Here is a 123,159-nt window from a genome sequence, read left to right as displayed (position 1 = left end):
GATGCCCTAGCATTAATATAATTTCTTAAAGGATTCAAGTCATTATTGTTCGACAAGTTTTACGCTGGCTGTCAACTACCTAACGCAACCCTCCACTTTTCTCATCTAGGACTGGGGAGGTTTATGTTAGATTTTAAATATTAATATATTAAGAATTAATTTAAATATATTTTTAAATTTAAATGATTACTACTTTTGTTTCACACCGAGGCCGTGAAGTTTATTTCATCTTCCTTGGGGCTAAGTTAATAGTCTCGTAGGCCTAGGTTACGAGAAGTAAACATGTTTAATTAAGTTAATTTAGTTGATTAAAATTAAAAGGTATATTAATGTTAAATATTTTAGTTAGAGATTGATTTTAGGAGATTGGTTGAGCAATTTAATATTCAAGTTAAAGAATTATAAAGTTTTAAAGAATTATTGAATTTTTCGAATTATCTTAATGTGTTAATTAAGGGGTTAACAATTGAGTTTTAAAATTAAAATTAATATTAAAGATTTCAGATTTTTAATAAATATTAGACCTTATTACGAGTTATTAGACTATTAGCACGCTTAATTTGGAGTTTTCTATGAAAAATTATGAATTTTAAAATTTTTTGACCTCATTTTAACATAGGTTTGACCAATTGTTGACTTTTTGACTTTGATCAGATTTTGATTTGATATTTTTCAAAAATACTAGAACCTACATGGAGTTGAATGACACTAAGTTTGGTCAATTTGGATTTTTCTGTAATTAGTTATGAATTTTGGAAGTTTGGTATTTAATCGAATTTTAAAATTTATTTAATTAGGAAAGTTTTGATGTTGTGATCCAAATCAACTCTAAACTACATGGAATCACCCCCAAAAATAAAGAATGATCCAAGGGGGTGTTTCCAAGTGTTTGGAACTTTTTTGGGTTTTTTATTAATTTTTAATTAATTAAATAATTAAATATTAATTTCTAATAAAAATTAAATTAAAATTAAATTAAAGATCTTATGTTATGGCTTTTATTTTTCCTATATAGAAGACCAAGTTTCGGTCATTTTTAGATATTATTTATATTTTCTAGATTAAAATTTGATTTATTGTGAATTTTTGAATTGTGTGGGACTATAAATGGGTTGAATTTTAATAAGGCAAATTTTTTGACCTAATGAGCTTTAAATTCAGTCAAATTTAAATTTATGGTTCAAAATATCACTAGATTTACTGTGTTTAAGTTTCACCCTTATTGGATATATGTACAGCTCCCTAAAAATTACTAAGTTTTTTAGATATTTTATTAATTATTTTCCTTAGGTGTCTTTACTGTTCCAATGGGCTTAACATTTGGTTTGACTAACCCTGGGGTATATACAATTACACCACAGAAATTTCACAACAAAAAATTAAAAATCTAAGTAGTTATTAATTTTTAAAACTTTGGATCTAAAATGAACCAATTACCTTGAAAATTCACATCATAAAAAATTACAGATCATCTGACCCTAGAAAAATCACAAAATATGCCTAAGATGCTCAAGAACATTCCACCATCCTGGATTGCAAGAAAATTAAAAAAAAATAAATTAAAATAAACACAATTTTCTCATAATCTAGAGCTCAAAATAAAGTAAAATTAATTTTAATAAATACTATGTTAAATTATCTTTCAAATGAGACCAAGAATGTCCAATTTGGTGAAAACCTCGATTTTCTGTGAATTTTAGAAGATATAGGAATGTTTTGAATTTTTTTAGACCATTATTGGTCAAATCAGGCGCCGCCACCGCCTTACCAATTATTAGGCCGTACGATGGCATAGCGCCACGTCCCAGCTAGATGTCGGCTCGAGGGCCGACCACTTAACCATATTTGATCAAAGATCCTACCGTTGGATTGACCACGAGAGGGGCCAACAAGTCAAATCGAGCCGCGTGGCATCTCGCGGTCCAAATTGATCTGCGCACAAGTCCAAGTGAAGAGGCACAATTGGACACTACGGGAAAACAAGCGAATACTGTCGGATTTTCCAGCGGAAAATTATGGACGGTAATAAACGGCACAGTTACCGGCGGATTTGCTCGACGTAAAGTTTGCGTCAACTTTTCCGGCGCAAAATATGCCGTAAAGTCACCGACGCAGGTTCCGCCGACCACTCCGATGGTATTGGGATGCCTCAACCATTTCCGTCGCACGTTATGGCGGAACCATTCCGACGTATTTTACCAGCAGAAATTGCGCCGGCGTACTTAAACTCAACGAAATATATCCGACGGATGAGCCGTCGGAATTGATACCGACGTCACTAGTGTCAGTACCGGCGGAACGTCCACCGGTAAAAGCCCTATTTCGCGAACCCGAACCCCTCAATCGTCATTCGTTTCCTTCCATTCTCTCACTTCGACTACTTCGCCCTTCGCCCTCCGTCGTCGTTCGTCGTTCGTTGCTCGCCGTGGTTAGACGTCGCCGACGGTCACCGGACTTCGCCGTTGACGGTCACCGGACTTCGCCGTTGACGGTCACCGGACTTCACCGAGCCTCCTTCCTAGTCGCGCGCCGCCTCTCTCCTTCCTAGTCGCGCGCCGCCGAGGAGATAACCGAAGGTTTTGGTTTTCGAATTTTTTTTGAGATTTTGGTTGGATTACATATAAATTAGCCTTAACTCCATATCTTTTTGCTATAGTCATGGTTGTTATCACTAGACATTTGCTAGAGGATGTAGTTTGGTGCATGCTTTGGAGAGAGTAATTGAGCATAGATTACGGCATGATACTATTGTTTCTCAAAATCAATTTGGATTCATGCTGGGTAGGACTACCTATGGAAGCGACATATATTTTGTGAGGTTTGATGAGAAAACATGTGATAAAGTTCTAGAGAAGTTCTCTTGAGAGTTTTAGGAAAGAGAAGCGTTAATAATACCTATATTTAAGTTTTTAAGGTTATGTATGTAGAAGTTTTTACTTGTGTTCAAATTCAAGGTGGTTTGACCAAATATTTTTCTATTTTAGTTGGATTACATCAATGATCTGTTTTAAGTTAATATCTTTTTTCTTTAGTCATGGATAGGGCTGCAAATGAATCGAGCCGAGCCGAGTTTGTGAGTGTTCATGTTTGAGTTTGTTTAATATTAGCTTGTTCAATTTCGGTTCGTGTTTGATTCGAGCTTTATTATTTTTGTTCATGTTTGGTTCATTTAAAATATTGGGTGTTCATGTTTAGTTTAAGTTTATGTTTGGTTCATATTTGGTTCGTTTAGTGGTTATCAAGCTTTAAACAAACAAGCATTAACTAGGTATGAACGAGCTCAATTTCTATATGTTCATCAACTTAACAAACGAGCCTTTTGGGAATGCCTTTATATTGGTTACGATAATTACCGGCGGATATGGCGCCGGAATTAAGACGTTGTTCAACGTCGAAAATGATCCGTTTTTTCACCGGTAGTTCGTCGGAACAGGCGCCGGAGAAATTTCCGATGCAATATTTGCGCTGGAAATAATTTATCGACGCGGCCAAAACCGGCGTATGAATTTCGGCCGAAATGTGCGACGGAAACTTATGGTTCCGTCGGAATATCTATGTTTTCCGGCGGATTTCGTCCGCCGGTAATAAGGGGTTTTCTTGTTGTGGGAGGGGGCTACGTGGCCGATTCTAAGTCAAATTTGGTCAAATTTTTTCAAATAATCATATCTTCTAAAAACAACGAAATTTAACGAAATTTGAAACACAACTATAGGGTAATGTAGTCTTACAACACCTAAAGTTTGGAGGTTTCATGTGTTGTAGATTTGCTGGAGTTTCAAATTAAAATTTTAGATAAAAGTTAAGATATCTTACAATCCTGTGGATATATTTGGATGATCTTGAGCTTGTTGGAAAGGTATTGCAATTCTTTACAACTTTTTTTAAGGGTCCAGGAGCTTTGGATGGTTGGATCGAACTCTGTTACAATAATTATCCTTTCTCTCTCTTTCTCTCTCTCTCTTCTCAATTTGTGCTCTCAAGATTTTCAACAACCACTCTAAAGGCTAGAGGAGCCTTATTTATAGATAGAGAGCTTAAGTGGTGGTTGGGATGAGATAAAAATTGCTAGGATTAAAGAATTTGAAAGAGAGTGAATGGGGCCAAGACTTTGTGTTGAATTAACGATGATGCCTACCTTCTAATGATAGACTAGGCTTAATTAGAGAGATAGGGAAGTTTTATGGTATTGCCAAGTGTCCCAATTAGCCATAAAAATGTATGGATAAGTTTGGATTATAAAGGAGGATTATGCTTAAGATGGGTTTGACCAAGTTTAACCCTCTTAATCCTCCACGCTCTTTACAAGCTGGACAATGGGAGGGAAGATTAGATCGATTAACCATTGAGAATAACGGCTCTTGCCAGCGCACCCCAACGGGTAATAATATATATGACTTGATCATAACAACGAGTTTCCCCCACCCAATACATCACCTCGAGTGGGTTTTATTTGATAGTGGGACTTGATTTCCTACCTGCGCAAGCCCTCACAGCTAATTACATCTCGGGCCTGGGGCCCGAGAATACTCTCAATTAAGGATTCGACATTATCCCTTTAAAGTGGGATTGACACATAAAAGGATGGACTAGGAAATCCTACCCAAAGGGAAAGAAATAATTCAAAGTGGCTTAATGAACACACACGTCCCATACTAACATCCGGAGGGACTAAGGTATTAAAAAGAAATTGGAGAAAAGAAAATCAAGCACTCAAAGTATATAGGAGAGAAGGATAAAAGTGGTGTCATCCGTATGATGTGGATAGGTATGATTTATAATCCCTAAAGAATGGGGAGCTTACCCCTCAATGAGGCATACTACTATACATCAAATGTAGTAGCCTTGAATCCTAAATCTAGAGTGGGTTTAGTGTTCTACACAATACTAACATCCATATCCCAGCTAATGCACTTAGGCTTATATCATGCTTGAAAAGGAAAGCCAACTCTAAGCACATAAATCTATGATTTCCAGTCTTTATGAAAGATGGGTGGGTAGATAAGTTTTTAGAAGTAAGACCAATGTCTAGAGAGTTTCTTAATTGGCCTTGGTCTTATGTAGAATGAATGCTTCTAGAGCTAATGTAATTAGAATTTTAATTTAGTTGATTTCTAATGCGATGCATGCTGGTTGAAATTCTCCAAATCAGATATGCCTAGAATTTGAAAAATGAAGTTTATAAAAATAATTTTTAGAAATGATTGGACTTCCCCAGGTCCAGCACCTCATTCTCATAGTCCAGATTTTCTGGACTTTACCCGCAAGCGGGGAAGTGTCTTATAGTAAGGAGAAAGAGAATACATTGATATGCATATGAACCCAGACGATTCTGACTATTCCCTAGGTTGTTAGGTTTCTATGTTATTTAATTTCTGAAATATTAATTTTTTATTATAAGTAAAAAAATAATTTTGTCTTTAAAAAGCCTAGCGAAATTAGGTCACACACATGCAAGAAATAAATATAAGAAAAATAGGCAAGTTTTAATGTGCACATCAAAATAAATACACTAATATAAGTAAAACCAAGTAGAGTAAAAAAAGAAAGTCCAAAGTACACGACAAATGTCGTATATAGTACAACTCAGACTCTACAGAAAAGTAATGGTGGCAAGGCCCCATTGATAATAATCTGAATTCTAGTCCTATTGAATGACACAAGTCTTAAAAGCCAGACATTTAGTCTTTTATTCATCATTTTCAATTAGATCATCTTCAGGTGGGTCACTTTCCTTTAGGTCATCTTCCTTCGGATCACCTTCTTTCAGGTCGTCCTTCTTTGGATCGTCCTCCATAAGGGTACCAAAATAAATAAATAATTTCCTATAAAGGGCCTTTCTTTTTCTCTTTGGGTATCGAGTATTTGAAATACCTCGCTTTTAAAGACTTCACAACTTGATAGAAATTATATTAAATTACATTATGAAAAAGAAATTCTAGACTCAGACTAAACCTACAAGGTTGTCCTAAGTTAAATATCCTAGACAGTTTATATATCACTTCTCAAGCAGTTATATATGTGCACAAAAGAAAACACACTTGGTCACCTATAGCAAGCATTTATAATTATTAATCACTTTAGCCTCCCCTTTATTTTAATGTTGCATGAGTGTGACCACATGCATAAGAATGAATTAGTATAAATCATCCCTAACCTAGGGATAGATCAAATGTATAAATAATTATATTACAAATAAAGTGCAATATCATAATAAAATAAACACTCACATATATTAAAATCAACCAGCACACATGCCACATACAAAAGCACCACAACATAGAAAACATCACAGAAAAAAGAAAGCACTGACCTAACCTAGAGCTAGAAGTAGTGCCATAGCTAACAATTCTATGTGTGTGCATAAGGTTGTGAGGCTTTGGGTAGGTCCTATGTCGGGTACTTGGTTCAAGTAATTTTTTGTTCAAGTTTGATGTAGGTCAAAAAGGGAAGTTTAATTAGAGTTAAAGTAATAATGGATTGGGGTCCATTTTAGTAAATTTTAGTTTATGGATCCATTTTAATGCTTAGGATAGTGTTCTTTAAAGTTTAAATTGAGTTAGCCTATTTTAGAAGGTCCGGGGTCATCCTACACGTTAAGCTAAGGGTCCAAAAAGTCACTTTTAGAAATAGGTTAAGTTTTAGGATTCTACCCTAGCTCATAAGTTTTTTTTAAGTTTGCTATCCTTAGGGTGTCACTATGTTAAGTAGGTTTGAATTAAGTTTTGGGGGTAACGTAAAGGAAAATGCAGCAAATGTAAATATATCAAGACATTAGATCTAGAAGAGCCTAAATTAGGTGCTCGTGCGTCCTACACATGCAAAAAATGTTAAAATAAAAAAGTAAGCACGCTTATCAAAGTGATTAATGGATGATTGGAGGCCAATCACCCACCAATCCACCCCCCATGAATGTTATTCATATGCACTACATATGTTCAAAATTCCACAAAGTGGATCCCCCAAAATGAGGAAATTTAAAATATATGTATTTTAAAAATAGTTTTAAAATGCACTCAAATAAATATATATAAATTTTAAAAAATAATGTAATTAAAAATAAATCCATTTTTAAAGATAAATAATTATAGGGGAGATCCATTGGTCAGTCGGGTCAGGTTTTAAAATAAATTTTAGTTTAAAAATAATTAGTATTATGTTTATCTACATAATATTTAAATAATGAAAATAATTCAATAATAAATAAATAATCCATAAAAAGCATGTTTTGATACCTAAAAATAATTTTTAGATTAAAATTCATAATTTTATAAAAAATTTAAGGTATTATATATATACATAAAATTCTGATTTAAAATGAATTAATCATGAATTTTTTAAGTTTAAATGATTAAAAAAGGTAATTTTAAATAATTTAGAATAATTAATGTTTAAAAGTAATAGTTTAATTTAAAATATAATTTATATCTAAAACTTGTTTTATTTTTTAAATAATAAAGTAATTTTCTTAAAATTTTAGTGTATAATATGTATTTTTTATTTTAAAATAGTTTATAATAAATACTTAATGAAATTTAAATTAAAAATGCATTAAAAAATTAAAATCAACTAAAAAAGAAAACGACGGTGAGCGACACCTAGCAACCTTGAATTGGCTCCCAGAACCGTGTATGCGATTTGGCAATAATTACCAATGATTGCGCAGCCACGCAATCATTGGTAATGATTAGTGTGACACTGAGATCAATGCCTGCAACTTAACCACAACAGATGCGGGAGCGGACTATCTGATTTTTCGCGGTATGAGATGGACTGTCCCGATCTTGCCAGATCGAGAATGGAGCCGCAGGATCGCTTTCGCGGTTCGGAGGAAAATACGAAACGACGAGGTCTAAGCCATTGATCCAATGATCAACGACAAAGATTTTGTACCTTTGGACCTTGGGTGAACCCGAGACTCAAAAGCGATTTTCGTATCATTCTCACAAACGGTATGATAGAAATCAATAAAATTTAAACACAAGTAATAGGCATGAAGAGCATCCTTGGGGGACCAAAGTGCGGCCTAAAACGTGTTGTATGAAAAGTTAAATAAAGCTAAGTGTGGTTATCTAAATCTAAGGTTTTTGAAGGATCTCACTGTTGGATCTTCGAGATCTTGAAACGATTGAGCTTGTAGATTGTCCTTATACAAGCTCCTAGTCTATCTCGAGCTTTGAAATGCCTTGGATCATCATGTAGGAAGCTTTGGGGTTTCGGGTCGTCGGAAACTCGCAGGCGGCGGCTTGGGACTGTCAGGTTTTGACTTTGGAAGACGGGATAGAGTTAGGAGAGCTCTCAAACAAAAGTTTTCGGGCTTAGGTGGGTTAGGGAAAGAATAATTGCAAGAGAGCTTCCAATGAACCCAAAAAACCATATTTATAGCCCTAAGGTTTTAACCAACGACCAAGATCGAATCCCTGATCAATTAGGAGGGAAACCAATTTGATTTGGCCGTGGGTTGCTCTAGGTAATAAAATGAAAGATTTAAATCCATTAAATAGGTCTTAATTTCACCTAAATAAGTTAAATTTGACCAAGGTGGACTATTGTTGACCTGGTCAACCTAGTCAATAAGACCCAATGGGGAAGAGGGTTGAGTCCAAGAAGAGTTTGAATTGGGTTTGAATTAATTTATGCTCAAATGGGTCTAAGTGGGTCAACCTAGATTGACTTAGTCAACTAGGTTGACCCTTGGCATAGGATTGAGCCCAGTATGTTAGGTCTGACCCACTGAGTCCAACGGTGGTGAGTTGAGCTCAAGAAGTTCTGGAATGGAATTGAAATCAAAAGGAGAGGGTATGGGTCAATTTGGGTCAACCTGGGTTGACTTGATCAACTAGGTGGGCTTGGGCTCAACAAACCTAGTTTGACCCACTAAACTCAAGGGAGGTGGTCTTAGGGCCTGACTTGGTCAATTTGATCAAGTCAACTCCTTTGACCAAGATTTTTGGTGAAATCAAGGTCAACAAAAGGGGGATATACCTCAAGCTAAGGAGTCTTTGAAGTTAGGGGGAAAAGGGCCTTATCTTTACTATTGCTTGATTGATCACCTTATGCCTTATTATGACACTCACAATTCGAGGAAGGGTCACATAATGAGAAAAATGATCTTTTTGCACCATTCTTGCACACCAATCTCTTGGACACCTTTCAAGAGATCCCTCATGTTCTCTCCAAATTCTCTCACCTTCACTCTCAAACAATACTACAAGACTCCCAATAACTCTCTCTCTCTCTCTCTCAACCCTCTTAGATCTCCCAACCTTATTAACCCTTGATAGTCAGAGACACCACAAGCCAAAGACATGTTCTCAACTTAAAACATTAGTATTTATATTAGGTTATAATCAAATCCTAAAAATCTTGATTTAGTTAATGTCACAGATAAATCATACAGTACAAACTATGAATCTGACAATACATGGTCTAAATGAGATTTGTGTAAAAAGCATTTTGTTTGCTCATACTATATGATAGTAAATTACGATCTTCATAATATTAGCAACTAAGAGCTTTGGGTCATTCTGTTCAAACAGAGTTCATCCATGCGAGCTCTTTATTTACTCATATTATAAGAATAAGATCATACAATGCAATATCTGCTATGATTTGATATCTTGATTTCAGTTTTCAAAATAGATAAATAATAATGCAAGGAATCAAGTTTTGTATTATACGAATAAGTTCATCCGGAATGAACAATTCAAGAATTGAATTTATCTATTTTTGATGATTTGAATTTGAAATAACTAATCATCAAGTGCAATATAGATCATTTGTACAATTAGTTATGATACTTTTTAATTTCAAATATTAGTTAATTAATGTCACTTGATTTTTAGAAAGTATGAAATTGCCAACCATATTATATAGTATTATAGTGCGAATTAAATCATATAAAACAATTTAATCATAAACTCAAGTATTTTAATTAACTTTGTTTTAATTTTATTAGCCTTGTGTGTGTGCTTGGTCGTTCAACCCACTATACATCTAAAGTAAGTAAAAATTTAATAAAATAAAAATAATATAAAAAGAAATACAAGTTGATAAATTTATTAGTTCTTGATCTTCTTGACTTTGACAGACTTTCTTCATGTTCAATTCTTTCAGCTTCATCAAGTCCTTGGCCTGATTCCATCACCTACATGCTTTTGTAATGCAAGTAGAAAATCAGTTTCCTGAACACATAACTCAACTTACGTTTAGTATAACCAATAATGTTTATAATCGTCAAAATCCTATTGTACATGAGGCTTATAGGATTTAATAAATGAGGATTGGTAGATGTCTATGTACTTGTAATAAGGTGTAACAACACTTGGTAAACTATAAGTACACAACTATGTATACTAATTACATTAGATTTGGAAAGCAATGCATAGTTATGGTGGATTAAAATGTAAATTCTCTTATCAAAACACAAATACACAACTTTGTATTATCATTACATTAGGTTTGGGTGGCAACATAACTATATGCTTATTATAAGATGTATCTTCTCATGGTAAAATATAAGATGCCATTGCATTGAGTTTGAGTTTATGTGCACAATTGTGTACTTAATAATAAGATGCCACATTTCTCAGTAAGTCTCAAGTAACAGCCCTATATAACATCTCTAATTATTTTAAATTTCGTTTGAGACAACTTTCTTACTGTTTTATGAAGCAGCCTTCTAGCATAATATTTTTAAATTCAAAAAAAAATTGTACTAAAAAATTACTTCATAAAACATTGAGAAAAATGTCCCAAATGAAACCTTAGATCATCTCCAGCCGAACTACATACAATGGTATGCCATTCAAACGCTAAATTGAAAACCAAAATTCTGAAAAAGTGTCACACTGTTCACCGATGCTAATTTTTTATGTTAAGAAATAAATATAAAAAATGAGAAAGAGTATATACAAAATATTTTTTTATGTTAAAAAATAAAATTTGGTTGGAGACAAATTAAAGTGAAAAATAAAATTTTAAGTTGGAAATGCCCTTAGATATGCTATACAACTATACAGTTTTGATATAAGGACCATCTGTTAACATGATTACAGTAACTCCAAATCATCTTCGTTAATATTTCTAATTTCCTCCGTTGTCTGAACTCGTTTACAAAGATGTTGGGAGTCCGTGGATGGAGGACGCTGCGGTACGCGGCGGCGATGGTCGCCACCAATGACCTTCGTTGGCTATTGGGCATCCGGACCCAAGGTCCGTTCGCAGCACTAGCCGGAGTTCTCCTGCTGGAGCGGCATAAGTGGGAGGGAGGCTTTGATGAGCAATCCACCCGCCGAATCCGGGCGGAGGCGCACTGCCCCCGTTGCTCTAAGCATTTGGAAGTCCTCTTCTCCAAGTGGTTGCCAGAGCCGCAGGAGGATCCGCCGCCCCCCGTTTCTGGCGAGTACAAGGCCGTGAATCTCTGCCCCAATTGCAAGTCGGCATACTACTTCCGCCCCCACAGGTTGGTGCCACTCCAGGGAAGTTTCATAGAGATCGGTCGGCCGGGGAAAGACGGATTCGGTGCGGCGGCGGAGGATGATGCCACGAGTAAATTTAGGGTTTCGTGGAGTGGCTCGCTTAGATCGGGTGAATCGCCGGGGAGCTTGTCACTGCCCTCGGCTATTCCGCCTGGGGAAAGTGGCTTGGCGGTGGTGGGACCATCGGGTCGGCCAGGGTCGCCATTCGTTGGCAATGTGAACATGGTGAGAATGCCCGGCGGTGGGAAGGTGGGCGCTGATGAGCAGAGTGTGGTTGGCAGTGGTTGGGGCGGCGCCAACTTGGGGAAGGACTTGCCAACGCCCAAAGAGATACGTAAGGGGTTGGATAAGTTCGTAATCGGACAGGAAAGAGCAAAAAAGGTAACTTTTATTTTATTTTGATTTATTTATATTTAAAATATTATATTTTTTGTTTAAGAGTAATCACCCGCTTTAAATAGTTTTAATATTGTTCAGCCTCGCCTTTGCATTCCTCCAAATTCGTTGTACTTTTTCCTCACTTTTTATTGGACCTGCAAGATGTAGAATGCTCTATTTTTAGTAAGTTTGGTGTATCATTTTGCAGCTTTTGATGGAGTTTTCTGCTTGTTCCATTCCTAATTTATATCCCATTCTATCTCAGTGGTAATTGTGCATGCATCTCCTGCAAGAAACTACACGAAAAAGGAAACAAAGATGTGAATATGGTTTTCTTTGGGTGTAATAAAATGGTTCATACAAGTAGTAAGCAGATGACTTGATTGTGAAGGTGAAGAAGTTAGTTCGCGAAACATCATTATGGTCATCAATAGCCTTATCCAAACTATTTGAGATTGGTTTGTCTTACCTGAATACTTTTTAATTTATGAAATTTATTCTTTGTAAATCATGTTTAATAATTTGAATCCATATTAATTGAAGTGTACTTTTTTTCCCTCTAATGGTTAAATACTTATTGTATCTATCCATCTAATGGGTGCATTTTATACCTCTCATTGTTTATGTGCAAATCACTTAACTCTATTTTGAAGTACGTTATCTTCTTCTAATATATTGATCCTTCATGATTTTGTGCTTTTCCCACACATTCATCCTAGCATCCTCATTTCTCTAAAGCTTAACCTACCAATAACCTTTTTTACCACCCCACACTTGGATCCATTTAACATTGTCATCCTATTGCATATTTTATGAAATCAGAAGTAATCCACTTTGGTTTGTGCAAAAAATTGTTAACGAGGGAGTTGTGGTTTGAGAGGATCAAACTAAAGAAGTTCCTGGGGCACCAAGGAGTGCCTACAGTGGGTACCCTTTAAGAGGGGTGGCAACTTCTCATGATGGACCAAACTAGATGGAGGGGTTTAAGGTACTATGAAGAGGACATGAACGTCAACTTTGATTTGGGCTAACCTAGCCTCTATGGGTGCTTGCTTTGGGTTAACGCCACCATGGGGGTGGTTTTGTATGGAGCTTGGGCTAGTTTCATTATATGGAGTTGTTATTATTTACTAATGGGTCATTTACGTTAGCAAAAAGGACTATTACGACTAAACATTTCAAGTGGTTATACTATATTTCGAGGGTTGGCTACAGTACTAATAAAGTTGGTTACCACATTATTTTGGTTGACTATATCCATGGAGCGTCAACTATAAATTTTATTTGTTTACTATATATGATCAATTTTAAACGAGAATTTGACTTTTAATAGAACACAATGGAGACAAATGATTCATGTAGTCGACCCCACGTAATGGGATAAAGGCTTGATGTTGTTGTTGTACTATATATGATCATTTATAGGGACAAATGAACTTAAAGGGGGGAATCATGATCCAATAGGTTCTCAAAACCTTAATTCAACCAATTTAAATTGAAATGAAGTATCAAGTAAGCGAATAAATGTAGTGTTTAACATTGTTTAATTTGGGCAATATGCTTCATATTCGTTTTATTTGGGCAATATGCTCCATAAATGTAGTGTATAACATTGTTTAAAATAAGTCTCTCTACAATTCATTCCACAAAACTCTCCATGAGGAATTTATGGGAATAATGAGTCTCTCTACAATTCATTCCACAAAACTCTCCATATCTCTCCTAGTAGCTCAAATCAAATATATAATTCGAAGAAATTTTTCTTTCATATATTTTTATTTTAATTATGAAAGAAATGCAATAAGAATTATATAAAATTTAATTAGTTTATTATGTATGAATTGTATTATTTCCTATTTTAGGTTATATTTGTTTTCTCATATATTTTTTATTTCTTTATTAAGGACTTAGATTCCTATAAATATAGTTTGCAACAAGGACTTAGATTACTATTCTTGTCAATACAATCTATGATGCACGGACACGGACACGGTGACACGGACAGGACACGACACGGACACGGGACACGGCAATTTTTAAAAATATAGGACACAGGTGCGGCGTGGATACGGCATAATAATTTTTTAATATAATATATAAAAATTAAGGTGACATTATAGTAAAAATGTCAAGCAATAATAAATCAATTTCATGATAACTTGTTTAGCTTATAACATAAAAATGTTTAGTACAAAATGTCTATTACAAACATAAAAATATAAGCAAAAAATCATTTTAATACAACATGAAGGTCTAACTACTCAATAGAGGGAATGATAAAATCAGATTTAGATGTGGGTCTTTGGCCTTCAATATCATCATCATTGAATGTCATTGCTTCCAACTCTGGTTCATCTAGAGAAAGATTTGCAACTTCCAATAATCCCATATCATCAAGGCACTCGAACCCATCTCCAGCAACATCCCACGTCTTGTTATCACCTGCCATATAAAGTGGGGTTTTCCTTGATAGAAGATGAATATTTGTATGCACATAAACTAAATCTTCAGCACGTTGTGGAGTTATTTTATTCCTCTTCATAGATTGAATAAATAAGTATGTGCTCCAATTTCTCTCACAACAGGAAGAGAATGATCTTGATCAAGAAGTTTTATTGCTATTGTTTGAAGAAGCGGTGCTGAAGCTCCATGAATCAACCACAACATTTTTGGATCCAACCTCCATCTATCAATCAAAGATTCTTGATTACCAAAATCCTCAAAATATTCAAAGAACATTGCAAGTTCTATATTAATTTTTCTTCTCTCCTCTTCATTTGGAAAATATCTTTTCAGGCATATCTTTCTCATATTTAAAACTTCTAAATCTTTTTGTGTTGAAATTTTGTAAAGAGGATATAAATGATATTTTATAAAATATTTATTGATAGGCTTTCTCTAGCTGGAGCTGAATGACTTATTTATGTCATAAATGTTGCTGAAAAGAGCATGGAAAATCAAATTATTTATAGCAGAAAGCACTGATCTTCTCTAAATCTGGTTAATTTGTGTATCAAATTAAAGAATATGATCATTATAAAATTATATTCACAACTTTGTTTGGATATTGCAAATGAAAATGCCACGCTGTTTGATTTGAAAAATATTTTGTGAGGATTCCAAAATATTATGCTTGATATTTTTTTACTTCATATTGACAATATATTATTTTTATATTGATGATATTGTTGTTTACACAAAGTTATTAGTTGAACATTTTTAAACACCTTAAAATGTTCAAATGGCCAAGCTTGAACAATGGTTTAGTAATTTATGCTCCAAAATGATGCTCTTTTAAGACAATGTTAGATTCTCATATTATAATATTACTAATTTGACAATTATCTCTGTAGAAACAAGTATCACATTTTCTTCTAAATTTTCATTTGAAGTTGTAGATATTAAATAAGTACAAAATTTTGAAAAAGAATAAAAATACACTGATTCCTTGGCTCTCTAAACTATGTGGTAGATTTTTTATAAAAAATGAGCAACTGATCCTGTTATTTTCTTATAACCCATTTTTATTATTCGACATTTCACAAGATCAAACAATGAGTCAAATGCCTTGGTTGAATTTTGTAGACTCTAATAGTGTTAATGTCATGATCTGACCCGGGGCTCGAATTAACGAGGTAGGAACATAAGGTCGGACGATAAAATCATAAACTAAATCTATTTCCAGTTCAATGAATGAGCCACTAAACTTCAAATATGTAAACTGATATATATAATAAACTTAGATACCATTCTTATTGTGTCTCACGTCTACGGTAGGCATTTTCGTATCTTCAGCTCATTTGATTCTATTAAACTTATCTGAAATAAAAGTTAGAGCAACAACAATAAGCCAAAGCTTAGCGAGTAACACATGTATCTAAACTATAGTAATTCCAGATAGTAAAATTAATATACTAGATGTCACTTTTCATTTAAACATATCATAAATTTTATTTTCTATAAACATTTCATTTAAATATATGCATAAATCATAAATACATATCATTTCATATTCATTATATCTATATTCGTAACTTTCTTATTTTCATATATAATACAACCGTCATAAAAGTCACCGTCTAGTACCAATGAAGGTATTCTTTTATCATATCCTTTTCCATAACCTTTATCATTTTAACGTGCACGGGTACAACATCCCCAACTAGTACCATAAAGGGGTGAGTTCCATCATTTCAACATGCACATGTAATCATCAGTCATATCATATTCATATATTATAATACTATGCTCTATCTTATGCTTTATGCAGTAATATAATGAATCACTTAATATGAGAGAGATGAAACATTGAATCATTTGAATACAATAAAGTGAATAACTTGTAATAACAATTAAATAAAAATTTGAAACGATACAATTACTGTAACATGTTTACTATTTTATGTTTCAAGGCGAGTAAACATGTTTCTATGTTATCGTAATTGTATCGTCAAATTTTCATTTAATTGTTATTGCAAGTTATTCACTTTACTGCATTTCAAATGATTCAATATTTCATCTCTCATATATTAAATGATTCACTATATTACTGTATAAAACATAAAATAAAGCATAATATTATGATATATAAATATGATATGATTGATATATTGAATGATTGCATGTGCATGTTGAAGTGATGAAACTTACCCTCTTATGGTACTAGCTGGGGAAATTGTACTCGTGAACGTTAAAATGATAAAGGTCATGAAAAAGGATATGGTAAAAGGAGTACCTTCATTGGTACTAGACAGTGGCTCTTATGACGGTTGTATTATATATGAAAATAAGAAAGTTACGAATACAGATATGATGAATATGAAATGATATGTATTTATGATTTATGCATATATTTAAATGATATGTTTATAGGAAATAAAATTTATGATATGTTTAAACGAAAAGTGATATCTAGCTTATTACTTCTACTAACTTGAATTACTGTAGTTTAGAGGCATGTATTACTCGCTAAGCTTTGACTTATTGTTGTTGCTCTAACTTTTATTTTAGGTAAGTTTAAGGAAATCATATGAGCAGAAGAGACGGAAATGTCTACCGTAGACGCGAGGCATAAGAAGAAAGGTATTTAAGTTTAGTTATTTTATATCAGTTTATATATTTGAAGTTTAGTGGCTCTTTCATTGAACTAAAAAATAGATTTAGTTTATGATTTTATCGTCCGACCTTTTGTTCCCGCCTCGTTAATTTGAGTCCTCGGGTCAAGTCGTGATAGTTAATATTATTGAAACCGATGCCTCTAATATTGATGGTGGATGTATCTTAAAACAAATTAGACCTAGGGTGCGTTTGGGATGCGTCTCAGCTGCTTCATGGTTTAAAACGTGCGCTTCCTATTGTTTGGGGTAGTGCGTTCGACCGGAGTCCCAAAAAATTTTTACGTTGGCAGCTTGTTTTTTACGACACAAAATATCTCGTGCGGTTCGCTGCTTTCCGCGGTTCTGATATGCTAAAAAGTTGAAAGTAACCTTCATCTTTCCAGTCAGACCCACTCTTCCCCTTTGTCCTTCTGTTCGCTTGCCCTAGGAAGCCCCGTCTCTCCTCTCTCTCACAGACGACCCAGACAGAAGCCTCGTCTTCGCCTGTCCTCCGTTCGAACCAAGCCAAGATGCCGCAAATCTCCCTCCTCCCGTCGACCCTCTCTCTCACGCAAGGTAAAATTTTACTCTTCTCCCTTCTCCTCCTCTTCTTCTCTCTTCTCTTCTTCTTTCCCATTTATTATTCTTCTTCTTCTTCTCCCTTATTCTCCCCTCTTCTGTAGTTAGGATCCCAAAATTTCTTGCTAGATGAAGTTGTGACTCCAACAACCTCATATGTTGTTTTTCCTGTTATATCCTTCTTGATCTTATTCTATGACAAAATTGGTTTATCAAGGATCCCAGCTGATGGCGGAAAAATTAGCTGGCCACCAGCAATTTACAGCAAAGTCTAGACCAAATGAAATAGACTTTTGCTTAAACTGAAAGAATTTAATAAAGAAAATGGATTGGAAAACAGAGAACCTGATGTAGAAGGTTTCTTGTAATTCTTATTCTCTAACAAGTGATTCCCAAAACTGTCCTCCCAATAATATAGCTACTGTGGGCTATTCGAAATCAGATTGAAACAATGCTCAGTGGAATTCCAGCAACCCAAACTTTAATTCACAAAACTATAGGGCAGATCACTATGATAATTTTTGGCAGAAATTCACAGTCTTCCTTCAGTTTTGATAAAGGCCGATTCTTCCTACAGCTTCCTAGAGCCATATCCTGGCTGGTAAGTATGACTGCAGACATATCTATGAGGCATTGTATTTGCTAGTCTGTTTTGCATGTATTTCATAATTTATATTTTTTGTTATATGTCTATATTTATTTGGAGACGAGGTCAAAGGTTGAGGACAGAGAGTCCTCTGGCCTCGGCAAAGCAGTGCGTGTCCGCCGCCTGTGAAGTAGAGAACTATATAGATCTTCATATATGCTATTTGTAATTGCATATAAGGCAATTGTTAAAGCATGCAAGAATATATACTATTTTATGCCTGCTGGATGTTGGATTTTGTTAAGCTTTGGTGGATAGTAAGGAGTTTCCAATCCGTCTGTATCAAACACTTTTTTCCTATCGAATGCGAGTTAATAGTAGAGGTGGAAGTTTGTAAACCTCTTTGGTTGCTTAAACAATGTTAGAAGCCTATAATTTGAGATTCCCCTATCAATTCTCTGTGATTTTCACTACTATTTTCTGTATTTGTAATTGCATTGTGATTGTATTTGTGGTAGAAGGATGCTGACTTTACATATTAGAAGCCATCGTTGTTGTCTCTGATATGATGCGAGGACTTTTTAAGCTTATATAGTTCTCATTATCTTCGAAACTTTGTTCCTTATTTTCAGCATTCTCAAAGTGAAGGCGCTTATACTTGCCTCGACTATGGTGGATCACCTCCTAAATTGATTAGGATAGTAAATATACATCAATATAAACTTTTGAAACACATGAAGGGAATGATTAAAACCTAAAAACAACCAAATAACATACATTTACAATTAGATATATTGGTTTTAAAATGCAAAAAAAAAAAAAGGAATATTAGGACTTCAAAGCTTTTATGCTTATGTGGAACAACTTTAAAGATACTCATAAAAAAACAAAATATTCAGATTGATTTTTCATGAGATTAAATGAACACAATGTCTCTATAAAAATTTTCACAGTAAAAGTGTAATTTAGAGAAATAGAAATAATTTATTTCATGACATATCATTACATACTTATTTAATTTTTTTAATTAAATTTTAAAAATTTATCGAAGTATATTTTTATTATTATTAGAAAAAGTATATTCATTATGAAGTAATAACAAAAATTAAAAGTATGATTGTCCATTGTAAAAGAAATTGTATTACTTTGATATTTAAAATTCATAAAGTGGATTCAATTTTAATATAGAATTGTTAGTTTGTTATCATATAAATTTTAATTTTTTTTTGACATTTAATCAATTTCCTTTCATCTCAATATTTATTAGAGTATAAACGTAATTTGTTCCCATGCAGTTGTAGCACATCAGCTCGATAGTTATACTTCCTAAACAAAATATATTGCTTTATGAACAACAACTTCAAAACTTAGATTTCTCTACAACAACTTCACAACTTGCTTTATCGACAACTGCAGCCGTCTCAAACGAACCCCTAATTCTTCCGTAGAATGTAGGCAAATACTTTATAGAAAAATGGAATTCACCATAAAGAAAGATATGCTTTTTATTGTTCAATGCATTATTGAATTCCAAGAACTAAAATTCTTGACTAGGATTGATTGTAGTGTAGTTAAATCAATTAATCGGAAGGATGCCAAAAATCTTGTCTCTACTATATTTATATGAATCAATTGTCTAATTTTGATTTTAATATAGAATATATTTTTAATTCTAAGTCGGTATTTGATTTCTATTCTATCAATTTTTGCATGATGGGGGAAGGTTGGATCTCAGGAAAGAGTAATGGTTGAATGACCCTAACCAAAAATAATTCTAAACAAAGAGACGGAGAAAATTCCTCTCAGGGAGGCCAGCTTAGCTTGAGAAAATATCTTTCCATCCGAAAATATGTTAAATATGTTTTCACATGATATCTTTTGAATTCATTGTTTTGTTATAAACTTTTATTGAATCTTAAAAACATAATATTATAATTGAGGAAGTAATAGCGAAAGGAAGCATTCTCAAGCCAAACAGAGTTCACTCTTTTTCATTCAGCCCTTTCAAATATTCACACACTCTTATATTTAGACTCAGAGGACATTAAAATTAAAAAAATATACAACCTAGTCAAAAATCTTTTTCCTATAGTCATTAATTGAGGAATCTATCTATTGGCATTTGTTTTCCTGTAGCCATGTGTTGTGGTAAGCCGTTATTGTTTAACTGTCTGCAGCTTATGAAAAAGAACAGATGTGGGTGAACTTCTTTATTAAAAGCATTTGATTCCCTTCACATATTGTTTGCTGTTAGTGGAGTCATGGTTCCTCAATGTTTTACATGACTTGTATATTGCAGCTCGTTGCTTGGATGGGGATTCATTTTTCATAGAGAAGGTTTTATCTTCCTGATTTGGGTTTCTTAGGAAGACATGATGTAAAGAATAAATCAAAGATTTCTCTTTGATGATCTTTCACAATTCTTTATTTAATTTGTTCAGGCGTTTTATGAGGATATTTCCTCTTTAGATCATCACAAAGATTTTATATGGAGAATTCTACCTGAGATGGTTGTTTAGTATTAGGATCTTGAGTCTTTTTTAGTATAATTTGAGTATACTGTAATTTTTCATTAATTTTTATTTGAAATCATTATTTAAGACATTATAGTTGTTGAATACAAATGGTTTAATTTATCTTGTCTTGTGGTGATTGTGTATGAACAAATTTAAGGGATTTATAATTTTGTGAAGAAATACAATTGTCATTGGTCTTTAATGAGATTTTTTGGAGGTATTGCAGAGATTTTTGGAATTACCCATTGGTTATAAATATCTTTAGTACGAGTAGGTAATCTAATTAATTATGCATCAAATTTTTTCACCATCTTTAAATCCAAGAAAAAAATCTCCTTTATGATTGTTTCTTTCATCATGACAAACATTCAAAAATATTTTTGTTTGATATTTTTAATATAGAAAGCTTTCATCATACCTTATGCATCTCCCAATAATAAAAATTGTCCTTTCATTGAAAATTTGGCTTCTTATTCTTGAAATGGATTAAGTTCCTTATCCTTATAATGTAAAATCCTAAGGATATTAGTGATTATTTTATTTACTTCATTATTCTTATGTAGAATTTCTACAGAGTTAAGAGAAGTATATATTTTTTTTCATAATTTTCTTTATAAAGAGCTACTTTTTAAGGATCAGCATAAGTACCCATTTATATTACCTTGAAGAATCCAATGAAGAGAAGCATTATAGTCATCATAATTAATTTAAATTATGTTGGAAATTGTGTTTGATATAGCAAGCTGGTTCAACTAAAACTATTTCTTTCATTGTTAATGTATAGAGGATTTTTCTGAGTCTATATATATATTTGCATGTGTGTATATGCTAATATAGATATGCATACTCATGCACTAAAAATGCACAAAGATAAGAATCTTATATGATTACGAATATGATCATCCATTTATATTTTTGGACTAGCATAAACACAAGCACAAACAAAAATTTTTTCACATTTTTATACATAAATATGGATTTTACACATACATGTGCATGCCAATTTATCATGAGCACATAAAGTGGAAAGTGGCAAGACTATCAAATTAGATTGCTAATAGTTCTATATATTACAATATCTCATTTTTTACTATTTGTTTATTTTTTTAAATCTAATGTAAGCAGGATTCGAACCCATGACCTTGTCAACAATTTTTTAAATCTTTATCATCTTAGGCTAACTGACACTCACTATCTTAGGCTACCTGCAGAGCTGCTCTAACTCAAGAGTTCTTCCCCATAGACCAATGCAAGAAGGTTAATGCATTATGGAATTTTAGTCCTTGCCTAATTTTGTTTTAACTGAAAATTCTTGCTGTTTCAAATAAATCCTGAATTTCTAGTTTTCTAATTATTCGCTGTTTCACATTTTCTGCAACATGAACTACTTGTTTTGTCTTCGGTTTCTTTTGAACAGAAGTTTGGAAATTCTTTTCATAATCTTGTTTACTAATTGCAGGTGCTCTCTGTCGCTGTTTACAACCATTATAAAAGAATCTATCTTGCATCACTGGACAAAGGGTTAGTCTTCATGTGACCTTATTTTTAAGTCGATAAATGCCAAAAAAACGAGCCTTGTGTCTATTTGTGTTCCTTTGTGTTTTGCTACTTTTTAATGCTGAAGAACTTCTAAACTATAAGGCGAGAAATTTCAATATTAAGCTGATTTATATATAGGCCTGGACCAGACTCAGAGAAACTTGATCATGTTTTCCATGATGATGATTGTGATGTAGAGTTGGAGAAGAGCAATGTACTATTGATGGGTCCAACTGGCTCTGGTATGCTACTTCAATTTCAGCCCGTATGCTTTATTATACTGTAGTTTTCTGTATTACCAACAATAATCAAGTTTAAGGTCACCCCGGAAGTTCAAGGTTATATTTATTCGATTTCTGACGTTTCACTGTGTTGTGATACTATTGGAAGGACAGGGAAGACGCTACTTGCCAAAACACTTGCTCGCTTTGTAAATGTTCCATTTGTTATTGCTGATGCAACAAATTTGACTCAGGCAAGTGCGTAGATGAATTTATCTTTTTCATATGTTATTTACTTTTGTTGGTCTACGTGTTTTGTTTATCTAGATGATGCGATCTTGGAAATGTATACAAATGTTGGAAAATTGATCTTTCATGTTTTAAAACAGATTGAGATCTGTGTTTTAAAATTGATTATAAAGTACTTATAAAAGGTAATACTAGAGCTATGGAGAATTAAGTCTTCAATGATTTAGGGCACATTTTCATTTCGTTGAAATTGAATGAGGGATTATAATCTAAAATATGGAATTGATATTCTTCCTTTTCTGTCGAATGTATGCTACAATTATTTTTGGATTAAATGCCTACAATTGGGCTTACCCCATGAACCTTCTACTAATGTAGGATTTTTTAAGGAATGATGTGTGTTGGTTTACTCTTGCAATATGTAGAGATTGTTTTTGTGATCTAAACCCATAAACTCTATAAGAAAGAAAGAAGTAGAAGAGGAATAGGGTGCAAGAAAATTGGAATGCTCCATATTTTATTAAGCCAAAACATGGCTCTATTTATAAGATTATATGATGAGTAAAATTATGAAGTTATAAACCAGAAAGAAAGAAAAAATCAATATGCAACTATTGCACTCTAAAAGGTTCTAACAATGTATGGTAAAATCTCTAGGAAATAATATTGTAGATTCATACTAAATTTGCTCAAACTGCTGGCCATAGGATGCCATTGTGGGGCGGAGAAGCCACATACATGCCAACCTTAGAAAATTGGAAGGTGCAAAAGTCCCAAGATTTTCTCCCTAAAGTGGACCACACCATTATCTTGTCTTCATTTGCTGCAAGTCCTTAGAAGGAATGATAATATTTGTTTCTTATTACAAAATAGTAATTTTTGCAAATTATTCAACACTCCTCCTTGAGCCAATTTATGAATATCAAACAAAGAAAGCTTATGAATTAAATTTTCATGTTGGGGTCTATCCATTCCTTTGGTTAAAATGTTAGTAGTTTGATCAACAAAATAAATTTATAAAATGCATAGTTATTTCCTATGAATTTTCTTTTTGATGAAGCGTCAATCTATCTTTACATGCTTTGTTTGGTAATGATGAAAATGATTATATGTTATACTGATAACCATATGATTGTCGCAAAATAGTTATATAAAATTCTTAGTTGTTACACAAAGTTCTTTTGGAGTAGTTTAAGTCAGGTTAATTCAGTAACCAAACTAGCCAGTTATTTGAGTTTTGCTTTTACACTACTTACAACCACATTTTATTTTTAGCTTCTCTTGGTAATAAGATTATCTCACACATATGTGCAATATCCAAAAGTAGATCTTCTATCTACTATAAATCAAATCCAATCAACATTAGTATAGGTTTCTATAATTATTTATTCTTCTTTCTTAAAAACAAGTCCCTTTCTAAAGCTTCCTTTTGGATATTTGAGAATCGTAGTAATAACATTAATATGTGCTTCGTAAGGGGCATGCATGACTGTTGACCTCTATAACTCGGTTGATGTCAACTAGACTAGGCATGGTGAAATGGAGAACGAAAAAATACTGTGCCGCACAAAAGTTGTCCAAATCATGTTAACCAAAAGTCGAAATTGATTGGATAGCGTTCCTTTACAAAATGGATAGTAACGATGCATTTAGGACTGTTGAATTAACTTAAATACAAAACCATATTACCAGGGGTCTTCACCCCAATAAGTCCATTCTCCTCTCTCATAATCGTGAGCCCGTTCTCCTCTTTCATGAATTCATGCTCAGTCTCTCCCTCACACGACCTGCTCTCGCCAAAAACTCCTTCCCACTCTCTTAGTCTCAGTCTCATGCAAGCTTCCGCTTCCCTGCTCTTCTCCCTCTATTCGACCCACCGAGCACTTGCGCATGACCCAACCTGCAGCCTCACCTGTCTAACTACCTAACTATTGCCAGTTTGCTATCAACCTCCCTGCAGACGTATGTTACCCTACTCATTGACTTCAATGCTCGACCACTTGCAGCCCTTTGCCCGTCCCCTTGCTTTCTTCCCTTCTTACGACTCCCGTCTTAAACCCAGCCGCTGCACCATCAGCTAAAAGACTTGTAGCCCTCCAGTAGAAGTACCTACACACTCTCTCTAATGCCGACGATTCTTAGTCCTAGTCACACGTTGGCCCATAGAAGTTGTTGCCCCTTTGCACTCACTCAGTCCGTTGGCCTACATCTTTCGTCTTCTAACCAGCTACTACCCACTTTTCCACTCTCTTTCCTGCTTCTTCCTAAAACAAAGAGAGAATTCCTCTCTCCTATTTTTATCTCTAGAAAGACAAAATATTAAATAAAAAAATAATAAATGTGAACGATCAAAGAATGGCTGGGAAATGAACATCTCTCTCTCTCTCTCATCATTAGGGAATATTGAAGACCCCGCGTTCCATTGATCTTAGATTTGGCTAGGAATGAAGACAATCTTTGCATTCCATCGATCTTAGATTTAACCATACTTTTTACCTCCCTTAGTTGATCTTAGATTCTGAGTCAGGGGATGTGAAGAGCGATGCTTGAAGAATGTTCGACAGAGGACGACAGGCTACTGTCGAACAATAGTTGTCATAATGGCCTTGCGAACTTGATGCCATTGACACATTCATGGTCCCTCCTGAGTGTGGCTGTTGTGGCTCAAAATCATTGGCGAAAAGGCTTGAACTCCCTCGAGATTTTCAAGCCTATTACAAAATACAAAGATTAAAAAAAATTATGATTGATGTATGTTATTAATTTATAAACTATATCTTTATTAAGACCTGCAAGAATATCATTGATTTTTATTTTCTCCACAAAATAGAGAGAAAGAAAGGTGAAATGCCCCATTTTTTTTATTTGTCTAAAATATTATTCTATTTATAAAATACAAAGTAATAAACCATAAAAGAAAAGAAATAAAATGGCAGCAATTGCACTTAAAAAGTTACCAACAGTGGATGATAGAATCTTTAGGAAATAATATTGTAAATCTTCCCAAACCACTTACCATAGAATGCCATCCAAGGGTGGAGAAGTAGCCATGTCAGTGACCCAAGGAAGCTCTCATTACTACAGCTGCATGCTTGCCAACCTTGGCAATACTCCATGTACAAGAATCCCAAGATTTCTGCCCCAATTTGGCCCTCCAGTATCCTGCAACCGCATCTTCATAGAAAGAATGAATATATTTCTTTCTTATTTTAGTCAAGAAATTACTGTGAATTATTCAATAACTTCCAATTTAGGTGGAGGCAATCTATCCATTTCTTCATACCTGCTCTCTATATTAAAGTACAATTTTCCCAATAGAGTTAATTGAGTTAAGCCCACCATCTTTAGGGCTAAATCAATAATCAAGGGACATTGGGTCTAGGTCTCAGCTTTCTCTTGTTATTGTGTTTGGTTATAGTATTATTAGTGCGATTTAACATGGAATCCTTACATAATTGATCATATTATGATACTAGTGAGTCCAACAAAATGCATCAAGTGGATTGCGACTGAGATTAGGGATCAAGTTTTGAAACCTTGAAAGGATAATTTACATAGACCCCAGAGGCCTGGACAACTTGCAGATCAACATCAATCAAAACGATTAGTTTTTTGTGGGAAATGGAAGAGTTCAAGGCTTTTAGTGTCACATTAGTGGTGCAAGGATGACAATTTCTGTTGTACCTGTTTTTAAGTTTTGATTTGAAGGGCTACTGAAGTGAAAAGAAAACCAAGATAGCACAAAGCAATAAAAAAAACATCTTTTTTGGAATCCTTACTTTCTAATCTGGTCACATCTAAAAATCTGAACAAAATTATTTGACTACTCATTTCGCATCAGGAATGTTATCCCAAGTACCAGAAATTATTCTATAACAATCCAGGCAATAGAAAATCCATAATTTTTTTTTGTGGATAGTATGACTTCAATGTTCATTGGTGCCACGTGAAAGTAGCAGCCTTTTCCATGCCTCCTAAGTGAATCCAGCCTATTATTAACATACTTGTGGGAATTCTAGCTCATATTATTGTTTGCTTTATGTTCCTTCCAGTACTAAAACTTTGCATTAGAAAGCTTGTAGGTGTTATGTTTTTCATTTGCTAATCCAACTTATTGCTTTTCATTTGCATCTTTTTCCCTCTCCTTTGAGATTAGTAAAATCTAATATTTTGAATAGATATTCTGTGAAGTTTTTGCGAGGGCTGTAAGTTTCTATTGATATGCATCCTCCTCTTCTTAGTGAATGGTAAGTTTCTAAAATTGAATTTTTAATGATATCTGGCAGGCAGGATATGTTGGTGAAGATGTTGAGTCAATATTACATAAATTGCTAATGGTATGTACCAAATTTCCTTAATGCATATACTAAACATATTCTCTAATAGTTTTACTGTCTTGCTCTATTGTTTAAATTTGATGAGGACTTTGCTGGCTCTTAAACCTTTTTTATGATCATGTTATTTGCATCATTTTTGTGAAGCATTACTCCTTATTTGTATGTTACTGCATCTAGCATTTTTTTCAGTGTAATTTCCAACTTTGAAAAGAAGCATCATGTGTTGACACTATGATATCTTTTTGCAAATCAATAATACTAAAGCTAATGATAATGATATCCAGTTTAAATTAGTGTATGCGGAGATGCCTTTTCAAGAGTTTATGGTTAATCTTGCCCTTGGTAATGTAATGCACTGTTTTTGCTATATAGAATTCATGCTGTGCTCATTTTCAAAGGCTTTGTCAGTCATTGATTCCAATTATATGCCTGCGTTTGGGTCGTTAGAGAACTGCAGCTAATTGCTTGAATTATTGCATCTTACAATTTTCCACAGATTGTTTCTTCAATTTCTTTTGGTTCTATTTCTCAAATTTTATTCAGTTTTATGTTGGTAGCAGTTAATAAAACTTCTGGAGCTTTTTTTCTTAAAATTTTTATTTAACAGGCTGATTTGGCTATTCTTTTTTGAATGCTTGATTGTTTTAAATGGCTAAGCGCAATCAGTAATCTCTTGATACAGATGCGGCCTATGGGCCTGCCCATTCATTTTATTTCCCAAACATTAGCGCTATGTTGGCTTTTGATTTTATGAATCTAAAGTTGTGGGCTCCGAAAATTCGGCCCCGGCCTCCGCCCACTAATTGCTTTTCTTCTTTGGCGAGGGGGAGTTTTAACGGAATTAAGTTCCGGGGTAAATTTTGGAAGGCAGATGGATTTGTAGATAAGACACTACCAGAGATTTAGCTCTCATTTTGTGAGGACTTTATGATATGAGTTCTAGTTTCCAATAGGCGCAAGCCCCTATAGTTAATTACCCCTCCCGATCACAAGAGAGAACTTTCGATTAAGGCTAGTCATTAATCAGATACGTTGTATCCATAGATACGTAGTATCAGGCATATAGTAGCAGCAATGGGCATTGAGATTTGGAAATTTGGAAAATGTTTGATATTTAAATAGAAATTTTCACCATTTTGCACTTAAAGTGGATGGTGGGCGAATGGATGATGGACCCGATCAAGATCCCATGGTTCCGTCGTCCCGGGTTATCATGGTTCATGGTCTACTTAGTCAGAGGAGGTAGTCGACCCAACCTGACAAAAGGATTCTTGTCGGCAGCCATGAGTTGCTTCGTCCAAGGGTACCTTGTAGACCTGGGATGGGTATTTACCTAAGGGGACAACTTTGAATCCACCTTAGCTAACAGAGGGCTTTGTGCCCTATCGATCATATCCTATTGATTCATATATAAAGGATTTAATGCCACTAAGGAACGTATTGGCTCTGGCCATAACCGGTATTTCGTGGTGCCATTTGGCGGGAAAACCACTCGGTTCAGAGGACCCCGGGTCATAACCGTTTATCCCGCGGTACCATTTGGTGGCAAAACTTCCGGTTAGAGGACACGTACCACATCCTTACTGACTGGATATTATTTGAGAATGGATCATTGTGATATTTTCAACTATGCACTATGCATTAGCTCTTTGTGAGCTAAAGTAAATTTTGATTTGTCCACCCAATAAACTGTTGCGGAGGGTGGATGAATTTTGTTTTAAGTGTTTGATGATTTATTTCAATTTTAAATATTTTGGGATTTTTGGAATCTTCGATTTTGGACTTTGTGGGTATTTAGGTGACACTTGAAAGTATTTGAAGTTAACCCCTCCGATTGAGATCTTCGTTCAACACGGCCATCATCGGGGTGACTTTGGGGTCATTTTCATTTGTGGTTTGAACCTTGTCGACTACGTCGAGTTATCGACGGAAGATCGAGTTTCACAGGTTTCATGCCTTTGTTTGTGAATTTTCTTTGTTAAAGGCCTTGAAGGCCTAATATGAATATATAAAATAAATATTCCGATCAATTTTATGACTGCAGATTTATCTTATGGTTCAGACCCTGTCTACTCCTATTTACCTGCTTAGGAGGATCGGGTTTCGTAGGCTTTGTACCTTTATTAGTGAATTCTTATCGTTATAGGCCTTGAATACCTAATATGAATGTATTAGGACAAATATACCTATCATCAAAACCGTATATTTGTTTGATGGTTCGAACCCTATCAACTCCTATTGATCAGTATAGAAGGATCGGGTTCGAACTTGAATTCACTTATTGACCCGCGCAACATTCTTAGACGTTACGTGTGTACCAATAACACGCTCGTCGGGGCCCATACGTGTATGATTTTATCGATGAATTTTTTCTTATAAATGGCCTTGAAGGCCTAATATGAATGTATAAACTAAATATCTTGGTCGACCTCATGACCGCATATTTATTTAATGGTTCGAACCGTATCAAGAAGGATCGGGTTCGAACTTAGATTCATCATTTAGCCCGCGCAGCATCCTTAGACGTCACGTGTGTATCAAAAACACGCTCGCTGGGGCCCATGCGCATACCTGTTAATGGCGAATGGCGCACCATGGCGCAAAGGTCCATTTGGAGCCATGGCGCATAGCGCACGGCGCGGCGCGCTCTATTTTGAACATGGCGCAAGCTATATAAAAATTATAAAATAATAAGCATGAATATGAAATATTATTAAAAATGAAAGACAATCTATCATAATAATAAAATACAACCATAACATATATAAGTTTGACTAAGTAACATTCAAATATCTCATAATTCAAATACTACAATCTTTTTTTTAAAAGATCAAATAAGAATTTAATCTACTCTTCTTGAGAATCATCATCAGCAGCAAATGTTAAAAAAGCTTAATTATCTTCTTCAACATTGTCTCCTACTTCATAATCCTCTTCATCACCATCGATACCACTACTTCATAATCCTATAAGAACTGAATCTGACATTTTATGATCACCTAAAACCAAACAAATTTAGATAAAAGAAACATAATATTGTCCAAGAAACATAATATGGGGGCTGCCGGGGGTCCAAGGGGGCGCTGCCCCCTGGCGGAACAAAATTTATTTGTAAGAGAAATTTTGAAGTTCGTTTGTATGGAAATTAGGGAGCGGTACCGAGCATGTATCTAGTTGTACTGAGCTGTACCGAGTGGTACAAAGCATGTAACTAGCGGTACCGTGCATGTACCGAGCGGTACCGAGCATTTACATAGCGGTACCGAGCGGTATCATGCATGTACTTAGCAATACCGAGAGTGTACCTAGTTGTACCGAGCTGTACCGAGTGATACAAAGCATGTACCGAGCGGTACCGAGCATGTACCGAGCGTGTACCTAGTTGTACAGAGCTGTACCGAGCGGTACAGAGCATGTAACTAGCGGTACCGAGCGGTATAAAAACATATTCATAAGTATACCAAAATTTAAAAACAATTTGGCGCGCTATTTTGCACCGTGTGCAATGCGCCATGGCTCACATGTGGCGCAAATAGCGCGCGCTATTTTAAACACATGTGCCTCGCCATGAACATGGTGCCGTAGGTGCGCCGCGCCGCGCCGTGCGCCATGGCGCGCGCTATTTTGCGCTATTGACAGCTATGCCCATGCGGGTCATGATTGTATTTACCCCTTTAGTGTACCTATGTGTATACAAATTATGGTGCATTTGCGGGAGTATTCCGGACATTTGACAGGTTTTTCACGACGGCCCGTAGGGACTCATATTTGATGTATCATTTTTGCATTTTGTTTGTGGATAATAGATTGGGCATATAGCGGGTCTCCCATAGCAGGTTGTAGGTGCCTGTGTTTGTCGCATGTCCTTCATCTTTACTTGCAAATGATCAACATATTTGATTGACATTGTATAGGAGTTGACTACAAGGATGATGTAGCATCTATTATCTTCTACTACACAGCTTGTAGGTGCTTGTATATGTTCTTGATTTCCTTATGTATTGTTGACTGGCGAACTGCCACATCTATTTGCATGTCTTCTAATGCTCATAAGAATTATTGATTGTATATTTGTTCGGGATCAAATTATATATCCCCTCCTATTTCATTGCTTGCAAGATTGAATATGGTTGTTTATGTTCTGATGTTGATGGTAGAAGTGTTGTAAGGCAGCTGCTTCATCTACCAAATATTCTTCATACCTTGCTCACGAGCATGTCATATCATTTGTGACATGACATCGTATGTTTGTAGGGACGATTTAGCACATTCACTTTGTATATTAACATTGATTGTTGAATGGATTGCATTCATCAATGATCTCCCCATGTATGTTGATTGATAATTGTTACATTTACTTGTGTATCTTTTAATAATTGTGGTAGCCGTCATTTGTACCCACAAGATATCTAATCTCGATTGTAGGGGAGTCGTTGCTTTCACATCTTAGCCATCGTCATCAGTTATAAGTGGGCAAATGTGTTCGTTATGTTCCTTGTAGAGAAGTTAGATCCCTCTACATCCCTCATGAATAAATTATATCATTCATTAGAAACCACATTTTGAGCAAATGGTTTTCAAGATCCTTTGTAGCAGCTTTCCCTATTCATACATGAGCCCTCTTTGTTCATCAGGGATCGCCTGATCTTTGTTTGTGGGCAAATAACAACTACCTACAGTCCACCGTTTTCTTTACACTTACTAGTAGATACACTGCATTTTTTCATTTTCATTCACTTTGCAATTTATTGTTTATATTTGAGTTGTACAGAAACTTCAGTTATCATAAGTCGTTGCTTGCAATTCTCCATTGATACTCATTTAAATACATCTAAATATATCACATTGTTATTTTCAAAGTATGCCAAGTCCTTCCGGTAGTATTTGTATGATGATCCCTTGATACTCTAATGAGATTCATTGCTGTCGATTGTGGATATATAATTGCATTATCTATTCAATCTTTGCTTGCATGATTAATGCTTATCATTTTGTCAAATTACAAGCTTTTATTTTAGATTTCGTTCAATCTTGTCTATTTTAATGTTCAATTCAGTTCAGACTCTGTTGACCTCTATTAAAGCATCCAAGCAAGAGCAGACAAAGGAAATAAATAAAAAGCTCAAAATCATTACTTGTGTCGAATCTTGCTCGAATCCCTATAGAAATCACGCCAGGATCTGATCGCAAGTCTGCTATTCGGCGCCGTCTCGGATACGCGATAGTTGCCCATCCCCTCGCGTGTGAAAATCTCGCTCGATTCAAGTCGTTCAATACAGGCATCGAATGGAGGCCCCGGGCACTGTCTCTGCCGAACTCCTCTCCACGTTGAACTCCAAGCCCTCGATCCCTCTCTACACCTGACCATAGCCTGCGCCTCTTCCATTCACGATCCACTCGGCTCCTTCCTCCCTTCCCCTTCGCGATCTCCCTCACGACCCCTTGCTTCTTTCGATCCAGTAAACAGAGACAGAGAGAGAGAGAGAGAGAGAGAGAGAGAGAGAGAGAGAGAGAGAGAGACTAAACTTGCCATATGAACGAACAAAAGTGAACTTGAATGTGGACTGAAGCTGACAAAGAACTCGAACCACAGGGGACTTAGACTCAAGCTAGACTTGTGAACATGAGCTGAACTTGTGCTTTGAACTCAAACAAGGACATGAATTGGGACTGAATTTGGTTGGAAAATCAAATGAGCTAAATGAAAACTTGAATTAAAACTTGACTATAAACTTGACATAAGCTTTGAAATTGATTCATACATTATGTGTACTTGATTTGAACATAAGCAAAATAACTTATAAGCTTGGACTTGATTGGAATCAAATCCAAATGAGAAATGAACATAAACTTAACTTGATAATGACATAAAATTTTAATGGAATTTTAAAGGATTTTCATTTTGAATACGAGTGTTAATTAGGAGATGTCATTCAAGCCCTATGCAAATGAATAAAGATGCTTGCGCTTTGACATGGAACCCCTTGAACAATAGCATTCAAATGATTGTAAGTGGAACTGCAAATCTACGAAACCTTCAATAGAAGTCATTTTCTATTCATGAAAACTATGCCAGTGGAGAAAGTTGCTTGGAAAGGACAACAAGGAATATATAACCAATATGTGTATGAAATGGCATACTACACCTACAAGCATGAACATGAATCTATTGCATATACGTGATCCACTTGCAAATGATGCATTAGAATATCTTAGCGAGTGCTACACATCATATACTGATGATGGAAGCAACCATATAAATCTTGCAAAAAGATGTAATAGTCCCCACAAGTGCATATTGTGTAGTAAATGGCAAGCGTTAGCATCTGCTAACAATGATAGAGAATTTACCATACACACAACGAGCCTACGAATGCTAATCAGCAATAGGCAATGGATGTTACGATATCCTTACAGTTAAGGAGCATGTGGTGGTCAACAAATATACTAGTCATATACAGGCTTAAGCATGATGATATATATATATATATATAAAAAACAAATGTAAGCTTATATGAGCTATTGTATGAAACCTGTTATGTTATTCATAGACAAATGCAGAAGAGTTTTATCAGATGCAAGCTTCTACAATTCGTGATAGGAGAGCTGCCATATACATTACATATCATCCATGGGCAAACATCGAAGCACTACGACAAGCATGGGACTCCTACGAGGTACTGTAGAAGACTCATATACATCCAATGTACCACCCACAAGCAAAAATGCAACATGATTAAGCCAAATTTAAATGCCTACGAGCTAAGCAGGAGATTCGTTAGTGCACTACAATCTACCTGCGCAAATCATGCAAGTAGTGCACGACAGTCTACCTGTACAAAGCAACGAACAACTAAACTCAGAAGCTGCAATGCAATGCCACCGGATCCGCAATATTCACACAAGCGGATAGAAGGTGTTTACAAATATTTTCAGAATACCCCTGCACGTGCATTATAAATTGTATACACATAGATACACTAAAGGGGAAAGTACAATCTTGACCCGATGGGCCCCGACGAGCATGTTCTTGGTACACACGTGACGTCTAGGGATGCTGCGCGGGTTATCAAATTACCCGATTCTCCTAAGCAGGTAAATAGAAATCGACAAGGTTCAATAGATAATTACAAAATGCCTACAAAAACCCACATGGGCCTCGGCGAGCGTGTTGTGGGAACACACGTGACGCCTAAGGATGCTACGTGGGTCAATAAGTGAATTCAAGTTCGAACCTGATCCTTCTATACAGATCAATAGAAGTCGACAAGGTTAGAACAATCAAACTAGTAAACGGTGATGACGACCAATATATTTATTTTATTATATTCATATTAGGCCTTCAAGGTCTATAACAATATGAATTCACTAATATAGATACAAAGCCTACGAAATCCGATCCTCCCAAGCAGGCAAATAGGATTAAACAGGGTTCCAGTCATCGAATAAATATGCGGTCACGAAGTCGACCGGAATATTTATCTTATACATTCATATCAGGCCTTCAAGGCTTTTAATAGAGAAAATTCACAAATAAATGCACAAAGACTACGAGAAACCCGATCCTCGGTCAACAGCCCGACCGAATCGACAAGGTTCAAGCTACAAATGAAAATGATCCCAAACACCCTGATGACGGCCGTGTTGAATGTAAATCTCAACCGGAGGGGTTTATAAATACTTTCAAATGCCTTCCAAATTCCACTCAAATATCCACAAAAATTCAAAAATTTCACAAAGTCCAAAACCCAACAAATTTCAAACTCCAAGATATTTAAAACTGAAATCAAATTATTCAAATCACTTAAAGCAAAATCATCCACCCTCCGCAACAGTTTACTGAGGTGGATAAATAAATTTTACTTCAGCTCATAAAGAGCTAAATGCCTAGTCGAAAATATCACTAGGATCCATTCTCAAACAATCTCCTGCCAATAAGGATGTGGTACATGTCCTCTAACCAGCGATTTTTTAGCTAAATGCCACCGCAGGATAAACGGTTATGACCCTGGGCCCTCTGAACCTAGTGGTTTTGCCGCCAAATGGCACCACGAAATACCGGTTATGGCCAGAGCCAATACGCTCCTTAATGACATCAAATCCTTGAGATATAAATCAATAAGATATGATCGATAGGGCACAAAGCCCTCTGTTAGCTAAGGTGGATTCAAATTTATCCCCTTAGACAAATATTCATCCCAGGTCTATAAGGCCCCCTTGGACGAAGCAACCCATGGTGACTGCAGAGGGATGGCGACTGCAGCAAAGCAGGATTTGCGATCGTTTTGCCAGGATATCCGGCAGAGGTAATGATTTATGCATTTTTTTTTATTTCTTTTGTTTGTTTCTATTTGGGTTGTAGATTATAGGTCAAGAAAAGTTCAGAAGAATTTGAGGAAATTCCTATTTCTACTGAAGTCCTAATGAAGGGATTTTGGTGGTTATTGTTTTCCATTATTAATGAGGACATCCGACGGTGGATGTTAATCAAAGGAAGAGACGAAAATTGATGGCTTAGATCCATCCATTTTATATTATATTTTTTATTTAATTATGCATTTTTCGTCTTTACCCTTAAGGGTCTTGTCTTATGTAAGCCCAAGGGGCAAAGTTATTTTTTTGTTTCTTTTAAGACATATATATAGAGGCCATTGCTCTTGTATTAGATCAATGATGAATTAATAAAAAAAATTGTTTCTACACTTTGTTCTTGAGAGCGATGAGAGTTCTTAGGAGAGTGGAAGTTCTATGTGAGAGCAATGAAATACCCACCAGCCGTAGGATTGTTCGGGCTCGTGGTTGAAGTCCCTTAGTGAAGGGCAACACAATACCCTTCAGTCTTTGGTCCGAGGCTCACGGTTTATTTTCTTTCTCTAATCCCTCACGTCCTTCTCTGAAATACCCACCAGTCGTAGGATTGTTCGGGCTCGTGGTTGAAGTCCCTTAGTGATGGGCAACGCAATACCCTTCAGTCTTTGGTCCGAGACTCACGATTTATTTTCTTTCTCTAATCCCTCACGTCCTTCTCCTTTAACCGCTGGCTACATCTTCCCTTAGCCTCCGACTTTCTACATCCCATCCTCTTCCCCCCCACTGGCCACCCACCCCCTTTCCTTTTCACCATCGGCCACCACCCTTCCATTCTTCCAACCGCCGATCTCCTCTCCGTCTCCACCCTAAAACCCCACCAAACCACCACTTTCTCTACCAAGCCACCACTTTCCTTAGCCCTCTCATCCTAGTTTCTTTCTTTCCTATTTGGATTTGTTTTAATTTTGGAAAGCTTTTGAATTTAAATTCAAATGAATTTAAATTTCAAATCCTTTCCTAAATTAGTTATCTTATTTTAGGAAAGTATTCCAATCAAACCTATTTCAAATTCCAATAGGATTTGATTTAAATACTCCTTCCTAATTTAATATTCCCCACTTGGCAAGCTTTAAATCACCTAATTAAAAGGCCCATTAATGCTCGCCTAATTAAGCCTCCAATCCCACCAATTACTTTCACGCTATGGTTAAATTAATTTCAGCATTTTGAATTTGATTCCCTCCTATTTCAAATTCAAATTTATGAAATTGAATTTCCCTCCAAAACCGCCGCCCCAACCTAAACCCTACCCACTCCTCCTAGCCGTCGGCTTTAGCCCCACCCTTTTCCCTCATAAATTTATTTTTTCTTTAATTAAGTCGTTTTAATTTTGGTAAATTTTTTGAATTCAAATTCAAACGAATTTGAAAATTCAAATTCTTTCCTAATTTATTTAATTTAATTTTGGAAAGTCTTCGCTCAATCAAGGAATAATTAAATCTGAAATTGATTGGGAATCAATTCTAAATTCCTACATCATCAAACCTAAACAATTCTCTCCACTCCTTTGGCCGGCCCCCATCTCTTTCTCTCCCTCCTAAATTAAATACAATTCCGTGCAAGAGGTTTAGTGGTTGTTCAAGTGGAAGGAAAGTGAGTGTAATGTTAAGATTTACTTGTAAAGTAGACTTAATCTACTAGTCAGTTTCGTGCCAGCAGGCCCATCCTGGTCAGATCTGGTCTAAGTATAGACATAAATTTAGCCCACCCAGAATGTTGGGAAAATGTAATAGATAATATATAAAATATTGTTTGTTTGTATAGAGTTATTTTAGTTTAGTAAAATAGATTTAATTATATCTTGAAAGCCTAGGTCCGGCCTGAGAAGCCATAGCCAAGCAAGGCCTTAAGTGTTTCTTCTATTTTAACCAACTAATGCGATTAAGGGACCTTGGCATACTTAAGTGTCCGTTAAGGCCCAACGTCCAGTGTACAGTGAGGCATAAACTTTGTTTCTAGTTGGGGTATTCATAATTCAACCATTTTTTGTCATTATTTTGATGTATTTTGTATTTACCAATTGTTTTGTCAGTCTTTTGTACGTTTACTGTCTATTGAAAACCACTGCTTATGAGAAATTTTAATAGCAATGTGTTACTTTATTCTACTCTCTTGGGTTTGATTGCCCTTCCGTTTGTGTATTTTTTCAAGTGTTTACAAAATAGTTTCCTTTTGCTGAATTTAGGTTGCTGAGTTCAACGTACAAGCTGCTCAACAAGGCATTGTGTACATTGATGAAGTTGATAAAATGGCAAAGAAGGTCCTAGAAATTTTCAATTTTTGAGTTATAGTTTTTTTTTTTGTCAGGAAAAATCTCATTTTCTTCTGCATGCTGCAGTCTGAGAGTCTTAATATTAGTCGAGATGTTTCTGGTGAAGGTGTCCAGCAGGCATTATTGAAAATGCTTGAAGGAACTGTAAGTAGCACAGTAATGGATGAGCTTTCCTTTATTTTTGGCGCAGTCTTTTCATTTTACTTTATTTAAATGTTTAACATTTACATAACCTCAAGTTTTGTTCTTCCTACATTCGATAAAATTTTGACATTCATTCGTTCACTTAGCTTAATCTGATGAGTGAATTATTAATTTTCTTATTTTGCAGCAGCAACAACAACAACATCAAGCCTTTATCTCATTATGTGGGGTCGGCTACATTAATCTTTTTTCTCCTTTGTGTCATATTAAAAGTCAAATTCTCGTTTAAATCTAATAAAGAAAAATCATTTCTAATATTTTCTAACCAAGTCTTTTAGGTCTGCCTCTATCTTTCTTAACATAAGTCAAATCTAATACCTCTTCTTTCCTAAGCTAATAGTATTCTTATCTGCCATTATTGAAAATTTTTGTTGGAACTGTAAGTAATATGCTATTAGTTTAGTTTTATAATTTTTCTGTGCTGTCTTTTAACTTGGTTCAAAGTTTCGAAAATTTATATTTCCTTTTTATCTTCACTGATCCAGGAAGGATTTGAAAATATGATTTTAGGTGGGCCTAAAATTTCAAAATTGTAATTTAAATTCAGGAGGGGTAGGGGAATTAGTATAAGGAGGGCCATTTGTGCGGAGGGAATTAAAAAAAAACTAGTCTGAATTACTCCACTAAATTATCCTTTTATGCTATTGAACGCCTTTTAACAAGTAGCATATTTATGATATGCATAGCTAGCTATGAGGACAATCTTTCCCCAATCTAATTATGGAATATTTTATTAATATAACAAGGCTCTATTTGTGGCTACTAAATAGCAAGTTTCAAAACTACTTTCTCATTGAGTATTAATGCATGAAGACTCATGAATTATTCCCTCTTTTAGAAGGTATGTATAAAGATCTTGGTTTAAGCACTCCTTAGCATTATCAAATCAAAATATTTAAATTTTCAACTCAATTTTGTTTTTGATCATATTATTCAATATAATAAGCGCAATACACGTCTGATTTAGATCCAAGTAAAAAAAAAATTCATGAAACATAATACAATCGGCTATGAAATAAACAAACCACCTAGTGCTTGTGAATAGTAAAAGGAACTCATATGTTACTATGAATGAAAAATTGAATAGTACTTCTTTCAATATCAGCTAGAAAATACACATGTTTATGCTTCGTAAATTCACAAACGTCAGAATGAAAAAATTTAACATCAGCTAGCTTTTAAAGAGAGAATGAAACTCAGTTCTTAGGATTCCAAACGAATGATGACCAAGACGATGAGAATAAAGCCAGATGGTCTTTATTTGAGGATGAAATGAAAGAGAAAGGTTGATCATTCATAATACTCATGAAATCCCTTGATGGTTCATGGGACTAGAGCAATCCTTTTTCATTGAAAAAAAATGTTAATTTGCAATTCAGAACACGGGTGAGTTTTTTAATGAACATTCGGTTTATAGAAAGCTTAAGAATATGACGTACTTCTGATAAAAAAATAGTGGATTGATTTAGATGTCTCTTAAGTTTGCTACTATGGAAAGCGTCATTACCAACAAAGATGTTTCTATTACTTGCACAAGGAGTGTGGGTGCTAAATTTTTGATTTGGATTGTGTAATTTGATATGTGGCTCTTAAATTTATGATCCAATTGTTTTTGATGGACTTATTGAAGGCTTTTAATACATAGGGAAGGGAAAACTTTCTTAATAGTCCCAAGGAGTAGGCGCTAGGGTTTTTTAACATCTACAATAATCCTTTGGGCCATTTAATATCCTCTTTATTAAATTCTCCCTCATTTGGTCTTTCTTATGAATTTGTTTGGGTCATGTTTACATGAGCTTGTCTTTGCAAGGTTACAATTAGAGGAAATTTTGCATCAATGACGGTTTTAGTAAATATCCAAGGATATATCCATAAGGCTCTGATAACATTCAGAAAATCTGAGAAATTGTATTGATCTCACTTGATTCAAATAAAGAAGAACATGCGGTCTTATATAAGTTTTACATAGAGAAAATAAATGAATCATATCACTGGAAAATTAAATTCCTTTGAATAAAGGATTTTTTAATCAATAATTTCAAGATCCATGAATAAATTTGAGTTGTTGGCATAAGGAGCTACTCTTATAATGGACATTGATAATGATTTTCACAGCGATTCAGCACTTGTTTTTACTATTTTTTTAATAGAAGATCAATCCAATTTTGGACATAAGCACTCCTTCCAACAATATTACACATGTCATGCCTCATTTTAGCCTCCTCTAGTCAATCATGAAGTGTAACAGAAGTAGACTGTCAATTTAGAAATATTTCTCATTAACACTCATCCTGACTTTATTAATCAGAATCGAATAAATGAAAAATTGTCAAACTTGACTGTCACAAAAATGTACATAACTATTTATAGTGATCTAATATATCTATCATAAGTTTTGATATGGAAGCGGGCATAAATATAATAATGAAATCCAATACAAAGCTTGTAAATAAATTTAAACATAAATTAATACAAACTAAAGTCTTTAATCCACATTATACATATTTTCTTTTATAATACATCCCACAATTATTCACCCAAAAAGTTATTATACAGGGCAAAATTGGTGTCACCTGCCTACTACTCTTCCCACTCCTTTCCTTCCAATGAAATTATAGTTATAATATTGGATAATTTTCATTCTCACTGGGATAAATAATTCTAATATTAAATTTAAACATACAAAGAAAGAAAATAACATTTTATGTTGAACATATGAAATTGTATGAGTATTTATGTTTATAAGTATAATTAGCTTAATGCAACACTTTTAAGTCAAAACATGCTTTGATGATTTGAATAGTTGATGCAAGCAAAAATTTGGGAAAAGCCCCAAATTTTTGCGAGCAAATGAGACTCTTCCTAGGATAAAAGAAAATACACGAAATTCTAAAAAATAGACAAAATAAGAAACAATACAACTTTTATAATATAAAGACTCTTACAAACGACACTTACAACTTTAATTTCATAATAGAAAGACACCTAAAGGAGCTCTTCTTTACTTGAGACGAAAGATACAGATGGGGTGGTACTTGCGGAGAGAAGAAAGAGGTTAGAAGACTAGACGAAGTAGAGTAACTCGCAAGTTATCCCAAGAAAGGGAGGAAGAAGTGGAACAAGCTCTCAAGCTTTTCCAAGAAAAACCCTCAGGTTTTTAGATCCAAAAATTACTTCATCATAACATCCTCAAAAAAACTCTTTTAAACATTCAAAACATTTCCTATATATAGAAGAAAAGGGCAGCCAAATAGCCACCTAAAATCCCCAACCAAACCAATCAGCTAAGGGGAAGAGGAAGGGCAATAGACACCACAAAACAGCCCCCAAAATCTGCACAGGAAACAGGAAGGAAAGCCACGAGAAACACAACCAGGGAGGGACTCGAAGAGCCAACACGAAAAGCGGAAAGGAGAGGCCACGGTAAAGCAGCCAGGGGGAGAAACCGAAGAGCCCACACAAGCACCCAGCAGGTTTCACGGGAACAACACAAAGAAGGGACCGAAGAGACACAAGAAGGGGAAGAGATAAACGCAACCAAGGGAAGAAACCTAAGAGCCACTAGGGGGAGGGAATGAATCTAATTAATTCTTACAATTTATGAGCTAGGAAGTGCAATAACTCCTCCAAATAATGAGCTAAACATCAGCTCAAGCTTTAATGAGCTAGCACCAAGTAGATCCCAAGATAACAACTCAAAACTAATGCATTCAAAGCCCAACCTGAGAACAGTCAAGGCCCAAACCGAGAGATAGCAAGCAGCCCAAAGAACAAAAAGGACCAAAGTTTACAATACATGAAAGTGAATATATATAAAACAATTATATATGTAAAGTGTCAAATCATTCAATGAACAGATATGAGCATTTATAGTGATTTAATGTATACATCATAAGCATTGATATGGAAGCATGCATAAATATGATGATGAAGTACAATACAGAGCTTGTAAATAAACTTTAAAAATAAATTAATGCATATTAAAGTCTTTAATCCACATTATACATATTTTTTTCGATAATATATCCCACAATTATTCACCCAAACAGTTATTGTACAGGGCAAAAATGGTCATCTGCCTGACGCTCTGCCTACTCTTTTCCTTCGATTGAATAATATTTTATAATTTACATTCCCAATGAGATAAATAGTTCTAATATAAAATTTAAACATATAAAGAAAGAAGATAACATTCTATGTTGAATATATGAACTGACATGAGCATTTATATTCATAAGTATAATTAGCTTAATGCAACTCTTTTAAGTCAAAATGTTCTTTGATGATTTGAATAGTATAAGACTTGATTATAAGCAATGAATATGAATATATATAAAACAGTGAATTATATCTATAAAGTGCCAAATCATTTAATGAACTATGTGTTAGACCGGTCCACTGGACCAGTCCAGCCGGTCCAGGCGGGACCGGTTCACGGGCCAAAGATCGCGAAACAGGCGGAAGCCGCACGCACGCACGCCGCCGATGGTCCCGCACGCCCGAATAGGAAGGTTTTTGAATGGATTTTAATAAAGTTTTGTCAACTCAACATTATTGTTATCAATAGCCCTCAATTCAAAGTTGGCTCATTCAAATTTTTAGAATTGAGAGTTTGAGAATTTTCTTTATTTCCCTACTATGGCTCATCTCATCAGAAATTTTGCCTCTCCCTATACATGTCATCACAAAATATCAACCTATTCTCTATGACGTGACCTTTCATTGGCTTTTTGTAGTTTAACATCTTTCATAAATATTTAATAATGATTTAACATCGATATGCATCAGCTATCAATCAATCTATAATGACTTGCATCAAAGATAAAAGTAATAATTTGAATTATTGAAATCATTTGAACAAGTATTCACATAAAATGCTATAGGCTTTTTGATAATATCAGGTTCATATAGCATGCTTAATATTAAAAAAATTCTATACTTGTACACATAGTAATTAAATGTGATTGCAATAATTTACACTATTGGCATAAGTATGATTTGCCTCTTATTATATAAGTTGAGTATCTCACCAATATTATTAGATTCTCGTCGAGTTGAATTTCATAAATTTTATCTTCCTGAAATCTCAGTTTTTTCATACACAACCTTAAAAAAGTTATTTTCTATAATTTATAACAATTTCTATGTCAATAATTTAATCTTACAGAGTAAACTTAAAATTACATATTTTTGTTGAAAAGATTTCTCCTCATTCAATTCTTTTAAACCTACAATTCAAAACTCAACTTAAAAGCTTTAGAAGGATTGTGAAAAATCGAAATTTCCTCACCACACAAATCTCTGTCCTTTCCTCCCTTTCTTCTTAACTCCCTTTTTATTTCTTCTTCTTTTCCTATTATATTATTTTCCTTTTCTTTTTTGGCCTGCAGAAGCTCTTCGTTTCAACCTCCACTAGGGTCACGGGAATGATTAGAAGTAGGAAATGGATATTAGAAATAAGTAATGCTAATACTTATATACATAAAAATCACCTATTCTAAATCCCATGACAGCCGTCCATATAATCATCTGCTCTTACATGCTCTTGAAAGTGGAGGAAACAAATTTCTACAGAGCATTAATTGGATGCATAATAAATTAATATATGAATAATATTATTAAAAATTCTTAGAAAATTCATTAGAATATAGAAATTATAGTTTGATCATTTATTTATATAGATTTCTATATATTAAAATGGTCTTAATAAAATATAAAAATTTATAAAAATTATTTTCATGATTTTAGAGGTGTGTGAAAAAAAGATGAATAATTTTTAAGAGAAAATTTCATCTCAGCTATTTAAATTTTTTTTGTAATACAGCACTTACAAAACATGCATATTATGTACTTAGTTTTTGTTCTATTAATTTTTTTTGTAATACAGCACTTACAAAACATGCATATTATGTACTTAGTTTTTGTTCTATTAAAATTTTTTGTAATACAGCTCTTACAAAACATGTATATTAGTTTTTGTTCTATTACTTTCATCTTTGTTTTCTGCTGAATTTATCATCAAATAATCTCCAAAATTTACTATGCAGACTGTCAATGTTCCTGAGAAGTCAGCCAGGTTGCATCCTCGTGGAGAGACTGTTTTGGTATCTTCCACAGGTTTTCCTGCACTATTTTGTGATCTGAGATGGTTTAGGACATCAAATATAATTTGATTAACTTTTGAATAGATGAACTTTATTATGCAATGTTATGCATGTTTTTATTTGTTACAATCTTGTTGGCTATGTTTGCCAAATGTACCTTGGTTTAGTTAATGTGCTTCTTACGATGCTATAAAGTAATGGTAGAAATAATTGTTTTTGGGCCGCTTTGCTCCGCTTTAGTGGTTGCATCTGTTACTTGGTAAAACAAAGCACATGAGTGGAAATTAGCCAATCAGCTTTATTGGATTTGGGATTTTTTCTGCTATTAATGTTATTGTGAATGTTGGTGAATAAGCATTAATTGGAATGAAAGCAAAGTTGGAATTAAGACTATCCTCAATATTGCCATCATTGCTATGCCCTTCTATGCTCTTCTTGTTAGGGGTTTAAGCTTAAACTCACTAGAGTTTGGCTTATTAATCTGGTTTCAATCTAAAGTTGTACTCACTGGATGATTGTAAGTGGGAATGAGCTTGTTCAGTAAATGAGCTCCAATTAAAGATCAACGTAGTTTGTTGGGCGGGTAAGGTGATTAATTTGGTAGACCTTTTCATACAGCTGTTGACTGCTGATTAGACGACTCTCAACCCTTGACTGACCCATTCCCTCTGCTCGATTTACCTACCTAGCCGCTGCCGAGGCCTATCCACGGCTACAACAAAGCCGAACTTGCCCTCTTGCTATCCGATACTCCACACGCAAGCAGGTCTCCATAACCAAACCTGACTCCTGGTTCCATGCACGCCGCCGAGCTTCCCATCCGACCCCTTTCCTCTGACCGATCTCCTGATCGGAACCCACACCCAATCCGTCTCCAAACAATGGGTAGGTAAGAAGAAGAGGATGTTTTTATATTATTATTATATAATAATAATGATTTATAATTAATAAATAATAATTAATAATAATGTTTATTATTATTATTAAATGTAATGATAAAAGAAAGAAAAGGTTTTCCACTATTCATCTTAAGTACAAGCTACTTAACAACTCTTCGACAACAACTCTCTGAGCAGAACAAACAAACAACCCTCTGCACAAGCTCTCAAAACTCTCAACGCCCTCGGGCTCTAAGTAACAAACACATGCATGCTGCCAGTGAGCTTTCTAAACCAATGTTTAAAATTACGTATTCGGGTATTGAGGCGTTTTTCATTTGTGAGGCGAGGCGTAAGCCTCAAGGCGTTTTGAGGCGTAAGCCTCAAAATCAAAAAATTGCGTAAAGATAAAATGATAAATTTTTTATGTACTAATGAGTGAATAATATAAAACATAAAAAAGCATAAGATATGAAGTGAAATCAAAATATCCCAGTAATAAGACAAAATGAAATATAGTTAACCTCAAAATTCTATCTTTCTCAAATCCCAGTATTCTTTTCATTAACATATAATTCAAATTTCCAAAAATAAATAGCAATGACATATCACATAAGAACTCGTAAGTCATCAGCACTTTCATCACTAAGGGGTTATTCATTTGAATCATCATTATGATGAACTTCTCTCTCCCCTTCCTCCTCTCCTATAGAGTCCAATGTCGGGCATTTACTTTAATATTTATGTAAGTTTTAATATATATAGCGTGAGGCGTAAGCCTCATACCAGTGAGGCGAGGCGGGCCTCAACCAAGTTGAGGCGCAAGCCTCATAAAAAAAACTCGAGGCGTAAGCATCGAGGCATTTTTTACTGGAATTGCGCAAAGGCGGGCCTCAAGGCGAGCCTCATATTGCGCAATTTTAAACCATGTTCTAAACCCCAGCCCCTGCAACTCCAAGTTCCAGCTCCTATAAATGGCTGGTCAGGAATATCTACAAACAATTAAGTGAAAGTTAGCACATAATAAATAAAATTAATGCTGGAAAGAGTTAAAAAAAAAAAAAAAACTACTACTGCAAGTAAAGAGCTACTACTGTAGACGAAACAAGGCGATTGACGGTAGTATTAAGGCAATGAAGTGTGTAAAGCTATGTCCCTGCTAAACTAAGTCCTATATGTTACTTTTAATGGAAGTAATGAATCCTATTGGCGACTACCTCATTAAGGATATCCGTTAAGTGAAATGAAAAATATATAAAATTTGATTGGCTACTTCTAATGGTCGTAAGTCCGATTTTAGGGAAAATCTCTAGGCAACAACCTAATCCTAGACTTCCCCCCAATAGGCATCTTAACCTATAAGGCTAAGCTGTACAACCTGCTATTTGGGCTACTTTCAAAAGGAAGCAGTAAGACTAGCATGTTAGGGAAACTTCTAAAATAACCTAAACCAAATCCACATATTTGAGCCACCTCTAATAGAGGCCGTAATACCTGTTGTTTGAGCCACTTCTTAGCAAAACCGTAAGACTCGTATTTTTGGAAAGCTTCTAAGTGAAGAGCTCTAAACCTCTTAAACCTATAGACTACTTCCAAAGTGAAGCAGTAAGTCCTACCAACTAAACACTACTTGGACTACTTCTAAACGAAGCTATAAGTCCTGCTCTACGTGCTACTTTCAACAAAAGCCGTAAGTCTCGGCCCCAAATCCAAACATACGGGAAACTCTTAATTTGAGCCGTAAGCCCCAAATTAAATAAATTAACGGGCATTCTAATAGAAATAAGCCCCTAATCATAACATCTCTAAAACTCATATTTAACCACTTCGGTTTACTTGGGATTCTTGAGAGGAGGTAACCCATGACAGCTAATCAGATTACCTGGACACTACAATAAATGGTTGTTAGTGTTGGTAGACTGAAACCCATAGTATACCCGGGACGACGGAACCATGGGATCTTGATTGCATTTACCTCCATCCCCCGTAACCAAAATTTAAAACTGTTACATAACTAAATATACATTCATCCTTAATCGAGAGTACTCTTCTACACGTTAAAAGTGGTAATTAACTATAAGGGCTTGCCCTGATAGGAAGCGGAACCTCAATAACAATAATAATAACAACAACAACAAGCCTTTGTCCCACTACGTGGGGTTGGCTACATGAATCCTTTTTTGCCATTATGTTCTGTTAAAAGTCAAATTCTCATTTAAACCTAATAAAGAAAGATCATTTTTAATATTTTCTAACCAAGTCTTTTTAGGTCTATCTCTACCTTTCTTAACATAAATCAAATCTAATATCTCAACTTTCATAACCGGATCATCAGAAGGCTTTCATAACCGGATCATCGGAAGGCCTCCGTTTAATGTGACCAAACCATCTAAGACGACTCTCTCTAATCTTATCTTCTACCGGAGCTACTCCAACCTTTTCACGTATATGTTCATTTTGTATCCTATCTGTAAGGGTAAAGCCACTCATCAACCTAAGTATCCTCATCTTTGCAACACTTAACTTAGTATTATGCTTTGCATTGCAGGTCTCACTACCATCTGGTTAAATTAAAATCCAATCTACGTCGGAAAAAGTTGAATCTAAAAGCTTGCGAGAGCAAGGGTTCGTGCGTTATCGTAACATTCACTTCTTGAGTGTGAACAACAGCTTGGTGGGTTAATATGTTTGCTGTTGTTGGTGATAGGGAAATCTATGAAAAGTCTTTTCGTTTTGGGATTATGTTGAAATATTACCCTAAATTTAAATACCTTTTTTTTTCCTTATTTTTTTTGTTTTTTGCTTGATCCTTCCTTCACTTGCATTCTTATTGCCGCTGCTAGTCTCCTCTCCTCTGCTCAACCTCCATCCTACTCTTATCAGTTCTTACACATCTATTTCTACTTTCTGTTGTTCTCTAGGCTTCCTTTCACCACTGTCCGCCCCCATCCTCAATATCATCCATTCCTCTATTTTGTCACTTGCATGCCTGTCCTACTGTTCTAGTGTTTTGCTGGTTCTCAGCTTATTGAGCCTACGACAAGAGTTAAGTTTGGTAGCAGGTCAAGCAGAGTATAGACCTTTAATGGGCTTGATTTAGATCAGGTTAGTTCTCAATCTGATCTGATCTGAACAGCCTTCAGATTATATTGAAATTCTGATTATATAAAGCTCGACCCACTTCTGTCCTACCACTCATTTTAGGTTGGGCTTTTTATCAGGCTATTTGTTCATTCGGAAGCTCCCAAATTTCCTTGCATTGAGCAAGCAACATCATGAGAGGTGATGTTTAGCTGCTAAATTTTGGTGTTTTGCATTTTCCCTTGAAGCTCGCATGAAAATTATATAATTTTTTAGTTTAATTTGAGTTTGAATCAAGCTAAATCAACTTAAATACAAGGCACATTTATAATGAATTTTATCTTTGAGATAAGCCTTCATCAAAACTAGCGAGCTAACAAATGACTCTATATATATATATATATATATATTTCTTCTAATATACCAAATTGAGACATTTTAAGGTAAAAAATACTTAATCATGGACAGGATCGAGCTCTCATTGCAAATTTAGGATCTAGCCCAATTGGATCATTATCAACCCTAGGTACTCACCGCTGTATGTCCCTTAAATTTACAACTATTCTTCATATTAAAACTCTTATAAGGATGTTTAAATACTTTTGTTTACTCTCTTTTAAGTAAATTGGATGGTTCTATTTGACTTGAATTTAAGATCATTAATTTCTCATTATCCTTTGACTTGGCGTAGATCATTTTTAGTCCTGCTTTGTCCAAGACTCCAACATTAATAATCCACCATAGCTTATAAACTTTTATAGGTTCTTTCTTTTTATTTGTGTGTGTGAATCGGTGCACTGTGTAAGTTTGGAATCATGTGGATGCACCTACGGATATATGATGCGTTAGTTTTGCGAGCTTAATGGACCTTGTTTTCACCTGCAGATTGATACAAAGGATATTCTTTTTATATGTGGTGGTGCGTTTGTTGGTTTGGAGAAGACTATTTCTGAAAGGTAACTCATTTTCATGATTCTAGATGGATTTACAGGAGCCATCTTGACTACTGTATACCTTATTGACGAAGAGGAGGTTTACATTTTATTTGTACATCAGACGAAAAGATTCTTCAATTGGTTTTGGAGCACCGGTTCGTGCAAATATGGCGATAGGTGCACCAATAAATGCTGCAGTGACTTCATCCTTGTTGGAATCTGTAAGAAGCAAAAATATATAAACTGGTTGGATCAGTTTGTTTTATAAGTATGCTATATCTTTCTTTTTCTCAAATTTCTTTGGATTTAAAATATTGGAGCATTTTCGAAGGTTGAAAGTGGTGATCTCATTGCATATGGCCTCATCCCAGAATTTGTTGGCCGGTTTCCCATAGTAGTCAGTTTGTCAGGGCTGACTATGGACCAACTTGTTCAGGTAATTTTGTTGATGACTACATTCTTCTTTTCAGTTATAATATATCAATGTTATACTGCATCAAATGCTAACTTTGTTGGTAATGGTTATGAAGCACAAATACTTCTAGATGGGACTGTCATATTGTAATGTATTTTTAGATTATTTAATGCACTCAAATAATTCATAATACCATGTTTAATATACCCCTTGGCATAAGCATCACCATTCACATAAAACCAAGTTTTTAGGGTCAAATAACCAAGCATATTAGTCTTCTGGCAATGTAAGGTGGGCATAGAGGGGATGATGTAACTAGTCTTGAGTTGCATTGCAGAAAGTCTCATTACTCGAATATATGACCTGTAGTCATAATGGATCCAGATTAATCACTTTCCTATGCCGACCCTTAATTCATGGTTGATCTTAAAAGGAAAACGAATTATTATTTTTTGAAATTGATTTTGTTGGTCAGTCTTATAAGAAGTTGATTGTAAATATGTCCAAACCTTTTTGTTTGCTAATTATTTTCATAAAAGCTGACAAGCCTTATTTATTTAATGTGCTTCAGGTCTTAACAGAGCCAAAAAATGCTCTTTGTAAACAGTACAGAAAAATGTTTGATATGAACAATGTGAGTACGCCGTTATCTATTAAAATTTTAACCTAAAACTACTGGCTCAGAGCTAATCAGTTAATCTTATTTTCCTTTCAGGTTAAGCTACACTATTCAGAAAGAGCGCTAAGGCTGATTGCAGCAAAGGCTATGGTTAAAAGTACAGGTGCACGAGCTTTACGTGCAATTTTAGAAAGTATTTTGACGGATGCAATGTATGAGGTTTGTTAATTACTTAGTTATCCTCAGCTTTTACAAATATATTTTCTTTTGAATTGACCAAGTACTTTGAATATTTTGATTAATAATTGATACGCTACCAAAAATTGTCTTGATTAGGCACAAATCTGGAAGCATATAAGAGTTGATAACTTCCTAAATTAAATTCAAAGCCATCCGAACTCCACATTGAACCTCTCGACAAGATGAACACAATGACACTAAAATCGGTTTAGTTCAAGCCCAAATGGGCCCAAATTAAGGGACTGAAGCATATTTGGAAGATTCAAAGCATAAAATGGATGACCAAATGATATTCAATTATAGTATGCTTATAGTTGAATCGTGTGGCTTGACAAGACGAATCTAACGAGCCTAAGATCTCTTAATTCTGACATCATTAAGGTAATTAAATGCTGAATGAATGCTCTATGATTGAGGGTATCAGTATGAGCCATCCGATGGAAGCATTCCGAATTTTTCCTTGATTTTTTTCATAATTATAGAGCATTTATCTTTCAATACTCTATAAATAGATCCCCCCTTCCTATATGAAAAGGGGGCGTAGACCTTTGGAAGCTTGGACCTTTTGGCGGGAGGCTTCAAGGATTTTAGAGTTCTACCTAAGCACCACCGCCAGTAAGCTTCTTGATCATTGCCAGACCATTGCCTGTTTGCCAATCGTTGTTGGACCACCACCCGTCTGACGACCTCGCTGGACATCTGCCCAGCCACTGACCTTCAACGAACCACTGTCCGACCATCGAACGTCGCCGGAGCACCGCCTGTCCACTGATCACTACCGAACCTTCGCATGTCCGCCGGCTGCCTACTGCTGCTAGACCTCCAACCATTTGCCCACCGTTGATTAGTGCCAGACCTCCATCCAACCGCAGATAATTACTGGACCTTCGTTAGCCACTCGAATATGGTCCCTCCAACCATCGTCGCCCTCTGAATACGATTCCTTTGACCTTGGTTGCCCTGCTTATTGAATTAAAATAGAGATACTAAAAGAGAAAAAAACATGTAAAATCTAAACAGATGCATCGTTTTAGAAAATAATCGGATTGATGCGATGCTTCAGGAAGCAACATATCCATTCGATGATTCGATTGATAAAAAGGCGCTGAAACAGAACAAAAAAAAAAGAGCTAGCTCTCTTGTGCTTGCTTACCTACCTCTGTTCGTCTCACGCGAAAGGCTTAGCCCGCTCCACTCTTCTTGCTCCGAACTCCTGCTTTCTCTCACAATCAAAGGCCACGATACCAACGTGTCTTCGACCACCCATTCGAAATCTCTATACTCTCTGCAAAGTTTGCTGTTGGCTATAAAATATCCTAATCACCATAAATCATACTCACGACAACCCGCTCCAAAGTGGTACTGTAACTGTGACTTAATATGAAGGTGACAATCTAATTTGGAGGATCATGCCCAATTGGAGGATTTGAGTCAAAAGGAGTCATCCAAGGAGAATGAGTAAAAAGACCGTAATATATCTCTATTAGCTAACATCTCTTGATGTCAATATAATTGATCCTGAATAGAGATCGATTGGGACGGATCGTATCTATCAATTTTCCTCCAAATTTGTTCTTTTGAAGGTTCCGAACGGAGTAGTGTACATGTTATGTTCCAATCAAACACATAACTTGACAAATAAAAGGCGAACGATGAAAATCATATAATTAGTGATTGCAACAAATTTATTGCGTGAAAATCACTCAACAAATTTGTTGGATTGCAATTTGTTAACTGAATTAAAATAGAAATTAAAAAAAAAAAGAAAAAAAAAGGAAAAATTTGAACAAATGCATCATTTCAAAAGTAATTGGATAAATGCGATGCTTCATAAAGCAACACATCACTTTGATGATTCGATTGATCATGGTTTAAAATTGCGCAATGTGAGGCTCGCCTTGAGGCCCGCCTTTGCGCAATTCCAGTAAAAAACGCCTCGATGCTTATGCCTCAAGTTTTTGTTATGAGGCTTGCGCCTCAATTTGGTTGAGGCCTGCCTTAAGGCCCGCATCGCCTCACTGGCATGAGGCTTACGCCTCAAGCTATATATATTAAAACTTACATAAATCTTGAAGTAAATGCCCGACATTGGACTCTATAGGAGAGGAGGAAGGGGAGAGAGCAGTTCATCATAATGATGATTCAAATGAAGAACCCCTTAGTGATGACAGTGCTGATGATTTATGAGTTCTTATGTGATATGTCATTGCTATTTATTTTTAGAAATTGGAATTATATGTTAATGAAAAGAATACTGGGATTTGGGAAAGATAGAATTTTGAGTTGAACTATATTTCATGTTGTCTTATTATTGAGATATTTTGATTTCACTTCATATCTTATGCTTTTTTATGTTTTATATTATTCACTCATTAGTATTTAAAAAATTTATCATTTTATGTTTACGCAATCTTTTGATTTTGAGGCTTACGCCTCAAAACGCCTTGAGGCTTACGCCTCGCCTCACGAATGAAAAACGTCTCAATACCCGAATACGCAATTTTAAACATTGCAATTGATAAAAAGATGCCAAAACAGAACAAAAAAAGAGCTCGCTCTCTTGTTCTTGTTTACCTACCTTTGTTCGTCTCATGTGAAAGGCTCAGCTCACTTCACTCTTTCTCTGCCGAACTCCTGCTTCCTCTTGCAATCAGAAGCCATGATACCAACATGTATTCGGCCACCCGTTCGAAATTCCTGTGCGTGAAGACCCTTACGACTGCATCTTCCACAAATGCCCGAAGCACTCTTGTGTGCCCGAATCCAGATCCTAACCTCTACTATGGACCCCATGTATGCGCGACTCCTCCTGCGTGAAGTGACTTCTGCATGCCTCAGCTGTACGACTCAAGCCATGTAGCACTAGCTGGCCTGTCCACTGCATACGACTGCCCGACGTCACACAGTCGTAAACCTGAGTGCCCGTTTGATCGCGCTGCTTCGCCTATACGAGTCACGACCTGAATTTGTCATTGACCCTAAAGCCATTTTTCTTGAACGAACATGCTCGCCGATGACAGTCCCTTCGACTATGGTCTCTCCATCCTCCGTTACCCGCCAAAGACGGTCCCTCCGACCACTGTCACCTGTCGACTACCGTCTCTCCTCCAACCATGGTTGCACGCCAACTACGATCCCTCCAACCTCCATCACTCTTCGACTAGGGTCCCTCTAACTAACCGTCGTCCAACTATTGTCCTATCCACCAAATGGACATACTAACACTCTCTTGAAAACAACTCTCATATTACTAGATTCTTAAAACTCTCACCATTTAATGTGCTCTATATGATGTATATTTGCTATATCAAGCTAAGGCCTTGCCCCAAGGAAGGACCTCATTTGTAATCAACAATAAATCCTAGTAGAATCATCAGACCTCATGATTTTTTTTCCCTTTTTATGATTTTCCACATAAAAATCTTGGTGTCTCTTATGACTTTTGCACCCCTCTTCGATTTGTCTGTGTGATGGATCTTCGCACAAAGCTTAGAAGCTAAACTCTATATCTACAACCACGAATTTTGCAGGATGCAACAATAGTTAAATTTATATGTGTTTTTATTTTTTTTAAAGTGTCATAAACTTATCATGGGGGAGTTTGGGTAATTATTTTTGGATGGAACCATCCTTTGTTCTCGAGAACTGAGGCAAAGTGAAAGAGATGAATCCCATAGACAAATGCATGATTTTTTATTTTAGTGTTCTTGTTGCGGTCTCTGGATTGATATTTTAAATTAATGTTTTTTTAAATGGTAAGGTAAGCAACTTTGAGTTTTGGATGACATGAAATTAACTTTATTTTCATTTGTTTAAATCAATGTCGTTTGCTTTAGAACTAATTTCACTCCAATCTTGATGAATTACATATAGTTTTTATGTCGTGATATTATTGATACTTTCTTCCACCACAACTTTTTGGATCATATTTGTTGGATTCAAATTTGTTTTGGCCTAGATCAGTGAGTATGGAGAACAGATGAGTAACAAAGTAATCATTATGAACAATAAAAATGTTATGAAGTCCAAAATATAGGGAAGGCTATGTCTGTAGGAAAGGCTACATTTAGAAAAGTAAAAAAATAATAAATAATTTGCTAGGTACAAATTGATATAGATACATGAACTAGGGTGAAGTAGACACACTTGGCCATTTATCTTTGACGTGACTTGGGGCACCTCTAGCGAGTGGCTTGTGGGTGGCATGTCCTCGGGGTGAGTACCCTAGGTGAGATGAGTATGGATAACATATGAGAAATCAAATAATCTCTGTGGACAGAAACTCATTTAAGCTGGACCGCCAACTTGAGTAACATATTTGAATGGTTTGTTTTTATAATACCAAAATGTTCAAAATAATGTACGCATAAACATCCCTTAAATGTTCATTTATTTTTCATTAAATCCTACTTTAATCCCGAGATAATTCATATAATACATATATTAATGGCAATAAGCATGATCATTTTAAAACATTAAATAGGCCTTGTATGCAGGTATGTTTATTGTCTTTAATGAATACATGCATAGTTCTATTCAACCTATAGCTCTATATACATCATTATATCTCTTCCTACTTCATTGTATAAATCCAATTATGCTTCAATTTGATTTTAATTTAGGCTATGATACGAATTTCTGTCACACCCATTACGGTCAACTTGAAGTATAATAGAGAAGGAAAATCAAAACATGTCTCTTCTTACTAACACCCATTCTAAACTACTTCAATCAGTATCAAATGAGTAAAAATGAATATATTTAGACTCTCTTAATATATCAACATAACAAGCTCTATACTTAATGCTTCCTGACAGGAAGCATGTAATATAACTCGAGTAAACTCACATAAAATCAAAACAAATATAGAGTTTTATTAGATAACTTTTCAAAATTTACTTACATATTCCAAAAGCTTTTTTACAGCTTCCACTTAGACTTCTATGTATACCCAAAATATATTTATACCAAAAAGGGCGGTCACCCTTTTTGACTAATGTCCTACGGGCTCCTTTCCATTTCCTGCAGTTCAACCACTGCTAATGAGGTAGGACTCAATAAAATACACAAGCAATGTATAAAAAATGCGAATAACCTTGATAACAATTATTTTAAAACACATTAAATCACACTGATCATAAAAAATGCATAACGTTACTTTATATCTTGTTAATTGTTCTACACATTTAGATAAGTCATATGATGACTATAAGCTTTTGTACCCTTTTAGCTTTCTAATTCATGGTTGAGTCCAAATTCCAACTTTTAGAATTGAAGCTGCTATCTCTTTCAAGGTTTGATTTGAATTCCAACTTTTAGAATTTTGAGAGTATATGTTTACCTCGTTAGATTTTTCACCTTTATTTCTGCAGGCTTATCCTTCATATATGACTTATTTTATTTTCAGCTCTTTCATTTTCATGTCCATTTTCATAATCACACAGTATTAATGTTAGTAATACTAAGTTATTCAACAACAATTCAAATATATGAACAAAGTTGAATAAATTGAAATATTGATATCATAAACATAACATATATGAATTTGCAAATGTTAAAAATTTTACTATTTCTATGAATCGTTTAGGTATCTCACATTGTCTTTTAGAACAGTTGGGTAAATTGGTTCACCTAAAGTATTCTGATTACTTTTCCTTTGGTATACAACCTAAAACATAAATTTCTTCATTTCAATATAAACATTCAGATAAAAAAAGAAATTAAATAGTTATATTAAATCTTACAAACTTTCCCTCAATCAAGTTCCTCATTCAATCTAAATTCATTTTCTCTCATGAAGTTCCTTTTCCTCACTTGATGTCCAGTTCCTTCCTTTTTTACATCAACTACTACAGTTTTCACAGCAGCCTTCTACTTACAGTTTCAACAAGCATCAACCAACAACAACAGTAACCCTTGATGACAACTCTTATTTTTCTATCTTCTATCCCATTTTCTGAATTACAGCAAAATACGTTATTTCCTAACTGATTTCATCATTTACAGCACTGTGGGCTCCGAAAATTTGGCCCCGGCCTCCGCCTGCTGCTTTCTTTGAGGGAGTTTTAACGGATTTAAGTTTTGGAGTAAATTATGTACTACTGTTGACCGTGTGAGCCGCTTTACAAACGTAGAGCTGCAACCATTTTCAATTTCTAATAATTTCTCCTCTTTTCAATACACACTCCCTTCCCTTAACCATATCACATCACTTTCTTATATGGATCATAGTGTACAAGCATGCATCACTTTATAAAGGTTAATTATGATTCTGAAAATACCAAATAACCATAATATTGATTGACAACCAGTCTGGCTAAAAAAGCAGGCCTTCCAACTATGTTATCCTGCCCATCTAATTTGTGCAATTTCTCCATCTTTTATTCCTTTTCTCCAATGTAAAATCTTTCAGATCCCAGATGCCAAGACAGGCATTGAGCGTGTAGATGCAGTGGTGGTGGATGAAGAAGCTGTAGGCTCTGTTGACAAACCTGGCTGCGGAGCCAAAATTCTACATGGCGATGGTGCGTTGGAAAGCTATCTCCGCATATGCAGGATGAAGGACGCCGAGGTAAAAATATGCAAATCATGCCGTGTATATTTAAGCTTCGTTTGGGATGTATTTCTTACTGCTTCATAAAGCAGCTTTTTAGTAAAAAATTTAATTTTTGTACTAGAAAGCTGCTTTAATAAGCAAAAAGAAAACCGTCCCGAACGAAACCTTAATCATGCGGTTCATTAAATATCAAGAGTCTCTACTCGTAGCAAGAATAACATGATAGAGGATATACATCTAATGTAAATATCTGGAATGTCTGGAATGATTAAGCTTTTAGATGATTTCAGATTTTATCTTAGTAATACTGGTATGAAGGTTTTACAAATTGTTGGTTTTTCTTTCTATAGGGAAATGCTGATAGGTTGGAAGGTGAAGTGGAAAACCGATCGGAGGTTGCCTCTAGAGCCATGAGAACGTAAAGCTTTTGTAATAGGTACAATTTTCATTCTTTTTGTAACTACAATGCTTCTTAGGAATGATAGTGTTTAATGAGCAATGACTTGTTTCAATCCCTGAAACATTGAGGGTTTGTTTTTGTCCTCAATTCATTAAGAAGATGTGCAGTTATTTTTAGAGCAAAAAAGAGTTGAAAGAGGAAGATTAGAGTTGTGTTATAATTGTTGCTGTTCAGTGAAGAGAAATTCCTTCAAAATTAAGCTTCAATATGAACATGAGAAGCATTATCTTTAATAAAATAATGTCTAAACTTAATTATTCAGTTTATTATGAGTGATGAATTGAATTTTTAATTAAGCTGATATCACTTATAATGTCACACTTAGGCTGATAGTGTTTAATGAGCAATGACTTGTTCCTATCCCTCAAACATTGGAAGTTTTATTTGGTCCGGTCGACCGAATGAGAGAAACATTCGGTCGCAGGCAAAATCCCGCTGTACCGAGGTGTACCGAGTTTTTCGAAAAAAACTCGGTACACCTCGGTATAGCCGGATTTTGCCTGCGACCGGATGTTTCTCTGCATCCAGTCGGAGGACGTAATAATTGTTCGAAACATTGAGGGTTTGTTTTTGTCCTCAATTCATTTAGAAGATGTGCAGTTATTTTTAGAGCAAAGAAGAGTTGAAAGAGGATGTTACGCATTTACCAATGAGAAAACTTAATTCGAAGTGAAGAAAATTAGATTAGAGTTATGTTTTAATTGTTGCTGTTCAGGGAATTTTTATGGAAATTTTAATTTACTATCTTCCCTTAATTAAGTAGTAATTAAGTAAAACAATTAATCATAACAAGTCTCTCTCTCTCTCTCTCTCTCTCTCTCCTTAGATCATGCATATTTTAAAATGAATATCAATAGATATTTCTCTCTTTTTTGACAACACAAAAAATTCATATTGAAGAGAAATTCCTTCAAAATTAAACTTCAATATGATCATGAGAAGCATTATCTTTAATAAAATAGTGTCTAAACTTAATTATTCAGTTTGTTATGAGTGAATTGAATTTTTAACTAAGCTGGTATCATTTATATTGTCACACTTAATTGGGTTGTATTGTAGCCAAATTTCATAGTATTCTAATTATTGCTTTAATCAAAGCATATGCGTATGACATTCTTAGGCTTCGTTTGAGACAGCTTTCTTATTGATTCTTAAAGCGGCTTTTTAGTAATGAAATTACATATTTTTTATTAAAAAGTTGTTTCAAGAAAAAAAAAAAAAAAAACCGGTTCCAAATGAAGCCTTAGCCTCCTTTGTGGGCAAGTTCTTTGAGTTATACTTTTTATTAGAACAAGATACAAATGATGATCTCAAAAATTAATACATGTCATATTGGTTTTTTTCACTTTTTCACATAAAGTCCCAAGAAAAACGAGTTTTCACATTAACCTAATCACGAACTCTTCACTCATTAAGATTCTTTTTGTACTTGCAAACAAAATTTTATTTACATTATTTTAAATAATTATTTTATCATCCCCTTGTTTCTTGATAAAGAGGGCATCTACTCTACTCATATTAAATTTATTTCAATCAAGAAAGTACTCATTATGTTATATCACATTATAAAAAAGATATAGTTAATCAATATTTTGAAAATTTAGGAATTGTTCTACAAAGACATCTTTGTCAATAAACCCAATCAGAAGTATGCTTATGAGCTAAGAGGTTGACACTCCAATTTTTATCATAAATTGAAGCCAAAGATGATTATATCATATGTGACTAAGGTTTTGTTTGTGGCCGCTTTCTTATTGCATCTTAAAGTAGCTTTTTAGTGCAAAAATTAAAATTTATGTACTAAAAAATTGCTTTAAGAAGCAATACAAAAACCGTCTCAAATAAAACCTAAGTGAACACGACAAGATTTTTGAAGCAACATTTCGAAAGTTATAATCATATCTAAGTATGCTAAATAGGAAGCATTTAGGGACAATCATTAATTTTTAGCTTGACAACTTGGGATGTTTCAATAATGTTTTACTTCGCTTTAGGTGTGTGCATTCAAGGCTTCAAAGTTGCATGCGGTTCAATAGTAACTATGGATGGAATATTTTTTTTAATACAAGTTGAATATGAACAGTGATAAAGCTCCTGAATAAGGCTCAAGTTTGATTCTCTATCCATTGGTCAATTTAAAGTGCATATCTTTAATGGTGATCTTAATAAAGAGATTGACTTGCATGAAAAGACTTGTATATGTACAAAGTGATGTAATGTGACTCCATGTGAATGGCATGTTTTATATCTTTCCTTAATTATATGGATTAATTACTTGGATTAAGATATAAAATAATCATTTCTTTTAATTTACTATCCTTAATTAAGTAGTAGCTAGTAAAACAATTAATCATAAGGTAATAAAAATCTCTCCTTTTTTATCAATTTTTAATCAATTAACAATTATTAATTAACAATTTTTAATATTTTTAATTAACATTTTTTAATCAAACTAATATCACTTATATTGTCACACTTAATTGAGTTGTATTTTAGCCAAATTTCATAGTATTCTAATTATTGCTTTAATCAAAGAATGTGTTGCTTATAATGTCATTCTTTGCCTCTTTTGTGGACAGCTCTTTTGAGTTATACTTTTTATTAGAACAAGATACTAATGATGATCTCAAAAATTAATACATGTCATTATTTTTTTCACTTTTTCAATTAATTTCCACCAAAATATCAAATTAAGTATTTAGTCAATTATTAATTTTAATATTTTGTAAGTTATAATATAAATAAAAAGAGTATATAGCATTTATATAGATCTTTCCCCGTAGCCTAATAGTTGGGCGTTAGATCTCCGAAGGGGCTAAATTCAAGACTTTTCTCGGACGTAGGCGGTCTAGCCCGGTCAAGCAGGAAGCGGACTCAGGTAGGCGGGCGGGTGTGCTGTAGGCTGGCTCGCTCAAGCAAAATTTGAGCAACTTTTTTTAAAAAATTTTCTAACACTAAATTTTGGTCTAAAATTTGCCAGAAACTTTTTTGACGGAAATAATCCATTGGAAATGTTTATGGCAATTTTTTTTTGCTAATGTTGGTTTTCCAATGTGTATTTTACCAAAAAAAAATTCCTGCGTGAAAGCTATTTTTTCGATGGATTTTGTATATTTCCGACAAATGTGGCCATCAATAATGAGCGTTTTCCTATAGTGTGGCCATGTGTGTAGTTAAAACCTAGTATGATGTATAGCCTCGATGAAGGAATAAAAGAATAACTAGAAATATTAAAATAGAATATTGACTTGCCTAAACATAGAATGTTTGAATATTCTAGGTTATATAGAAATAGTAAAATTCTAGAAAGAATAAAGTTTTTCTTTTTATCCCTTAAGATCGATAGAGATCTAGAAATGCACATGCTATGATCTATATCTACAATTAAGAGTTTCTTTAGGAAATATATGTAAATTACATGCATCAATCAAAAATATTTTATTATAATTATATTAACCATTTTTACTTATTTTTATTTAGTGGTATGAATTTTATATTTTTATTTTTCATTTCAGCAGGATAAATTCATGCAATGGGAGTAAACAATAGCAGTTTTATTGCAATTTAGCATAAAACTTTCTCGTGGCTTCGATACTTTATTTTATGACTTGATTACTTGATTCAGCACGATATATTTGCGTAAATTAGTGGGCTATTATAAATTTTATATAAAAGAAAACCTAAAAATATTTTAAGTTTAGCGAGTTTCACATTAGCTCACCATTAACTTCTGGCCTTGGGCTTGCCTCCCATTAAGTTTTTGGCACTGTTATTGGGGAAGTAACGTGCTTATTGCAATTTATTATATTGTTGAAATAAGTATATATTTAAACCTACTTATTGTGATATTCTAGAATCTAATATAAAAGAATTATTCTTTTATCTTTTAATAAACAACTAGAATTACCTAATTTCTTTTATAAACATAAATAGCAGTAGAGATAAAATTATCGATCAAATATCAATATATATACATATGTATCTATTTTCAAAAAATCATATACAATACTTATGATCTATTTAATCCTATCACAACTATTTCATTATGAGTACAAAAGAATAACTAAAATATTAAGAACTTAAATATGAAGGATCTTGCTGCTCTCTTACCCTGATTTAAAATTATTTAATTATATATAATGAGCTTAAGAGCCAAGAAAGTAACCATATTCTATAACTGAACTCAATGCAAGATATATGAACAATATGTATGTCAATAGTCAAATCATAGCACTAGTATTCATACGATTATTGAATTAGTGCAGAAATAATAAAACTTACATACACTAGTAGTAAAGTATGTAAATAAGTAAAATAATATGATATGAAAGTCAATAAAATGATATATTGGAGAAATTAATAAACTAGTATAAATGTCAAATCAATAAAGTAGTCATCATATCAATACTATTAACCAGTAAAAAAATCATATAAAGCGATAAAACCAAAATATCAATAAAAAACTATCAAAATCATATAAATGTAATAAAATCATATAGGAGCATCTAATATATTATATGCTCAGTATTTTACGTGCTTATTATGTCACATACTCAATTTTAGTACAATAATCAATAGTATCAAATTGTATCAGTGTTCATATCGGTAACAATAAAAGTTTAGTTGTACGAGCAATAAAATAAAAAATAATAATAAATTCGTGTAATAATAATAAATTCATATAATAATAGAAATATTACCTCAATAATATGCATATCAGTATTCACACTAAATAACTAAGAAGTTCTTGTTATCACAACATTTTTCAGTAATTAGTAGTCGGTTACCATTGGCTCAATAAATAGAATCATCATTCTTTACCCATCGGTATAGTAATACCTCCTTACAACTTCCAATCAGTATTACATGAATTAATAAAGATAACACTGAACCACAATATTTAAAAGAAATCCCATCGACCCACCACCATATACAAGTCATTTAATCTCCAACCGAGTCAACCAGTCTTTTCTTCTCATTTACATATACACATTATTATTACAGTAATATAATAGTAATAATGACATATCCATATGTACTACCAATTTAATGTAATAAATAAAACATAATTGAGGTTAATTCAGAAAGTGCCAAAATGTCCCATCCATAGGCAATAGAAAACCCTACTAAGTAGTAATTCACATTTTTAGAATGTAACTAAATTACTGGGGATCATATATAATAATAATTTGAAACTTTAATTAAATTTAAGTATTATTTTTAAATGTTAAAATAAAAATTTGAATTGGTAAAAACTATTATTCTTTCAAAATCATCTAATAAAATATCACAAATAAATATTTAAAACATTCATAATCTTAATTTATACAACATTTTAAAAGTTATGCGATTAAATGTTTACCAATATAAAGTTATTTTCATTTTTTGGTAAAAAAAATAGAAATTTGATAAAAAAAATCTGAAAATACTAAATTATTGAATCAGAATAGGATAATGATTCTTTAAAATGAGATGAGCAATTTTTCTAACATAGTCGATGAATAAAAATTGTTTTATGGCATGTAAACCTAAACTCCTCTTTTTCTCTCTCATCTAATTTTCTCTCTTAATTTTTTTTCTCTACTTAGCCCAATGATAGGATAGAAATCGATTATAGGATTAATTAATAGATTTAAATTTTATAATAAAACACTAAAGGAAAACCCATGATTACGGTCGTAGCTTATGGTAGAAATCTATACGTCAGAAATTATGACGTTCGAACAGGCATTTTATTCGACGATTAAATTATAACAAATTTTTTGGCGTATGTTACGCCAGTAAGTTTCCAGCGCATTATCTGCTTTTGAGGTCGTCGTAATCTGTAAACCCATATTATAATGTGATGTATTTTTCACCGATAATTTCGACGTACTAACCGACAAATATTACGCCAGTGTATTTAAACACGACGAATAATTATCGTTAAATTGTTCAACTGAAACCTCTCCAGCATTTTATCCTTCAAAAAACCCGTCGGTCCAAGCCCTATTTCTCTCCCGAGCCCATCCGCCTTATTATTTCATTCCTCACCATTTTTTGTTCACTCAGCTCGCCTCCGTCGCCTCAGCCGAACATCGTCGCTGCTGAGACTGACCCATCACCCAACGGACTTTCACCGAGTTTGCTGGCGTTCACTGCCTCAGTCGTCCACTTCCGCCGCTATTTAGAGGATAATCCACCATAAGATTTTCTTTTTTCATGGATTTTCTCACTAGACATTTGCAAGAGGATGTATCTTGGTGTATGCTTAAATTTCTCTCATAGATCTCCTACACATGGATACCATCCGCCTTTATCCTTAACCTGTCCTTCCATGACAAAAGCTAAGAAGAAACAATGTAGTGGTTAATAACATTCAGTTTAGGAGGCATATTGTAGTATAGGTTTGATACCTAAGGAGACAACATGCAAAGATTTTCACATAGATTCCATTCGAAGTTCCCATAGTGATGCCCATGCCTCATGTCATTCTTGGCTTTTGAGTTCATTCTCACACTTGGCAGCTTATAGAGTTTTTCTCATTTCTATTTGTTCCTTAATGAGCAAATCATATTTTCGCTTCAATTTCCTATGGTCATGACCGTTGTACTGCAGAAAGGTAGATTTAGAGGTATTAGATTTAGGTTAAGAAAGGTAGACCTAAAAAGACTTGATGTATTAGACTTATGTTAGATTTAGGTTTAGAGCAGTTAGGAATGTAGAGTTATTAAATTTGACTTATGTTAAGAAAGGTAGAGGTAGACCTAAAAAGACTTGGTTAGAAAATATTAGAAATGATCTTTCTTTATTAAATTTAAACAAGAATTTGAATTTTAACATGACACAATGGAGAAAAAGCATTCATGTAGCCGACCCCATGTAGTGGGACAAATGCTTGATGATGTTGTTGTTGTTATTAGAAATATCTTTAGACAATCGATAAAAGACACATTGAAATTTATATATTTCTCTTTAAAAGATTTTCTAATAATAACTAATAGCTCCATATTATATGTAAGCTATATTACAGATACTAGAAATAAAAAAAGTCATATGTATAATCGATCAGCGCAATGATGAAAGACATTAATAGATGAATTCATTAATGGGGTGAACATTTTCATTCCGACAGCGATGCAACTGCCCAACTTCATATCAAATGGAATGTTTTGATGTCCATATTTTAAACATAAAAATCAAATGCATCTATGACTAGATGATGTTATTATTGATCTGTATCGCAGAGGTTTCATGCCATAATATTGGTATTAGACTTCTCATGATGAGTACGAGCCACATTTTGATTTTTGATGCAGCCCATCTACAAGTAGTAATATAGCCGAGGATGAAAATTTCCGATCAAATTTTGAGGAATTAGTTCATGATATAACTGGAACACAATCCGAACAATATACAGAAGAGTTACCAAATAAGGAGGCACATAATTTTTATGATTTATTGCATGCTACTGTCAAGACAGAATATAATATTTTAAATTATTTCTTTTTTACTTAAGATAACAAACATATATATTATGTATTATATATTTTTAAATGCATAAAAATTTTTGTTGGCTTCCCCAACACAATGACTGAATTATAAAAAATTTTGAGAAGCATGAGTTGATTCAAATGTGTGACATGTTTACAGACATTAGAAAGACTAGCATGTAGCCACTATAGATTGGAGAGACTGTATGGGCTGAGCTGAATAATGCTTGGGGTAGCGCAGAGTATAATAGTAGGAGAGATCAAAATTTATAGAATAGAGCTTTTGATGTTGGGGGCATGGGTAGTCCCTTCATACTAGGGCCTAAATTCCACATACTGAGCATATGTGATGTTTGATAAGGAATTTTAAAGCTTTTAAAATTTTTCTTTAATTGGAATATTAATGGAAGTCTATTACAGAAAAAGATACTGAGTAGAGAACCAACTCATGTTGAATTATATAATCACACCCAAGAGCGGCGGGAGCACCAACAATGGGTTGATGAGCGAGTAAAGAAAGTCCATGTAAGTATCTGTGTTTGATATTTTTTATTTTATATCTAAATTACTTAAATTTTTATTAACTTTCATAGGAGGAGTATACACGGCTTCGAGAGAGCCAAGCTACAGTGGGTGAGGGTTCTTTGGCAGCTCTGTAGAGTATTATGAGTATCGCATCTGGTGGTAAGCGGTAGGAGGAATTTAACAAGGTTAGGTTCGCAAGCCCAGGCATATGAGGGGATGACCTCTAATGGATCCAACTTTATAACAAGCTCCCAGGAGTCCTTATATAGTCAACAAGTAGCTACCCTTCAAGTGGAGCTAGATCAAGTAAGAAAATCACAAGCTAATTGGTAAGTGCAATTACAGGCAAAAATACAAATGCAGATGCAGACGCAACAAAATTAGTTGTTGGATAAAATACAAAAAATTAGGGAGCAATTCAGTGGAAAGGAGGTAGTTCCAGTGGATGATGAGTTGACGGATTCAGAGTAGCTTAGTTTTTTCAATTTCATATGTACTATTTCAGTTTCTGAATATTTAGTGAAGTTTATGAACATTGTTGATGTTTATGAATATTTTGTGATCTTTTTGAATATTTGGTGATGTTTATGAGTAGTTGTTTGTTATTGCACTAAACGTAATTAGTTATTGATGTTTGTTATTGTCTTATGTAACTATTTGCTATAGGTTGCAGAAATAAGATTTCTGTATGGGATATTTTTTTTTGCTGCATGTTTCTGCAACTAATACGTCGGTATTCCACAGAAAATAATAATACAAGAATTCTTTATCGATTCCTGGCATACAATGAGCAGGTTATCATCATCTTTTAATTTTTGGTGTATACAACGATGAATTATGCATCAGAATTTTTGGCATAAAAATAAGCCCGAAATTCTGACTAATTTAACGTTGGAATAAGGGAGAAAGAAGCGACGTAACTACCATATTATTTTTCGTCGGTTTAGCACTAGAAAGTACACTGGAAAAGTTTTAGGCATAATATATATGTCAGAAATTCTTTACCAACGCATAAATTACCGTCGCATCAAAATTCGTGAAAATTTAATAGAAACTTTTTCCATCAAAATTTTTATTTTATCGGCGTATTTGATCCGTTGGTAATAATGGATTTTCCTGTAGTGAAATAATAATATATTAATAATATAGTTATATAATTTGATAAATTTTAATATAAAATTATTTTAAATATTTTTTAGGCTTAAAAGTTGTAGAAAAATATCCATAAAATAACTCATTTTGTTTTATTTTTTTTTTATGAAATTGGTTTACAAAATGAATGCCCGACGGTCCCAAAATTCTCACTTGTACCGACATATTTCATTTTCATAAGGATTTGTGCTACTGTTTAAAAATTACAAAAAAAAAATATTATAGTAAAAACACAATAATATCTATCTCTTGGTGAAAATAATTTTTAAATTTGACTTATAATGACTCTTAAAAAATTTATTTTCCTAGGTTAAAGTATGGGTTACTACACCTGCATCATTTTCTTTTTTATTATGTTTGCTAAAAAAAATTAAAAATAAAAAATATATTATATTTGATTATTTAGTTTCAAACTTTTAATTGTTGTATCTTTGCTATATGATTGCTAGATCTAGTAAGGAGCCCTTATTGTTTGATCGATAAATAGGAATGGCTATAGCAAAAATTTAAAAAACTAAAAATATTTAACAATGTCTGACCCAATTCAAGATCAGGATCATGCTAAACCACTTAGGGACTATGCTAATTCTATAATAGAATAAATTTATCAGAGTAACAATAGATCTACTATCTATGCTAATAATTTTGAATTGAAACCAACCATTATCCAAATGGTTCAAAATTCTCAGTTTAGGGGAACTCTCGTTGAATATCCTAACTTATATTTAGCTAGTTTCTTAAAATATGTATAATTTTTAATTATAATGATGTTAGTGATTATGCCATCAGACTTAGAATATTCCCATTTTCGCCAATGGATATAGCTAAATGTGGTTAAATTTTTTTCCCTCCGGCTAATCACTTGGACTGAGTTGACACATAAATTCCTAGCTAAGTATTTTCCATCTTAAAAATTGATAAACAGAAATAATATCACATTTTTTTCCTAGTTTGAAGGAGAATTAATTTATGAAAGTTAGGTGAAATTTAAGAAAATATTTAGGAAATGCTCTCACCACGCTTTACCTAATTGGTTGATTATTCAGACCTTTTATAATGAATTACTAGGATCTTTTTGGTTAATCTTAGACACTGTAGCTGGAGGATCATTAATGTCTAAGTCATTTGAGGATGCTTATGAATTATGGATGAAATGACTACTAATAATTTTCAGTGGTCTATTGATAGGGTGAATCCTAAGAGAGTGTCTAAAATTTATGAATCATATGCTTTGTTAATTCTTATTGCTCAGATAGATGCTATTTCAAAGAAATTGAATATTATAGGAGTTAACTTAATATTTGAATAATTTATATAATTAGAAGAAGCTTATTTGAATTCTGTTGATGATACTTTTTTTTTAAAGAAATTACAGTTGCATTAAAAAATAAACCTAAACAAACTACTAAATGGTAGAAAATCTATTATATTCATCCTTTAAAAAAAAAAAAAAAAAAAAAGGAAGGGTGAATATTAGTACCACTAACAACATAAAAAAAATCACAAAAAAATAAAAAACACAGTTAGAACAAAAACTAGCTAAGTTATTACAACTTCTATTAGAAAAATTAAATAACACTTGATTGAAATATTTTAAAAAGGAAAAATCATTCTTCCAATTATGATACATCACTGAATCTTCAAGTAGCTCGATAATATTATAATTATCACCTTCAATTATGATTCCTTTATATTCAAGCATCCAACCTTGTATAATTCTCTTCATTGATTGAACTGCCAACATTTTCAACTGAGATATATCCCAATGTAAACAATTGAAACCAAACACCAACAAGAATCTTTCTTTATGATTTCTGAATATTTCTCCATACATGCTTTATTTGATCTTAACAAAGAAGCATTAATGTTAACTTTAATCCAATCAGAAGGAGGGTGACAAAAATTGTTAGACAGATGTGTCGGATGATTAACATCCTAGTTTTCCCAAATGGAATTGTATTGAGATGAAATAGCATAGCTAATAATAGTAATAGGTATTACCGTATGACTATCTTCATTCCGTCCATGCTTTACTTGATTTCTACTCTTCCATGAAAAGAAAATAGTTGTACAATACATATTAGCAATACAAGAATTATAAGTTGCTAACCTTTCCAACTCTTCAAACAAATCCGCAACTGAGATGAAAATAGGAATCGAAATCCCCATTTGTTAAGAAACTCTATGACTTTGATAAGCTTCAAGATATGAATTGCTATATGTTCCGATGTTTCAATAAATTGGAAACCTCTAAGACAAATGTTATTATCCAATAGTCTTCTATGCATAAGAAAATTGTTAGAAGGAATTGCATTTCTAAATAGACACCACAAAAACAACTCAACTCATGGTTTTAACTGAACTTTCTTTATCCAATTCCATTATTTATCATCCACTTCTGCTTCCAACAAAGCCTCAAAGCCAAAGCAACAATATACTTTCCTGAAATCTTCAATTTAAGTTCCATCTGATCTGACAATAATTCAGGAGTAAGATGAATTTGTTGAATAAGATACACTAACGAATCTCCAAATAATTTCTTTAGTTCTTCCTCATTCCATTTTCCATCAGTTATTAAATTATCAAGAGAGTTGTCAATATCTTCAAAATTAACCACAAATGTAGGCCATCTATCAATTCTTCTATCAAGAATCCATGCATCCTTTAAGATATTAATTGAAGAATATGTAGAAACTTTCCATCTCACAATTGGTTGAAGAAAATTAGCTCCATTTATAATAATTTTTCATGTGAAAGAGCATCCTCTTTTATGTTCAAAATTCCACAAATTCCTTTCATATTTAGCAATCAGAATTCTGTTGAGAAGAGAATCAGGTTTGTAAAATAAAATTCCATTCCAATTTTGCACGCAAAGGCACAATTATAGCATCTGCTGAATGAAGTCCATGACCTCCCCTATTTTTTGCATTACAAAGCACATTTCAAGCTACATAATGAAGACCTTGTTTATTGTTTGGTTTATGCCAAATATAATTTATGTACATTTTATCAAAATCATTCAATAAACCCTTATGAACTAATGAGTGTGTAGATAAAAAATAGGAAGACAAAGGAATGCAAATTTTATAAGAACTAGTCTTCCGGCTAAAGAGATATATCTACTACCCCAAGCATTCAATTTATTCAAAGCCTTCTCCATCATCTTATGAAAATCTGAAATAACAAGTCTTCTCAAAGCAATCTTCACACCAAGATAATTCATTCATTTTACAGATTTCAAACCCACCATACGAGAAACATGATTTTTCTTCTTCCTTTTAATAGATTTACCAAGAAGAATAAATGATTTATCTTCATTAACATTTTGACCAAACCATTTTCAATAATCCTTTATAATGCTCTTCACCTTCTTGACACTTCTTCAATTAGCTTCAGAAAAAAAAATAAGAATATCATCTGCATATAGCAAATGAGATATTCTTGGAGCACTCAGAGTAATTTTAATTTCAAGCTAGCCCCCTATTTGAATAAAAGCATTTGATCATAGTTGAGAACACAAAATAAATAGGTAAGGAGAGAATCCTTTTCTAAAATCACTCCTTGCTTCAATCCAATTGGAATTAATGCCATTCTCCAACATAGTGTATTCAGGATCCATAACACACTCCATGATAAGTTCAAAAAATTTCATAGGAAAACCGAAATACTCCAAAACCTGTCTTAATGCAGGCCACCCTATACTATCATAAGCTTGTTCCATAGTAAAATATGATCAGTTAAATAATGACCTTTAATAAATGTAGCTTTGTCTTAAGAAATAAGTTTTGGAAGAACAAAATTCAATCTATTAAGCAACATTCTTGCCACAATCTTGTAAATAGACACACAAAGATTGATTGGCCTATAATTTGAAGGAACCATAGGATTCTAGATTTTAGGAATAAGAATGATTAATGTATCCTTCCAATCATCACACATCTTTGTAGTAATAAAGAAGTTATTAATTGCATTCCAAATTTCTTCCTTTATAATGCTCCAATAAGCTTTAATGAAAGAATACGTGATCCCATCATTACCAGGTGATTTATTATTACTCAAATGCTTAATCACCTTAAAAACTTCTTCCTTGGAGAATTCAGTTTCCAAAAATAATCTGTCACATTCATTAAAAACATTCAATGGTGCTGGTCAATCATGAAGTAATCAATTCCTATCTCTCCTTTTTTTCTTGAAGAAATTAAAAAAAATTCCTTTAATTCCAATCTGATCATCAACAATCATCCCATTTTAATCTTTTATTTGACTAAACCAATTTTCATTTCTTCTTGCACTCGCATAAGCATGGAAAAACTTAGAATTTGTTTCTCCACCTTCCATCCATTTAACTTTAGCCCTTTGCCTCCAATAAGTGTTTAATAGAGCCATGGTAATATTTAATTCATTAACCTTAGATTTCAGCAAAAACAACTTATCTTTAGATAAACCACCAACCGATGACTCCTCCAATTGTAACTCCAAAATTTCCTTTTAAGACTATCTTTAGTATCATTTTTTTGAGTTTAGCTTTACTCCAAAAGTATAAGGCTTTCAAAGATCTTTTAAATCTTTTGTTGAGGATTTAATCTTCATTGCCCACAACAACTTTGGTATAGGATTTTAAAACAATTGATGAAGAGGCTTGATACGACATCCATACATTTTCAAATCTTATTGCCTTATTTCGGTGAATAGAGGGTTTCATAACATTCAAAATAATGTGACAATGTTCCGAAGCAACTCTAGCCAGATGCCTGACGACCATAAGATGTCCATTATTAATAGCAATATAATTCAATAAACACCTATCATATCTTTCCAACATATGAGCCCCTCCTTCATTATTGTTACACAATGTGAATTTTGGACCAATAACACTTATATCATGAATCTTTATAGCAATAAACATCTTCATTTCTTGAGGACTTTACTAAAAATAAATATATTCCCTCCTTTTTTCTCTTTTTGAGATTAAATGCAATTGAAATCTCCTCCCATAACATAAGGAATTTGTTTAGAAGAATACAACTCAAGTTTATTCCACAAAATTCTTCTTTTATAAATATCCTTACTCTCTTACACACTAGAAATCATCCAGACACCTTTATTAATAACTTTAAGATCGCCAATCACATACTGTGAAGAAGCATCAAATATAGAAAATGAAGTAATATCTGATATCCAAAAAAGAAGAATGCCATATGACATACCTTTAGAAGAAAATAGAAAAAAATCCTAATCAACACCAATGAGCCTATTAAATTCCACTCTACCAAAGGAAGATAATTTAGTTTTCACTAATCCAATAAAGAAAACAACAAAGTCTTTGATTAAATCTTTTAAATATAAAAAAGTCTCCTTTTTCCTAGCTCTTTACAATTCCAAAAGGAAATGGAAGACATAATCATAATAAAGGGGAAGGCCTGCCATTCTTTTATTTATTTAACACATCCACTTTCCTATTTCTAGGAAGAATTTTAACTGGGCCTAAAGACTTTAGCTCATTATTAAGTCTTAATTTAACAATTCCCAAATTTCCTTCATCATTACCATCATCACTTGAAGCTTTGGACTCATTGAATAAACCAATTTTGGCATCAAAGTTTGCTTTCATATTAGCATAATTACTCCCAGAATCCTTATCAATCACATCTTCATCAATAATTCCATTTAAAATAATAAACTTATTATCATCAATAGGAATTAAAGATGAATTAGAAATAATTTTCATACCAGAGTTTGATTGGAAGGAAGTCTTAAGATTATCCACAAGCACATCCGATTGAAAGGAAGAGGCCTTCATATTTGTTTTGTTTAAAGACTGATCTAAAATAAATCCTTCAAAAGAATATTTATCTACAATATCTTTTATTAAAACTTCACAACTTAGGCAATTAACATCTGAATTTTTTTTTTTTTTGCACCTTACTAGATTTGGTGGCACCATCATCTGCATTATTATTAGAATTATTTAAAGAAGTTTTCTTCTGAAACCCTCCTCCATTTGATTTGACATAAGCATAATTGATTTTTTCCTTCCATAATTGACATGAATCCAAGGCCCATATTTAGAATTCATATCAACATCAAAAAGATTTGCAACTTCAGTATTAAGTATAATTGAACTTGTTCTAATAGCTCCAGAAGAAGTATTCTTCCCAACAAAGCTCGTCTCCAAATAGTCAGTATTATTATGATCAATTATACCACAAGAAAAGCAAAAAGTTGAAATTTTTTTATATTCAATCTTTTGAAAAAAATGGCCTGAACAATCTTTAACCCAAACACCCAATGAAAGCTGCCTATCTAATTTTATCCGGACACACTCTAGCTAGGCCTGTAAAAACCGGGTCACGGGTCGGGTTCGGGTTCAACCCGAAACTGACCCGGGTTCATACGGGTCAACCCGAACCCGACCCGGTTTTAGAAACGGGTCATTTTGCTGGACCCGAACCCGACCCGGTTCGGGTCCGGGTCAACCCGACCCGAACCGTTTGACCCGATAAAAATTAAAATTTTGGGTTTTTGTATTTAATCAGAAATAAAAATAAGTAGTTATGTACCCTTCAATTAATTGTTAAACAAAATTTTAAAATGTACAACAAAACATATCATTTAAAAATTACAAAATACAAATCAATAAATTACAAAAATATTACATAATACATATCTTTAACAAAAAAAAATTACATATAATAATTATCATTTACAAATTAGAAATCAACAAAATGTCCGCGTCGTCACTTTTCCCTTGCTCAACTTCAAGTCTTCAGGCAAACGACCCCGACAACCTGTATTCAGTATTCGCAGAACAAGGAAGAACTGTATTCTGCGAAATAAATAAGTTATATATGATGCTCATTGCTCAGATTAAACCTTCCAAATCTTTAATCACCTTATGAGGTGTATGTTCAATCAACATTAGCATATTACCATCCAAGGAGACAAATTGTATTTTGCATTAAGTTAGTATCTATTCATTTTTTTATGTAGTATCTACTCATTTGATTTGAATACAAAATTACAAATGTCAATCCTGGTTGTAATAGCATTTTTTCTGAAATTATTCCCACTATAATTTGAGAAGGTTGATCATCATCGCATCATCACTTCAAAACAACAACAAAATATCAGAAAGAACCAGCAATAAACTGAACAGCTCATAAGTCAGAATATTAAAGTTCAGCAAAAGTGCAAAACAGCCCGAAAAATCACAACAGCCAACAGGTTACCCAGCCGGCCAGCCAAAATGGCCAAATGCTAATGTTCTGGAATCTGGATCGTGTACAGAAATGGCAAATGTATATAGGCATATAGCAAATTACTGAAATTAGCAATAGCACAACTGCACAACCAAATAAATTTTTAACAGGAATAAACACAGCAGTAACAGGCTAACAGCACTACAGCAGCTGACTGAGCAGCATGTATCCAGTATCCCGAAACCAAAATACCAAACACACTTAAAGAAATACAGCAGTCAGCATTAAAGATGTAACTGTCTTTCAAGTTTCAAGTTCAACATTAAACATTTAAACCAAAGTACCAATCAACCAAATAAATTTTTCATATTCCAGAACTTTCAGCAGCATTTGTCTCAAGTTCATTTACTGTTAAAGTAAGGACATCTTCAGTCACAGCTTCAAGTTCAGGATCATGTATAACTGCAACAAACCAACAAATAATAATATGTTTTTAATAATTAAGCTCTTAATTACTAAAGAAAGTGCAATTTTATAAGTAAAAGTTTAGGAAAACTTCACCCTTATCTCCGTATAGCCAATCCTTGGCACAGACCAAAGCCTCAACAATATCATGTTTTAGTGCACTCCGATATTGATCGAGGATTCGCCCACTATTACTAAAAGCACTTTCAGAGGCAACAGTTGATATGGGAATACACAAAACATCACGTGCCATTGCAGAAACCTCAGGAAATCTATATTGGTTGGCTTTCCAAAAATGTAAGATATCTAGCTCAATTTTTCTATCTATTTTTGGTTCATCAAGATACATCTCCAATTCGGATTTTTTTGGCATTTCTACCTCCTCCTCAAAAGAATCAAAATCCTGTTATGGAAAGTAAGAATTGAGCATTGGTGCAAGTTAAGCCTCAACATACAAACAGTCGGAACTTCATTTTTCAATAAACCCTAAACCGAATCTCAAGTTCTCAACAAAAAATCTGTTAATGTCTTTATGATTTCATAATATACTAATTAACTGCATCTACAGATAAAAATTCGTAAAAAACTAAACAGCTAAAGGAGTAAAAGGGAAACCCTAATCGGTATTTCAATGCAACACTGCCACAGCAACTTCAAAATGGAAGGAAGAATCGAAGAAACAAATAACTAAAAAAAATCAATGCTTCCGTAACAAAAAATCATAAAAATTTGCAACACTCATTGCTTGACTTCAAACTTCAAAGAAAACCGAAAGCAAGTTAACAAAAAAATCAAACCAACGAGCTTATGAGCCGATGAGTCGATGACGATTGACGAAGAACGGAAGAATGAAAGAGCCGCAGAGGCGCAGAGGAGGAGATCTCAGCGAAATCGACCGCAGAGGCGCAAAGAGCTTAGGGTTTTCTCGCTCGAAGAGAGACGAACGCTCGCAGTCTCGCTCGACGGCTCGGGAGTCGGGATGGCCACTTAAAATTTAAGTTGAAATCTTAAATCTTAAAATTAAAAATGTTAAATGAATAAATAAGAAAACGGGTCATTATCGGGTTACCCGGGTTGACCCGAACCCGACCCGAAATGCCATACGGGTAAAAAACCAGAACCCGAACCCGACCCGTTTCGGGTTCGGGTTGACCCTAACCCGAATTTCTCGGGTCGGGTTCAGGTCGTGTTTTCGGGTCGTGTCAAATGTTGACAGGCCTAACTCTAGCATATTCTCTTCTTCCACATTGAAACATATTACCATCAATCATTAAATCATAGTATGTGTATGGATAAAATTAGATAGACAGCTTTCATTGGGTCTTAGCCACGCAAGAGGAATTAAACCAATTTGTTAGGAATAATGTTTGGGAGAAATAACATTGATTGTTTCCCTTCCTCTAACTTTTTTAGTGATATATTTTTCTTTTCTAAATAAAAGTCTATCTCAAATTAACAACTAAACTTTGCATTTGAGATCTTTTTAATCTTGCTACAATAATCTATCTTATATATATAATGTTTAAAGTCTTTATATTACCTTCAGATTTTTTATAATCTTGTCGTTATATTTATCATATGATTCTAATTCTATTTTGTGATTTACTCTTCCTCATATTAGAGAGTGAGTTTTTCTTCTCTAATATCTAGAAGATATACTCACAACTAAGAGTATTTAAGAGTTATGAAAAGGGATCTAGCTTGCAAATACAAAAACTTGAATATTCGTTAGGGATATTAAGCCCTTATGAACTAGTCACAAGGCTAACCAAGAGGGGGGAGGGTGAATTGGTATTTTAAAATATTCTTTAAGCAAAAGCACAAACTTAAACCATATCAAAATTCACCACAAAGAAAAATAGAGTGTGGAAATTAAATGCAAAAAAGTAGTAAAAAAATATAAAAATTTATAGTGGTTCGGTCAACTTGACCTACATCCATTCCCCGGAGGCGCCCTCCGAGTATTGCACTAAACTCAGTGTCTCTCATTTAGCCCCTATAACAAGGCGGAGAAGCCTGTACTAACCTCCTTTCCACCGACACCGGTGAGGCAGAGAACCCGACTCCTTTTGCTTCCTTTTGAAGCAGGTAGAGAACCCGACTCCTTTCGCTTCCTCCTGAAGCAGACAAAGAATCTTGATGAGTTACTGAAGTAGACCTCTATCGAACCCCCAAGGAACCAAGGACGATGATCGGAGAAGACGACTCAGATCTTTTCTTGGAGCAACCTTTATAAAATTCCTCACAAACTCCGCCTCACAAGATCCTCTCTCTCTCTCTTACTCTCCCTCTCCTCTAGGCTTTTTTAGGTCAATACAGTAGCAAAAGATACTCTCTTGAAAGGAACAAGATGTCTTAAATAGAAGAGCTTCAGAATAGCTCTTAATTGTAACAAACCGACATTATCGTCCAAGATGATATAAATACCATCCTGTACGATTAGTACAAATTTAAATCAATCAAGCAAGACAATTTAAGATTATCAGAAGGTTTTTGTTCATATCATCTAGGACGATATCGTCCTGTATGATTAGTATGAATCGTTGAATATCATCTAGAATATCGCCTTGAATGAATTTCTGGACGATATAAAAATAACTCGATCATCCAGGACGATCTCACAATCATCCCGAAAGATTAGATCAATTCAACACATATCATCTAGAATATTGCCCTGAATAGAAGCAGGCCAATGTTTGATCGCACATGCATAATTAAGGTTTTTCGAACTGATAGTCCTGGATGATCACAGTGATATGATCGAGCAATCAAATCTTAATTGCTTTTCTTAATTACTAGATTAATTTAAGCATAATTTCACTACATCATCCAGGATGATGTCCTGGACGATGTTCAAAAATAAAAGCTACCTAAATAGATCTGACAGTTAATTCTTTCTGATTTGAGCCTATCGTCTAAGCTGATACGAATATCATCCAAGACAATGTTCTTAATAATTGCTGCCTTAACCAGGATTGCCTAATTAGGATTTCTTTTTTTAACTGATCATCCAGGATGATTTGTTGGATCATCCCGGATGATGTGACAAAAAATAGTAAACTCTAAAAATAGTCAGAAATTTTTCCCAAGTGTGTGTACAAGGTTACTTAGCATCAGGAACCACATCATTTATAATTAACTCAAGAAAATAAAAAGATTACAAACTAACTCAGACTTAGTCTATCCAATCTTGAGCTCGTTCAAATTGTAGTTTGATCTTATGGACCTGAAATGTTAGTAAATAAGATAGTCGTAGAGAAATAGAAGTGTTTGATATTATCAAAATTCTATTCCCTAAAATCAGATTCGCAACAATCTCCCCCTTTTTTATGATGGCAAACACAAAAATAATTAAAGCAATTCAATGTAGTTTAATGGAAACATTGTGAAGAAATAAACACAGTTCAATTATCCAGCATAAAACACAATAGAAAAAATATTACAACTACTCCCCCTTTTGACATCATAAAAAGGAGAGAAACTAGAAAAGAAATAAAGCAGAGACTACCAAACAGAATCAAACTACAATAAGAAAAAAGAAACAACACCATAAAAACAAACTAAAAGAAGGACAGCCCCTGATCAGCAGAAGGAGGAGATGGTGGTGGTGGTGGCTGCTAAAAGTAACAGGAAAGAATGGCAAACTACTTGTCAAATCAGGCCATATCCTGGTTGTGCTGGTGCTGCTAGTGAGACATGTAAGAGTCAAAGCAAGCAATGTTCTCAGCATGTTGTTGCTCCTATGCAGCAACGTAAGTCTCAAACTATATCTCCCACTAGTTGAATCGCTCCACCAGCTGAGAGTACTGGCGGAGCGGAGCAGGTGCTGGAGCTGCCTCCTTCTCAGTTCCCTCGACTTACTCATGCCCCGGGTGGAGACGAGTACTGTGAAGAATGTGGAAGGAATTGTTTGAGTCGAAGGCAGGCTGAAAGTTAGGTGGAGTAAGATATTGGAGGTTATATTTAGATTCTATGACATATACAATGATATATCCTTGGGTAATATTTGGCTTCCTCCTATATCCTCGATCTTGAATGCTGGTCAAGTGCTCAATGTATCAAAAAAATTAAATCAGTGGCATTAAATTCATGATGGGCTAGGATGTAAAAGGTGGTGATCGAAAGGAGTAGAGTGATATGAATGCGATCACTAGCTTTTGGAAGAATTGAAGTGCGAAGGATATGTTGGATTGTCCTAGCATCTTTGAATAAGCTGCTAGACTCTCCAACGTGGTAGGAGGCATTTATGTTTCTAGGAAGTGGTTGGCTGGTGCCCAGTCGTAGTTGGGATCTTGACACAGGATATAGAGTTTATCTCCTATGGTGGACAGTTACAGGAGTTCTTGACAGTCCTGATATGTGATTTTGACTGGACGTCTATTCACATAGGGCTGAAGAGAAGTAAAAGAGGAATTGATGTGAAGGCTAGTGAAAACCTCAAACAGTAACTATGAATTAAATGGGACGTAAGAGTAAGGAGGACAGTGAGAGTAGTATGAGCAAACAAATCAAGCACAGGATATGAAAGGATGTGGGGTTTGATAGTTCGGGATATACTGATCCCAACCATCTTGTAACTCTGATAGGTAGCTTGATTGGCCGCCTCAGTGAATCGAGGGTCCAGATTTACCCTCGAGGACCTACCAGAAGGCATACAAGACCTTTTGCCACCAGCCATGATCAGCAAAATAAAGAAACTAGGAGTGAGTATGAAGGTAGAAAGCTTAGGGTGAGAAAAAAATGTGTGAGAGTCTTAGTTTTTAAGGAAATGATCCGATCATCCAGGACGATCGCAGAATTGTCCAGGATGATCGGGTGCAATAATTGTGTATGGGATGATTTGTCAAAAAGACGGTAAAGTTGTCCAGGATGATTATAGATCGTCCTGGATGATAAGAGACAAGTAATCATTATAAGGAGACATTCCGGATGACCGTTGAAAAAATAAATCATTCAGGATGAGTAGGTGGATCTTCTAGGACAATCGACAATAATTGATCGTACTGATCGAATTAAAGGCATGTGCCGAATTTTGCCATGTGGATCATCTAGGATGAATGTGTGTATCATCCAGGATGATCGCCAATAATTGAGTAGAAATTATGAAGATCAACCAAGATGAGGAGGATCATCCAAGATGATCATAACTAATTGAAACAGAAGATGATCATATCGTCCAGGACAATAATGTATCGTCCCGGATGATTAGAAGCAAAAGAGTCAAAATAGACGTTAGATGGATTTTTAAGAGTGAATTAAGCAGATCGTCTTGGACGATTATAAATATCGTCCAAGACGATGTGATAAAAAAGTTTAAAATCAGAATATGAATGGAGATGATCAGAGATGACCCAAAAAGACAAACAGTAAAAGTAAAAACAAAATAATAAAAAAGATGATAGAAATAAAAGAGAATGAAAAACACGATTTTTTTTATCAAAGCACAAATATGATAAAATCTCCATGTGATTGAATTAAAAATTTGTAAGAATCAATGAGTTAACATCGATGAAATTTGAAAATGATAGAATAGTTGATCCTGTTCACCCTAGCTCGGACTTCTCTTAGGAAAAAATCATCATTTGAAAATAAATGATCTAACTCAGAAAAACTAATTGGATAAGAAAAAGAAATCTGTTCAAAACTTGGTTTCAAAAAATATTTTATAGAATAATATATCAAAGTAATTAGTCATGACCAAGAATTTTGAAATCAAGCATTTAAAAAATACCAAGTGACACATGAATTTTTCTAAGTTTTAAAAGTTTGAAAGAGAAGAAAGCTTGCTTTTGGTGGGCTCATTTTATGCCTCTTGTTAATTGAATGGCGCACTTTACACATTTCTTTTATTTTTGATACATATTTGTATCTTTCTCAATTTGGTGTTATTGGGCACTTTTTTTTTATTTTTGCAAGCTATATCCCTTTCATAACTCTTAAATACTCTTAGTTGTGAGTACATCTTCCAGGTATTAGAGAAAAAAAATTCACTCTCTAATATAAGGAAGAGTAAATCACAAAACATAATTAAAATTATATAATAAATACAACGACAAGATTACGAAAAATCTGAAGGTAATTTAAAGACTTTAAACATTATATATATATATATATATAAGATATATTACTGTAACAAGATTAAAAAGATCTCAAATATAAAGTCCAGTTGTTAATTTGAGATAGAATTTTATTTAGAAAAGAAAAATATACAACTAAAAAAAGTTAGAGAAAGGAAAACAATCAACGATGTTTCTCCCTTTAACTGATTTAGGGATGTCAAACATTGACTATAAATTAAAAAAAAAAAAAAACTAGGGCACAAGATATCATTTTAGCAGTGATCAAAAGATAAACAAAATAAAAACATACGAATGAAATTAAAATAATAGAAGTGAACCAAAAAAATAAAGAAAAAACTACAAAAAGAAAACAAACAAATAACAGATAAAATTAAGAAATCAGCAAGAATCAAGCTCATGTATTTATGTCAATCACACCCAATCTGGATCTTAAAAAATACTAAATGTGTCGAAGGCCAGTGATTTAATAAAGATGTCAGCCAGTTGATTCTCAGTTGCCATATTGCGTAACTCAATGTCTCCCTTGGTCACATGTCACTACTTGATGAGTTTGATGCATTAAACAAAAAGTATATTGAATTATCTAATGCTTATGATTCCTTAAAGTCATCTCATGTTGAGTTAGAAATAGTGTTTAAGAAATTAGAGAATCTCAAATCTTTTGAAAATAATAAATCAATATTACATGCATCACATAACTTTAAAAGGAAGCATCACCACCCGTGTAGATTAGTAAACCCTTTTCTTGGTGTTAGATATTTTTTATATAGCATGTTAGGACACATCTCACACACTTGCACTGTTCACCATAGTACACATTGGGTGTGGAGACCCAAATTGTATGATTCACAGTATAACATACATGCATTACATTCTTCTTTCCATAAAAAGGGACCCAAACATATTTGAGTTCCTAAATCTGACGTTTGATGATTTTATAGGATTGCTCTCACAAAAGACCTCGTGAGAGCATGTGGTACCTGGATAGCGGATGCTCACGACATATGACTGAAGATGCTAACCAATTTATTTTGTTGGAGGTCAGGGATGGAGGCAATGCCACTCTTGGAGACAACACCACCAGGACAGTGGTGGGCACAGGTATAATCGAAAACTCCAAGAATATTTTTGATTGAAAGGATTTTATTTGTAGATGGACTAAAACACAACTTATTCAGTATCAGTCAACTTTACGATAAGGGCTTCATCATAAAATTCTTGGCAAATACTTGTATTATAAACTTAAATAATAACACTATTTTGTAGAAAAGCAAATCAACAATGTCTACATGCTTGACTTAAATAATATTGAATGTGCTGTTTCATTTTTCTTAAAAATTATTGCTGATGATTCATGGTTGTGATATAGGAGATTATGTCATACCAGTATGAAAACCCTTAGGAAAGTGATCCAGAAAGACCTAGTTAGAGGTTTCCCCAAGCTTAAATTCTCCAAAGATAACCTTTGTGATGCCTGCCAACTAGGGAAGCGAGTCCAATCCTCTTTTCACTCCATTAAGGACATTAGCATCTCTAGACCTTTATAAGTCCTTCACATGAATTTGTTTGGACCCATTAGCGCTGCCAGCTTAGGGGGGGGAGTCTATGGATTTGTAATTGTTGATGACTACTCGATATTTACTTGGATTAGATCTCTATCACATAAGAATGAGTTTTTTGATGAGTTTAGATCATTCTTCACTTGGATTCAGAAAAAGCTAGATTGTGAGATTTTGACCATCCATAATGACAATGGGGGAGAGTTTGAAAATGAGAGATTTGGAGACTTCTGTGAGGATAAAGAAATTAGTCACAACTTCTCAGCTCCTAGGATCCCTCAACAGAATGGGGTAGCTGAAAGGAAGAATCTAATCTTAGTAGAAGCCGCTAGAGCCATGCTTGCTGAGTATTCACTTCCAAAGTACTTTTGGGTTGAAATGATAAACACAGCTTGTTATGTGTGGAATATGGTGAATGTTAAAGACAAACTTGATAAGACACCCTATGAGATTCTTAAGGGTAGGACACTCAACCTTTCCCACCTTCATATTATAAGGGATTTAAGCTTTTCCAAATTGATGCTAAGAGTACTTTTTTAAATGGGATAATAAAAGAAGATGTGTTTGTAGAGTAACCCTCAGGTTTTGAGAGTTTCTAATTTTTAAATCATGTTTTCAAATTAAAAAAGGCCTTCTATGGATTAAAACAGGCACCCAGAGCTTGGTATGAGAGGCTTAACACATTCTTACTAGAGAGGGAATTTATCAAGGGGAGCATAGACACCACCCTGTTTCTGAAGAAAGCAGGAAATGAATTACTCATTATTCAAATCTATATCGATGATATACTTTTTGGATCTTTTGATAAAAGGCTATGTGATGATTTCTCTAAACAATGAGTAAGAAATTTTAGATGAGTATGATGTGAGAGTTGTCCTACTTTTTGGAATTTAACATAAGATAATTGGATAATGGAACCTTTTTAAATCAATCAAAGTACATAAAGGACATCTTGAAAAAATATGAAATGGATAAAGCCAAGCCAATTAATACTCCCATGACATCAAGTGTTCAGTTGGATAAGGACCTGAATGGAAAATCTATTGATCAAAAGAAGTACAGGGGATGATTGAATTTTTACTTTACCTGACTGCTAGCTAACCTGATATAATGGTTAGTGTGTGTCTCTGTGTAAGATTTCAAGCTGATCCTAAGGAATCCCACGTAACTGCAGTTAAGAGAATTCTCAGATATTTCTTAAGGACCCAAAACTTAGGAATCTGGTATTCTAGGTACAGTACCTCTTTTGAAATTATTGGATATTCTGATTTGAATTTTGTAGGATGTAGGGTGGATAGAAAGAGCACTTATGGGACTTGCCAATTCATAGGACAGTCTTTAATCTCTTGATCCAGTAGAAAGCAAAACTCTGTTACACTTTCCACTACTAAAGCTGAGTACATTGCCTTAAGAAGTTGTATGGCCCAAATCCTTTGGTTGAAGCAGTAAATTCTGGATTTAAGATTACCTGTAGTCATAATTTCGATCCTTTGTGACAATACTAGTGTCGTCTGTATTTCTAAAAATTCTATCCAACATTCAAGGACTAAGCATATTGACATAAGGTATCACTTTATTAGAGACCATGTGACCAAGGGAGACATTGAGTTACACCATGTGGCAACTGAGAACCAACTGGTTGACATCTTTACTAAACCACTGGCCTTCGACACATTTAGCATTTTAAGGTCCAAATTGGGTGTGATTGACATAAATGTATGAACTTAATTCTTATTAATTTTTGAATTTTATCTGTTGTTTATTGGTTTTCTTTTTATAGTTTATTCTTTATTTTTTTAGTTCACTTCTGTTGTTTTAATTTCCTTCATATATATATATATATATATTCTTTTGATCACTGTTAAAATGATATCTTATGTCTTATTTTTTTAAAAAAAAAATTTGTAATCAATGTTTGACATCCCTAAATCAGTTAAAGAGAGAAACACAGTTGATTGTTTCCATTCCTCTAACTTTTTTTAGTAATATATTTTTCTTTTTAAAACAAAAGTTTATCTCAAATTGACAACTGGACTTTGCATTTGAGATCTTTCAATTTTGCTACAGTAATATATCTTATATATATAATATTCAAAGCCTTTATATTACATTCAATTTTTTCTTAATATTATCGTTGTATTTATCATATGATTTTGATTCTATTTTGTTGTTTACTCTTCCTCATATTAGAGAGTGAGTTTTTCTTATCTAATATATAGAAGATATACTCATAATTAAGAGAATTTAAGAGTTATGAAAAAAGATTTAGCTTGCAAAAAAAAAAAAGTTTGTTAGGGATGTTAAGCTCTTATGAACTAGTCCCGAGACTAACCAAGAGGGGGGGGGGGGGGAATTAGTATTTTAATCCAAACCTACTTGAGGAGCATAAGCACTTATAATATTAACAATCTTATCCTCAACAACAATCTTTAAAGCTATAATTCTATCACCAATCCTATTAATTTTTATAACATTATCCTTTAAACTCTTATCTATAATGATACCTACACCATTTCTAGTACGACTCCTACCCGAATACCAAAGTTTAAATCCTAAACTATCGATTTCCTTAGCCTTCTCTCCAACCCACTTAGTTTCCTGAATGCATAAAATATTTAATTTCCTATGAATCATAATATCTATTAACTCCATTAATTTACCTGTAAGGGAACCTATATTCCAAGTTCCTATCCTAATTTTAGTATCATGGACTAGCTTCTTTGCCCACATCCGTCCTTGATGTGGGAACCCTTGCCTATTTAACACTGCACCCGGGCGCCGGTGCAGCGGCCCTTGCACACTTGTCACTGTATTCAGGCCATACAGCGCGTCGCTTACAGGGGACGCCCTAGCATTAACACAATTTCTTAAAGGATTCATGTCATTTTTGTTCGACAAGTTTTACGCTGGCTGTCGACTACCTAACGCAACCCTCCACTTTTCTCATCCAGGACTTGGGACCTGGCAACGGCAGTGTTAATCATCCATACACAATTAAAGCTTTTTAAATTGATCATCCCGACCGATCTTGCGATCGTCTAGGATGATCCTGCGATCGTTTAAGACGATATGATTGAGCAATCAAACTTAAATTACTTTCCTTAATTACTAAGTTAATTTAGACATAATTTCACTACATCGTCTAGGATGATGTCCACAAATAAAAGCTATCTAAATAGATGTGGAGGCTGATTCTTTTCGATTTGAGCCTATCATCCAGGCCGATATGAATATCATCTAGGATGATGCTCTTAATGACGGTTGCCTTAACCAGGATGCCCTAATTAGGGTTTTTATTTTTAACCGATCGTCCATAATGATTTGTTGGATCATCCTGAATGATGTGACCAAAAACATTAAACTCTAAAAGTAGTCATAAATTTCTCCCAAGTGTGTGTGTGCAAGGTTACTTAGCATCAGGAACCACATTGTTTATAATTGACTCAAGAAAAAGAAAAGATTACAAACTGACTCAGACTTAGTCTACCTAAGCTTGAGCTAGTTCAAATTTAAATTTGATCTTGTAGACCTGAAATGTTAGTAGGTAAGAAATTTGTAAAGAAACAGAAGTGTTTGCTATCATCAAAATTCTATTCCCTAAAATCAGATTTGCAACAACATTGCTTAAGTCAGATATTGTACTTACTATAAATAGATGTCTATTCGATTGTTTGTCAAGGTTAGTCCCTTGACTGAAAATTTAGTATTTTTTAATGTGTTTATTTAGTGCTCCCTTACAGTAAAGTCTTAGAGAGGCTATGGAAGTGTACAATATAATATCTAGGAAAGTTTAGCTTATGTTTGTATAAGCAGCACTATAAGTGGTAGAAGAGGGAGGGTAGAGAAGATATTTTGATCCTTTATGGTGATATAAGTCTGCTACTTATAATTGTATAGACCATTTTTACTTACTTTCATTCAGTGGTAGGAACTCAAAAGTTTTATTTTTACTTTAGTTGGATACATTCATGCAATTGGAGTAAATAGTAGTAGTTTTGTTGCAATATAGCAGACCACTTCCTTGTAAGTTTGACCCCCTACTCTACCATTTTATTACTTGATTCAATGTGCATACTTGTGTAAATTAGTGGGCTATTGTAAATTTTATATCAAAGAAAATCTAAGTATATTTCAAATCCAACGAGTTTCACATTAGCTCATCATTAACTTCTCGCATTTGCCTTACCATCCATCGATACCCTAAAGCCTAAATACTCCAAAGGTAACCAACATGTGACTAAGAAATTCAAATATCCATTTGCACCACTAAATGATTATCCAATTGATTCCTTAAAGTTTGGTTAGCATGATTGGAAGACAACTCTAAAGAGACAAAGATAGAAGTGGATAATGGAAGCACAACATGATTTCTATAACTAAATACATCTACTTTATGGCTTGATAGTAAGGTAACTATGTAATCAATTTGCTAATTTAAAGAGCATGACACCATATTGATAGTTCGATACGGATGTTAAGCATATGTGAACTTGTCCCTAAGCACACTAATACGAAAGCAATACTTTCACTTTGATGTGGAAGCTAATTAACTTGTATGAAGAACCAATAGTGTGATGATATTCTAATCAACACAACAAAATAACTATCGAAGATTTATAATATGTAATAATCAAAGAAATAAAAAATAGAAAAATAAAGTGTTGAAAATAAAAATTATAACAAATACACAAGAAACTTATAGTGGTTCGATCAAACCATGCACTATGTCCACTTCCTGGATTCCTCCTCTCCAGGTATTTCAATATCACTATAGTATATCTTATTTATCCCCCACAGCTAGACGAAATAGCCCTTATAAAAATCTCTTCCACAAACCTGGTGAGGTAGAGAACGTAATCCTTTTCACTCTCATGGAGATGTAGAGAACTTGGAATCCCTTTTACCCTCTAGTTGAGGCAGAGAATCTAGAATCCTTTTCACCCTTCAAGTGAGGTAGAGAACTTGAAATCACTTTTGCCTTCCCCGGTGCGACGGAGTAGCCGAGTCCTTTGATGCCAAAGAGGTCTTATTTCTAAAGCTTCCCTCAAGACAAACCTTGACACATGGAAGAACTCAAGTGCAAGTTCATTGGAGAAACCATGTGGAACTCCTCGCACTCCCTTGCAAACCACAAGGATCTTCTCCCTCTCTCACAAACTCCATCCTTTCTCTCCCAAGCTCTAGGCTCTCCCTTCGAGCTTTTAGAAGAAATTACTTAATGAATGATAAAAATACTCATACAAAGTCTTATAAGAAAGTTTAAATAGAGGGTTTCAAGAAACCATAAAAACTTAATTTTTAGTTCAATATATCCTTGTAAGTACTGTACGAAGAGTAAGGAGCTGTATGATCAATTCAAGTATTTGAGCTGATCATCCATTACGATATGATTATCGCCTTATAGGATTAGTACAATCAAATTTGATTATCGTCCCATATGACTAGCTACAATAAAATATCATCATATGTAAAGATCGGGTCATAAATACGATTTATCCAATCGTACAGTATGATCTTACCTGTCCAATTAATCCAAATTTGATCCATAATTATATGATTAATTTAGGCAATATTTAATTATATCGTACAATATGAATAGTACAAAATTCATATTTTAAAATATTGCCTAAATTATGATTGGCGTCTAAGATTATGATTTCAATTGATCATCCTGTAAGATGAAGATCATGCAGTACGATTAGTTCAAATAGATTTAATTACATAATTAGCTGTTGATTAACTGATAAATTGTTCGTACAATATGATATTTATCGTATAGTGTGATTAGTTCAACAAATTACTCTTCTAATTTTTTCTATATCATTCCCATGAGAATATGCATGCACGATCACTAGGCTTGCATACACCTTTATAGGACTTGACTCAAAAAATTAAAAAAATACATAAATAAATTTTACAGTCTCTTTCAGCATATCCTATTCTATCCAATCTTAAGCCCTGATCTTCATTAAATGGTGCATGACATACCTAAAATGTCAGTACACACAAAAATAAATACATAGTACAAATGCTACGAGACAAAAAGATGGAGTCAATAATATTTGTTATCATCAAAACCATCAACTCGGGAGTTCGAGTTGCAATAATCTCTATTTTTTTATGATGACAAATATTATTGGTAGAATTTATAAATTAAATTATTTTCTCATAATCTTTCCCTCACTAAGAGAATTATAATAAAAATAAGGGGAAAATTTTAATTTTTTATTTAATGTTTTTTTTTTTCAATTTTAAGAAAAGTTGAAAATAAATAGCAAAGAAAAATTTGAAATTAAATAATAAATGCAATCAATGCAACTAGATGTGTTCCCCCCTTTTGTCATTACAAAAAATAGAGAAAATACAACACCTAAAATTGAACTATATGTAGAAGGAAATTAGAACATATAATCATACATAAAATTAATTCACAAATCAGATAAACAAACACACAAACAGATAAAAAAACACATAAATAAAAAAATACACAAATAGCGAAATAAACTTTATACTTGATCGAAATTATCATTGGAATCATTTTCACCCTCTAGGTGAGGCAGAGAACGTGGAATCCTTTTCAACCTTCAGGTGAGGCAGAGAACCTTAAATCATTTTAACCATCCCCGGTGCAGCAGAGTAGCCAGGTCCTTTGACACTAAAGAGGTCTTCTTCCCAAAGCTTCCCTCAAGACAAACCTTGACACATGGAGGAACTACGGTGCAAGTATGTCGGAGCAGTCGTGGGGAACTCCCTCTCACACTCCCTTGCAACCCATAAGGAACTTCTCCCTCTCTCACAAATTAACTCCACCCTTTCTCTCCCAAGCTCTAAACTCTCCCTTCAAGCTTTTAGAAGAAATAACTCAATAAATGACAAAAAGACTCATACAAAATCTTAGAAGAAGCTTAAATAGAGGGCTTCAAGAAACTCTAAAAACTTAATTCAGTCGTCTTTGATCGTACATTACGATTAGTTCAATATATCGTTATTAGTACTATACAAAGAGTAAGGAGCTGTATGATCAATTAAAGTATTTAAGCTGATCGTCCAGTATGATATGACCATCGTCCAATATGATTATTACAATCAAATTGGATTATCATCCCGTACGATTGGCGATGATAAAATATCATCCCATGTAAAGTTCGAGTTGTATAGTATGATTTTTCCAATCGTACAATACGATCTTACTGGACCATTTAATTCAAATTTGATCCCTAATTATATGATTAATTTAAACAAGATTGAATTACATCATACAATGCGATACTTATCATAGATACTTATCGTATAGTACAAATAATACAAAATTTGCATTTCAAAATTTTGCTTAAATTATGATTAGCAGCTAATATTATGATTTTAATTGATCGTCCTTTATGATCAAGATCATCTATTATGATTAGCTCAAATAGCTTTAATTACATAATTAGCCATTGATTAGCTGATAAGCTGATCGTATGATACGATATATATCGTACAGTATGATTAGTTCAAAAAAATTACTCTTCCAATTTTTCTCTCTATATCTCATTCCCATGAGTGTGTGTGTGAACGATCACCAGGCTTGCATACACCTTTATAGGACTTGACTCAAAAAATTAAAAAAATGCATACATAAATTTTGCATACTCTTTTAGCATATCCTATTCTACTCAATCTTGAATTCTGAATCTTCATTGAATGGTGCATGATGTACCTGAAATTTTAGTACACAAAAAAACAAATACACAGTACAAATCCTAGGAGACACATAGAAGCAATCAATTATGTTTGTTATTATGAAAGCCATAAACTCGAAAATCCGAGTTGCAACACATATGACTGGGATCCATTATGCATTGGAGTGTAAACCTTGCAATCAATTTATTTTACAAGCTCTTTCCTAGATTACGTGACTTGCTAGGATTATTTAAACATAGGAAGGAACTTCCCTCATATAGAGTTTTTGAGAAATGGAGGGCCATCCTAAATGAGGTTCCTAGCGCTTTTGTAAGATAAGTTTTTTAAAATTTTAACAAGAATTCATGTAGCATTTACATAGATATATATGGAAGAGTGCTCTATCTTATTTGTAGTGAAGATTTTGAAGTGTATGCACATCCTCAACTTGACTTTGAAGAAAATTTTTTGTAAGTCGCACATTATTATATGCCATTCTGTCGAGAATAGAACTCAGATTCCAGTCTATCTCCTCCATAATACTGAAAAACAAACATTTAATTCAGATTTAAAAATACCTTCTAATGCTCTCCATATGCAATATTATTTTCTACTGTTGAAACATAATATCCATTTTATAAATTAAAACTATAAAATTTTTAAATAACTTTAGAGCTACAATTACGCTATTTTTTACCCGGCGCTAAATTAAGTCAAGTAGAGCCAAGCACATCATGAATTGGACTTGGTTTATTCATACTATAAGGTACTAATGTTTGGCTCAAGCTCAAGTCGAGGATTGATTGTACTTATTTTTATTAAATTTTTATATAGTTGATTTGGTTAAATTAATCAAATAAATAATTAAATGAGTTAATAAACAAGCTAAACATTTTAACAAGCTTTGACTTCTCATAATAATAGCATTGGCAAAATCATATATAACAACCTTTTTAAGTATAATTCCTGGTTTGTCTGCTTACGAAATCATAGCCTAAGCTTCATTTCAGACAAATATATAAAATTAGCTTTTTAGTAATATATATATAATATATATAAGAAATAAATAACTTTAAAAAAAATCTTTATATCGTTAAATATTTTTAACTCCTAAGAGATGAATCAATAAATTTTTTTTTAAATCTACATATTTTTTCTTGTTATGACTCTTATAGAGATCTTCATGCAATACACAATCTCGATGCAACCTTGCTTCATTTGGGGCAACTTTTCTACTAAAAATAATTTTTAATATAAAATTTTCGACGCTTCAAATCTTTGTAGTAAAATATTATTTTAAAAAAATTATTAAAAAATTATCCCAAACAAAACTTTAATCAACAATTATCAACTAAGGAGAATGATCTCAAATATGCAGAATAAGAGAGGAGATTATGTAAATAAGATATGAAATTGAGGAGCTATTTAATATAATTTAAAATTAAAAAAATGGTGTAAAAATTATATTTAAATATATAATAATAATAATAATAATAACAACAAATTACATCTTTTAAAGTAAATCATTTCCATAAATATTTGATCTTCAAAATTTTTAAAATGTAAAATATTAATATTATTTTAATATCAAATATATCACCTATATTTTATTCTCACCACTCATATATTTCATTCATACCACTCATATTTAATATGAAAATGAATTATAGGTGGTATATATGTAATATTAAAATTTTAGGTGTTAGATATGTAAATAGTATAGTATATAGTGATATATATATGTACATCCCCCAAAATTTTAATGTTTAAAATTCAATTCATATAGGCCTTCACTTTAAAAGCCATACATAAGCAGGTTAAAAACTCGCATATAAGCCATACAAACCGATTTAGAGGAAGGCGTAAATCTTCATTTTTTCAGAAAAATTTCTCTGAACTCTTCATTTGATTTGGGCTTCTCGGTTGTTTCATCAGTTGGTAATTCTCTTTTCGACCATCCCAATGGCTTCGCAACTGCTCTGGGTATTGCAAAGGTAATATTCCTCACAGGTTTTGCAGTGTTGCGACTTTCTTCTCTTGGAGGAGCTTCAGATCCTCTGCTTAGGTTTCCTTTACCTGCAGAGAAACATGACAATAAGGAAGAATTTTTTTATTCGATGGCATCCAGTGAATTCTGTGTAAATAGGGAATTGGTAAATTCTTCATTGTAAAGTTCGGTCTTGGAGAGATTATTATGTGCGGAGTCTGGACCGGAGCTTCATCCGGTTCTTGTGAGTATGTGTAATAAAGTGCATTGATGCACAATAACTGTGCCTTTAATGTGCACACTCATAGAATCCGGACAGTTCTCTGATTCAGACTTTGCACGTAATAATCTCCTGTCTTCTTGGGCATCATTAAATTGGGTTTCAGAGCAGTGAAGTTCTCATAGGAAAGATGCTTAGCAAGGAAGCAAATCTGGGTGTTTTAGGATTTGAACGTCCTCACTTAGTAAACATAAACAATAATTACTTAATTGAGTTCAAATACCTTGTATAGATGTTGGAACTTTCAACTAGCTGATATTTCAGCTGACTTAAATTAGTCAGCTTCTAACTTAAACAACAAATCTTTGGCAGCTTAATAACATTTCATTCAAATTTGAACCATCAGGTCAGTTAACTTGTTTTGGTTACTCTCCTAACTTGTTTTGGTTACACCTATGATGCACAGACACGGACACGGTGACACAGATACGACATGACACGGACACGGGACACGTCAGTTATTGAAAATATAGGACACGGACACGGTATTATAGTTTTTATACTTAAAAAATAGTGTATAAAAATTAAATAAGTATAATTTTAAAAATAATAAGTCATTAAACTAGAATTTGTGTTTAAAATGATTAGTATCAGGATGTCGAGAGTCAGACATCGATGTCGTTTATCAGTCACCGAGAGAGGAGATGAAAATCCTTCACTGCCAAAAAGAAATGAAAATGAGAATATTTGATGATTGGGTATTAAGTGCGGACATTGATTTGGTATTGTGAATGGGAAATAAGAAATTTAGTTTAAATCCCGCAAAATACAAGAAATTATATTTAAAAAGAAATCATAAAATATTTAAGATACGCGTGTCCGGACACGCGTGTCCAATTTGTATTTAATATTTTATAATCGGACACGTTTTTGGCGTGTCCGACACGTGTCGGAGGAGTGTCGTGTCGGATATGGCGTCAGACACTGCACGCCTCTTTGAGGAGAAGTGTCGGTGCATCATAGGGTTTACAAAAAAAAAAACTTGTTTTGGTTACACACATTTCTTTATCACAAAAAAATCTAAATCAATGATAACGAAAACCAATTTGACTTAGGCTTTGTTTGAGACGGCTTTTTTATTGTTTGTTGAAGCAGCTAGTATAAAAATTAAAAATTTTTGTACTAGAAAACTGTTTCAAGAAACAGTAAAAAAGCCGTCCCAAACGAAGCCTTAACCTGCACCTACTTTTTCCCTTTCCACAAACTACATTGTATTGCAGATGACTACTATGTACTAAGAAGTTAGCGTCTTCTAGCAGCATTATCCATTTATTCAATCTCACAATCAGTGGAGTAGAATCTATCCTAGCAGGAATCAAGGAGTGTAGATAATTTATCATAATAGACCAATGGTGTGCAATTTGATTCATTCATGAACAAGGAATAGTAGAAAGACTGACCATGCAAATAGTTGATATAAACACCACGAAAGATTTATAAGTGTACCTTGACTACGAGAACTCATGCTGGGAGGCAAAGATTTATTTCGTCCTTGCTTGGGATCTGAGCGAGCGATGCTCAATTTATTGCCAAGCAACTTCTGTTTATTCTTTGCAACAGCAGCTGCAAGATGTTCCTCATCCGAAAAATCTACATAGGCCAACCCCTGTAGAAAACTTTAGATGGTTTAAAGAAATTTCCAGTTGCCAAGCGGAAACCCAAGAAATTAGCAAGAAAGAACATACTTTCAAGTGTGTAAGATGCCTTTTTGTATATTATTGAACCAAAGTGAAATGCAGATTGACATAAATAATGAATATCAACAAATATGTTGAAAGCTGATAAAAAAATGCAGTGGTATAATAAGATTAAAATGGTGATAATTCAATTTAGAGGGATCAAGATGAGTAGATTATTCATGTTCTTTCTATGTTAAGATGAAACACCTTTTGTTCTTTCACCAAACAGTATTAAAGAAATATGATCAAATACAACTTCCAATGAGAGGATGCTTTTGACCAGTGAGATGTCACAGAAAGAGAGGCCGGGAAAAAATAGAACTCACCCTTGATTTACCACTGAATTTGTCCCTAAGTAAGCGTATAGCAGTCACTCCTCCAGAATCCTTGAAGAATCCATGCAAGTGGTTCTCATTTGCCTGCAAAGGACAGCTGCTGAGATGCAAATTCAAGCAGAGTTGTACTCAATACATTAAGCTTCTCCTAATACAGTATTTAAGAAGAGATTGAAGCATTCAATCTTAGTCCTGCATTGCAAAGAGATGCTCTATAGCTCATGACCTCCAGGTTATAATTAAGGCTCACCATGAATACAAATTGAAGTACAAAAAAAAATCTAGTCAACAAATTATGGAGAACTTGCCTCAACACTAAGGTTTGATATAAATGCAGTACACTTGTCAGTGTAAAATATCTTAGTTTTGCTCAACTTTGAATCTTCAACACCTTTAACATTATGTTCATGATCCCCAGTGTCTTGCAATGTTTCTTCCTGCTGATTCACATTATCCAAAATGCTCGAAGTACTGGTAGGAACAGGTATAGATGTTTCAGATCGTTCAATTGTAACGTCTTTTCTTTTCTTTGCCGGAGGCTGCTTATCACCATAAGTTTTATTTGCTTTCCGTTTTTGTGATGCAATTACGGCAACTGAGCCATCTTTCTGAGTGGACAAAGAACCTTTAGAATCCTGCTGCGATTTGTAAGCCATCAGCTCTTGTAAACGAGGTGTCACCTACAATGATTACAGATAACAACGCATCAATTGTCATAAATGAGGGACTAGAATTGAATGGAGATTCTTTGAAGAAATAAGTCAAAAAAGTGAAAATATCTATACCATCAGAAGATATTGCCACACAAACAAAAAGCCAGAGCTTGAGTGCCTCAGGCGTGAGCGCCTCTTTTTAGTTATTTATTGCCAATATTTTGTCCATCATATAAAAATATTACCGTTTCATTTGGGATGACTTTCTTACTGTTTCTTAAAACAACTTGCTGGTAAAAAAATTTAAATTTTGTACTAAAAAATTACTTTAAGAAGCAGTAAAAAGTCGTCCCAAACAAAAACCTAAAATAAGCATGAACATATTTTTTTAATCTGTCCATCCTTATTTGTCTCTTCTTAACAAAGAGGACTAAAGCAATCCTTTTCAATCAATTTTCTTCCTTTTAAACCCTTGCTCATGCAGATTTTTAATCCAAATTCAATCACCGCTGCTTCCATTTATTCTTCTTAATGAAAGGCACCAAAGGACGTCTTTTCATGATTCTTCCTACCACTTGAACTCATTTTTTCAAGTTTTCCTGATCTCTCCTTTATATCAAACAAGTATCTTGACGAGGCCATGTCATTTTTTATTTATGTTTCTTTTTTTTAAATTTGTTTTACTTGTTATTTTGTTTAAGTTATAACATGAGTTTTAAATAATCTTGATATTCTTATACATTTATTCAATTTAAAAAATATATATAATATTTAAAATATTTTGGCAATGGGTTAAAGGGCAGTCTTCAGACATAAGAGACTAGTGATTGCAACGATGAATCCAAGTGAATTTTCTCATCAACTTCATCCTCTACAGCTTACCAAACATGATTTGTTCTCACATTAACTTATTTTTAAAAAATAAAAATTAAAAATTGACGCCAAGCAAGCCCTCATATTATTGCTAGTACTTATGCAAATTGTTTTAAATCAAATATGATGACTTACCTTACTCCTTCCTAGCGGGATTCTGATCTGGTAGTCAGACCTAGGCCCTGGATTCCTAATCTGTGGGACTATCACATGTATTGCAAGTCAAAGTCATTCTCTTATTCTCATAAAAAGTATCTATAAGAATATTATTAAAACATTGTATATTCTATCCTCATAATAATTATCAAAAGATCAATATGTAATTAGCTGATTCCAAAGGAGGAATTATCTAGTATATCAATGAATCATGCTATATAAATGGACATGGCAGTTTGGCATTAGCTATGTACAACATTTCATTTCCTAGTATATCAGGCTTACAAACAGACAAAAATAAGTCATTTCTACCACCTCTTTGTGCTCAGTGATACTCCAATTTTCTCGATTGTTGTCCTTATATCCTTAAAAACTCCCATAAACAGATTTATTTCTCCTAGTAAGTTTGCTTCTCTTACTTACAAGATTCTAAGTTACCAATTCCCCACAAACAATCTCTACCACACGTGTCATCTCTCAACAGGTCTTGAGAACAACACATAAAAAGTCTTTTATGATGATGCTGAGTGCGTGAAGCAAACAAGAGCTTATGGTGGTTTGATGAGAGCAAGTGATATTATACATGACCTTTAGTTTAGTGTTATTATTACTATTATTATTATTATTATTATTATTATTATTATTATTATTATTATTATTATTATTATTATATGTATGTTTGTATGTGTTCTAGAATATTACTTCTACACATCTAGCTTCGCACTCCATCTTTGATATAGGGAAGGCTATCTTATAGAGTTCACCGATACCGGTGTTATCTATCATACATAAGAATCTCTCAACTATATTCAAAAAGATATAGGATATCATATATTTACTATGATATGCTTTTAATTGTCTCGAAGCAATTAAGTTGTATATCCATTATATCCTCAATTTACATTATTCGTGTGTGGGCTATGAAAATTTGGCTTTAGGGTGCCCCGACCTCCTTGTTGATTTGGGGAGAGTTTTAACAGATTATGTTTCAGAGAAAATTTTTGGAAGACAAATTTGCTGGAGATAGGATACCACCTAGATATTTCACTCTAATATGTGAGAACTTTAAGATATGAGGTCTGATTTCCTATAGGATCAAGCCCCTATGTTCCCCTATGTTTTATTATTACTTTTGATCACGAGTGAGCATTTTAAATTAAGATTTGACATTAGGTAGACACCAAGTATTTACTATATAGTAAAAGCATATTTAAGAATTTAAGATTAAAAATTTATCCCCACACACTTAAAGTGAATTGTGGGGGGATAATGACGAACCCACTTAAGATCTTATGATTCTATCGTCTCAAGTCATCATAGTCCCTGGTCTACTAATAGGAGATAGTCGACTTAATATACCAAAAGATCCTTGTTGTTACCAATGGATTGCTTTATATAAGGGTAATTTGTAGACTTGAGATGAATGTTTAACTATGGGATAAATTAAGTCAACCATAATTAACAAAGAGCTTTGTACCCTATCAAGTCTACTCTATAATTCATTATTCAAAGGTATTAGCCATTCAAAAGCATACAAACTATAATCATGACTGTAATGTAGTGAAGTTGTTGGGTTAAACCACCCAATTAAAGGTTACCAGTCATAATTGTTTATTATGTGGAGCTGTTAGGCCAAACTACCAATTAAAGGACCCTGCCATAATAATTTACTTTGTAGAGTCATTGGGACAAACTACCAGTTACAGGACATAATTCATGTGTGGGCTATCATCGAGGGGTGTTTACGCCATTTAAAATGTTTATATTTTGTAGAAATTCAGACGCATTTAAAAGGTACAATCATCTATGGTTGAGATTTAATTTCAATATGACCATTATCGAGGATTTAAATAATTTCATTTTTATTATCCAAACCTTGCCAACTTTGTGCCCTTGCTAGTAGAGCATCAGGTTCGATCTAAGTTTATATTGCATTTTGATGATAGGATCCTCTTTAGTTGATATTTACTATCAATGTGACTATCATCAAGGATTTAAATAATTTCATTTTTATTATCCAAACCATAACAACTTTGCCCACTTGCCAGTACAGGATCATGTTTTGATCTAAATTTATATTGCATTTTGATGATAAGATTTTCTTTGGTTGATATATATTATCAACACATACATCATTGGGAATTTAAATAATTTGTATTTTTGAGTTATTTGAATATTGTTGACTCTATTTGCCTACTAAAGATGATTAGGTTCGATCTTGCGCACTAGGGGTGTCAATTTCGGGTCACGCGTCGGGTTCGGGTCGAACCCGAAACTGACCGGGCACTATTCGGGTCAACCCGAAGCCTACCCGTTTATGAAAACGGGTCGGTTTTTCGGACCCGAAACCGACCTACTTTGGGCCCGGGTAAACCCGAAACGACCTTAATGACCCGGTGCCAACAAAAAAATGCTAGTTTTTGGGTCCAAAAACGGGTCAATCTCCTCTTTTTGGGTAAAAAACGGGTGAATCTCGGGTTGTTGGGTTAAAAAACAGGTGAATTTCGGGTTAGAGGGTCAACCCGAACCCGAACCGATTTTTGAAACTGGTCGAATTGTTGAACCCGAACCCAACCCGTTTCGGGTTCGAGTTGACCCTATAATCCGAAATTTTTGGGTCGGATTTTCGGGTCGTGTCAAATATTGACACCCCTATTGCATACATTGCATTTTAATGATAGTCTCCTCCAATTGAGACTTTCTTTCAACACAATCATCATTGAGGTTTTACATAATTCATATTTTTATCATTTAAATTTTGTAAACTTTGCCCATTTGCTGGTAAAGGATCAAGTTTGATCTAAGCACATGTGATAATTCCATTAGGGAAATTTGCACTGATCAAGGCTATTTTCATAATCATTTGGACATTCCTGCAGTGGCTATTACACACTTTCTAACCTCTTCAATAATAAACCCTTCCCCATTACTCATGACTACCCCATCCCTTGTGGCCATACTATCCCTGTTCATCTTCTCTCCTCCCTAATAGCTCCTATTTTACCAACGAGAAAAAAAGTTATTATCTTCTCTGCATTTAAAGATTCAACCCTTGGAATAGATGGGTACACTTTTGGGTTTTATATCTCTACTTGCAATGCCATTGGTCCTCAAGTTTGTTTGGTTAGTCACTTTTTCAACAAGGGATATCTCCCTAAGAAAGTTAAAGTTACGGACACTACATTATGCTAGAAATATTTTTTATTACAGACCCATTTCCCTTTGCAACACATTTTGTAAAATTTTTCTAAGATTTGGCTGCTAGAATCCAACATATTATGTCTTTTATTATTCACAATAGCCAATATGATTTTATTAAAGGCATGATCTCTACCGACAAAATCATTCTAGCAAAAGAATTACTTGTTGAGCTAAACTCTAAAGGGAACAATTATTTCTTTTGCACAAAATTAGGTATATTTAAAGCTTTTGACTCTTTAGCCAGGGAACATGTCTTACATAGAATGCATCTTAAGGGGTTCCCTCAACAGTTCATTGGTTGGATAATGTCTTGCATCATGAATGTTCATTTCTCAGTTTGCATTAATGGGTATTAGGAAGGTTTTTCAGTTCATTTTATGGCTTGAGACAATGATGCCCCCTCTCACCTTACTTATCTGCATTGCCAGCTATCTAGCTTATTTGAGCAGCATATATGTAACAAGACTTATGAGGGTATTGTTGTTGGTGAGAATAATTTTTCTCATTTTCTATATGCAAATGATATTTGATCTTTGGCAGGGTTTCCTCCACTAACTTGCAAATTCTAAACAATATTTTCACAAATTTAAAGCAACATCCAGGCTAGTTATTAATCCCTCCAAGAGCAATATTATTTTTTTCTAAAAGCACTCCCCACCAGCATGCTCTTTACAGTATTATTAACCTGAAAAGTAACAATAACTTATTTTCCTACCTTGGGATCCCTAGTGCCACTAGGAGGCTTCTGAACTCTGATTTTCAATCTCTGATGAACATTACTCTCATTCTCGAGGGATGGAAAGCCAAATCCCTCTCACTTGTTGGTAGGCTACAGTTCATCAAATTTACAATAATGAACACTATCACATATTGGATTCGTTGTTCCATATTACCTAAAAGCTGCATTAAATATACTAACAAGCTAAATGCTCACTTTCTATAACACTAAGAAATTACATCTGGTCTCATGGAGTAATACTAGTAAAACTCTATTTTTTGGTGGACTGGGCATTCCCTGAACTAGTGATCTCAACTTGGCTTACAACTACTCCTTGATTTGGTGGGTTCTCTCATCTCAGAGCTCGCTTGCTGATTGGTGGAAAGGGAATACTTCACATTTTGGAGTTCATCTCACTCCAAAACCTCTACATTTTGGAAGAGGATTAAAATGGTTGCTGAGAATTTTTCTACATACGTGAATTGTAATATAACTCCTGAAAGCAATCTCCTGTTTTTTTGGAGTTCCCTGGTATCATGATAAAACTATTGAAGAGCAGTTTGATATTCCCAGCACCACCATTGCTCATTTAAAGAGCATTAAGTTGCCTGATGTTATTCATAATGGAGTGTGGAACCTTCTGTTTCCCTACCAACTCATGTGCAGACCTCTACTCTTACTACACCTATATCACCTGTAAGTCAAAATTGGCTTACTTGGAGAGGGAAAGTTAAACCTTATTTCAGAGATTTTTGGCTATTTTTATTTGATGAAATGGAGTTTATGGTGTGGCACAAACAAATGCGGTTGTTAGCTCAAGAAAAATGGTGCGTAGGCATGAATCCTGCTTTATAGACATAGGATTTCATTCTCCTTAAATCAAATTGTAGTTAACCATATTTTCCATGAGGGCAGTATCAAGGTTTAATTAGATCTGAGTCTTTACTTCTCATGAGCGCAATCACTCACAGTTAATTACCACTCATAACATTTAAGAGAGAACTCTCGATTAAGGATGAATAAATTTTAGGTGATTTTAGTCTCAATTGTGGGGAAAATAGAGGTAAACCCGATCAAGATCCCATGATTCCATCATCTGGGGTATACTATAGGTTTCAATCTATCAACACTAACAATTATTAACCATAGTGTCAAGGGAATCTGATTAGTAGCTATATGTTGCCTCCTCTCAGGAATCCCAAGTAGGCTGAGATGTTTAAATATAAATTTTAGTTTTATTGAGGTTTTGAGATTTATATCTATTAGAATACCCATAAGTTAATTTGATTTGTGATTCATAACTTTGTTTAGAAATTGCTCAGAAGTTTGAATTGAAGAGGGTCTTACGGCTTCTATTAGAAGTAGCTCGGGTGTTCAAATTTGGGTCAAGATTTCCGACTTTCATTGAAATTAGCCCATAATGCGGGGCTTACGACTTCTAATAGAAGTAGCCATTGGTAGGTTTTATAACATAGCCCTATAGGCTAAGCTGTCTGTTGATTTTTGTTTGAGGGTTTGATGTTTTATCTAAATTTTTTTCAAATAATAGATCTCATGACTCCGATTAGAAGTTGCCTAGTTATTTAGGTAAAAAGGGTCTTATTGCTTCCCTCTGTAAGTATTCCATTAGCAGGTCTTACAATTTAGCCCTCTAAGCTAAACTGCTCGTTTGAATTTGGTTGAGATTTTAGGGATACTACATTTTATTTAGAGATTCCCTAAAATGTAGGTTTTATTACTTCACTTAGAAGTGACCCAATAATGGGTCTTATAACTTAGCCCTATAGACTAGGATGCCCATTAATTTAATTATTTATTTGTTTGAGTAAACAATAGTAGTTTGTTAGCTTGATACTAGACTGTGGTTTTCAGTTATTTACTCGACACTTACTAGCCCTCAGTTGTTGTTATGTGACACTAGTATTTCTGCTACCGTAGTTTCTTTCCTTGTTTTAGTAGTTCCGCACTTTAACCTGTTTTATTTTTTATTTTGATATTACTAGTTCTCTTTCAGTTCTATTTTTTAGTAGTCTGCTCAACTTTATGTTTATAGCTTAGTGTAATATTTATTCTTTTTCCTGTTTTAGCATTTATTTTGATATTAATTTAATTTTGAAGCTAATAAATTTTATTTGCTTGTTGTAGGAGCTCATGATGTTTCAAAATTTAGAGGATTCGCAGTGTTTGAGAGTACAGAGTTTGAGAGTTATTGTACAAGGTTTTTATAGGGTTTGGAGAGCAATGACGTTTGAGAGTTTTAGTGTTGAGAGTTGTGAGTTGAGTTAATTGGTTGTGTTTGAGTTGTGAGTTTGAGTTGAGTTTGTTGGTTGTATTTTAGTTGTGAGTTTGAGTTGAGTTATTTTAGTTTTGTTAGTATGAACATTATAAATTTTACACATTTTACTTTGGTTCATTTGATTGGTTGGTGAAATTTTTCAAATTGGTTGGTTGATTTTAAATTTTAAGTTAATTAAATTGGTTACTTAAATTTTATGATCAGTTGAATGAATTTTAAATTATTCAATTAAATGAAAATTGTTTGATTTGATGAGTTATTTAATTAAATGTTAAATTGATTAATTGAATTAATGAATTTAATTTGGTTGATTAATGAAATTAAATTTTTAATTTGATTAAATTGTTTAAATTTAATTAGTTAATGAGATTTTTAAAATTAGTTTAGTGGGTTTCGAATTTTAATTTTTTTTTAACATGACTAATTTATTAAAGTTGATTATTAAATTAAGTGAACTTCAAAAATTGGTTATCTTGAATTTTATGTTAAATTGATTAAATCAGATTTTTAGATTAAATGTGATTTATTTTAAATTAAATTAGATTTTTTAAATTACATTTGATTTAAATGAATAGTTACATTTTATTAAAATTGAAAATAAGTTTTTTTTTTAATTAAGGTTTTAATTTAATTAGATTTATTAATTTTTAAAAGTTCAAATTAATCATTGTTTTCTAACTTCTGCAATCTTCCGGGAGATTTTGGCAGCCTCCTGGCATCCCCCCTCATGGGGAGATCGGGACGGCATATGTCGATAGTTTCTTCCCAGCAAGACCTAAGGTCGATGACACGAGGCCTTTGATTAAAACCATTTCGGCCGGATTTAAAATCACCGGCATGATGCAATCATTTTGAAACCATCTCAGCCGGATTTTAAATCAACGGCACGAGGTCTTCATTTGAATTTATCCTTACACAATATGTTCAATAAAAATTTTATATTGTTTATACGTCCAACCAAAATCAAGGATCAGACAGGGCCGAAAATTGTAGTAGAGATAGGCAATTCAAATTGTCTTCTTCAATTAATTCGGACTGTTTTTCCTTTAAGCAATAATCCCAAGCAGTTTGAGCTGAATTAGAAAGCAATGAATAGAAGGTTCACGTGAATTGAATAATAAATATATAAAACTGGTTAGAGGGTTAGGGGCGGATAACATAGATAGGAAATTCATGAAATATTATATTCATGTGAAAAGGAGAAGAGCACATGGCCTTCGTGCGGGAGTTTTTGGGTTACGGCTTGAGTAGACGATGAAGGTGTGGGATAGGGAGGCATATGCGGCATTCTTTCCTGAGGGTGAGATTCAATTTGGAATAAGTGAAAGCCGCACGAGAAGGGTTTTCGTGCGGCTTGTTCATGTCTGGAACGAAAAAAGGGTGAATTATTGTGGTCTATGTACCTGGTCGGATTGTAATCAGGAAGTGGATTTGCAAGCGGGAGACCATCTTATGTTTGGGAGGCAAACTCTTGGACTCACGGCAGGCTCGATCGGGCAAGTGCAGGCTCATGATCTCGTACAGGTTCATGATCGGATATAGGTTCGTGCTCGGAGGTAGGATTTGGAGAAATTTGATGCGACAAAACAAGATTGTCAAGAAGACAAGTGAACATCTATCTCCCTTCTTCAATTTCATTTATTATTATTATTGATTAAGTCGTTAAGACACAGTTATTGAATTGAATTGCTGCGTCGTTTGGCAAGGTGGGGCCAGATTGGGGATAACTGTATTATATTGTATGGATGCATTGTTTCATGAAGAATCAACTTTATTTGCTTAATTACGGTTTCCACATTTGTTGGTTTATTGTAGTTGTCATCTGCTGCTGATGTTTGGTGCTAGTGTTTGTGAATTTTGTAGTTTTCAATGGTTAATTGGGAATGAGCTGGAGATTCTTATAGGGAGTGGGGTGATTAGAAGCATTAGCCTACAGTTTGATTTCAAATTTGGTTGCTAGCTTGTCTTAATATCAAGTCTGATTTATTTGAGTTTATGCGGCCATAGAGATGTTTGTTCCTTTTCATTCTACTCCTCATCTTCATCACAACATGATAGCAAATTTAATTGCTGAACCCAACATTCAAAGGACTAAACTCTGTTAAAATTTCTAAATTTCAAATTGAGCTGTAGAATTTAACAACTTTATTTTCTCTCTTTTTTTATTCAACAGCGGCATAAACATTACTCCATTAGATTCTCTATCTATGCTTGGCTAGCTATTATTGGTGGGCTTAAAACTGCAGGTTCTCTTTCTTCCAAAAATATTCTAGCAAACACTACCTGCATTTTTTGTGATTCCTATGCTGAAAGAACTAAACATTTATTTTTTGAATGTGATTTTTCATTCAACCTTTTAAGAAAGATTCTGCCATCGTTCTCCTCCTTTCTGCATCATCCAAACATATTTAAGGCTTTGATGTCATCCAAACTTATTTAAGGAAAATCTGAGATTAACAATGTCCACTGCCTTCACATATCAGCACTCATATACTACATCTGGAGAGAACGAAATGCCAGAAATTTGGGAATGAAATACATAGCCTCACTTCTCTTCACTTTCAGATCTGGAGGGTCATTCTCTTGAAAGCTCAGAATTGGAAATGCCATAACATCATCAAGAATTTCTTAAGATAACTTGCTGGATGAATTCTGTTTGGATGTTTCTGGTCTTCTGTTTCTTTTTTTTTGGGTGGCTTTTTTGCTCCCGATGACGATGAACAGTTGTTACCATGCTGCCACTCTTAGTCATCCCAAGATGGTCGTCGGTGTGTAGACCGCTGGCTTTATACTCTCCCACCCCTTGACGGCCTTATAATGCCTGACAACCGTGGTGAGCCTGCTTCATTTATTAGCTTCTTTACTAAAATTTGGGATCATTTTGTGGCATTCTGAGTCCTTGTGGGTGTCCGGTTGTTTTTGCCTTCAGAAATTTTTGAGCTCAATTAGTTCTGCATTTTGTATACAGTTACTTTTCCTATTTATTTCTAATATATTGCATTTGAGCTTCAATTTCCCTAAAAAAAAAAAACTCCATCCTCTAAATACCTCAAAGTTAGGTTTCAAATGTATAGAATTAGGTGCAGTAACACAAGGAGGAGGTAGGGCATCAACAACTTTAACTATGTGAATGTGTCTATGTACATTTTTAATGAGATCATTGATGGCACAAAAACTTTGCTTGAACCATTAAGCCAATGGGGGATTCAGAGCTGACCTTAAATGTGACCACATTCTCCTGTTAGCCACTCAACTGTTGATGGGGGCCACTCCATCCTACTAGCACCTCTGAAACTTAGATGAATCCATTCCTCCCTACTGACTCCTAGTCTAATCACCATACAAGGCTAACGTGGTAGACGTGGTTCTTAGAAGCTTCTCAGATATTAAGCGACCAGGAACCCCAACTTTCTTGATTTAGAATCCTTACAATGTTCAAAGTACATTTAGCCTTTTATAGCCATAGCAGCCACAAAGTAGTGGGCAAGAGAAAACGCTGAGAGCCAGAGTGCTATAAGCGCAACACAGATTAAAGAGTACGAAGAAGTAAAGTACATTTGCTCCGTCCCTAATGATCCCTATCCTATGAAATAATCCCATTGGTTTTACACTTTTACTTGACTACTTGGCAACCCAACTTGACACCAAAGGTATGATATAAAAAAAATTTATCTAAAATTGTTAGAGCAAAACATAAAATATATTCCAACACCACAAAGACACAAATTAAAGAAGAAAATAAAAGGGTTCACTGTTACATGAAAGAAAAATAGTATTTTATGCCAAGTTATCTTTCACATGCAACCTTTTGGTTGAACAATAGATTAGAAATCATCAACAAATTCATCCAACCTATTCATAGATCAATTCCTACAAACTGGTAAACGAAGAAACATGTGCCAGTCAAATACGAAAAATATTAACAAACCTCTAATATATACTGGAAAAATTTTGATGTGATCACTGTTACTGATGGAAACTGAGGCCAATCTACAACAGAAGAGGGCATACCTTTTTGACGGCAAGATCAAGATCATCCAAAGTGCCATATTCCCTTTCAAATCGCAACCAAGAGTGGCAAATGTCCTGAATGATTCTGAGTTATAAAAAGAACTATCCACTACTATTAAAACCTTAAGCCACAAGATAAGTTTAAAAATGTTTATCTGAAAAGGAAGAACTGGATATAATGAATTTGTTGCATAATGTATGATAATCACCGAATGGTAATCAAAGCATGCGAAAAAATAAAAAAGTCCACTAAATTATTCAATCCATAGAAAATGTCTAAACTAGACATATTGGACTGAGCAAACAAAATTTGATGTGTTCTGTATCTAATATCTATCATATCATCACAAGAACATGATGAAGTAGATAAATTTGTCAAATATGGAAGAGTATTACACTATCAAGAAAGCAAAGCATACTCTATCTTTAACTGAATTTTCTTCATCTTCTATTCCCCTGTAACCTGCCCCCTTCAATTTGTATTTCCTCATGTACTCCATCTCTTCACCTTCCACTCAAACAAGAACAATAGTCACAATGAAGTATTATTGTAAGGAAGTTCTCTAATGAATTAGAGAGCTGTGATGTGGCTGGTGTTGGGAGCAAGGGAGAGTACCAAGAGGTGTGAGGAAGGGAGGGATGTTATATGATTTGAGGGCTCCGAAAATTTGTCATGGTTCATAGTTTATATAAAATGAGATAGTGGTCAACCCAACATGAGCGAAGGATTATTTTCGACAAATATGGGTTGCTTCACCCTAAGATATCTTGTAGACTTGAGGTAGATGTTTGCTAATGGGGATAAATACAAGTCAACCTTAGCTAAATTAGAGTTTTATGCCCTATAAAGCACACCCTATGATTGACTACTAAAGGAATTTTTAAACCATTGGGGAATTTGCAAACCCTAACTATGATATGAATTTAATAGTGTCATTTCACGTCAAAAATATCCGATTAGAGGGCCCCAACTATAACAGTTTATTTGTGGTGATATTTGGCACAAAACTACCGATTAGAGGACACTTATCGTGTTCTTACTAGGAAGATATTTTTACAGAATGAATCGTATTGACACGCTTCACAAGACATTGACTCTTTGTGAGCTGAAGTTACCCTTGAATCTGTCATCCTCGATAAACATTTGCAGAGGGGATTAATTTTGTTTTTAAGTTATTATGATTGTAGACTTCATTTGAATATTATCTTCTTTATTGATTTTTTTAATATTTTGTAGAAATTTAAACACCCAAATAATTTACTTTAAGATTTGGGAGTATTTTATAGATAGTCTCCTCCAGTTGAGATTCACTTACAACATAGCCATTATGAAATATATATGAAAGTTTTCATTTTGTTACCTACGACCTTGTCAACTCTGCCAACATACTTGTAGATAATCAGATCTCATCTGAGTTTAGTGAATTTCACTTGAAGTAGTTTTAGATTTTTTTAATAATTTTATTAAATTTTCATAATTTTGTTTGGGTGTGGTCCTAAAATAATCTACATTGAGATTTAGTAGCATTTTTTAGATATATATATATATATAAATTTTGGTTGAGATTAACTTTCAATATGATCATCATCAAAGTGACATTAAAGTCACTCGAAATATCTGCAACATGAAAACTTGATTTTGAAATTGGCCCCTCCAATTAAGATTTTCTTTCAACATAGCCATCTCTGGGGTGACATTGCAATTACTCTATTTATATCTGCAACAAAATAAATTGATTTTGAAAATACCCCCCCCCCGATTGAGATTTCTTTCAACACGGACAACATTGGGGTGATATTAAAATCACTTAACGTATTTATATTTATAACATAAAATTTTAATTTTGAAAATGAACCTCTCCATTGAGATTTTCTAACACTGTCGTTGCCAGGTCCCAAGTCCTGGATGAGAAAAGTCTCCATTGAGATTTTCTTTCAACATAGTCATCATTGGAGAAAATGAATGTTTTTGAATTTTTTTTTCAATAATGTAAAATCTACTAACTTGCTTTTAGCGAATCAAGTTTTATTTGTATTCTTTTTTTTTCTGCCATGCGACATTCTTAAGCCACAATTCAAATGTAGATATTTCAATTTTCAAAAGGAGATTAAACAAAGCTAATCTCATGGGGAATTGTTCTTCCCTACCATAAGTTGATTTGTTCATCACAAGTCCCCTATAAGTCCATTTTCATTCCAATACTCATTTTCATTTTATGGTATTTTTCCTTTTATTTCACTTGTATTTTTCTTGTTTAATGATTTATCAACATTGTATAGCCTGTGAGTTCGTTCAAGCTTAATTTTGGTAGCTTCCTAATGTCTTCCCTGCATAGGTGGTGTATATATATATATATATAAATTAGTTAACATAACATAAAAAAGAAAGTGAGAATCGACCTTCATGTAGTTTCTTATTCCCTGTGCATTTTTTATTTATATATTATCACCTTGCACGCACCTAAATTGTATGTTTCGACTTGTACGACAACCCAGGAAACATGATATGTTTCAAGATAATATTATGTTCTAAACATGTCATCGGAGCTCGATTTGTGAATGGAAAATATTCAAGTAACTTCACATAACATCGCATCTGTAGACCATTGTTTTTTATTGCACTAGCTAGAATCAAACATGGAGGGCCCTTATGTTATAATTTCAACATTCAAGACATGTCAGCACAGTTTGTCTTGCAAATTGCAACAAACAGATGATTTCACGCACCCTCACATTCATGGACTATTGTGTTCGCCGTTGTTCGATTGAGTCAAGCTTGAAGGACGCTTCTTTGATAATTTCAATGCTCCAACCACATCGCGTCCTTCTAGCAAGTAGGCGACCTTTAAGTTGTTTCAATCAAAGACGGGGCATTTCGAACCTATTTCATATGACATCCTGTTTGTCAGATGCTATTCTTATTGCATTTGCTCGAATTGATTATGGAATATATATAGAAGTCAACAAGCTTTGGCAAAAAATCTTTTATTATACCATTAAATGGAATTCTTTTTTAACCAGCCCATAGAGATGTTAATTAATGACACGACTCGATAACCCGATCCGAACACGACCCAAAAAATTCGGATTAAGGTTGACCTGTTTAACAAACGAGTCGGGTTCGGGTCTCAACTTTCGACCTGTTTAAAAAACGGGTCGGTCCGGGTCAACCCGATAACCTGCTCGTTTTAAAATTTTCCCGCGTGGGACTGGCCGACTGGGAGGGAAATAGGGTTCAGGTCTCAACTCGAGGAATTGGACTAGACGGCGCCTGGCCAGCTGTCCACGTCAACACGTCCATTGCTCACCTAATCGCAGCGGCCTACTCGCCTATGAGGCTATGACGCCTAGTCTGCGGTCCGCACCGCCTCAGCTCGTCGCCCGCGCTGGCAAGTCGTCCGTCCGTCGTGCAATGTCCCGTCACGGACTCACGCGAATCAGTTGAGACGGGGACGTCGAGTCTGCACCGACTGACGACCGCACGTCCCGTCACGGACTCGCACTCACCGTCTAGCCCGTTTTTGAATCAAACGGGTCGCGGGTCCAGTCGGGTCAAGCCGAGAACCCGTGCGGGTCGGGTCCGGGTTTAATTTCTTGACCCGCTTAGCTAAACGTGTCGGGTTCGGATTGACCCGTTTACACCCGGGTCAAGACGGGTTCGACCTGAATCCAACCCGATGACCCGAATTGACACCCCTACAAGCCAATGCAACCCAATCAGTAAATACAAAGTGCAGGTCACAAAATGTCTAATGACTAATATTCTTGAAACTTTTGGCTTGTAAAATCATAATTGAGTTGATTTTTAATTGGCAGGCTATCAAGTCTTCTTTTAAGAATAGAAGTTCATTCAAGGATCAACCTCAAAACCAACACATAGTGTTGATGTTTTGGAGCAAGGATGGTTCATGTGGTAGACATCAAAAGCGGTAAAAGATTGGGAGAACAGGCTGTTTGCTTACATTTAATAGGAAATGCTGGTTAAAATAAGCACTGGACATGCAACCAAGAGGAGGAAATATGACATTTCATCCTGAAGGGTTCCCGTTGCAGCCACAACACCAAATGCTACTTGAGACACGCCTCATTCTTGGATTATTGCATTAGCCTAAGGAACATGATATTGTCATATGATAACACAAAAGTCGACCTCAAGGGTCATCAAACTCAATAGAACATTAACTTTGGGTTCAGATAGTTTTAAGATTGGCAGGATGGAAAGATTTTGAGACCCAACAACATGTTATTCGCTGAGTTCCTCCTCTTTCCCATCATTAAGTACCTTGCCAAAGTAGATATTTTTTGTCAATATCTACCTTCACAAGCAAATGAAATATATAAAACACTGTCCTGCACGATGATGCAGTAAATGAAGAAATTATCAATATGCTGTAGGGAACAATAAATCTTTATTACCAGGGCCTACTCCTTTAGCAGCAAGCATTCTACATGAACAGTTCACTAAGAAAAACAAAATGACTGACAAAGTCTAAGGATAACACAACAGTCAAAACAGTGCTACTTTTTTATAATCCAAAACAAATCTACAAGTAATTCTTACCATGATTTCTTTTTTCTTTTCTTTTCTATAACAATTTAGTTCGTCAACTATGAGCACATACTGAATAATCCAGTGAGGTTATAATTTTAATGGTCCTCATGAAGCTAAAAGATAGTAAAAGAGAAACAAAAAGCGTAAGTTCAATACCTCAGAACCTGTTCCTTGAAACCTCTTACTATAACATCTCTTATAAATGGACCTTGCCTCATTAATATGGCCCATTCCAACTTCCATTGCTAGGTAACCTTGCCACACTTCTAGCAACGAGCCACTGAATAGAGTGGCACAAAATCAATGAAAAAAACAAGTGAAAGTTGAATTCATAGTACTTGTCCAAGAAACATGTATATCATGAACAACCCGATTATTCCATAAGAACAATGACCAATTACAATACAAAATACGAATAATTTAGATGCTTAATGATTAACCATGCAAGTATCATACTAATCTCTATACCATTGTGAACTAACATGATAATTCTTAGAAACAAAGTTAAGCAACAAAGATAACAAATAAGTTGACCTTTTCTTGATCAAGCTTTCCCAGACACCTCGAGCGGCAACAAAATCATTTCCAAGAGTACCCTCCAAACGCGCCCAATATGCATACAAGTGCAGTAGATCATTGATGCTTATTACTTGCAGAGAGAAGTAATCAACAGCACGCTGTGATTCAACACTTGAATTATTAAATAAGCACCAAACTTGTGAAGAAACACCAATAAACAGATGAAAAAAACAGAAAGAAAACCATAAAAGAAAGTGCATCAAATTCCATACATAGTGCAAAAGCTCTTTGTAGTACAAGAATACAATAATTGTGTAATTATCAATAGCGCATTATGGCAAATGCAATGACACACTATGACAAGCACAATGACCTACAATACAGTTGGGAACACCCTCAACACCTTCAGTGTTACGAGGTACAGATGAATGAAATTGCCCGCACCATCTGTGCTTCAAGTGAACCATAACATTAAGCTTGAGGCACAATTCAGTATGTGCCATTTTGAAACTTTAATTTGATATTTTATATAATTATCTCTTTTTTATTTAATAAGACTAATCAAAATTATTTGTTATTTATTGACCCTATGTAGGTCTATCATTTGTAAATCATGACGCAATCAAAATAAAAGAGAAAATAAACTAGAGTTCCATGTTTTGACCAATACTTATTCATTACTTACAACTGTACAATTTTACCATTACCTTATTCGTTTCCAAATTCTTTTTTCATTTCCCTCCTAAAAGAAATATCTCAAATTTCTATTATAACATTTCTAATAATAAGAAAACCCAAAATTCAACTTACAAATAACTATATTCAAATGGCACACAATTCAGCAGTTCACTTTATGTTTTCATTTTTTTTTAAATTTCCTTTTAATATAAAATAAATATATGTTTGGTATCTTACATATAAGTTACTTTTATTTTTGTTAAAGATATATCAATTGATTTATTTTACAATTTGGAAGAGGGCAATGAAATCATGGCGACGGGTCGCTAGTGGTTGGCGCAATGTTGGTTGGTAGTGGGCTCAGTGTAGGCTAGTGTTAAGTATAGGTTTGGCCGATGTGTGGAATTTCATATTTTGAAAACAATGAAAACAAATAAAAGTTATCTTGAATTTTTTTAAGATAAGTTAATCTCTTTTAAAATAAAGTTTCTTATAAACTATTAACCAATCAAGTTTTGTCCAAAATTTAAGGAAAAAATAAAATAAATAGTGATGCCAAATATGACTTTAGTACTTCTCTATTTTGAATGAACTACATATTGTTTTATTTTTAGAACTTACCAATTAATTATGTATTTGTGTGTCATTTGCTTGCTTAAATCATTGACTTCTAACATTATTTCATTTGGATGGTATTATATAAGCTTCATTGCTAAATTTTAATATCATTTATGTTAAGTCTTAAATTATATGTATATTCTTCCTTTTTTACCTTACTTTGGCCATCATTTTTAAAATGGTGCTTACCATGTTGTGCACTATAGCTCCAAAGAACATTGATCGTCGTTGAAAACTATGATACACTAATTGCTCTAAGGCAACAAAGGAAAACATGCAAGGGGAGGATGATCATGGCGTGTCCTATAGATGCACACACAGGGACCCGAAGAGGCAGCCGCGAAAACCCAAGAGGCCCGCATGGAATCGAGGCACCAAAGCACGGGAAAGGCCACCCAGCAACCAACCGAGGAAGCCAAGGAGCTAAGCACGGAAAAACAAGAGCCATCCACGGGAAACGAATAGACAAGGGGAAGGAGAAGAGACAAAAATTAATGAGCTACTAATAAATTAATAAGTGAACTAAAAACATAGCTCATAATGAGCTAACTCTTAGTTCAATAAATGAACTAAAAACCAGCTCATAATGAGCTAAATCTTAGCTCAAAAATTAATGAGCTAGCAAGCTCAAGGGAAGTCAAAACTAATTTTTTTTGGGTTTGATTTGACCCCCCCTTTGCATACATCAAACTCCCCTTCTTGAAAACTCACCTCCCGATGAGTTAGCTTTATTCTGAAGGCGTTGCATCAAGAGACACCAAGGCTTGAGATTGCTCACTTGACACCAAGACTCAAATGACAACATGACTCAAAACAAAACTTACATGATAAGACTTGACTTGACAAACCAAAACCTAGGACTTCCTACTTGCTCTGATACCAAATGATGCAATCAAAAATTTGGGAGAGGGCCCCAAATTTTTGATCACAGAAGAAACTCTTTCTAGAAACAAAATAAAGACATAAAAATACTCAAAAAGACAAATTCTATAAACCACAACTTTATATAATAAAATGACTTACAAACAAAGACTCTTACAAACTTGACTCAAACAAGACACCATAAACTTGCTTTCCAAATGAAGAAGGATACACATGGGGTTTAAACTTGCGGAGAGACGAAAGAGGTTAGATGCCGAGAAGAAGGTGGAAAGAACTCGCAAGTCTCCCCAAGAGATAGAAGAAGAAGGTGAACAAAGCTCGCAAGCTTTTCCAAAAACCCTCAGATTTCTTTCCAAATATCACATCATAAACTTACCTTAAAACATTCCAAAACATCTATATATATAGGCATGAGAGGGGAATACAAACAGCCCCAAAAACCTTTCACATTCTAAGCAAATAACAGCCACATATTTCGTACAGTTCATTTTCATCAAGTATCTATTTCAATAACATTTTTTTTATGATTGTTATGAAAATGTTATGAATTTGTGAAGCATATGAAAAGGTTAATGAAAAGGCTAAATAAGATAATGGGGGATAAGCCCGTACAAGTAAAGATGAAAGATTTGACGAGGTAAACCTTAAGGAAGCCATAAAGAAGGTACCATATGTTCTCTCAATTCTAAAAGTTGGGAATTTGGACCCTTGAATGATAGAGTTGCCCTCTAATTCTAAAAGTTAGGAATACGGACCCAACCTTGGATTAGAGAGTTATAAGTGTGCAAAATCCTATAGTCATCATATAACTTGCCAAAGTATTGAACAGTAATCAGAACAGGAAATGTGAAAAGTTAAATAGACATTGATGTTTTGTGCATGTTTATTATACACCCCAATATTATACACACCAGATTGGTTTCAATTAAATGCAAACATGTTTCTTATACTATACTTGAGTATTTCATTAATCCCTAGCTTATTAATACCGATTATATTGCAAAAAAGGGGAAGGAGTCAGTGGGATACTAGGCAGGAAGGTTGATTAAAGTTTTTGTGTACTGACATTTTGGGGTGTACATGGAGGTCAAAGTAGAAACTGTACATACACTTTTGAGTATGTAAATGTTAATTGAAGCTTAGAAAGCTTTTTATTTTATTCGATGCATTTTAGATGTGTTTCCAATTATGAAATATGAAATAAAATCTTAAGGTTTTGAAAAACTTGAGGTGTTGGGATAGTTTGGATTAGGTTATTTCATGCTAACATGGTCCTGATAAAAGCATTTCAAGATGGGTGTTAATAAGAGATATGTCTGTTCAAATTCTCCTTCTCTATTACACTCCATTTTGGCTTTAGGTAGGGTAAAAATGGGGTGTGACATCTCTCTAGTGCCACTCCCATCAGCCTCCACCAAGCTCATGCACCTTCCACATTCACTCACTCATTTCTCACCGAAATCATATGCAAAAACTTCTCCCTCCGCTCTTTCTATGTTTCTCCTAACTCGCTAGCTTCCACTCATACAGCTCTTTGCTTATATCGAACATGATTTATTTAGTTAGTCCTTAAATAGCTTAGTTAGTTAGGTTTCTTGATTTTTTTATTTAGCTGTCTTTATTTCTTTTCTTTTTGTTTTAATACGGGTAGTTTGGTAATTTGTGGCCTCTTTAGCCTTACGTTTGCTTATAAATAACCCCTTTTTCTTCAAAAAAGGAAAGGGGAGGGGGGAGGGGGACGGGTTGTTTTAGATCCATTTTCAGGAAATTTGAGAGAGAAGAAGAATTGGCATCCTTGAGGTGGATTTCCCCTAAATCTTAAAAGAAGAAGGAAATGGACGGTTATAGATTCCAGGATTCCACCAAAGTCATACCCGAATCTTCTTCACATATTTCAGGCGACTGTCTTGGTGTACAAAACAGTGGATTATGGCAAGCCATTGCAATCTAGGACGTTGATGCTATCCAGATCTTGGCTGCCTTATTCTGGTTTAGCACCGACAGCAAGAAAGGCCGCCAGCCAAATGTGACCTTTTAGATGCAGAATTATATACACTGGGGAAGTATTAGGTCCAGAACAGGAAAACTATATGTTTTTGTTTTGTCTTGCCGCCCTACAGGAAGCGCCATTCAACTACCAGATGTCTAAAAAATACTCGAGAAGGTCCAAATCGAGTTGCAAGAGGCCCTATTAGGTTATCTATTGCCATTGCTTTTAATTACTACTAATTTTCCTGATTATAAACACTTATCTACTGGATTTCTTTGTTGTTTTCCTTTGGAATCAATAAAATTTTAGATCCTCTCAGATGCTGTCCAGGCGCTTGAAAGCTTCACGTGGGACACAAATAGGGAGTCACCAGTAGGAAAATTAAGATCCAAGTGCCAAGAAGTATTCTACCGGCCATCGATGGAATTCACTAGGCAATTCCAAAGTCTACATCAGCATTAGATCTTTTAGTAGATATAATTCTGTATTTTCTGTTTACGTTCTGTTCTTTCTTCTATTCTTTTAATCTCTATTTATTTATTTAGCTTTAGAAAGATTAGAAATTTGAGGGTGTTCTTTTCTGTAGTTTTGTGGGTTTATGTTAACTCTTTCTTGTTTTCCTTGGTGTCATAACGATTAACCACAAAGATAATGCATTATAATTTCTAATCAAAAATAGAAAACCTAGGTCTTGGCAGCCTTTGTAGTGTATACTAATGCATTCTTCTTTAACCAACTATGGAAGGAAAATCTTGCAAGTAGGAAGTCAATGAAGCATATTAAATGCCTCCAAATTTTTGCCTCACGTGTAAGAAGTCAAGCACGTAAATCAAATATCTCCAAGGCTTTGTCAATGGAAAAATAAAATATAAGCATTTGAAATACTGTTCTATTATCATTCCCAGATTAACCATGCAAGTTTAAATGTTAAAAAGCTATTGAAATGAAATTTTACCCGAACAAACCATATCTACTCTACCAAAAATCAGTGAGCCAATGCTCAAAATCATGGCAGACATGAAAATGAGGATTAGCTCTAAATTAAAAAATAAAAAAGCCCAGTTAACTTGTCTTAAAAAGTCACTATGCAAACAGAAAGATATTGCCCTTTATTTGAAATAATAATTATTAAGTTGCATGGTTAATTGGGGCTAAGCTGGTAAAAGTATCAACAAGAGTACCACATCACCAATACTGTCAACACTACACTTAGAAATGAAGATTAGCGAAAACTTAATCAGAAAATACACAAGTAAACCTGAAAGGTTTCTCTTATCAAGGAGTAATCCAAGCCATCCTCTTTTGCAACCGTTGAAGAAATCCTCCGCCTTAAACCATCTATTCGAGTAAGAAACAAATCTAGATACTGCCAACAACATGGGGGTAAAACAAGTCATTTTAATATTAAACAATAATCTAGAAAAGTGGATGTACTAAAAAAGGGAGAAAAGTACGAATTAAAAAGTCAAATTAAAATCACAATCATGCTATCTCAAGTTGATAAACGGCGAACATGTTAAACGTAGCTTATTATAATCAATTACCGTTAGTAGCTGTGAACACAATCCATCTATTCTTTAAAGCATTAGTTGTTTACATGATCTCAACAACAAAAAATTTAAATATTATATTAAACATTCTAACCAATTTCAGCTATTAACAGCTCAAAATCATGGAAAAAGTGATTAAATAGCCAACATAACATAATTACATGTCCAAAATGACATGCCTTTATAAATTAGCCTACTATTCAAAAGAATGTCAAGATTTGGCAATACCATGCTGAAGTTTGTTCTCTTAGTCACATTGTGTTCATCGTGATTATAGTGGAAACTTGATTTTCCTCCAACAAATGGCAGATTGAGATTTGCTAAGGTTACCTAAAGATTGCTAATTACCACATTAACTTGGTTCTCCTTTCGCTGAGCAAGACAAAATCTGTTATTAGGAAGCCAACATTCATTGAGTGCAAGTCCGAAGTCATGCACTTCTAGAGTTCTATGGAAACAACCACATAACTTGGAGATTCAATATTGCAAGACACGTGTAATACTAAAAAAATTGCAAAAGTTAAAAAGGCTAAATTTTTTATACCCACTTTTTGCAACTTTCAAAAATAATAAGTAATATTTAAATTAAAATCCTAATTTTGTTTAGAATCTGACCCAATGGCTTGGCTGAAAAGCTCAACTATATTACGATCATGGCTAAAGTCCATATGTTCTCCAATGACTAATAATCTTAAGTAATGAATTATAGGATAATAATTGCCAAGGCACAAAGCTCTTTGTTAGCTAAGACCAACTTTAATTTATCCCTTAGACAAAAATTTACCACAAGTCTATAAGATGCCATTGTATGAAGAAGCTCATGGTTTCCAACAAGGATCATTTGACAAAGTTGAGTTAACTATCTCTTTTGACTAAGTAGATTAAGGATCATGATAACCCAGGATGACATAATTATAACATTTTGATCGGGATCATCATCATTATCCCCACCATCCGCTTCAAACATAAGGTGGTGAATTTCCAACATTGAATATTAAAATTTTTAGAGCTACTAAAAACATCCAAAGCGAGAAACTCATCTAGAAGATTTATTTTTCATTCATAATCAAATGGCATATACACAATTACAAAACATGACTATAAATAGAAGCTACATACTAGTCATGAATGTGCCTAAAGGAACTCAAATCCCTTCCTTTCTCTCCAAAATCTCACTCCTCTCTCTTACTTGGCATCTACGGTGCTCAAACTAAATGGATAGTATATTTAAAATATATTTAAGTGCATATAATGACACAGCACAACATCGCCACTATCCGACATTGCATCACTTTTCAAAAACTAGACAACATAATGTCGGGGTGCCACTGTTGAGCACCTAAGTGCAATCAACATGACGCCTAGGTGCTGGAGCACCTGACATTGTGGCGCTCCAAAGGAAAAATTCTAGATTTTTCCAAAATACGTTCAAACCCTTTGGAACCCACTCCAAATATACATATCATTTCCAGACATAAAATAATTCAAAACACAAAAATTCAAACATTTACCTTTTTAAATTTTGGTCAGAATAGGTTAAATCAAATGCTAAACTTGGAGATATCACAATTAGAGCATAAAGTAGTTTGGGCAATAAAATAATTAAATTGCAATCTTAAAGATGCTAAGGAGAAAATATTAATATAATTGATTTGAGTAACAAAAATTTAGACATGAAACTTATAAAAATATGGAGTTATATACGAAGCAAATTAAGAATTGGCATGATTATAAGATCATTAGGAAGGAATTTAAGCCTAGACAACAAGTTCTTCTATATAATTCAAAATTGAAATTATTTCCAACAAAATTGAATTCTAGGCATTCCGGGTCATTTACTATAGCAAAAGTGTATCCTTATGCAACTGTTGATATTAAGAATCATAAAACTATCTAGATTTTAATGTCAACGATTAGAGATTGAAACCCTATCTAGGAGTTATTGATCACCTTAGAAGCACTGTAAAGCTAGCTCATCTTGAATAAGATTTTAACATAATCTGACTGAGACTATAAACTTAATATTGTTTGGAAGGCAACTTAATTGATCCATGTGTTTACTATTAGGAGTTGTGTTATTGGTATGTTCGTTGAGTTTAGACAAGTATGTGGCAGATGTGGGTTTAATTGCATTTTTAGGTGTATGTGTGGTCTTAATTTTAAGTATATGAATTAATTTGAAAAAAATTAACTCAGCACCACGGCGATACCCCCTAAAGCATCACAACACCATATCAATTATTGAAAATTTAATTAAGTCAATCATGTCACAACATTGGAGGAATACAACACCATAGTGCCAAACCGCCCATGTAGTATTACATCACTTGCCTAAATCATAAATATGGTGGATGGAGCTCCATGGCGGTGGTCGGTTCAAGCGTCGTGGCAGTGGTCGCTTCAAGTGTCGTAGTGGTGCCACATGTAGAGCATTTCAAAGGTCTCACAGTCAAAAAGCCCACAATTTTAATACCGAAGGGTAGCGCCATAGCGTTACCTGTCCCCAACGCCGCAACGCTAGTACTCGTGTTGACCAGTTTGACTTAGCATCGCAAATGCTACTCAAGCCAACGACGACGTGCTGGCAAAATTATAATTATGGATAGGGATTGAATTTCATTCCTTACTGGCATACCTATGTCCTTTGAGTTCTAAAGCTTTAGTGCATTTGGGTTTTAGGTTCCTCTTGTTAGAAATGACCCCAAAGCTCACACTGGTAGGGAAAAGGGGGGCACAACCTCCTATGAAGCCCATAGGTTTATTAGTGCTATCACTGAAGAGCGATACAATAATTTGGTATGGAAGTTTATCATCCCAGAGCGAGCATTTGATAACCCTAAGGGGATTATCCAGGGTCAAATTATAGATCATAATAGGGATTTCCTTATCATCAAACCCAATCCAACTAATTCAATTATTGCATAGAAATTCTTTGCTAACGTGAAGAAGCCTAGAATGAGTGTGCTTTTAAGTGTAGTTAAAGGGTCCCTTTCACTCGTGTGTCTATAAACTAAGTCTTTCAAACTCATTTTCAATTTAATGGTAATGATTATTTAATTTTTTGTGCCACTTCCATAAAATACAAAGAAATAATTAAGTTTCTAACCTAGAGAGATTTGAATGCCTAGTAGAAGAGGAGAGAGAAGCTAAAATAATAAACTTTTCTGTTTCCGGCTTTCCGCCCTCACCCAGGAATCCAAAATTTGGCATTATTTTATCTATGCAAAACTTATGCCGAGCATAAATATTAATGAGCTAACTACGGATCGAACGGTTTTAAATTATTGTATTCAAAAGAATATGATTTTGGATTTTAGTAAAATTATTTTTCAATTAATCCAATATATGCTTAAGGGGTCTACTTCTTTGGGTCCAGTGCATCCCAGTTTAATTTTTGAATTATGTGAGTTAGTCGAAGTAGTAGGAAATCCACGGATGGAGCAATTTATGTTTGCATGTGCCCTAACTAGATCTAAAATCATGTCTTTTAAAAACACTATGTCAAAGCACGGTGAGAGATCTCGCCGACCAAAACAAGCCATGCAGTAGCGAAGTAGAGATCATATAATGCAATGAGATCAGGTGCCAGACCTCCAAGACAGAGTTGATCGGATCAAGATTTCTGTTAATCAATTCGAGCAACAGTTAACTAAGTTAGAACAAGAGATATGCGCCCATTATGACTATATGATGCTCTAGCACCATTAATAATTATAATATCAAGCTAACTACAACACAAGCTTTGATAAGCATATTTAAGAGCAAAAAAAGGCATTACCATAGCAAACTTTTTTCCCTTGACCACCCCTTTTGCAATATATCCAGGAACAGGATCCTCAATAGCAGCACAAAAATAGCAGACGAAGATGAGTAAGGAGAGCCCTACTATTATTTTTATTTTTGTTGTAATTTTTTAATCACCCTAGATGAAAATAAAGATTTATATTTTTATCGGCGTATTAGTAAAACTCACGTAGTGGGATAAAGGCTTGATGTTGTTGTTGTTGTTGTTGTTGTAATTTTTTAATCATTTAGTTTAAATTTGGTTATTAGTTTTTTTTTTTTTTTGGTATTTTTTTCTACTTATTTTACTTCTTATTGTATTTTGCTTTTATTTAGGTATTTAATATTTTATTTTATTACAAAGTTTTCATGCATTTTTATATTTATGTTTTTTTTTTCATAATTTGGGAAAAAAATTAATGAAATCAAACTTCTCCCAATTTTGGTTTATTATTTGCCTTATTATTGTACTTTTTTTATTAAGTTATGAATTTTGAAAATTTTGAAACTAAGATTCTTAAGTTTTAAATAGTCCACGAATTTAAAAATTTTACTAATAAAACATTTATAAATAACATAGGAAAAGAAAATCTTGGAATTCCAAAGGTCGTTTGGAATTCCAAGAGACTAACATGATTACTAACATAAAAAGCATAAAAAGAACATTTAATATAAGATAACTATGAGCTAAAATCATAGCTAATAATGAGCTAACCCTTAGTTCAATAAGTGAACTAAAGACCAGCTCATAAATGAGCTAAAATTTCAGCTCAATTTTGATTGAGCTAGTAGACTCAAGGGAAGCCAAAAATCTAATTAATTTTTACATGAGTTGACCCCCCTTTGTCTACATCAAGAGCTTAGCGCCAAGTTGCTATCCAGGAGCTACCGCAACACCAAATCGTCCAATGTTGTGGCGGGAATCAGTTGAATCAGTAAAATGGTGAATCAATGTGTCGGTTTAGCGATGTTGCAACGCTAGCTCAATTAATTTTGAAAATTATAAATAGTAGCCTTAGTCTTCTTGTTAAGAGGTAAGCACATTGTGGAATTATTTTGTGTGAATGTGAGGGTTCTCGTGAGAGGGAATGGCTTGTGTTCTTGCATCTGGAGTATTATATTAGTATCGAGCAAACTGAAGAAGTACAATGGGGTTATAATCCTAATTATAGGTTATTTCTAAACCTTATCTTATATTATTTCCCTTGATAGCTTGAGTTTGTTAGTTTATAACTTATTATTCATTCAAAGAAATAAAATATTTGCTATATTTTTTATGTGAAACAAAGCATCCATGTATAGCTAAATAATTTTTCTAAATTTATGATTATTTTAAAGGAATGTATTGCTTAGAGTAGCTTTAATCTATAAAGTATCCAAGTTATTTTTAACTTCTCTGTGCTTCAATTGGTTTATGTATAGGTTGTACATAAATTAAAAATATAGTGTGATGTGGAGCTTCGACAGAGGAATAGAAGAACGTTTAGAGATTTTAAAACGTAGTCTAGTCATAACATTAGACATATGGTGGTTATGATTATGGGGTTTTAAGAATTGACAAAAAAATATAGTTAGGGAGGATCCTAGCAAATGCTCCAACGAGCTCGATAAAGACGATGAGCATTATTGCTTGGATCTATATCAAAATAGGAAAAAAATCTCTCTAAAGCAATCACATTCTTTTAAAAAATCATTGATTAAAAATTCAAAAAATTAGTTAATTTTCTTTCTATAATTTAAAACTTTTTTTTACTTTTAACCTGCAAACCACTTTTAAATCATTAAACTAGATATTAGCAGTTTAGTAAGTAGTACTTAAGTAAATCTAGAATATTTCTAATTTATTTCTTATAGGATTGACATCTCTTCATCAGTATATTATTTGTCATAACACATACAATTGCATTAAATAGGCCTTACACCATAGAAAAATTAAACTTTCATTAGAAAATTGAGTAGTGTGTGTAAGCTAAAGTACAAAGCTCTGCATTTGCATAATTGTACTCACCACTTTTTTACTCTCTCTATCTCTAGTGCTTTTCTCTCCTCTCCCATCTCTCCAAAATAGAGAGAGTACTTTCTCTCTCTCTTATTATTATTATTATTAAAAGAAAAAAGAAAGAGAAAAAAAAGAGAAAAAAGAAAAAAAAGAGAAAAATTAACAAAAAAAAAAAGAGAGGAGAAAGAAAAGAGAAAATTTTGTATTTTGTTCCTTTTCATTTCAAATTGTCGCCTCAATTGCGATGCCCACTTTGCACAAGGTATAATTTCATAAATCCTGAAATTAACTACACATTCACATTGCTTCAATGTGGCAGGAAAATTTACAAATATACGTACTCGTTCACGTTGTTCTGGTGCGGCAGGGAAACCTATAAATTTAAGTACCCGCTTGCATGGTTCTAACACAACAAGGAAACATGTAAACTTAAGTAACCATTCCCACAGTTCCAGCAACAACAACAACAAGCCTTTATCCCACTATGTGGGGCCAGCAACATGAATCATTATTCTCCATTGTGTATTGTTAAGAGTCAAAATCTCATCTAAATCTAAAAAAGGGAGGTCATTTCTAATATTTTATAACCAAGTCTTTTTAGGTCTACCTCACCTTTCTTAACAAAAGTCAAATCTAATACATCTACTTCTTAAACGGGTCATCGGAAGGCCGCCATTTTATGTGACCAAACCATCTAAGGCGATTCTCTCTAATATTATCTTCCACTGGAGCTACTCCAACCTTTTTCACATATATGCTCATTTCGTATCATATCTTGAAGAGTAAAGCCACACATCCACCTGATGTAGACCTGATACAATATATATATATATATATATGTATCAGACTGAGGTTCATGATGTTAGCAAATAAATGGAGCTTGATCTTATCAAACAATATAGTCAGGTTCTTCTTTTTATTTATTTGATTCTATTATAAGTAGGTTTTTTCAGTATTCCCTGTTTTCATGTTATCTCTATTAAAAGACTCGATTTGCTATGCCAGGTGGAGCGAATATTTGCTGATAGAATCAGTAAAACTGGAAATGATGATGTGGTAACTGAATATTTAGTGAAATGGCAACGTTTACCTTATGCTGAAGCAACCTGGTAATCTTGATTTTACTTCCTGTGTCTGGAATGATACTGTGAAAGCAATATATATTATAATCAA

At 34.0% G+C, this 123,159-nt stretch overlaps 2 protein-coding genes across 4 annotated transcripts in view; one reads left to right on the top strand and one right to left on the bottom strand.

Moving 5' to 3' along the window:
• The first annotated feature begins 11,050 nt into the window (after positions 1–11,050).
• LOC110115723 (CLP protease regulatory subunit CLPX1, mitochondrial) lies at positions 11,051–57,366 on the top strand. Of its 3 annotated transcripts, none has more exons than XM_028693485.1 (15): positions 11,051–11,858; positions 22,092–22,153; positions 22,310–22,413; positions 22,567–22,646; positions 26,928–26,978; positions 37,534–37,608; positions 37,687–37,764; positions 43,872–43,928; positions 48,773–48,843; positions 48,944–49,043; positions 49,154–49,258; positions 49,809–49,871; positions 49,953–50,075; positions 56,509–56,620; positions 57,003–57,366. In XM_028693485.1, the coding sequence occupies exons 1-15, from the start codon at positions 11,118–11,120 to the stop codon at positions 57,011–57,013; spliced, it is 1,833 nt and encodes a 610-aa protein (XP_028549318.1). In that variant the 5' UTR covers positions 11,051–11,117; the 3' UTR covers positions 57,014–57,366. The 3 variants fall into 3 exon arrangements, with proteins under 3 accessions (XP_028549318.1, XP_020704709.1, XP_028549319.1); XM_020849050.2 differs by having other exon boundaries at positions 56,509–56,667; XM_028693486.1 differs by lacking the exon at positions 56,509–56,620.
• Positions 57,367–90,946: 33,580 nt separating this feature from the next.
• Positions 90,947–123,159, bottom strand: part of LOC110115724 (squamous cell carcinoma antigen recognized by T-cells 3) — a gene marked incomplete at its 5' end in the record, with an annotated part of 43,233 nt that continues 11,020 nt past the window's right edge. The window contains 8 exon segments of the mRNA XM_020849051.2: positions 90,947–91,302; positions 92,940–93,099; positions 93,499–93,591; positions 93,816–94,187; positions 105,416–105,490; positions 110,124–110,247; positions 110,502–110,644; positions 115,913–116,020. Of these exon segments, the coding sequence (XP_020704710.1) occupies positions 91,097–91,302; positions 92,940–93,099; positions 93,499–93,591; positions 93,816–94,187; positions 105,416–105,490; positions 110,124–110,247; positions 110,502–110,644; positions 115,913–116,020 (1,281 nt within the window).

Source organism: Dendrobium catenatum, unplaced genomic scaffold (genome assembly GCF_001605985.2).
Source record: "Dendrobium catenatum unplaced genomic scaffold, ASM160598v2 fragScaff_scaffold_306, whole genome shotgun sequence".
Classification (NCBI taxonomy): Eukaryota; Viridiplantae; Streptophyta; class Magnoliopsida; order Asparagales; family Orchidaceae; genus Dendrobium; species Dendrobium catenatum.
The sequence above is the reverse complement of the archived record's forward strand: the minus strand, read 5'-3'. Positions and strand labels throughout refer to the sequence as shown.

What these genes read in the sequence shown, in the direction of transcription:
- LOC110115723 (XM_020849050.2), top strand. Translation starts at nt 11,118, where the DNA reads ATGTTGGGAGTCCGTGGATGGAGGACGCTGCGGTACGCGGCGGCGATG. An exon ending in CTCGTGGAGAGACTGTTTTG is followed by an intron (nt 43,929 to 48,772) that starts GTATCTTCCACA and finishes TTTCACCTGCAG; the next exon opens with ATTGATACAAAGGATATTCT. An exon ending in GCAGGATGAAGGACGCCGAG is followed by an intron (nt 56,668 to 57,002) that starts GTAAAAATATGC and finishes TTCTTTCTATAG; the next exon opens with GGAAATGCTGATAGGTTGGA.